At 58.8% G+C, this 121,896-nt stretch overlaps 3 protein-coding genes and 3 long non-coding RNA genes across 18 annotated transcripts; 5 read left to right on the plus strand and 1 right to left on the minus strand.

Moving 5' to 3' along the window:
• Window positions 1-1,910: 1,910 nt before the first annotated feature.
• PPP1R32 (protein phosphatase 1 regulatory subunit 32) lies at window positions 1,911-9,986 on the plus strand. Of its 6 annotated transcripts, none has more exons than XM_045487207.1 (14): window positions 1,914-2,081; window positions 2,588-2,729; window positions 3,263-3,461; window positions 3,667-3,820; window positions 4,524-4,652; window positions 5,294-5,357; window positions 5,807-5,919; window positions 6,283-6,342; window positions 6,480-6,566; window positions 7,111-7,224; window positions 7,306-7,400; window positions 9,001-9,165; window positions 9,635-9,716; window positions 9,859-9,986. In XM_045487207.1, the coding sequence occupies exons 2-13, from the start codon at window positions 2,621-2,623 to the stop codon at window positions 9,702-9,704; spliced, it is 1,359 nt and encodes a 452-aa protein (XP_045343163.1). In that variant the 5' UTR covers window positions 1,914-2,081; window positions 2,588-2,620; the 3' UTR covers window positions 9,705-9,716; window positions 9,859-9,986. The 6 variants fall into 6 exon arrangements, with proteins under 6 accessions (XP_045343166.1, XP_045343163.1, XP_045343164.1 ...); XM_045487208.1 differs by having other exon boundaries at window positions 9,867-9,986; XM_045487206.1 differs by having other exon boundaries at window positions 9,889-9,986.
• Window positions 9,987-23,712: 13,726 nt separating this feature from the next.
• Window positions 23,713-25,864, plus strand: LRRC10B (leucine rich repeat containing 10B). The gene is made up of 2 exons (XM_045485484.1): window positions 23,713-25,147; window positions 25,450-25,864. The coding sequence occupies exon 1, from the start codon at window positions 23,829-23,831 to the stop codon at window positions 24,705-24,707; it is 879 nt and encodes a 292-aa protein (XP_045341440.1). The 5' UTR covers window positions 23,713-23,828; the 3' UTR covers window positions 24,708-25,147; window positions 25,450-25,864.
• A 2,929-nt stretch (window positions 25,865-28,793) lies between these two features.
• SYT7 (synaptotagmin 7) lies at window positions 28,794-91,625 on the minus strand. 8 transcript variants are annotated; one of them, XM_045485485.1, is made up of 13 exons: window positions 91,241-91,625; window positions 66,220-66,323; window positions 61,806-61,885; window positions 57,662-57,793; window positions 56,522-56,746; window positions 52,763-53,134; window positions 48,791-48,913; window positions 43,794-43,929; window positions 39,429-39,699; window positions 35,896-36,065; window positions 35,352-35,466; window positions 34,618-34,817; window positions 28,794-32,176 (listed from the first exon to the last, which is right to left on the minus strand). In XM_045485485.1, the coding sequence occupies exons 1-13, from the start codon at window positions 91,269-91,271 to the stop codon at window positions 32,072-32,074; spliced, it is 2,064 nt and encodes a 687-aa protein (XP_045341441.1). In that variant the 5' UTR covers window positions 91,272-91,625; the 3' UTR covers window positions 28,794-32,071. The 8 variants fall into 8 exon arrangements, with proteins under 8 accessions (XP_045341441.1, XP_045341442.1, XP_045341443.1 ...); XM_045485486.1 differs by lacking the exon at window positions 57,662-57,793; XM_045485487.1 differs by lacking the exon at window positions 56,522-56,746.
• On the plus strand, window positions 73,968-84,651 carry LOC123601793. The gene is made up of 3 exons (XR_006714254.1): window positions 73,968-74,046; window positions 83,041-83,268; window positions 84,081-84,651. It is a non-coding gene; the product is annotated as an uncharacterized LOC123601793 (long non-coding RNA).
• Window positions 91,626-97,663: 6,038 nt separating the features above from the next.
• On the plus strand, window positions 97,664-121,048 carry LOC123601794. The gene is made up of 3 exons (XR_006714255.1): window positions 97,664-97,821; window positions 99,061-99,173; window positions 119,530-121,048. It is a non-coding gene; the product is annotated as an uncharacterized LOC123601794 (long non-coding RNA).
• Window positions 103,665-107,482, plus strand: LOC123601795. Its single transcript, XR_006714256.1, has 2 exons — window positions 103,665-104,838; window positions 106,460-107,482. It is a non-coding gene; the product is annotated as an uncharacterized LOC123601795 (long non-coding RNA).
• Window positions 121,049-121,896: the final 848 nt, after the last annotated feature.

Here is a 121,896-nt window from a genome sequence, read left to right on the forward strand (position 1 = left end):
TCTCAAGTGCTTCACAATGTACCACAACCCCATAGGCAGGTACCATTTTCCAGAAGGGGAAACTGAGGCACAAGTAACACGCATCGAATCTTAGTTATTGTGGTAGAGCCAAGGGCTTATGCCGTCAGGCTTCAGGGTCCGAGCCCTTCCTTGTAACCACTTTTCTATGCACACTTTGGGGAGGGCCACTGCATCCCTCCGTCCTGACGACGCATGGCGGTCTTACTCTCCTCTGTGGTTCATGGGTGGAGCTCACCCGAGCCTCCGTCATCAGACTGGGAGAGCAGGGCTGTGCGCTTTCGCTTCTGGCCTCGCAGCTTCTGATCCCTGAACAGAGTTGTTCCTCTGGTGGGTCTCCCCTTGGCCCCGGGGCACCTCTGGGTCCAGGGCCTCTCTGTGGGGGTCAGGTGTGGTCACAAGCTGGCAGGTCTAGTCACTTGAGGCTGAGGGCAGCTAGGGCACCTCCTGGGTGGGGCGGCCCCCTTTCCCTCGGCATTGTCTTCATTCACACCTCCCTTTCCCCTAGCTGTCGGGGCGTTCTAGAGCCAACGCACCCCAGCTCATGAGGGAGCAGAAGGCAAAACCTCCAGGAAATTTGTGAGCTGATTGCCGAACTCGGCCACTGTTAAAAATCCAATGATAGAAACTTACAATCGAATCAATTACATTAAAAACGAAGCAATACATATTCGACGTCATCACCTCCTTATTACGTTCCTACATTTGTCTGCCATTCGTGGTCTGGAGGCTACTTTGGCCTACTGGCTCTGGATGTGCAAGGCCTGTATAGTGGGGGCTGTGTAGGGGGTTGAGTATGACTTCCCATTTCCCTGCTTAGTGACATTGCCCTGGCAGTTGGAAAGCAGAAATGGGCAAATGCTACACATCAAGGCTCCCCACCCCCAGCACACCCCCAGAAATCAAGTTGTTAAACATTTGCAAGCCTGAAAGCACCTGTGGGGCAGATGGGCCAGCCCAGAGGGAGCAGGGACTTCGGAGTTGGCTGACGCCCGTCTTAATCCTTCACCAACTCTGAGGCCTGGGCAATGTCCCTGGGCCTCACCTTTCCCATCTGCAAAATAGGCTGAGGGGCGCCTGGGTGGCTCAGTCGGTTAAGCGTCCAACTTCAGCTCAGGTCATGATCTCACAGTTTGTGATTTCGAGCCCTGCATTGGGCTCTGTGCTGATGGCTCAGAGCCTGGAGCCTGCTTCGGATTCTGTGTCTCCCTCCCTCTCCTCCGCTCATTCTCTCTCTCTCTCTCTGTGTCTCTCAAAAAATAAACATTTAAAAATAGGCTGAGAATAGCAGCTTTGAAAAATTGAGCATCAACTGTCTTCCGGGAGCTGAATACATTAAGAGGATGGGAATCTCACTAAAGGTGACACGTCCGGTTTGAGCTCCACTCTCAGGGGCTGTGGCCTATTGGCTCTGTGATCATGGTGCCCAGTTCACAGGGTGGTTTGGGGGGGATTATCTGAGGTGACGTGTGTAAAAGAGCTTGGCACCGATCTGGCTCAAGTAATTCACCGAGAGGCTTACGGGTGGGATCTGGACCCGCCCACGTTCGAGTCTCAATTCTTGGGTTCCCGAGATCTCTGGCCAGTCCAGGCACTGCTGTCTCGGCCTCATATTCCCCACGTGAAAAGAGGGATAATAATAGCTACCTTGAAGAGCCACTCAGAGCACTGGAGATAAAGGATGTAAAGCATCTGCTGAGGAGTGCATACCCAATAAGCGTGAGTGGTTGTTTGAGATTATCTTTAATTTCTTGTCACTCAGACAGCAACTCTGCCCAGCTCTGCCCAGGGAAGCCGGTGGTGGGGGGTGGGGACCAAAGGAGGCAGGACCTTGCCTGGGCAGCGGCCCCCCACCCCCCATCCTGGCCAGGTCAGCCTCTCAGTGGGCCCGGGGCCCTAGAAGGGCTTCCGAGGCGTGGGGACGCTGTTGCTAGGCACCGGTTGCTAGGCAACACACTGTTTCTCCTGGCCTGGCCACCTCCCAGAGGGCCTGGGCTTCTCTGGAGCAGCTCCTGCCTCCTGAAGCCTCTCTCGCCAGACCTCAGAGCCACAGCAGAGGGCAGGTGAGGGTGGGGCCAGCTGCGGTTGGGCCCCAGGAGGGCTGAGCCAACTTCTTCCAGCAAGGCCCGGGAGCTGGGGGAGAGACAAGGAGCCCGGGGCTGGGAGTGAGCTCTGGAGCCCGGGCGGCCAGGAATCCCCAGGTGGGAGGGTATCTGTCCATTCAGTCCGCAGAGGAGACCATGAGGGGATTGAGATCAGGAGCTGGCAGTCGGCCACCTATTATGAGCGAATGCTTCATCTTCTGGAAGCTCAGTTTCCCAGCTATACCCTGGGGAGATGACAACAAGGTGTGGGGAAGGCGAAACGAGTGCATATGAGTGAAGGGTTGACAACGAGGACTCTTTTCTTTGGGGTGCGGGTGCCGGTGGAGAGGGACAGGCCGAAGGGGAAGGCACTGGCTGGGTGGGGTTCGAGCTTCACCTCCATGGTCTCCGCAGCCCGGGGCCTGAGCCAGGCTCGGGGCCTTTGGGCTGCTGACCTGATGGGGCTCCTTGTGTGTCCTTCCTAGGTCCCCCCCCTCGGGGCCCTGCCCCACAGCATCATGATGGGGAAAGTCCCCTTGGGGGTTGTGTCCCCTTACGTAAAGATGAGTTCAGGAGGCTGCACGGATCCCCTGAAATTCTATGCCACCACCTACTCCACAGCCTATGGTGAGGACCCCTTTGGGCAGGACACCCCCCCCCACCCCCCCTTCCCGGACCTGAGGCAGGATGGGAGGAGGCCCTCCCACTGGGAGAGGAGCAGCCTGTCCGGCCTGTCACCACTCGGAGCGACCCCAGCACGCTGAGGTTCCCCAAGGAACCTCCCAAGGACCGTGAGCCTCCCAAGGACTGTGTCCACGCCTGTACTGTCGGGCTGGCTTTGCCCTGCTGTCCCCGTCCCCCTCTCCCCCCCGCCATTCCATCCTGTGATTCTGCCACACTGACCTTGTCCCCACCTCGTCGTTTCTATTTCCTGCTGCCACGGTCTCGAAGGGCCAAGCTTTCATGGCTCCTGTCACACTTGTTCCAGCCCCTGGCTCTATGCCTTCTCCATCCCAAGGGGCCTGGGCCCGTGTGTGTGTGTGTGTGTGTGTGTGTGTGTGTGTGTGTGTGGAGGGCGGGGGAGGTTGCTGGGAGGCCCTGCTCACTGCTTTTCCACTCCGCTGACCCTTGGTCCTGTCTTCTCGCTCCCCCTCTGACAGGTCAGGAGGAGTTCAGGCCCCGCATGGGCAGTCACGAAGGCACAGGCTACAAATCCAATTACCGTCCTGTGGTCTCATACCAGGCCAATCTCGAAGCCCTGGACAACCCGGCCATGGGGCACGGTCCGTACAATCCCTTCTCACCCCCTGCTCCGCTGAGCCTTAGCTCTCAGGGCCATCGAAGCTCATCAGACCCACTGTAAGCTCCGTGCGCGGAGGCCCTGACCCTTGCCCGGCCTAGGTCTGGGACCCTGGGGCGCTCGGGGCGCAGCGCCCAGCCTGGGGCCCAAAGGCAGGCGGACTCCTGCGGGAGGTTCGAGGGGAGTGGGAAGCTTCTAGAGATAAGCACAGCAGCCTCCACATGGCCCTGGTGGTAATCGCTCCCACTCCTGCCCCACCCTCAGGGAACAAGTCCGCCCCAATTTCCAGTCAGTGACCAGTCAGAGTTACCGCCCCCTGGAGGTGCCTGATGGCACATACCCGCTGCCCTGGAACATGCACCAGACCAGCTCTGGCTATTCTCGGGAGAAGCCCAGCGCGGCGACCCCTACTAAAGAGGTCAGTGCTGGGGGGGAGAGGGGGAGCCCAAGGCTGGAGTAGAGGAAGAGCCGAAGGGAAGAAAGGGTGAGGATCCCTCTGGCAGGGCGAACTGCACCACCAAGGGTTGGTCAAGGCTGAGATGACTGGGCATAGGGGAGCCACATGGGGGCCGGGAGTCGAATCACCTTTACCACCTTCATTCATTCAACCAGTGTGTTCTGAACGTCTCTTCTATATATGAAGGCGCAAGTGCTGGGGGGGAAAAAGGCAGGGGGTGCAGCAGAAGTGAAGGGGTTGCAACGGCGAAGCAGGAGGGTCGGAAAAGAGCTTGCTATGGGGACGTGAGTCAAAGAGTCAAGGGAGGTTAGTGTGCCTCTAAATGCAGCGCTGTGAGAGATAGAGAGTTCCAGGCAACGCAGACAGCACGTGCAAAGGCCCTGCGGTGCAAGTGTGTGATGTGACAAAGAACCGCAGGGAGGCAGATGACTGCAGCCAAGTGAGGAGCCGAGGTCCTCGCGGGTGGCTGTCAGGACATGGGATTCTACTCCCAGTGCAGTGGGAAGATGGCAGGGCTCTGAGCAAAGGAGGGACGTGACCCAACTTCATTATAAAGGGGCCCCTCGGGCTACAGATACTCCATAGGGGTCAAGGGCAGAATCAGAGTCGAGAAGTGACTGCCATCGCCTCACCTGGAGAGTGACTGGCCGCTTCTCCCTCCCAGGTCAGGAAGGTCCATTTCGACACCCAGGACTATGGGCCGCAGGCCATCATAGGGCTGGAACCCAGGGACATGCCCCTGCTCCACCAGCAGCAGGGCAAGGGCTCGCTGGAGTGGGAGAACTCCCGGCATGTGAGTGGGCAGCCCCCAGTAAGGGCTGTGCCCTGGGCAGAGGGGCCAGACCCACCCCCTTCCCCTCCCGGAGACCTGTACCTGCTCTGACTCGCCCTGAAAGGCAGCTAAATAAAGGTGGACTAAGCATATCTAGAAACAGTGGAGAGAGCCAAGGTCATTTGTTATTTCCAAGACAGCATCAGGGCGATCCTCCCAGGCTTCCTTACTCGTGTCTTGGGATTTAACCCCAGGGGCCCCTTCCCTCCCCTCTCCCATGCAGACCTGTTCAGCCTTGGGTGGTGAATTGTGAAGTAAGCACCCATTCTTCTTCCCTCAGCCTCTCTCTTTGCTTTGGGCCCCCTTCTAGTCTGGGTCCCAGGGCTCTGGGCCCCCTGTTCATTCCTGGGAGTCCGGTGTGGGATGTGACAGTTGGCACTGCCAGAGGGGAACCGTGTTCTCATGGTGGAATTTATGGGGCTCGGATGCCCCGTCAGAGACAGATTTGGGTCAGGAGCACCGTGCTGGCCCTCCCTGCTCAGAACAGGCCACACAGGTCTACTCAGAGGACAGATAACTGCAGAGCCACCACTGCCACCAGCCGCCTCGTGGGCCCTGTTCTCTCTTACGTCCTCCCCTTCGGCTCACCTTCTGTGTTCCAGGGCCCACGCTTCATGACTTCTGAGTACAATTCCAAGTATCTCAAGGAGACTTCAAACCAGCCAGGTAGGCACACGTCTGAGCTCACGCCTCTCTCCCACTATATTACCCTACACCTGAGCCCTAGGAGAGATGCCAGGGGACCTGGATGAGCTGGCACAGGACAATGAAGGCACCAGCGGGAGAAAAAAGGACACACAGGCAGCTTGGGGGAGACGTGCCTTAGTGCCAATCCCCCAAGGACACCTCACTCGCTTAGGAGGGCTGTCGAACCTGACCATAGCCGCCTCCTGGCCCATCAGCCCTGCCCTTCCTTCTCCTCTTCTCCTCTCCCCTCTCGCTGTCTATCTTGGACTCTGAAGTCTGACGCCCACGATCCTGTAGCTTGGGCCTCCAGACCCTTGGAGCCAGCTCTGTGCCCGCTGGCTGGGACACTGAGCCTCTGGAGGCCATGTGGGCAGGGCCAGGTGGCTGGGGTGGGGCTGGGGGCAGCACAGGGGGGATGTCTTTTGCAGATCTCTTGCAGAAGATATCAACTGGCTCCAAGGAGGAGACTGGCTTCACCGAAGAGTCCACCAAGAACCCCATTGGCTTCCAGCCACCCTCCCAGACCGTCCCCGGGGACCCGGTAAGTCAGGCTGGTGCCCACTAGGACCTCAGGGTGACTTCTAGCTTCTTTAAAAGTGTGAGCTGCGGAACCCTTTGTTCAAACACAAGATGAACGAGTGTGGGTAAAAACCACCGCTTTGGTCCAGCCCCCCCACGGCCCCATTTTATGGATGAGGAGACTGAGGTCCAAAGAGAAGGGGCAGAGAGCCAATGTTTGGACAAGAGTTCAGACCAGAACCCTGGCCTGCTGATTCCCGTTCAGCATTGTTCTCCCCAAACTCTTCCCTTTCCTCAGTTGCCCCCATGATACCCACTTGTGAGCCCTCCCCTGCACGCAGGACAAGGGGCCGCTGCTTATGTTCCTCTGGGGGCCTCTTTCCAGGTCCTCCACCCTGGCCGGAGTGTCACCAGGTCCGACTTTCTCCCCATGACCCACATTCGTGTAAGCTGAGCTGGTGGGGGTGAGGGCTGTCTGACCCACAGCCTGGGGTCCTTCTGTGGGGCCATCAGGACACTACCTGGAAGGGTGTGGGGGGGAGCAGGCACGCTGTGGTGCCAGTGGCTGCATTCCTACCACAGGGGGATGAGTTCCTGCCTGTGCTGGCCAGAGGCTCCGAGCGGGAAACAGGCTACAGCCGAGTGAATGAGAGGTTGCTGAACCCCAGAGTGAGTGGCCTTTTGCGGGGGGGGGGTGCTCCCTCAGAGCAGGAGCACTCTACGGGAGGAGACAGGGAGGTCTCTTGGGCGCAGTGGCATTTGGGCACTAAAGAATGGGAAGAATCGGGATGTTTTGGACGTCCTGGTGGAGGAGTAAAGGCCTAGGAAGCCGGAAAGTGAGGCGTGTCTATGTTTTTGTTTTTGTTTATTTTGAAAGAGAGAGAGAGAGAGGAACAGAGAGGGGGAGAGAGGGAGAGCATGAGCAGGGGAGAAGCAGAGACAGAGAGAGAGAGAATCCCAAGCAGGCTCCGCACTACCCGTGCAGAGCCCGACGCAAGGCTCGAACTCATGGCTCGTGAGCCGAAACCAAGAGTCGGACGTTCAACCGACTGAGCCACCCAGGCATCCCGAGGGGTGTCTTTCAAACCAGGAATCTGGTTTGTCTAGAGGGGGAAGGGCGAGGCCCCAGGGCCACATCTGCCTACGCTCCCTCTATCCTTGCTGCCTCGCCCTGGCCACCCGGCCACCTTTCTTGTGGCTCTGTCCTCTGCAGGTGCCCCCACCCAGCCCACGGCCTAGCAGCGTGAGCCACGGGCAATTCCAGCCCCCCCAGCGGGTGCAACAGACCAACGTTGCCCTGCTTGGCAGGGAGACTGTGGGAAACAAGGTGAGGCCGGGGTGCCCAGCCCCACTCCCGAATCTCCACCCCGTCCCGGCCTGACACGTCCCCTCTATACCTCCTGTGCAGGAGCCCACAGGGTTCAGCCTTAACAACCCCAGCTACATCCGGAGCCCCTATGACCCAGACATGGATAATCAGTACCTGACCACCTACAACCAAGGGTAAGCCCCCCCTTCCCTGTGTGCAAATCGACGGCCGTGACGCTGGGACAAGTCACGAGCTCACAAGTCTGTGAGGTAGACCAACACTGAATCAATGTGGGTTCCCCCAGAAGCAGCCCCGGAGCCAAGGATTTGAGTGCAAGCCTCTTACTGGGGAGTGTGGGGGAGTGGGAAAGTGATATGGGGAGAGGAAGGCAGCCCCGAGCGAGTGTGGTATCAGCCAGATATCCCGCGGGAAGACTCCAGAAAACGGTGCAAACACACAACCCGGGATCATCCCAGCCAAGCGGGGAGAGAGCTAGGGGGCTGATACCTCCACACCCATGGGTCGTTAGTTAAGGGCTGTCCCCGGGGACCATACTAAGAATCCCCGGTACCTCCTTGCTCAGGCAAAGCGAGCTGTGGCAGCCTCTGGGACGCCTTCCTCTGCCCTTCTCTCTGATGCAGTGCAGGCCATCGATGCCCAGGCTGGTGGGCGGGGGGAGAACAAGGGGGCTCAAGGGGGCCCGGGTGGGACAATATCCCATCTGCTAAGATCCTACATCCAGTCCATGGCAGGCGGGCTCTGCGCTCCCCAGAAAGTAAGCTCTGTGCCGAGCATCAGGGAGGGCTTCCAGGAGGAAGTGGCCCTAGAGCTGTTGGGAAGGGCTCCTGGGGCCAGGACTGGATGGGGAGGGCATTACAGGGGTGGGATCAAGGAGGTGTAATTCTCTGGGCAAAAGCCTCCTAGCACAACATCTGCCCTCTGTGTGTCCGCCTGTGTCCACACTGCCCCCCAATTCCTTGGTCTCCCAAGATGCCTCCCATCCTCGGGCTAACTCCCCTCTTTGGGATGTGGACTTTGAAGCTCAGAGGGGGGAAGTGACACCGGAGCCACACAGCAGAGAGCCTTGATCTGCTCCAGGTCCCACGGAGGGCGAGGGGAAGGGGCTGAGACTCACTCTGGGTTTGGGGGGACAACAGTGTCCCTGCAAATGCCGTCGTCCTGTAGCTGCTCTGGCAGAACCTCTGCCCCAGCCAGCTCTGCGGGGTCCTTCTCCCAACCCCCCCTCGGCTTTCCTGAGCTCCTGCCCGTTGTCAGGCACGCTGCCCTTCCCCAGGGGTGGTAACCACTGATTTTCCCACGTACCTGTCTGCACCCCTACTTTGTAAGCCCCAGGGCGGGGCCCACATCGTACTCCCGGCACTTTCAGAGCCTGGCCCAGTGCTCAGTGAATAGTAGCAAATCGGAAGCCAAGTGGATCCCCTGGAGAGAAACGATGGACGATGGACGGGGTCTCCACTCCCCACCCCTGAGGTGTTCACAGGCTGGGGAGGGAGGCGCACTCAAAGGGCCCTTTACGTTCCCAAGTGCTGGCTCGGCATGGGGGGCTGCACAAAGGAGGGCCATCCAGCTCACGGCAGAGCCAGCGTCCCCCATGCGGGCAGGGGCTCAGGGAGTGCCCGGCAGAGGGCACAGCGTGGGCGAAGGTAAAGAAGCTGGAGGGATCGGAGGCAGTCTGCCCTGCTGGATTCAAGATTCCCGTCCCGGAAGCGCAGAGAGGCCGCAGAGGTGGGCAGAGGCCGACTTATAGCCAAGAACCCCCTCCCCGTGCTGCAGGTACTTTAAGAACATCCCTAAGGGTCTGGACCGAGAAGGCTGGACCCGAGGTGGCATCCAGCCCCAGAAGCCTGGAGGCTACGTCCTCAACCAGCCGGTCACCCGCATGGAGGCCACCCCCACCCCCACGGAGAGCCTACGGCGCCTGCACCCCCACGTGGGAAGGTAGCTGGCCCTCTCTCCCCCGGCGTTGCCCTTTGCTGAATCCAGGCCTTTGCCCAGCTTCTGCCCTCCTTCCCTCCCTCCCTCCATCCGTCTGTCTGTCTGAGAGGCCCCTTTCCTCTCTCAGGTTTGTTCACTGCTTTTCCTGCTACCCCCCTCTCCCCAGCGACCCCTCCCTCTGTGGGGGCTGCCCTCCACCCTCCTTGTTCCCATCCCCATCCCGGAGGCCAGCACCTGCTCCCTGCCTGGCTGCGTGGGGGGTGGGGACAAAGCTGAATGGACTGTGGTTCAGCCTCACTCTGACTCCTTTCGGCTCAGTTCAGTTTCCCCCAAATTACATTTGTAAGACAGTGGCCCAGAGTTGGCGGGCAAAGAGCGTTTGTGGCTTGGCCAACCGGGCTGAAGGCTGCCCCAGGGGAGGGGCAGGCAGAGCAGAAGGTCCCACCCGGCACTGCTCCCCCCTCCCCTGCAGAACCCTGATCACGGAGGACCCCTTCTACCGCACTGTGCCTCCCAGCAGCCACTTTGCCACATCCAGCTGAGCCTGAGTCTGGGTAAGGGGCTCCCCTGCGGGGCCAGCCCCACTTCCCCAGCCCTGGGACAAGCAAGCCCTGATGGAGACCCTGTCCCAGAGTGGAGGGGGGTGGGAGACTGGGGACCTCTCAGGGTGGAGGAGGGCCCAGAGCCACCCTGCAGCCCCTCAGGGGGCATCTCCGCTCCCCACAGGTTTGCCAACCCAGCTGGACAGGAGCGGATTCCCATCCCTTCCCCTGCTGGGACTCCCTTGGCTACTTTCCTAATGAAATAAAGAGCCTTGAAGCGGGCCAGCACGTCTAGTCCCTGCCAGGGGAGCTGCGGAAGGATTGGGGAGGGCGCGGCCAGAGTGCTGCAGTTGGGTGGCTGGGGCAGGGGAGGAGGGGCGGGCGGCAGGGCCAACTCTGGAGTCAGGGAGGTCGTGTTGGACTTACTGTGACGCTATGGACCCGGACACAGTTTCCTCTTCGGTCAAGGGGTCTCCTACAGCCTGTGCTGAGGGCTCAGTCAGTGTGTGTGTGTGTGGGGGGGGAGGAAGCCCCAAGAGGGAGCAGGTGGGACAGAGTAGGGGGAGGCAGAGGGGGGACAGAGACGGGTCTAGGAAGAATATGTTTATAAAATGGGGCAGGGGAATCTGAGCAGGACTTCCAGGGTCCTTCTGAGTCCCACACTGGATGGTTTAAAAGAGAAGGGATGGGGCGCCTGGGTGGCGCAGTCGGTTAAGCGTCCGACTTCAGCCAGGTCACGATCTCGCGGTCCGTGAGTTCGAGCCCCGCATTGGGCTCTGGGCTGATGGCTCAGAGCCTGGAGCCTGTTTCCGATTCTGTGTCTCCCTCTCTCGCTGCCCCTCCCCTGTTCATGCTCTGTCTCTCTCTGTCCCAAAAATAAATAAACGTTGAAAAAAAAAAAAAAAAAGAGAAGGGAGGACCGAGGGGGGAAGGCAGTCAGAGATCTCTCCCCAGAGACGGATGGAGAGAGGTCTGCAACTGGATGGACACCTGGACACTGACACAGGAAGGAGTGGAGGCTGGTTGAAAAACCTGGTGCCTCAGGGCAGCCCTTTTGTGAGAATTAAAACGAGTGTCCCCCACTCCCCGCCCCCCCCCAGCTCCGCCCACCGCTCCTCAAGAGGGAACTTCTCTTGGGAAGTAAACGCCTTCCTTCCTCCAGAAGCTGTAGCCTAACACCGGGGCCGGCAAGGCAGAACCTGGGCTGCCTCTCAGTGCCTGTCCCCTCCTCCAGGTGCATTTGCACAGTGCACAACTATACAACTGTATGCTGTGGCCCCGCCAGCGCCATCTCCTCCTTATATAAAGGGGACTCTGGCCCCAGAAAGAGTGCACGAGTGGCTTGAGGTCCCCAGGGTAGAGAGGCAGCAGCAGCCCCAGGCTTGGCTGTCCCCTGAACCTTTCAGGCTGGCCTGCATGCAGAGGGGCAGACTCAGTGGTCTAGCAGCTGTCCCCTCCCCCACCCCTCAGTGGGTATCTGTGGAGCCTCACTGCTGGCCCCCCCAGGCCTGGGTGTACCAGCAGTCTTGAGTGGCAGGCCCGGGGGGCTGTCCTCACTCGGCCTGGCTGGGGCTCCATGTGGGATGTGGGTGGCTCCAGCTGGCTCCAGCCCTGGAGGAGGGGACTGGGGACACAGAGTCTCTCAGCTACAAACCCAGCCAGACTCAGGACCCAGTGACAGCTGCCCATACTGTGGGTACGTCCTGCGGGTCCATGGCCTCCGGTACTGGGGGCAAGTTACCAAATCAGGGGTTTGGCAACCGGGCTGGGTGTCCGTTGTGGCCTGGCCACGGTGAGGTCGGGGGTGGGAAAGAGATCAACCAGCCCCTCCAGCCCACGGTCTCACACACACACACACACACACACACACACACCCCGCTTCACATCTCCATTTCTTTCTTCCCCTCCAGTGTCCTTTTACAGCTCAGGTTTCCTGCTCACCCCTCCTCTGTCTGACTCAGTAAGGGATATGGTGTCGGGGGCATTGGAGACTGATGACGCGCTCTCTCCATGGCCTCCCCCTCCCATTGTCCGGCACCCAGTTTCCAGGCCGTGTGAGCTGGGGCCACCCCATGATGTTTCCTGAGCTGGGAGCTAAGGACTCCACCCCAGAGAGAGGGCTGAGCAGCGCCCCTCTGCTCCCCTTAGCTCCTGCCTTCGCCCCCTGTGGCTTCTCTCCAGAAGCCCCATCCTGACCTCTCCGTTTGGATCCTGGACCCCAGCCCAAGAGGCTGTGTGAGGGCGGGGTGACCCAGGGCATGCGGTGGCAGAAAGCGGGTGCAAGAGGACCTAACGCCTAGCCTAGATGTTTCTGGAAGTCCTGCCCGGTACAGGGCACGGATGTCCCCATCTTCTAGATGAGGAGACAGACACAGAGGCGGCGCCATAGGCCACGGGTCACGCAGCAGCAGGATCTGTGGGTGGGGGCCTGCTGGTAAGGGCGGGAGGGGGGAGCCCGGACTGGCAGCAGCCTGGTGGGGGTGTGAGTTGCCTCCAAATCACACCCGCCTTCCTGGCCTCTGCCCACCCCGCTAGGTTTCTCAGAGCAGACCCCGTGGGGGAGGGTGTGTGAGCCGGACCGTGAATTAAACGGGGGGCACGGCCAGTTGTGGGCGCTGTAAGGGGCAAGGCCGTGGGCAAGGACACAGCGTAGGGGCCAGCTCCAGGCTAGGGAGCCCTTCTTTGTCCTCCTCCTCAATGATGGGGCTCAACAAAGCCACAGAGGACGTCTGTCTTGTTCACAGTGGAGACTCCAAAGCCCAGGACAGTGCTTGGCACATTTGCAGGTGTTCAGGAAGTATTAGAGAATGAATGAATGAATGAATGAACGACCGAGTGAATGAACACTGCCTGTCAGCGGAGCACCAGATTTGAGCTTCTGGGTGTCACTTGCCCTAGTCCCAGGATGTCAGTCATCCAGGCTTCCTGTGTATGTACAGGCCAGCAGCTGAGACCCTGCTGTGCCTACCCCCTCCCCTTGCATGGATGCCACAGCTGTGACCTTGCAGGACCTCTGAGTTTTAAGGCTCCGGGCCGCCTCTTCTCTTTGTATGTGCCCCCTTGCCCTCCCCTCAACCGTGCCCACCCTCTGACCAACCCCAACCAAACTCCTCTGTCCTGTCTTGAGGGCCTCACATTCTAATCTTGACGCCCCCCGCCACTGGCCCCAAGACCAGGACCGGGTCGGTGCAAACCTCTCTGTGTCCCCAGGGGAGGAGGGGTAGATACTTTCCCCGCTGTGGCCACTCAGGTTACTGAAACCCCACTGAAGTGCTGGCCTTTGCCACAGCACACCTGCTCCGTGCTGTCAGGTGACTGCAGCCGCAGCCGGCCTCAGCCCAGAGCCCTTTCTTCTCCCCGGGCCCAGGCAGGCAGCGGAGCAAAGCTGTCCTGACGTGAGCTCTGGAGTCAGACGGCCTGGGTTCATACCCAGCTCTCCGCAGCCTGCCACCCGCCGGGGAGGCCACTTGACCATTCTCAGCTGCAGTTAATAGCATTACCCACGCCGTAGGCTAAACAAAATGACAGGTATCGAGTGCTTGGCTGGCGAACAGTAGCTGGCTTGATGCTGGAGCAGAGGAACCAGAGGCCCACATAGGAGTGGGGACTTGGGACACTCACGGGGTCTGGCCGTCGTCTCGTCCCGCTTGGCCCGGGACAGGCGCCCTCAGGACCCTTGTCCAGGAGCAGCCCCCTCTTGGGTGCGTAATCCACCTGCACAGCCAGGAGGCCTAGGCCGCTCCTGTCGTGTCCCCAAGGCCAACTCCTGCCAGGCTCTCTGGCAAGCGGCCTGCCTCTTCCCTCACCTGGAAACCAGGGCTTGGGTGTTGAGGTGAGTCACTCTTAGTGGGTGCTGATTGTAGCTGCTACCAGAAGCTTCCTTCCCCTCCCCGCGGATATTCTAGAAGCCGTTCTGAGGTGTACAATGACGATGATTAACTTTATTAAGCCCCCACAGCCTGCTGGGTGCTGGGAATATTCCGTGGGCCTTCATTTTCTCAGCAAGAACACGGAGGGGCCTCCCTCGGGGGGGTAGTTTGGGGGTGCAGGTGGGTGCTGTGCTGACAGCTGCGGTGTGGGGGTGTGGAGGCCCGAGGGCTGATGGGACGGCAGGATTGGGAGGAACGCTGGATGTCACGCCATCGGGCCCCACTCCTGACGCACGGGGACGTGTGTGAGGCCGCTGCCCGTCATGGCACTGTGGCAGCTGATGTTGACAGGTACCATCTGGCCGGGTCACGTGGTGACAGGAAGAACTGCCAGCTCACAAGCTTGACAGCTGGCCAGCTGGGAAAAGGCACCTGTCTGTGGGAACTGGAGGCCCCTGGGGGGTGGGGAGGGGGTTAGGAGGAAGCCTGCGTGGGAAGGACCGTGGGTTCGCTAAACCCAGACAGATGGAGGGCCCGAAACTCAGAATCCGATCCCCACTTTCCTCTCGGACCATCTGGAGGGCCACCCATTCTCGAGGAAATTTTCCCAACTGTCAAATACACAAGGGCAGAGGAGGAGCGGGACCCAGGAACCCACTCCCCCCCTTCCCCCACCTGGGGGCCTCCGTTCAAGGTCAGAGGAGAGCCTGCCAGTCTTTCGGGCCTTTGGACACTCCTTGCTTCTCACGAGGCTGCTCTGCCAAGAACGTTCTTGGAATCGTAAAGCTTCACTCCTGGAAGGACCTTTGTCCTAACAGTTAACCTGGGCCAGACAGACGAGACAGCCTCCCAAGCCACGCAGCTTGGTAAGCACATACTCGGGTCTCTGCGCTCTGAACACAAGGCCTTCCCCATGGTATCACTGACCTGGGGCCCTTAAGTGGGCTGAAGTCAGGGCCTGGAAGCTTCCTAGGAGAACCGGGCATCTCCTTGGCAGCCAGCAAGGCGTGGGGTGGGGCTTGGTTTTCTTTGGCAGAAGGGGGAACGTGTGAGTACGAGTGTGTGTTAACGTGCGTATGTCCTCAGAGGTCCCCAGCTTAAAGGGACAGGTCAGAAGGACATCGGCCTAGCCCACCTATCCTCAGAGAGACACTGGGTGATGCTGAAGGAGCTGTGTCCAGGCAAGACTTTATGGGACTCTGGGCCCCAGCATGCCTACTGTGGCCCCAGTGACAAGGGGTGGTCCCTATGGCAAGAGCCTTGCCGCAGAAACACGTTCTCCTGGAGGGCTCTGGCACCAGGGGCAGGAGGCTTTAAAGAACACGGGCAAACGGACTCCCCAGCGTAGCCAAGGCATCTGGCAGTGTGGGCACTCCTGGGTACCGCAGTGAAAACCCTGGAGTGTGGGACAGCGAACCCTCCACTGCGACCCACACTGCAAGTAACAGAAACCGACTTCAGCTAATGGAAGCAGAAGACGAGCTTACCACAAGGATTTCCGAGCTCACGAAATCTTTAGGTAGACTGGAGAACAAAGCGTGGACGCTACCCAGCCAAGAACGGGGGTCAAAATCGTCCCATGAGCCCGGGCGCCCGGCGACAGCCTGCCTCCCCCATTGCCGATGCCCCCGCCCAGCCTCAGAAGGGATTCTGCTCCGCAGCTCAGATTTCCGATTCCAGATCAAGGGTGGGCGCTTTTCTGCTGGGTGGCTCCGAGGTCCCATGCCTGCACCCAGCTTGCCGAGGAAGCTGGGACAGTGAGTTCGTTTCCGGCATTTTCACCTTCCACAGGAGGAAACGGGTTCTGTTTCCTGAGTCGGTTGGGATCGTCCGACGAAGAAGAGTGCTGAGGGGTCCGGGGATTTCAAATATCCTTCACATCCGGGTTACCAACGAGAAGGAAGCGAGCGTTTGTGCCATGCCTTCGGCACTGGGCAGGGATGCTGCTTGCCTTCAAGGACACTCTGGGAGACATGGGGAACAGACAGATCCCCTCCCTCAACTTCCCTAATAGTCTACCAACCTGCGAGGTCGCTGATGCAAAGGCGCCCCCTGGGCCGGGGTTCCACTGTACCTGGCACCGTCTGCACAGCGGGTGTGGACCTCACAGACACCTAGTCAGGAGCTCGGAAACGCACGGTGGTGTGTCTGTAACTGAACTTAGCGAAGACGTCCATCGGTGGCCTCCAGGCCAGCTTCCTCAACCCCTCTGAATTTAAACTCTGTCCATTCGGGACTCAAATCCAATCTGCCCCTCCTCCCTTTCCTGTCCTCTTTCGCAGCGTGTGGAGCTTGCTCTTGGGGGGCAGGCAGCCACCTACGTGGACTCTCCTGGAGACGTGGACCCTCCACTGTGATCTTTGTGGGTTTTGGTCAGTCCACACGTGTCCTCCCCGCACGTGCCCCGAAGCAGCTGGGACCTTCTGATCTCTGGTTGCCAGGGTTCTGTGGACCAGCCTCCAGCGGGGCCACACATGCAGCCCCTCGAGGTTTATCAGCTGCTGTCAGCACGCCAAGTCTATCTCAGAGGTGCAGAAACTTCTAGATGCTCTCTCTCACGAGACAGCAGTTCAAGGGTAGAGGGTTCAGGGGAGGGGCTAGCTCACCTCAATTTCGACTCTCCTGAGCCTTCTCCATCCAGACAGGGACACTTGTGGGAAGCCTGATACATTCTTAGGCCACACTTGGTAAGGAAATTGTGGATTCCCTCTGCCCTGGTGTCCCCTAAGTGTTCCTGGGATGGTTTTCATGCCACCCTCTGCCTTAGCCCAGAGCAAGTGAAGCCTCAGCACTTTTGCGCGATGTACCCATCCATCTGTAGGGGTGCAACTCTGCTCCTTCTCTCGCACATATTGGTTGAGCCCTTCTCTCTTTTTGGGTGGGATCTTGGCCCCTGTGATGACACATGCTGGCCCACTCCAGGGCTTCCGGCATCAACTCCCCGCTCTCCAAGTTCAAAGCCAAGCTTTTGGACCTACACAAAAGATTTCTGTCTCAAAACCCAGCTCCCGCAAGGCTATAGTCTGAACTCGGGTTTCAAAGCGTCTTTTGCAACTCAAAGGCAAGGATTTGATTCTTTGTTCTGAGTTTCCCTCCGAGAGCGGGAGAGCAGGGAATATAGGAAGCCAATTTAGTATCTGACAGATGGGAATGGGTGTGTGCAAATTGTCTACAGGGGAGCATTGGTTAATATCTCAGAATGACGAACCCCAGGTCTCATATTACTCACCGATGCTTCATGATAATTCTTCAAGAGGGGGTGACTGAGCCCATTCCAAGGACGGGACTAGGGTGAGGTGAGGGAGACGTCCTCCCAGGCACAGAATTTAGAAAAGTGTCAAAAAACAAAAAACAAACAAACAAAAAAAAACCCCTCTGCAATCCAGATAAACAATAGTGTCGTGCAATCGCTGAAAAAATAAAAGCGAAAGCAAAAAAATCACAGTGAACAAAATACCAACGCTTTAAGACAGGACAAGACCTACGGATTTCTCCTCTTGCCAACAGCTCCAATGGGGTTCATCACAGCACTGATACTGATCCTATCTTCATTTGAAACTGTAAGGTTTTGTTCATCGTAGATTTTCTGCATTAATTTCAGATCAAGAACCATCGCATTGAACTATTATTTATGTTGATTACTGAGGGGTTTTTTTTGGCACCCCCTCAAATTTTGTGCCTTGCTCACCTCGCCCTAGCTCTGGGCTTCCTCCTCCAGATGTGAACATCGAGGTTCAGAGGTGGTGAGTGGCTCAGGCAGAAGAGAGGGCCTCACACGTGCTGGCCGTGCAGGCACAATGCCGCAGGCACCGGGCTGAGTGTGTGGCGTATCAGTGGATAAGGTCCCTGTCCTCACAGAGTTTGTATCTGGTAACAGGGGAAACACTTTCCAATCAAGTAACCCGCAGCTGATTATTTAATTACAATCGGGACAAGTACTTTGAAGGAGACACGTAGGAGCTCAAGAATCTACAGGATGGAAGCTTGACGGGCTCTGGAGGGTCCTGGAAGTACTCTCCGAGCAAGGAAAGTTGGAGCTGAAACCTTAAAGATGAGGAACGTGAGCCAAGTAGAGAAGGAAGAAGAGAAACCAGCATGTGTAAAGATCCTGGGGTAGAAAGAAGCTGGCGTGTGTGGGACACTGAGAGGAAGTGTGCAAGTCAGTTCGGGCTGATTCTGTAACAAACGGCCCCTAAGTCCAAATGGCTACACATATTAATAATGCATTTCTCAGGGCGCCCGGCTGGCTCAGTTGGCTAAGCGTCTGACTCCGGATTGCGGCTCAGGTCATGATCTCACGGTTCGTGGGTTCGAACCCTGTGTTGGACTCGGTGCTGACAGCGCTGAGCCTGCTTGGGATTCTCTGTCTCCCTCTCTCTCTGCCCCTCCCCTACTCGTGTGCATGCCCCGTCTCTTTATCTCTCTAAGTAAATAAACTTAAAGAAACTGTATTTCTCATTTGCCTCACAGTTTAACATGGGTCACTCATCTCCAAGTGGCGGGTTGGGGATCCGGGTCTTTCCACCTTTAATACTGCAGAAACCCAAAGAATAGAGGGTTGTGTCTGGATGTGGCGTGTATCACTTCTGCCCATTTCCACGAGCCCGGTGCTCCATCCAGGGCCCCACCCCATCGGCCTGGGAGAAGTAGCGGGCTAGCCGCTCAGCGAGAAGAGGAGGAAAACAGAAGTCGTGACCCTCAGCAGCCTCTGCCACAGGGAAGGGGGCCAGGCCGGGCAAGTATTTGGCGGTCATGGTCGAGACTGGCATCTATAGTCTTAGAGCAGAAGACCCAGCTTGCCCTTGATCACGGATCCAGAAATGCATTTTTTAAAATGTTTATTTATTTATTTTTTTGAGGGGGTGGAGAGGCAGAGAGAGAGAGAGAGAGAGAGAGAGAGAGAGAGAATCCCTAGCAGGCTCCGCACTTGTTAGCACAGGGCCCGATGCGGGGCTCGAACTCACAAACTGTGAGATCATGACTTGAGCCGAAGTTGGAAGCTTAACCGACTGAGTCATCCAGGCGCCCCATAGGAATGTATTAATGCAAGGGCAGCTGCTAGCCATGACCACTGTGGCCTCTCCCTGGAGAAGAAGCTGTCATGCCCAGAACCCCTTAGGATGGTCAGGTTCCCGTCCATGGCATGGAGGTGTGGCCTTCACTCTCTTGGCCTCTTTTGCTCCAGCTCTGATGTCCCTGGAAGGGAAAGGAGAGAACTCTCACCTTTCAACAGACCAGGCAGCTCACTCTCAGAGCTCAAGTTCCAGGGGAATGTGATCCTCAGATCATGTCTAGCCTCTAGTTTCTAGAAGGTCTGGGGAGCAGGCTGAGTTAGCCTCATGTGTTTGGCCACCCAGTGAAGGGCTCTGGTCTAATAATGGGTCAGAGACTACCTGGAATTCTCTAACAGGCAAATCCTGAGCCCAGATCACCACCCCTGCGCTTGAGGACTTCTTTGCTCTGCCCTCTTGAACTTGGTTGAGGTTCCTAGGTTTGCCCTGTGGCTTCCAGGGTGCCCCTCGCTGCTCAAACACACGGAACCCTGGGGCCATGGATCAAAGTCTCCAAGTAGGGCAGTCCCGGCAGCCGTTTTGCTGTTTGGAGGATGGGAGCAGTCATTTGGGCAACGCTGGGGGGTTTCTCTAATTTCCCCCAACCGAGGGAGACCATGAGACACAGCAGGAGACGCCCAGACTTTGCAATAGGATGGACTGGCTCTGCCCCTTCCCGGCTGCATAACCTTGATCAAGTTACTTCGCTGAATGCATTTCCTCAGCAGTCAAAGAAGGGGTGCTTGCCTGGCAAAATTGCAGTGAAAGATCAATGAGATAGGCTACAGGTGCCAGTAAGTGATAACCACCATTCTCTTGTGGAAGAGAACCCAGGTGAGAGGTGCATCAGTTGCACAAACTCCTTCCCTCCCCCCCCTCCCCACACCTTCCTTGCAGCTGCAGCCAAAGGGATCCTGTTAAAATATATCAGATTGATGCCACTTCTCTGCTCAAAGAAACCCCCCAGTGACCTCCCATCCAGAGTCAAAGCCTTCACAAAGGCCACGGACCCAGTGAGGTCCGCCCCCTCCTCACTAGCTGTCTCTGGACTCATCTGTAACCACGGTCCCCCTTGCTCCTCCTCCCCGGGCTCCCTGCTGCCCCAGGGTCTCGGCACAGCCACACCCTCTGCCCAGCATGCATTTCCCCTTGACATCTGTCTGCCTGGTCTACTTCCTCTCCTTCCCATCTTTTCTCCAAGACCATCCGGTCAATGAGGTCTCCCTGGCCACTCTAAAATGGGGCCCTCGATCCTCCTTCTGTCTCTTTCTGGCTTTATCTCCTCCACGGCCTGACCGTGGCCTGACACACCGTGAATGCAGCTTGTTGACTATCTCCACTTACAGGGATATAAGTTCTACGACGCCAGGGTTGTGTTGGTTTTTTTTTTTTTTTTTTTAATTTTTAAAAAAATGTTTATTTTTCAGAGAGAGAGGGAGCGAGCAGGGGAGGGAGACAGAGGGTCTGTCAGCTCACAGCCCGATGCAGGGCTCGATCCCACCAACTGTGAGATCATGACTTGAGTCGAAGTTGGACGCGTTAACTGACTGAGCCACCCAGGTGCCCCCAAAGTCAGGGGTTTTTGTCTATAATGTTCACATTCACAGACATCCCCAGTGCCTAGACATACACATAGGGGCTTCATGTTTGTTGAATGAATACCTGAGTGGAGGCAAGGACTCAAGTTGGGGAGGGGTGCAGACCAGAGGAGTGAGCCTGGCATGAAGGACGTCGTCAATTTCCTTTTTCTCCAAATGACGGAGTTGGACCAGAGCCCAGGAGACCATGAGCCCGTGGGAATTGTGCACATCAATGGTGAGTTCCTGCCTCCACACATTTTTCTAGGGTAAGGATCACTAACTTCCTGCAGACATTTAACAGAGCTAAGCACCGTCCCTGCTCCACTGTTTCATGGTTTGGATTCAATAGGCTCAAATCCTTGCTTTCTAAGAACCCACAATACCTACACTCCGTGATCTTATTCTAGTCTCAGCAGCCACAGGGGTTCTGGCCCCAAAGAGGGGGCCTTGGCAGGGTCAGCCTGGTGGGGAAGGGGTGCCCGTGGGTGGGAACACGGGAGGGAGACTTCTGGGTTACTGCTTTTCTTCTCTTTATATGAAGAAAATAGATATATAGCAAGTGTGACAAAATGTGAACAATTGTCAATGCTGGATACTCGGCACAGGCGTGTTTATCACAGAGAGCTTTGTACTTTTTCTGCGTTTCAAAAATTTATTTAAAAAAATCCCACAGATTTGGAGGAGGGCAGGGCGGTTATAGCTTGTGATTAGGCATAGAGAGGCCGTGTGTGTGTGTGTGTGTGTGTGTGTGTGCGCGCGCATGCGCGTGCAGAGGGGACAGCCAGGGTCTGAGCCCTCTCTCCCGCCCTCCCTGCTCCCCCTTCCCAGGTCTCAGTTTCCTGCCTTCCTGGGGAGCAGGGACAGGCTGAGAGGCCCCGTGCTGGGGGTGAAGCTAATTCATTAGTGACGCTCTCGACAAGGACTGGGCGCCTGCAGTGCCAGCGTGATTCATCAACATGATTGCCCCGCTGCCAGCCTGCGTGGGCCTGGAACGCCAGCACATTTTACCTTTACCCACTGAGAAGGGCCCGGTGGGAGGTGAAGGTACATGATCTACTCAGAGCAAGAAAAAGACTCGGAGCAAAAAGAGGGCTGGTCCCCTGTGCCCTTGAACCCAGGAAGCTCTGCCAGGCTGGGGCTGGGGTGCGGGAGCTCCTGTGACTCCTGCCCATGCCGGCAGAGCCCACGAGGGCTGCCTGGTGCTGGAGTGCCAGCTCTGAGCCATGTGCGGAGGGGTGGGGGTTGGCTGGGCTTCCTCCTCCACATCGAATGTTCCCGGGTTGGGGGGGGGGTACTGCTTGGGGGGCGGGGGAGGGGGGAGGTGCTCAGCCTCTTCCCCTGCATCTTGGCTGGGTTCTTTTTCCTCAGCTTTCTAGCCTCTGAGGTGTCACCTCTTCCACAGAGTTCTCCCAAAGGACAAGAGAGAGAGTTGGTGATAAAGGTCGGACTCATGGTGGCCTCTGGGTGGGGGGGATTGACTGAGAGAGGCACAAGGGAACTCGGAGTGATGGGAATATTACACGGGTGTTTACATTTGTCAGAACTCATCAGACTGGACACTCACCATCAACGCATTTCACTCTCCGTAAATCGTCTCCACTAAAAAAAAAAAAATGTTAAAAAGTTGGGGGCAACTGGCTGGCTCAGTCGGTTAAGCATCTGATGCTTGATTTCGGCTCAGGTCATGATCTCACGGTTCATGAGTTCAAGCCCTGTGTCGGGCTCTGTGCTGACACTGCTTGGGATTCTCTGTCTCCCTCTCTCGCTCTCTCTCAAAAATAAATAAATAAACGTTTTTAAAAAGTTAAAAGTTTTCATTGAATACTTACTATGTGCCAGGCACCTGTGCACTTGTCTGCCACCGGGGAAGCTTACATTGCAGCTTACAAGTGGTTCTTATCCTTGCCTTGCATTGGCCGCTGCTCTCTGGCCCTGGGCTGGCCTCCCCCACTGCTTGCAGTGGGGATGGGAACCCTGGTGGGTCGAAGGAGAGGTTGCTGCCTGGACATAGTCACTTACATAGTCCCACCAGCCAGGTCCAAGGGAAGAGTTAGAGGCTCCCTTGTGAGAAAACTCATTGCCAGAGGTGGGGATCATCATTGTTTCTTTTTTTTTTTTTTTTTCATGTTTATTTATTTGTGAGAGAGAGACGGAGCGTGAGCAGGGGAGGGGCAGAGAGAAAGGGAGGCACAGAATCTGATGCAGGCTCCAGGCTCAAAGCTGTGAGCACAGAGCCCGAGGCAGGGTTCGAACTCACAGACCGTGAAATCATGACCTGAGCGGAAGTCGGACACTCAACTGACTGAGCCACTCAGGCGCTCCGTCATTCTTTTCTATTTATTGGTGTGATACATGATTAAGAGAACAAATCCCAGCCACTCAGGAGCGGGGTGACCTTGGGCAAGTCCCCCAGCTCAAGTCAAATTCTCAGAGCCTCAGTTTCTCTCCTTTGCAACTGGGGTATTGAGGGTACCTACCACCTCAGACGTGTTGCAAGGATTCGGTACAATGCCCTCAGTACAGGGCAGGGCACATGGCAGGCTCGCAGTAAATGGGAGCCGGTGTTTCTGCCAAGATCTGAACCGGAGGGAAGAAGGCAGGGGCGCACCGCTGTTGGTGGGAGCATGCGCAAGAGAGTTACAGAAGGAGTGGTCATCCTTGGAGGCGCTCGGAGGGGCTCACGTGTCCCAGTCCTCTGCCCACCGCAGCCACGCACAGACCTTGAACACAGCTGGAGGGATGCGGCAGGAGACTGGAGTGAGAGTACACGGGTACGCGAACAAGGAACCTGTTGGGCAACGAGGGCGGGGAATGGGGGCGGAGCCAAGTCCCCACAAATCCTCAGCTGTGACCCACCCCGAAAAGGGCCAGAAAGTGACACTGTTGCGAGTTACTATCCTAAAGTGACCCCAGCGGGGAGAATGGGAGCAAGCCGGCATGACCGGGTCCCTCAGTCCCTCCCCGAGAGCCACTTGGCCAGAGTCCTGGTCGCGGGCCGGGTTTCCTAGGTCCTCGGTTCCTTCTTACTTGCCGCTCTGGGTTCCACACCACCGCACGCCCAAAGGCTCGCCGGGCCGAAGGTGTAGACAGCGTCGGACGTCGGGTCTGTGTTAGCACAGCGCCAGGCTTTCGCTGCGCGGACCTCGGGTTCCCCGGGCGTGCGCCGGATTCCGGGCGGGTCTCCAGGGCCGGCGCGGGGGGCGGGCCCGGGCGCCCGGACCCCACTTAGGCGGCACCTTGGCCCCGCCCGGCCCCGCCCCCTCGCCGCCTCATTGGCAGCCGCACACGCGTCGGGGGTTGCCAGGGCGACGGGTCGCAGAGCCGCTAGGAAGCGCGAACGCTGAGCCAGTCGGCCTCCGGCGGAGGGAGCGGGGGAGGCCCGAGGGCGGGCGGCGGGGCGCGGCGCGCGGCGGCGGGGGCCCCGAGCGGGCGCCTCCTCCCGGCCCGGCCCGGCCCCCCCTCCCGGCGCAGAGGCAGGCCGGGGCGGGGGGCCCCCCCGGAGCCCGCGCGGCCTCGGCCCCGTCGGGGAGGCCCGGGAGCGGCCGGGGCGGGGGCGATGCCGGGAGGCGGCGGCGGCGGCGGCGGCGGCGGCGGCGGAGGCGGCCCCGGCCGGGGCCCGTGACCATGGGCATCGCCGAGTCCACGCCGGACGAGCTGCCGTCGGACGCGGAGGAGCAGCTGCGCAGCGGCGAGCAGCAGCTGGAGCTGAGCGGGAGGCGGCTGCGGCGGCTGCCCGGCGCCGTGTGCGCGCTGAGCCGCCTGCAGAAGCTGTACGTGAGCGGCACGGGGCTGCGCGAGCTGCCCGAGGAGATCGAGGAGCTGCGCGAGCTGCGCATCCTGGCGCTCGACTTCAACAAACTCGAGCGCTTGCCCGACGGCCTGTGTCGCCTGCCGCGCCTCACGCGCCTCTACCTGGGCGGCAACCGGCTGCTGGCGCTGCCCGCCGACTTCGCGCAGCTGCAGAGCCTGCGCTGCCTCTGGATCGAGGGCAACTTCCTGCGGCGCTTCCCGCGGCCGCTGCTGCGCCTGGTGGCGCTGCAGTCGCTGCAGATGGGCGACAACCGGCTGCGCGCGCTGCCCGCCGAGCTGCCGCGCATGACGGGCCTGCGCGGCCTCTGGCTCTACGGCAACCGCTTCGAGGAGTTCCCGCCCGCGCTGCTGCGCATGGGCCGCCTGCACATCCTCGACCTGGACCGCAACCGCCTGGGCGGCTTCCCCGACCTGCACCCGCTGCGCGCCCTGCGCGTCTTCTCCTACGACCACAACCCGGTCACTGGGCCCCCGCGCGTCGCCGACACCGTCTTCCTCGTGGGCGAGGGCGCGGTCGAGCGCATGGCCGAGCGTGACGAGCCCACGCCCCGGCCGCCGCCCCGGCGCCCAGCTCGGGCTTTTGAGGATGAGGAGGAAGAAGACCTACTCATAGGGGGCGGGAGCTCCCGGGCTCTGGGGCCCCCCGGGGGCAGCCTCCCCGCCCTGGAAGCCGCCCCAGGACTGGGCACCTGAGCCTGTGCTCTGGGTGATGGACTTCGGCCGTTCTGGGAGGAGGGGCTCCGGGAAGGACTGTGGGAACGGTGGTCCCCTACCTTGGGGCAGCGGAGGGACCGCTTTGGGCAATCTGTAGGGGACGGGCAGGCCTGGGGGCCATCTTCAAGTATTCCCGTTTGGTAAGGAGACTGCCGCCTGGCTGATCTCTGGGCAGTCCTCGGACGAAGTCCCGACTCAGTCAAGTTCCCTATGGCTCTGTCGGGTCTCTGACATCAGAGTCACTGACAGCACAGTAGAGATGCTGGCTTCCTCCTGGAACCAGGGTCACCGCTCGCTGCTGGCTGAGTCTGGATGCCCAGGCTGCCGCTCCAACCCCCCTCCTCCTGGAGTTTGGATCTCCTAGACCCTACCCTTTCTGGTGCAGGAGCCGCTACCTCTGGGGTGGACCACACGCCTGTGTGAGACATAACTGCCCTGGGAGAAGGGCCTGGGCCACGGGCGGGGGCTTGGGATTGGGGCGGGGGCCCAGGACAGAAGTCCTGGAAACTGGGATGGGGGCCCTAACACCGGAGCTGCCCTTACCCCTCCGCTGGGTGTCTTCTGCACATCCCTCCCTCCCCAAGCCCTCTTAAATTTGCATGGGGGAAGGGGGGCGCTTAGAGGGCAGGGTCTCCACCCCCACCTTTGATTCTGTTCTGTTCTCTAGGCATGGGCCCGGAATCTTGCTGGGAGAAGAGAGCTCTCTCTCCTTTCCCCACAGCCTGAGCCTTCCAGCTGTCAAGTTTGAAAAGAAGCCACTGTGCCTCTAGGGCCTCCTGCGCGGAAGAGAGAGGTCGTCTGCCCTGGGAGGCTGCTCCAGAACCTCTCCGACTGCCTGTACTCTCCATTCCCTTAAATGGGCACAGACAGGGTAGCTGGCACGGTGTGGGGCAAGGGACAAGCACTGTGTGCCTCCGCTCCGTCACCAGGGACAGCCTCGGGGTGAGGAGTGGGGTATCGCTCTGCAATTCCCAGGGCCGGATCTTTCCCATCCAAGCAATAATGGGAGGAGGGGGCCAGGGTCAGGGACACTCAGGGACACTGTCAGGGGCAGTGGCCCCATGTGGTAGTGTTTTCTTTAGGAAGAAAAAAAAAAACCTGGCTGTAAACATAAATTATATTTCTTGGAGAAAGAATGTGCGTTTCCCACATGCCTGTTTATTTATAAGCCCTGGGAGGGAGCACCGGGTCCCATCGCTGTGGGGAACCTGGGCTCCCTCCGGCACTGCCCTCTTGTCCATGTGCCCCAGCTCTGCGTCAGATTGGCTCTGGCCAACAGTTGTGTCCTGTCTGGGGAACAATGCTTGTCCTCGGTTACAAATAGCTCTGGCTGCTCAAGGCTGGTCTCTTGTCTCGCTCTAACTCACTCTGCCTGCCAGGCACTGTTCTCTGCCCTCTCCAGCTTCATTCTTAGGTTCCTGACTCTCAATATAATTTGAATCTCCCTCAAGCTGGGCTGACCTTCCATCTCCCACTGGTACTAACACCCGCCCCCGCCCCGCCGTGGTTCTATTCTTCTCTCTCCCTCGCTCCATTTTCCTTTTTCTCAGTCTCCCCCTCTGTATCTTTTTTTTTTTTTTTTTTTTTTGACTCAGTCACGGTATTTCTTTCTCCCCTCATTGTTCAGGGGGAAAAAGAAGATTTAGAGAAAAAAAAAAAATCCTAAAACCTCAAGCCTAGAGGCTCATCTCCCGTGAGAAGCCAGGTCACCATCACCATGGCAACGGGGCTGATGTCATACAAGGCCCAAAGGTCAGGTCCGGCCCAGCAGCTCTGTTGGTCAATGGACTGGGCCCGGGTTAGGAGGAGGCTTGGGGTGAAAGAGAAGGGCCTTGAAAGGCCGGGGGTGGGGGGGTGGGCCATGTCTACAGTGCCCCACGTGGTCCGAGGCGGTCAGCGGCGGGTGGGCCTTGGGGGAGCATGGCAGGGAAGCTGTGCAGGAGCTGTCTGTGTATCAGGGAGACGGGGATAAGAGCAAGAAGGCAGGCAGTGGGGACAGTAACGACAAAGGAGCAGAGGCGGTGGCAGGGCTAAGAACAGGCCCAGCCAGGGAAGGGACTTGTTCATCCGTGAGTTTCAGGCCTCCTACCCCAGGGCTCAATCCACGCCACGGGAGATCCCCTCTGTCCTCGGCTGATGGTCAAGGTCTCGGTGTGGAATGGGTGGGACGTGCTCTTGCTCTCTCCCAGAGCCTCCCCACGGCCAGACCTGGTCGGCAGAGCAGCAAAGGGTGGGGTGTGCGTGCATGTGAACCCTTTTCTTAACTGTAACTTTGCTACAGTCATGCCCTGCTTCCCACCCATCCTCAGGGGCTCAGGAAAGCAGAACACGGTGTTTGGGAACAGGGAACCCTGCCCAGGAGCCCCTCCCTGCTTCCAATGCCACCACATTGGCTTGTTCAGCCACCTGTCCCAAAGTTATCCTTAAGACACCCGGCACTCTTGTTCTGAGGATGGACATTTATTAGCACACCTGGGTGCACCACACAGAACATGTATTCAGACAGGGATCTCTGCCCGGGGTGGGGGGGGGCTTACAATCTAAACAAAACACAACACACACACATACACACACACACACGCAGGACACAGACACAGGGACCGGGGCATCTTCAAGGGACACGGATGGTCAGGGGAGCCACAGGCTGGGGCATACAGCATGTTCAAGCGTTGTCCTTCCGTTGTCTTTGGTGGGGGAGGGAGAGGAGAGCAGGACGTGGCCCAGGATGGCCTTCCAGAAAACAGTAGCATCCAGGAGGGACTTGCATGAGGAAGAGAACGCCAGAGGACAGTGGTCCCAGGCCCAGGGAGGGAGGGGCAAATTTCTTGGTGAAGGCATGGATGAAGAGAGAGCCAACAGAGTGAAGGCAGGAGAAGGCAGAAAGTCCAGGAGGAGCCCCTGATCCCAGGGCGAGGGGCTGTCCCGTCTGCCAGGCTGAGCTGTCCCTGCTTCCCGGCCCAGCTTTCCAGAGCCATTGTTCCAGAGAGATCCTGAACAGAAGTTCTGGCAAGGGGTGCTCTTGAGGCTACTTACCTGACCCTAGGGCTCCCTCTAATCTCTGGGACAGAGATCAGAAGCCAAAAGGAAAAAAAAAAAAAAAAAAAAACCCACCTTTTAATGGGACACTTAAGCCAGGTTGTAAGAAATCGACGGGGCGGAAGGGGAGAAGGTGGGCAGCTTCAGGTGGGGGTACTCAGTGCCACGAAAGGAAGCAGCTAGCTGCCCACCCCAGGTGCTGGGGAGCAGGGGCGCGACGGCCAGCAGGTGGACACATGGTAACAGGTGCACTTGTCCCTTTTGTGTCTGCGACACATGTAGCACCTTCCTTCAAAAGTACCCTGAGAGCTGCCAGGCCTCAGCTTCCCCCAGGCTGTGTGTGGGGGAGGGGAGGGAAGGGGTGGGGATGGTTATTGCTTTTTTTGTGAACTAAAGACCCTGGCCTTGGGGAAGGAAATAACTTGCCTGGGACCACAGTGACTGGAGAAAGACGTCACTGGGGCCCAGTGTCCTCAGACCGGGACTGGCCATGGCCTCTTTTGAGTGGGAGAGACTTTTCTAATCCTAAAGGATTAAACCAGAAAAGGATGGAGAGAAGACAAAGATCCAGCCAACACAGACCTGGATCCCTTTCCTTGTCCCAGCGAGGACCGGGAAGGAGACACTGGTCTGAAACCACAATGGCCCAGCCGGCATCAGGGGACAGTAGGGAAGGTGGAGGGCCCCGCTTCTGATTGACCTGCCTTGGAGGGTGGTGATGGTCCCCTGGGGACTGAGGGAGGCTGGGTGCTCTAGAGGACCTCAGGGAGACTCTACTCCCGACAAGCCTTGCTTCAGGCCTGATTGGGAAATATGGCTGCTCTCCTGCTTGCTGGGCAGCTGGTGGGTTCAGATTCTAGATCCGAGGACGAGCTGGAAGCTCAGGGAGGACCTCATCACCAGTGAAGCCAAATCCCGGAGGTGACAAGGGGAGACTCAGTCCCAGGCTCCCCATCCCCCTCACCCCGCTGCCTCTTCCCCTGGGAGGTGAGGTAGGGCTGGGACCCACGGAGGAAAGAGCCGAGGCCCTACTTTGTCACGATCCTTTATTAATCAGAACGGGCCCTGCCACAAAAAGCAGGGCCCATTCCCACAAAAATATGATTTTGTAAAGAGGAAATCTTGCTGGCTTAGAGGGTGCGTGTGGTGGAAAATTTTTTGTATGGTTCTTTTTTCCTTTTTTTTCTTCAGTTTTTCTTCATTTTCTCTTCACTGCAATTTTTTTTTTTTTTTTTGTGATAGTGGGTTTTGTCTTTTTTTTTTTTTTTTTTTTAATAAAACACTTGCACTCAAGGACTCAAACACAATACAAACAGCGGCCACCAACCCCACCCCTGGGGTCCCAGCCAGGCTCGGGGCTCTGGCCCCCCCTTGGCTTTTATTGTGGCTGTTTTCCTTGTCCCTTCCCTGGCGTCTGGCGCCAGTGGGCAGGTGCGGGGTCCTGTGGCAGGTGGAATTTGTACAGCAGTTACGTAGGGAGATGGTCACAAGAAAGGATACCTGAACAAGATAACAACCAAATCTAGGGTGCCCACAAAGACGGCAGATGACGCTCATGAAGGGACCTGGGACACAGTGGAGAAGAGATAGATGGGCCCAGGCCAGCCTCGGCTATCCCTGGAGACTCTGCAGGGAGAGGGGCAGGGGGGCCTCGCTCTCAGGCTACAGTAATAATACTTTGCTCCCGGGTAGCACCTTCACAGTCCTCCTGCCTCAACCCCCAGGTCAGGTGACGGCGGCCTCACAACCTCCCCTATGAGGTAGGTGAAGTATTATGACCATCATTTTACAGATGGGGAAACTGAGGCCCCGGGAGTGTGGGTGATCTGCCCAAGGTCCTGGGATGGTGGCAGGGCTCCAGTGCCCTCCACCCATCCTCAAGTTCCCCCATTCCCTGTTCTCCTATAGGCCTAGCCCACCCCGTCCGTCCTCACCCCATACCACCCGCCTCCTCCTGTGCCAGCCCACCGGCCCCTGGGCCCACCACTTGCCACCCCTCCCCCGCCTCTGGGCTGCATGTCTTGGGGGTAGGGGAAACCCAGGTGGGTCAGATTGGGAACAGACTCCGCCCAAAGATGCTCTCTGCATGTGATTGGTTAATAGCTCCATGGGTGGGGCTGGGGAAAAAAGGGATGCAGTTGCCCCGCCCACTCATTGCAGGTTGGTTCAATCCCTGAAGGCTCCAACAGGCCAGGGGCCATGGGGCTGGGGCTGGCACCGAGAGGTGGAGGGGCACGGGATCTGAGGGAGGGGTGGAGGATGACAGACCCTTCGCCTCTCAAGGCTTTCCACAGCACCCTCGGATCACGTCCACACAGCCCTCGGAGTTGCTGCCCTCCCAGCGGGGGGGGGGGGGGGGGGGGGGGCTGGTCCCCAGCCCGCCCAAAAAGGACCCTGCAGTCGGGGCCGGCCCTCATTCTAAGCAAAGCTACAACACAGAAAAATTGGGATTTACAAGAAATGTGGGTGACTATTTGCTTCACATAAGTACTCCTCAATCTACAAAATGATTCACTTACTCTGTGTGATATTCCTCCAGATCCTAGTGGGAGGGGAATGGGGCCAGGGTGTGAGATTCAGTGTAATACACGTGGGCAGCTCAAGGGGAAGCCTACTGAAGGAAAATGGTTCCCCAATTCCCATGCTTTTGCCGTGCTCCGCAGGTGGGGACCCTAACCTTATCCAGTCTCCCCTGGGGTCAGGCCCAGCTCAGGGGAGGTGGGGCGGGGGGGGGGGGGGGGGGGGGCAGGGGAGACCGGGTGTAGAACTGTGGTCCCAGATAGCAGCCACAGATGTGGTGTCCGGGCGCCACCTGGTGGCGTGTGTCAGAAATGTCAGGCCCAGGCTCGCGGACCCCTGGACTTGAGACAGTCACCAGCTGCCTTGTATCAGTATCAGGACCCTCGTGGGGATGAGCAGGCTTAGGCAGGGATCATCTTGGAATCTTCTGTCTCCAAGGGGAAGCCAGTTTTAGTCTCTGCAGCCGCTGAGGCAGAGAAACCACAGCTTGTGTGGGGCAACCTCAGAACCTGCAGCATCCTGGACTTTTCCTGGTTTCCTGCCTGACCTGAGGGGCAGAAGCGGCTGCTGGGGAAAGAAGGTGGGGCCAGAGACTCCTGACTGCGAATGGAAGGGAGGGTCTGTGAACACGGGGGAGGGGGAGGATGCAGAAGTTCCAACAGCGTGGGGGGGGGGGGCACCGGGGTAGAGATAGGGAAGGAGAAGGAAACTGGGAAGCATGGAGAATATTGCCAGCTTGGCTGGGATATGAGATCCCGGAAGGCTGAGGGTGTCTGCATGATGGTGCTGGAGAAGAGAGCTAGTGGGGGGGGGGCTTGGGCCCTGAGAAGGAAGGGAGGTGAGTCCTGGTGGAATGTGATGCATACAGTAGGTGCCTAAAAGGTGTGAAATGATGTGCAAGAGATGAAACCGCTAGGCAGGGAGCTACTGGAGAACACTGAGCAGAGAGGGGCTCGGGGTGGAGGCGGCAGGAGGCAGCCACGTTCTCAGCCCGGCTCCACTGTCTGCCCCTCTCCCCCCCACCCACCTTTCCCCAGTCCCCCCTTCACCTGCCTCTCCTAGCCCACCCCCTGGCTCTGTGCGTAGACCTCTCTCAGCCTCCTGCCCTGCCTCACTTTATGAAACCCTGCCCTCTCTGCACTGCCGGCCCCGGGGGCGGGGACAGGGTAAGAGTGCCCCCACCCCCGTACACACACACACACACACACACACACGCACACAGTGGACACGACGCAAGGACACAGGCTGCGGCTCCAGGACCCCGGAGTGGGCTATATACTATCCTTGGCATTCAGGGCCCAGTCGGCACCTGAAACTGCCCCGGGGAACGGGCCTTTCCTGGCCAGGCCGGGGCCAAACGCCCCAGCCTCCCCTCTCCTGGGCCCGCATCGGGAGCTGGGGAGGAGGCAGCTTCTCTCCACTCCAGGCACTGCCTTAAAGAAAACGGGGGACCGTGCCCACCTGGCGGGCCTCTGGAGGGATCTGCCCATCTGCCTGTCTGGCCTTCACACTCTCCCTCACTTCTTTAGTATCAGCAAGTCAGGAAGGAAACGGGCAAAGCAGGAAAATGGCTCCCAGAGCCCCTCCCCCAGAGCTGGACAAGTGGAGGACGAGGCTGGTACTTCCTAGAAACGGGGCCCAACTGACTCCTGGGACCCCTCCATGGCCAAGCCCTCGGGGTCCTCCCCTCACCTATGGCGGGGGGCCAGGCCGGGCATTGTGCATAAAGTGGTGAGGGCATGATGGGGACCCGGGCCCTCGGCCCCCCGGGCCTCCCTTGGCCCCACTTAGGCCTTCAGCTGGTGCCACTGGGCCACCGGCTGCCGGGGACGGGCAATCATGTCTTTCCAGTGCTTCACCTCCCCGGGCCCGCTCTTCCAGGACAGGTAGATCTGGGGAGAAAGGGAAGAGCACGGTCTCAGTGACACTCTCGGAGGAGGCATCGGCCCCGGCCCCCACCGGGGCTGACACTCCATCTCCTCAATGACACCCCGAGATCATGATCGTGGGGACCAAGGGACCTCCGCCCACAGAGACGACCTCCCCTCAGAGGCTCCCTCCGGCCTCCTCCCCGCCAGCAATGACCTACTTTCCTAGTGGCACTTCCCTCCGGGAGCCTGGGCATGCCTGGCCCTTCCCAGTTAAGACTCCTGACCTGCTTTGCAGTGGGGGATGGGGGTCGAAGGTGGGGGTGGAGACGGTCTGTTCCCACGCCCTTCCCTGCCCTACCTGTTGGCTGCTGTCGATCTCTCCTGCCTTACGAGTCCTCCTACCTCCTCACCACTTACTGCACACTGAGCCCCGGGTTCGGGGTTTTCTACACACAGATCATCCTATCCTTACCGGTGTGGCAGGTATAGGATCCCCATTTTACAGATGGAGAAACAAAGGCGTGGAGAGTTAAGAAACTCACCCACAGTCACGGGATTTGTAAGTGGTGCGGAGGAATTTAAATCTAGGTCCTTCTGGCTCTGCACTATCAGCCCAAACCTGCAGCCTTCTGCGTTAGGGGTGGCCTCGTGGGGCCGTGCACGTGGCCCTCCAGCTGACCCGGGCCTTGTGACTGGTGGCCGGTTAGAAGCATAGGGCTCCCTGAGCTACCCAATCCTCCTTCACCTTGGTTCGGTCAACAGAAGATAGGATGGTTTCAAAAGCAGCTATAATTGGTATCTAAAAGACACCCAACTCGAAAAGGCTAAGCTTCAGAAAAGCTTAGAAGTAGGTGTGGCCATGTGGCCCTTGGCCCCAGCTGGTCAAGGAGGGGGCTTAGCAGGCCTCAGGCCTGCTCGGAACACATGGTCCGGCTGGGGTATGGGTGACGCCACCCTGAGAAACTGTCCCACCTGTGACCACAGGCTGGCCAGTCATGCTCCCTGGGCCATACTAGGTGGGGGGCAGGACTCAGGTATCCTCTTGGAGGCCCCCTGCTTCCCTTAGCCCCAGGAGCTAAGTTCTTCAACCCCATCTGTCTGAGGCTTGCCTCCACCTTGGCCCCCTTCCCTGCGGGGGCCCAGGCCATCCTTTCCCATTTACCCCCATTTACCCCTGGGTCGCGCCAGGGGTAAGACCAGGTGATCCATAGTCTCTCCTCACGGGCTTCTGGCATCTGTCCTTCACCTGGCCTGCCCTGATCACTGGCTTCCTGCACTGCTCCTGGTCAAAGCTCCGCGCCCAGATGCACAAACATGCCCTTAGTAGGAATGTTTCAAAAATAACTTTTATTATGATGGCAGCTAACACATACCTTCTAAGCACTGTACTAGGGGTGTCGCCTGTGAGGTTAGGACTGTCTTACTCTCATCGTGAGAGGAGGAGATGGGGCGCAGAAAGGTCATGGCTGTCGAGAGGGGGGCTGGGCCCAGGAAGTCTGATTCCCAAGCCCAACCTCTCAACACTAAAGCCATAAATGAACACAGGGACAGACATTTCAAAGTAGAGAAACAGAAGGGTTTGTGTCACAGAATCACATCCTGGAAAAACCGGAGGCCTGGCATGGATTTTTTGGTTAGTAGATGATGAGAAGAGGTCACTTTCTACAAGGAGGATACCCACATATTTCAGGCAATTCTCACACCATTGGGTGAAGTGCTATAGGGTTGGTACTATTAGCTCCATTTTACAAATGAGGACACTTCGGGCGCCTGGGTGGCTCAGTCCTGTTGAACGTCTGACTCTTGGTTTTAGCTCAGGTCATGATCTCATTTTTTTTTTTTTTTTTTTTTTTTTGAGTTCGAGCCCCACATCGGGCACTGCTCTGGCAGCCTGGAGTCCTCTCCCTCTCTCTCTCTCCCTCTCTGTCTGCTCCTCCCCCCACTTGCACTGTCTCTGTCTCTCTCCAAATACATCAATAAACTTTTTTTTAAAAAATGAGGACACCGCAGGTAAAGAGAGACAAGTGACTTGCCCAAGGTCACACAGCTTTTAGTAGCAGATGAGGTGGCAACTGAAGCCAGGTGTTTGGAGTCTCGCTGCAGCTCTTGACATTGGCCCGCATAGCTTGCCCTCTGAAGATGGGACCTGGGTGACATTGCTCGGAGGTCCTTACCTTGCCCGAGGCTCCTGTCCAGCAAATCCTCTTTTGGGGACCCAGGGCCCTTCTTTCTCCCACTTCCTCCTTTCCCTGCCCTCCCAGTGGTCTGTCCTGAGCCGATGAACCCACAGTAGGACACTTAAGGGAGATTTTGTCCTAGCCTCTCATTTTCAGATGAAATGGAGGCCCAGAGAGGGGAAGAGACTGGCCCTTCTCTCTCCTGCTGCTCAGCCCTGAGCTCACCTACTACCCCTGCTCCTTCTTGCGAGGACAGGTGCGTTACCCCTCCCACGAGGCCCCTACCTTGCCAATAACGTCATTGCGGCTAAGCTTGTCCTTGTCCATGACAGTGATGATGATGGTTGTCTCCCTCAGTTTCTCAGTGGGGATATCAAAGGCAAAAGACTCATTGAAGATGGGGTTCAAGTTCCTCTTCATCGTCACTGTCTTCTTCTTCTCTACCCGCTTGTCCTTGTACATCAGCCACACCTTCACGTAGGGGTCTGGCAGATGGGTAGGAGAAGGGTCAGATGGGCAGTGTGGGGGGCCCCGCCAGGATCCCCCTCCTTCTCCAAGTGTGGAAACTGGGGCAGGAGGGACTGTAAGCTTTCCCCAGAAGGTGAGGAAAGCCCTAAGCAACAAGGAGAGGGATCTGGGGACCAGCGGATGGGTGAACTGGAAGGGACCTCAGCCATCACCCAGGGCCCTATTGTGAACACAAAGGAGGAAACCCAACCCCACAGAGGCCGAGCCCCACGGTAGTGTCCGAGCTGAGGCTGGAGCCCAGGTCTCCCACCACAGTGCTCCCCTTCTCTCTGATTCTGGTAAGGGGAGAGTCCAAGATGATGCTGACCCCAGGGGTGCTCCAGAGGGGGGGCCACCTAGGGCTCTAGGGTAGAGGAGTTGAGACCAGAGGTGGGGTAGGACGGTCAGGGGGGAGTGCCACAGCTCAGACCCTGCTTTCCACATCCAGCATGACCCTCACGTCCCCACAACTCCCCAGTCCATCCACCCTCTATGATGAGAGGCCCCAGCACCTGATGTGCCCCCGATGTCCATGGCTTTGAGGTTCCGGGCTTTGATGATGTTCACGATGATGGAGTTGGCAGAGGGGTTGTAGCAGAGAGACAAGAGCAGCTCCCCTCGGCTCCCCTGGGAGGGATAAGGTGGGGGGGTGAGCCTGGGCTTTGGAGAGGGTTGTCCCCCAGCCTTACCTCGGCTCCTCTGGGAGGGAGAACAGGAGGGCTTGGGGACTAGGGGAGAGGGGACAGTTAGAGAACTCTGGCTGGCTGGGGTGCTTACCCACCCCCATCGGTCACCTCTGTCACACCTGGTGTCCCTTCATCTGGCAGTTCTGGGCGCCGCCCCCCCCCATGAGCCCCCACTCCCTGAGCAGAGTCCAGGTTCTTTGTCACAGCTCAGGCAATTCTGCCCAGCGCAGTGCACCAGCTCTGAGACCGCTGCCCTGCACACTGGCTGCACCTCCCCCACCGCCCTCCTGACATGCCAGGGGACCAGGACCAGATCTGCCAGCCCTGACCTGCCAGCCCCCAAGCCAGGGACCCACACGTGGGGCCTTACACTCCCATCGCTGCATGGCTTCAGATCCTTCCAGAAGGTCTGCATCTGGGTCAGGTCCACCTTGTTGAGAGGGATGGACACCTCTCCAATGGGGTCATTGCGGCTAAAGCGGTCGTAGTCCAGGACCTGGAGGTAGAGGACCCTCTGCACCACCTTCTCGTAGGGAAAACCTGGGGGACAGACAGCCTGGGTGAAGAGTGAGACAGAGGGGCCACACAGGGCCTGGGCAGGGTGATGCTCCAGGGCAGGGAGGCCCCGGGAGGAAGAGGGCCGGCCCCGTGCGGTCCCGCTGCCGCCCCACTGAGGCACAGCAGGCAGCAGCCGAATTCAGACCTTCCCGCAGCATTAGCAAGCACTGTCCCCGTCACATCTGTCTCTCTCGACAGTTCTCCAAGGTGGATGGCATCTCGTACGTTTCACAGAAGAGGAGACTGAGCCGCGGATGGCTTAAATTACTTGCCCCAAGTCTCCCAGCTGATAGAGAGCAGAACGGGGACCACTGACCCACTCGTTTGTCACATGGCTGCCTTGGTGGCCGGGCAGCGGCCCCTTTCTCTCTGGGAAGCCCTGCCACTGCCATTCGTCCCGAGACAAGCCTGGGCAGGTGGCCCTGTCGGAGATGGCCACGGCCACCAGAAGCCAAGCCCCAGGAGGACTCGAGGTGGAGGAAGCGGCAAAGACACAGAGACAGGAGTGGATGCTTGTCCTAGGACTCACGCTTCCCCCCTGCTTCCTTCCAGGGCATCGGCCTGTCCTTCACTGTTCCTCAACAGATCCTGCGGCTGTCCCCTTCTCCTCCCTCATCCCAGCCGCTGGCACATTTTGCCTAGAGAGCCGCGAGAGTCTCCAAACCGCCCTCCCTACTTGCACGCCTTCTCCTACCGTCCATTGTCAACACAGCAGAGCGATCCCTTAAAAATAGAAATCACATCATGACACTCTCTCGCTTAAAGCCTTTCAGTGGCTCCCAGGGCACTTAGAGTAAAAGCTGCGTGCCCTGCCTTGGCTTCAAGTCCTTCTGTACAGCCTGGCCCGCTGACCTCTCTCTGCCCCTCTTGTGAGCACTCTTGGCCAGCGATGGGCTCTCACCGTACCAGCCTCCTTCCCAGCTTTTCAGCACCCGGCTTCTCCTGCCTGGTGGCGCCTCCATGACCCACCCTGGCCTTTCCTCTTCCTGAACAGGTCACCGCTTTCCTTCCTGACATCCCAGACGGGGTCGGATCCCCTGCTCTACGTTCTAGCAATTTCTTTTCACGTCACACACCCCGGGGCTGTCACAGAGATGTATCTGTTTCCTTGAGTCTGACTCCCACTAGGCGAGGATTTCCAGGAAGGCATCGCTGCCCTCAACCACTGGATCCCAGCATCTAACGCTGTTTCTGGCACATAGTAGGCACTCGATAAGGATTTGTTTAAGTGGATCAATAATTGGAAGAATGAATTAATGCCAGCGAAATGGCCTGACCGAGCTGCTAGAGTGTGCCGGGGTGCAGCGGGAGATAAGACCAGAGGGAGAGCCAGGGGAGGGAGCCTGAGTGGGATGGAAAGGGATGGTAGGAGGCCTTGGGGAAGGGCTGAAGCCGGAGTCATTGGACCGGGGAGGCTTGGTCAGAGGAGGGGCCGGCCTGGGAAGCACAGGGGGTCTAGGTGAGCCTGCAGGCCTGAGGTGGTGAGGGCCTGAACTAGGGTGTGAGCAGAAAGGAGAGAGGACACTTAACACCTCAGCCGGACTGGTGGAGAAGATGAAGGGAAAGAAAGAGCTCTGGAGGGTTCTGGCACGTTCGGCCAGATGCTAGAAGCAGAAATGCCTCTGAGAGGAGCGGTGTGCTGGAAGGGGAAATCCTATGTTCCCCAAATCCCCAGCCTCTGAATTTCTTCAGGGCTTCCTCCTCAGACCGAAGGGGGCTCTGTCTTGCTCATCTGGGAGTCCCCCCTCCGCACTCCCCCTCCGCCAGGGACCTGCCCAGGGGACCTTTGGCATCTATCCAGGTGAAACGCACGAGGACAAGTGTTCTAGAAACGGTGGCGGCTCCAGGAGGTCGCCGCACCGGAGTCAGCCTCTTCAACAGCAGAGGAGGAAGACTCTTATTGGGCAAACTCCTATTCATCCATCAAAACCCATCCTGAATGGCCCCCACTCAGGGGAATGTCTTCCAACACTACCAAGGGGAGCTTGTAGTGGGTTCCTACAGCATCTGCCCTGCAGCGTATGCCTTCATTATCTACACGTCTGTGTCTTCCATTAGATCAGGAACGCCTTGAGGGCCAATGGTGCCTTGCCCTTTTCTGCACCCCCCAGTGCCAAGGACAGCGCCCAGCCCATCGCTGAGTCTAGATAAATGTTGCAGAAGAGACCAGTGGGTAGAAGATATGCTCATAAACCTTGCCCCGTCAGCTGGCTACACGCACCTGCAGAGCGGAGCCTCTCCCCGGCCCCCACACCGCACTGGGGAGGAGAAGGGTCCCGACACACACAAGCACCCACTAGCTCACCCTCAACGATTTATCTGAGGCGAGCTGGCTGCCACCTTGCGGAACGGGTGGGGCGTCAAATGGCTGGGACACCAGGCAGGGAAGATTCCTCGGGGCACACACTGAAAATTCCAGAGCGCCAAGGCACCTGGCAGTTGGAGTTGTAGGGATCTATTCTCACTGGTTGAGCCATGTCAGGAAAGGGCAATGGCTTCTCTAAGTGGAGTCCAGGCACCAAAAAAGGGCTGGGACGGAAATCACTCCCTGATCTCGCACCCAGCTTCCTGGTTACCTGGCATCCTCAGAGGTAAGAGATAAAGCCAGCCTTCAGAGAGAGTCTGCAGGAGAGACATTTGTCTCAGTGCTCTCTAGGAGCCAGGGGCATGGCTCAGAGCCGGTGTTCCCTTGTATCTGGATGCGGTGGGGGCGGGAGGAAGTACAGGGGAAGGGCTCAGAGAAGGGGAGCGAACAGAGTGTATTTAACAAACTGCGCTCATGGGTTCTCTGGATATCGTGCCTGCCTTCGCAATTCACTGATTTGTCTCCAACCCTCACTGGGATTATCTTTGTTTTTAGAGACGAAGAAACCACGACACAGAGACGTTCAGGAACATGCCCCCGGTCACACGGCTAGGAAGTGGGAGCTGGGTTTGGAACAGACAGCCGGGGGGTGGGGAGGGGGGGGCCACAGCTCGTGCTCTCAACCGCTGACCTATGACTGCTCCCGGTGCTCCGCCTCTGGGTCCTGTGGACGCCCCTCTGCCTGCCTGCCCTCCTCACTCAGGATGAGCCCTGTGTCTGAGCTGAAAGCCCAGGAGGTGGTCTAGTTCGGTTCGGGGCCTCTGGCCCGTGGTGCGGCTCCCACGGGGCCCTGTAACCTGATCCCAGCTAGACGCGAAATTAGGCAGGTTCCCTGGGCTCAAACACGTGTCTGCGTGGGCGGGTGCACGCAGGTGTGGAGGCGCGCGTGGGTGCCCCCGTCTGTACCCGTGCAGCTGAGCGGCGGTGGTGGAGGGGAAGAGGGGACTCTGGGTGGGGGTGGGGTGCGGCCCCAGCCTCACCTTCAAAGAGGAAGGTCTCATTCCAGTGGGGGTTCAGGTTCTTCCGCTTCACCTTGGTCTCCAGCTTGTGCTTCTTGTCCGGCAGCAGGTAGATCTTGACAAAGGGGTCGCTGGTGCCGCTGAAGTCCTTGGCTGGCAGTTCCTGGGCCTTCATGATCTTCACAGTGAGTGTGGACTCCTGGAAGTTGTAGCCGACACTGAACTGGATCCGGCCCAGGTTCTCCCGGCTGCAGCCCTCGTGGGCCTCGTCCTCCTCGGAGCCTGGGGACAGCTGGGGGTGGGGGAGAGGCCGGGCGGGGTGAGGAAGTCTCCCTGTGCCTGAGGCCACGTCCCCGCTGCCTGCCGAGAGCTGGCTCTCCCTCTGGGCACAAGGTAGGGCTGGTGGTGATCTACCTCACGTTCACATCTGGGCCAGGACGCTCCGGTCCCGCAGGAGGGGTGCAGAGCCGGGACAGCCCCCGTCCCCCGGAACCCCAGAGCAGTGCGCACCCCACCCCCTGGCCTCCCCTGGAAGCCCTGGGTCCCCCGAGCGTCCCCTTCCTGCCTTCCGCCCTTCCACAGCTCTGCGGGGCCCACAGAACAGATCAGGGAGTCCACTCCCATCTCAAAAGAGTTGGCCACGCTATTTCTTTGGAAGGTGACTCTCTGGGGTTCCGAGAGTGACGTGATTTACACAATGAGAGAGGCGAGTTGTCAGGAGCCACATCTAAGCTGTGGAAGGCATAAATTCATGTAGAGATGCTAAAAATACAGGTTCCCAGGCCCCGTCCCCAGAGAGCCCGATTTGATGGGGCTGGCGAGGGCCCAGGCGGCAGAATTGTTTTAAAAGCTCCTCAGCTGTCTGTACCGCACCCCGGGGCTGAGGGCCACTGGAAGGAAGGGCTCCACCTGCATTCGGTCCCACTCTGGGGGTGGGGCCCGCAACAGACATACACGTGGAGGGTGGCGTGGGTGTCCCCTTCCCACGCTGATGTTGAAAACCTAGGAAGTAATTTGGGGGAGGGTCTCCCAGCCGAGTCTTCTCGGCTGTGGCTGCTCACTGGGAATACGTGGGGAGGTTTCCCAGCTCCCCGGGTCTCACTCCAGACCCAGGGGTCCAAGGGGCCCAGGCATCCCTCTCTCTGAAAGCTCTTCCGGTGACTGGAGGAGAGCCAGAGTCGGTGCTCATGGTGCCACATTTTAGGCCAAAACTGCTGGCCCATTTTCTCTCCCCACTTCCCCTGCAGAAGTCTTCTGTGTGCCCTGTCCTTCCTCCAGGCTCTGAGATACCAAATAATACAGATAATAAGAATATATATATAGTGTGTACCTACCATGGCAGAAGACTCTTACATCACCTTCTTACTGAATCCTGCCAACAGTCGGGCGAGGCACTTATCACCACTCTCTAGCTGAGGAGACCGGCTCAGAGAGGTTAAGTCACACGGCCAAGATTGCACAGCAGTATGGACCCTCTCTGACCTCAAAGCCCGCTCTTTCCACCAAGGCAGCCTCACGTCCCAGGGCAATTTCGAGAACCTCCCCTCCCCCTTCAAGCCCGTGAGGACTCACCCGCCCCAGGTGAGAAGATTTGAATCACACGAAGAACAGTAACTCGCCCTGTGCTCCCTGCCCTGTACTCATTTACTCCCTACGACCTCTGAGTGAGGCAGGCACTACCATTACCAGCTCGGTTTGGAGCGCAGAGTGGTGATCAGCATGCCTCAAGTCACCCCTGAGTCAACAGGGAGTTGAAACTCAAAGCCAGGTCAGCACCCAGCCATCACGGGTGTCCTGGCTCCCCTCACTCTGACACTCAGATCCAGCATCCGGGGCCTCATCGGCCGCACCCTGGTCCCGTCTGGAGCTGGAAGGCGGGCTGAGCGGCCTCCCCTGCTCCTCCTCGCCGTGGAAGAGGGTCCCTCCAGCTCCTACCCGTTGGCCGGATCCAGGGCCCCTGCAGGCCCACTGAGAACGTGGCTTCCCTCCCCAGGTCCCGTGTGCCCCTGCACTCCCTCCCTGTGCTGGTACCAGCCTCACTGCCCGTGAACCTTAGATTCTGCATCTGCAGAATGGGACCATAGCATGTATCCCGTGGGGCTCCTGGGAGGGTTCGGTGGGTTCCCGTCCTACTCTGCAGTCCGGCCCTGGCCGCTGCCAGCCCTGGGGCCGAGAGCCCGGGGCCTCACGTGAGTAGGCAGGGCCAGCAAAGACCTCTTGCCCCTCCTGTTCCTTCTGTAGTTTGGGTGGAGTCCCTGGTGACCGGAGCCCAGGTGGCCCCAGCCCCAACTGAGGTCCCTCTGGTCACTTGGCTCTTGGTTCCCAAATAGGGGGTGGGAGGCCCAGGCTGGGCCTCACTCCGTGCCCACTCCCGGCTTTCCAAAACTACAGTCCTAAGCCCTAATTAACCAGCCAGGGCAGCCCGAGGAGCTGTTTCCACGGCAACCAGACTGGCCACCCCTGCCGTGGCCCTAGGGGAGATGTTGCCTGAGCCCCTGCCCCAGTAGAAACAAGCATCAAAAAGCATGCCAGAGCCGGGGAGACTCAGACAGGGGTGTGGCCTGGCGTGCCCTCTAACCCCTTTCCCTCAGTCCCTTCCTTGGGCCAGCAGTGGGGGCCTAACTCCTGACCCCAAGCTTCTGCCAGCCAGGGGCCTGCTTATCTTCATCATTAATGACCATGACCCTGCTTTGGGCTAGGGTTGGGCAATTAGACCTTGCCTGCCCACCTCTGAGCTCAGGGCTCAGCCGGAGCCTGCCCTGTGAGAGGGCCCTCGGGCCTGCACTGTCTTCCTTGGCCTGATGCTGTCAGCTCCTCCCTGGGGGCAGCAAGCAGCAGGCAGCGAGCTGGCTGGGAACGGGCCGTCCCTTCTGGGATCCTGACTGCCAGGAAGCTGTAACCCATTAGGGGGCTGTGCAGGGAGGCAGGATGGGCCGGGTCAGGGCCCATCCAGGGGTCAGTATGGCTGGGCCCATCCATGTGGGTGGGGAAGACGGACAAGAGGGCAGAGGAGGGCCAGGCGTGCAGGGGCCTAGGTGTCGAGGCCCAAGGGAGACCAGGTCTGGAGCAGAGAAAATCTGATGCCCTAATCTAGATCCAAGAGAAACGCAGACTCTAGGCTCCACCTCAGGCCTGCTGACCGGGAGTCGGTATTTTTTTAAGTTTTGTTTATCGAAGTAATCTCTACACCCAACATGGGGCTCGAACTCATGACCCTGAGATCAAGAGTCGCACGCTCTTCTGCCTGAGCCAGCGAGGCACACCTGTGGGAATCCGCATTTTAGCAAGATCCCCCAGCGATTCGTGTGCGTGTTACAACGTGAGGACCTCCCGGGCTAGAAAGGGGCACTCGGGGTGGATGGTTAGAGCTGGCCGGAGTGCTACGGGGGCGAAGGGTGGGGCCTGGGGCTCTGGGGGCTCAGGCAGGTGGCAGCTGTGGCACCAGGCCACGGGCAAGGGAACTCTGAACTGGATGGTGTCAGCACTGGCAAGGGCTTGAGAGCCCGCACACCCTCTCTCTCGGGGAGGGGACTCAGGTCTGGGGAACGGGAATGACTTGTCCCAGGTCAGGTCCAGTAGGAACACAGGAGGCACCGGCTTCCCAACTTGATGCCCTAAGCCTCCTTGGGATTTCGGAGCTGCCAAACTTCGACTGCCACCTGCAAACCTCTGGCTGCCGTGTCACAGTGTCCCGGCCCTGTGGCGGCCCTCCTGGGGCGCTTTGGGGAGCACAAGTGGGGCAGATGGCTGTGCCTTGCTGCTGCCGCCACCAGGGGGCGCAACGTGGAGTTGCAACCTCCGTCTTGGTGAAAATGCCCCGGAACCACAGGGCTGGGATCCCGGTGGAGTGGGGTGTGCACAGAAGGCCCTCACCACAGTTGTTCCTTCGTAGGAATCATGATCAGGGGGGCTCCTACTCTCCTGTTATCTTGGGGCCTCAGCTGGCCCCCAGCAATGGGGGCGGGGGGGGGAGGGTCCCAAGAATGGGGGTATGAGACCCACCCCATTGGAAGCTCTGCCTCACACCTCCACTCAGTGGGGCGCCAGTCCAAGAGAGGGGACGCATTCTGCCCCAAGCCTTTCCTCGGACGATCATAAAAATATCTCACATGAGTAGGTTTTCTTAGGCCCCCACTCAACCCAGAAAGAGACCAGAGAAAGATGGGCATTCTTATTCTCATTTGACCAATGAGTAAACTGAGGCACAGAGAGCCTGTTTCGATGAAAGAGCTCAGAAAAGAACCCAAGCCTCACTCACTCAGTCACCATGCCTCAGACAACTCCCATGCCGTCACCAATTGGCACAGGCGTCCCCTCCCCTGCCCCGCCCCCCCCCCCCCCCCCATCCAGCTCCTGCCTGGGGCCCAGGCCTCCTGCCCTTCTCACCATGAGCATCTCACTGGTGAGGGAGTTGACGAGGTCGGAGACGGAGGAGCGTGGCTCGGTCCGGCGGTCAGACTCATCGTGGGGTGTCTGGCCGGGCACTGGGGCTGTGTTCACCGCCTTCCCTCCTGCAGGCAACCTGGGGGTGGGGGGAATTCGAATGAGCACGGGTCGGGAGGTGGGCTGGGCTGGGCACCTTGGCCTGGGTGGCGGCGGGACCTTCTCTGAGACCCAAGCAGCTGCCACTCCTGTGCGTCAGCAAGAGTTAGGCTCTTGTCCATGGGGAGGCCTGGTTTCCCCCAAAACCAGCGCTCAGGGCCCATTCCCCTCACCTCAGCGTAATTCGGCGTGGCTGGCCCCGTGGGTGCTGTTTTGGTGGGTATTCCCACTCTTCCCGCTCCCCCCGAAAATCCCCCCCCATCCGGGCACTGCTTGCATGGTGGTATCTGAGCGTGCGCCCCTCCCCAGAGGCCCCTGTCGTCCCTGCTGGCTCCAACCCAGCAGGGGAGGCTCCCGTGGCGGCACATCCATGTTACCCCTCTGCGTCACTACCCTCTGCAAACACGCCCAGAGTGCTGGCTCCCAGAGGCCCCACCTGTGTTTGTTCGGGCTGAGAACACAGGTGCCCTTCAGACTGACCAGGTGAGGTCAGGCCCACTGTCCACACAGCTCTGGCCAGCAGAACCTTCTACGATGACAGCAGTGTTCTATTTCTGCACTGTCCATATGTGGCTACCGAGCATTGGAAGTGGCCAGTGCGACTGCGAACAGAATGTTCAGCTTTGTTCGGCTCAAACTAATTTAGATTTAAACAGCCACCTGGTGGATAGGGCGAGTCTCCACCCCCTTGCTCCCCAGTCCCCACTCCTCTCTCGCTCTGAGGACTGTGCAGGGGAGAAAGCTCTCATCCAGGGTCAGAGAGAGACGGGGCGCCACCAGGAAGCCCCGGATCGGACCACTCCGCGGGAGGCCCTGTGTGCAACCCCGACTCCATGCTGATCCCGGAAAGCTGGGTAGTGAGCCCAGGCCCCATCCAGCGGGGGCTCAGAAAGGGGACACTAAAAGCCTGCCCAGGGACCAGGCTGGAACACCTCATGAGGAGGAGAGGTGGGGCAGGCAGCGAGGGAAAGACGGAAAGACTGGCGGCGTAGGGCTCAGGACAGGCTACAATAGAACAGCTCGGAGAGTCCCAGGGCCACAGACACATGGGCTAGACACACACACCCTTGGCATGAACCAGCTGTCAGCACATAGTTGGCCACGATGGGCAGACAGACATGCACAGAATATGCCAGGCCCCGGAGGGAAGATACCCGGACCCAACAGCAAGGTGCGCACGTGCGTGCGCGCACACACACACACACACACATACACACACACGAGCGCACACAAGCCCCACAGACACCCAGGGGACCAGGGAGAGAATGGCACAGCAACAAGGCAGGTCAACCAGAGCCGTGAGATGCCACACACAGCAGCAATGTGCACACTTAGATCCCGAGAGGAAACATTCGGGGAGACCAAGGCATGCCAAGGTGTGCGTGTGAATTGGGACAAACTGAAACAGAAAAAGCAGGGAAACGTTTCGGGGACAGGCACCCCGAGGATCAGATGCACACGCACCAGCTGGGAGAACCCGGCCTCGCCTCGACGGCATGAAACACCTCCTCCCCCCCCCGCCACGCCCGGGGCTGCACCCCGGGGTCCCTCCCAGAGGTGCGGCCGTAGCCACGCACGTGCGCGCGTGCACACAGGGACACACACTCGCGGACACGTGCGCACGCAGACAGGCGCGGGGAGGAAGAGGACACTGAAATAGCTGGAGAGGTAAAGTCAGGTTAAAAATAGAGTGGGACAGGAGGAGAGCGCCAGATTGACTGCTGAAGGTATGAGAAAGTCGGAGTTATTCTGGCCACACCACAGCATCAGCACAGCTGCAAAGCAGCCTGGGTAGATGGTCAGCGCCACGGAAGCTCTCGGAGGTCACAGGACAGAGAGAGACAGAGAGACAAGTGCACAGAGAGGCAGAGGGAGAGGCGGAGGGGCCCGTCACCGGCCCAGGGACATCCCTGTGAGGAGCAGATGGGAGGAAGGAGAGGAGAGAGAGAGAGAGAGAGAGAGACAGAGAGGCCAAGAAAGGTTAGTCGGAGACTAGTGAAGGAGGCTGCAGGGTGGACAAGGGGACGAGCGAGGCGGCCGAGAGGAGAGGCAGAGAGGAGGCGGGGGACACACACCGGGACAGAGGAAACATGGTGGTTTGGGGGCGAGGAGAGCGATGGGGGTGGCCCAGTCCCCGCCCAGCCCCGCGCCCCACTCAGGTGGGGGTGGGGCCACGGTGGAAACCATTTGGATCCCGAGGAGCAGTGGAAGGGATGGCAGAGAGCATGATGGGATGGATGCAGGGAAGGATGGGTGAAGGCAGCAGGGCATGGGAGCCTGGGGTGGTCCTGGCCTCCTTCCTTCCCTCCCTCCGGGCTTCCAAGAGCATTCTGTTCTTGGGACCCACGGTGCTGAGGCCCGGAGACTGGGAGATCCTGAATGGGGGCTTCGAGGCCACCAAGGATCCTGGGAGGGAGGTAGTGACCAACCTTCCCATCTCCGTGTCGCTTGCTAGATGCACCCCTACCTTGCTTCAAGGGACTTGGAATGGCCGCGCCTCCTGCCGGGGCCCCTCTGCCTCCCAGGAACCCACTGCCGACAGACCCACCCTTCACCCCAGACATCCAGTCAAGGGGTCAGCTGAGTGGGGAAGGGAAGGGTCGGGGGCAGAGGGGCAGACTCTGGGTCTGGAGGCAGAAGCTGAAGAGGAAGAGGCAGCTGACCTGAGCCTCCCACTCCAAGGTCCAAAGGGCCAGGAATCCAGACGAGTGGAGCCCTAAGGCGCTGGGTGGCCCATGGGTGGTGCCAATGCCAATGCCAAGCTTGGGGACGGGGAGAGTGCCGGGAAGGGAGCGCTCCGTTCTGGATACCCTGGCGGGGCCCAATCACCCGGGAAACGCCCCCCCGGAGGCCGTGAGATGGAAGGGGTGGGTGTGACCAGGTGGGAATGGCCCGTGTCCACCCGGAAAGTCAGGCAGGGTGGGGGCGAGGGCCCAGGGCCTCCACCTCTACACGCACCTTTCCCAGGAAGGCAGGGACAGCTGATGCAATGATCAGAAGGGATGGGCGTGTTAGACCTACATGGCAAAGAGGTAAAAATAGGCTGTGGGTGGAAATGGAGGCAGCTAATGAACGCATGGGTGATGTGAAATCTCGTTTCCAGCCTGCGTCTGCTCCCTCATGCTTCACACCTTTCCCCAGCAAGGAGCTCGGTTCGCCGCAGGCTTCCAGCCCCCTCCTGCGGCCTCTCGTCCGTGCCCCCTGGCCCTCTCCCCTTGGCCCTCTGGCCTGCCCGCGGCCCAGCCCAGGACTTCTGTGGCGCCAGGTGGCAGGCTCTGTTCCTCCCGCTCCCCAGGACATGGGCTCGAGGGTTGACACCATCTGTGCCACTGAGGGAAAGAACCGGTCCCGCTCTCCCCTCCCACTCTCTGGGGGTTTCTGGCTGTGTCCACCATAGACATGCAACAGGAAAAAAATGAAATGAGAGGGCTGGTCTCCAGAAGTCACCGGAGGGACAGGCAGTCAGCTGTCTAACACTTGGCCTACCCTTCTGTAACCCACAGGCCCCCTGGTGGCAGCCGGGGACAGGTCCTTCCTGCCCTAAGGGCCTCCAGGACCGTCAGAATCCCTGTCCGGTTGACAGGATCAGACGGGTGCCCTCCCCCCACCCCCAGTCCGAAGGTCTGCTCCCTTGTTAGAAGCTTAGCATGTCCAAGCTGGAAGGGGTCACCCTATCCGCTCCTTTATTCAACAGACGAGGAAGCAGAGGCTCAGACAGGGGCAGCGACTTGCCCAAGTTTGCAGAGCAAGGCTCTGGCACTACCAGAGCCAGAAGGGCCGGCCTGCTGGCAGTCAGCCCGCACACTGTCCTGCAGGCCTTTGGTCTGACGAGAAGCGGACCTGACCAAGGTGATGAGCCCTGCCTTCACGACTGCAGGTGTGGGGCTGGCCCAGCCCAAGGCCAGGTGATAGGAGGCAGCCAGACCAGGTGCAGGATCACCCCGCCGTTGTGACGCTGCCCGAGCCCCGGGACCTCTGAACCCCGTCTCCTTCCCCACGAGTGCCCCGTGAGACAGCAGGCACCACGAGATGCTTCCCTGAGCTCCTGATGGCCAAGACTGTGGACGGCTAGAGGCCCAGCCCTCTGCTCGGCCTGTGCGGTGGCCATACGGGCAACTCCTGGGGACCAGCGGCAGGGCGCCTGGTAACAGGGAGCCTGACCGGCGCCTGCTGGCTGCTCTCGGCCCCTCAGCCCATTCCCTCTTCCTGCTCCCTCAGGTTCAGGGCTGCCTTTCCAGTTCTTTCTGGTCACCAGGCCTCTCCCATGCCCCAGACCCTCCCCACCAGGGGCTTCTCTTCATTCAGCCAAGCAGCTCGGCCACACCTCTGGAGCACCCCTGCGGCAGGGCGGGGGGGTGGGGTGCTACCGTCACCCCAGCGGGATCTCCAGGCAAGAGGGGGGTTGGGGTGGCGGGGATGAGGGAGAACAGGCTGGTGCCCCTTCCCTGCATCCCCCCCGCCCCCCAACCACCAGAGAAACGGGGATTTCGGGGTGGGGGGTAGGGCAGAGATGAAGGATGAGGGGAGGCAAGCAGGGAGATGGGGCAGAAAGGCTGGCTTGCTCCGGGCGAGGGCAAGCGTGCCCAGGGAGCAGGCTTGATCCAGAATGGTCCCAGGACAGCCACACTGGCCTTGGACCCAAGGGACACCCGGGGTGGGGGTGGGGGTGGGGGTGGCGCGTGTGAGGGCACCAGCTGGGGAGGGGGCAGTCCTCCCGCTCCAGGATCGCTGAGGGTGCCACCGCCTCGTCCAGCGGCCGGGCCAGGGCTGGTGGAGGCAGGTGGCCTCTCCACGCCTCCGTCTTTGCCGCTGCCGCCGCAGGCCCTTGCCTGTGCTCGTACCTCTTGTCCCCCTGAGCGTTCTGGTTCTGCTGGGTTCCTGGGTTTTGCAGGTCAGGGATATTGGCAAAGTCATCCTGTTCCGAAAGCCCTAAGACCAAGGATAGCACCACCATCCTGCCTTCCCTGCCCGAGGTGGGCAGCCCACCGGCCGGGAGGAAACGAGGAGGCCCCGTGGGTGGGGGCGGGGAGGGGGAAAGAGAGAGACAGAGACAGAGACAGAGACAAAGAGAGAGAAGAAAAAAGCGTAAGAAACTGGCCCTGCAGGAGAGAAACCACACTTTAGCACTGTCAACAGTTGTAGAGCAGAGTCGGGGGGAGTCAGGGAGGGAGGGAGGGGATGAGGGGAGGTGTCCGCAGCCCCCAGACCCAGCCTGCCTTGGGAGCGTAGCAAGGTTCTCTGGAGAGGATTGGGGAAGGGGCCGGGCAGAGGCCTGCCGGAAGGCTAGGGGAGGACAGCACAGGCCCTGGGGGCACGCAGACGGCCAAGGTTAATTCATCGCCAGCGGAACAAAGGTCAGAGGCTACTTGCTCTGACCATCTGGGCCCCTGGGAGAAGAGGGAGGGGCTCCATTTCCATCTTGCTTTGAGACTGTGCAGGCAGGTTTAGGCTCCCAGGTGAGAGGTTCTTAGAAAGCTTGGAAATCCAATGGGCACTGCACCCTGTACTTAGGGAAGCCGCTCGTAAAGACATCTCTGGGTCATGGTCAGCCAGATGTCCTTGAAACTGGGAAGGGTCCCCGGACACACGGCCCATCAGAGGAGAATGGAGGTCCCTTCTGGCATACGGTGCGCTGGCCATCACGGGCCTTCTCTTGAGTACCCCCCTTCCTGGAGATCCGGGGAATAACCACCAAGTCTTTCGGGTCCAGTTCTGGGGCCTTTCCCTGGAGAAGCAGTCCAGAAGTCACCAAAAAACAAAGGTGGAGAGAGAGAACGTGCAGGAACCTGGCAAAGTCTGGAGAAGTCCTGCAGACTCGTGTGTGTCGGGAGGAAGGTCTGGAAGAGGCTGTGACCATCCTGCTTTGAGGGAGGCTCAGTCCAGGCAGACAAGGAGCTGCTATGCGGACAGCAGCATGGGGCCAGTGGTCAAGGTGTGACAATTTTCGTAGGGGGCACTCTCAGAGAACCCCTGGGTAGCTAACTGGGGGGTCACCCTGCAATTTCCAGGGCCAAAAAAATGACCTGTTGCCCCTCAAAGCCATCGGAGCTCACGGGCATTTTCTGTAGTTCATCCAGCGCTGGGTCTCTCATCCAAACAAAGAAAGAGGGGAATCTCGGATGGGGCAGGCAGGAAAGCATGTCTCAGGAAGGGCCAAGGGGAAGCTGGTAAGCCTGATGGAATGTTCTGGAAGGGGGAGGGGGATCCTGGGTCAGGAAGTCTGCCCCTTCAACCACAGTCGGAGAGGGCAAGGTTTAGATAAGAAGGGCCAGCTGTGGTTATTTCCCAGAGGGTGGTCAGAAAGGGAACTGGAGTAGGAGAGGGGTGGCCCTTCATGGGGGGGGGGGGCGGCGGTGGGGGGGGGGTGGGAGATGGCCGTGAGGGCCGAGGGAGGGAGGGGAGCTACGTGGTTGCACTGTCCTTCCAAAAATGTCCAGGCATCTTTGTCCTGGGCCTGTCACTCCAAGGCTGACCCTCGTGCCGGCATCTAACTTTCGGGGAACAACTCCACTTCCCTCAGGACAAATCCTCCTTTTCTTCTCTGCCCACCGGTACTGTTTCAGAGTTGGTAAAATTCCATTTGGCTGCTCGGGAGCTGGTGGAGCTGGGGGAAGGAGAACCCAGCGAAAACAACATGTTTTTCCCCCGGTTAATGCATTTTTCAGATACTCCTTTTCGCTCTTTTTAAAAACAAAACGGCTCCTCTGCATAAATTCCCAATTTGTCATTCTCTCCAGCAACACAGGCTGCAAGGGTGAGAACGAGGGACAAGAGGAGGGTCTGGGGAGAAGCTGGTGGTACTGGGGGCGGGGGGAGTTCACACCCATTAAGCAGGAGGAACGGCCACCCTCCCCGCGAGAGGGGGTGGGGTCCTGGGAGGCCTGGCCAGCCCTCCCGCCCTGACTCTACCTGGAAGGCAGCATTTGGGGCAAGAAAAGGGCCTCAGAAGCACACCAGCGAAACTGGAAGGCAGGGGTCAGAGGTGGGCAAAGTACAGCTGGTGGCCTGTCTTCCTACAGCCCACAAGCTAAGAATGGCTTGTGCGTGTTTAAAGTGTTGCTTTAAAAAATGTGATCGAGACCACGTGTCCCACAAAGCCTAAAATATTTATAATCTGGCCCTTTACAGAAAAAAATTTGCCGACCCCTGCTGTGAGGAATGACAAGAGGCGGAGGTGGGGAGCTGGGTGAGCTCCAGAGGTGGCAGGAGAGGGGCCCATAAAGCCAGAGGCGGGCAGAGGAGTGTGGACAAAGGATGCTGGTGTCTGAGCTCCGGCTCCTCAAATCCCAGTTGGCCGGAGGCTCAGAGGGCAGGGAAGAGTTGGTACACAGAGGCTTTCCTGCAGCCGGGTCCTTTCTTCCCAGGGCCTGGGGACGGCCCCTGCCCCGGTGTGATGGCTGCTAGAACAGGAGGCAGGGTAATGGCTGTGCAAAGAGCAGTCTGAGCTCAGGAGGAGCCGAGGGGTGCGGGGCCCGCGGGCTCCCGGCTCTGTTCAAGCCACAGCGGAACCAATTCCCTCCACTCTCCTAATTTGCACCAGTGCCACCGCATCCGTCCGGAAACAAACCACCACCTGAAAGCCAGGAGGCTCTGCTGGGCATCTTGTCGCCTGCAGGCACCAGCTGGATCCCCAAGGGTCCTTGGATGGGGGAGAGCCCCAGCAGAGGCACTGCCTGGATTTGCCGAGTAGAGTCACAGGCAGCACGCGCTCCCGGGCCGGGGCCACAGGCCACTTGCACGGATATGGGAAGCTGGCGAGGCAGGGTCTCTTCCGTCGGGGTGCCTCCGCCACGGCCAGTACTCCTGTCTGCCCTGGAGGCCTGGAGTCTCAGCTGGAGAGGCAGGATGCTTGGAGGGACCTGCCCTGCTTGTCTTCAGAATCCCCACATCTTGCCAATGAGCTGGGCTTTGACCTTGGCCTTCCCTTTCCTCCTCCCTTTCTCCTCTCCCAGGCTTAGTGCTGGTCTCTTGCTCCATGAAAAGTGCTCCCAGGAAGACCTGGGTGATGGGAATAATCCCCAGAGCCTGGAAGGAAGGTCACGTTAGGCCGGAGGAGGCGACTGATACCAGGGACAAAAGCCCAGGTCTGCCCCGGGCTCTGAGAGGCCAGATGCCCAGAGTGATGGCAGAGAGAGGGAACCCTGGGTGGGGGCCCTACCTGTGAGGGGGGTTCGGGGCAGCGCGTGGTTGGGGGTAATGAGGGAACATCTGAGGTTTGTCCTCAGGGGATGGGTCACTCTGGGAGCTGGAGGACAGGTGGCTGTAGAAGGTCAGAGAGGCAGAGGACAGGGCTGATGGCAGGGACAGAGGAAGTGAGAGGGAGGGAGGAAGTGTGGGGCGGGAAGGTGAGTGGAGTCGGGTTACAGGGAGGAGGTGATTTGGAGGGTTGGAGACAGGGCCGGTGCCCAGGTTTGGGGGGAGGGGAGGAGGCTGGCAGGGAGGCCAGGAGCAGCCTGGGACTAGCGGGAAGAGGAGGCCGACCTGGTGGCATTGTCTAGTGTCCCCACTGACTTTTAGTGGGGGTGGGGGGATCTTCTCCAAGCCCCGGGAAGGGAACGAAGTCGTGGGGGGAGCTGCGGTCTCCAGAGGGGTGGCTCAGATAAGAATCCTTCCACGGGGAAGGGGGGCGGTGGGGGGCCGGGGTGGGGGGTGTGGTTCGGGCAGGAGCCTCCAGACACAAGAGGCTGGGGAGGGGTCGGCCGAGTCTGCTCCCGCAACCCTGGCCACGGAGGGCCAGGGAGGCTCCCAAGGAGACGAGGGGAAAGAGGCTGGGTCAGGAGGTGGGGGCCGGCCCGCTCAGGGGGGGCACTTACAGGAAGGATTTCATGTCCAAGCCTCGGTTTCGAATCTGCCCCACCACGTGGTCCCAGCTGCCCGGGTTGGAGCGGCTGCGGCCGCCGCCGGCAGCCCGGTACTTGGAGCCGGCCGAGGCGCCCTGCCGGGCCTGGCCCCTGCCGTAGGCCCGGGGGTTGGGGCCCGGCGCCGAGCCCGTGTGGGCCTGCAGCTGGCCCAGGCTCTGGCTGGTGGTGGGCTGGCTGGGCTGCCGGCCCCGCTGGTGCTGGCTTAGCGGCTGTTGTAGGCTCTGCTGCCGCATCAGGGTGCGGGGTCGCTGGCATTTCGGCTCTCCCGCGGAGCTGGGGATAGACTCAAGGGTAGTGGCCGTGGACAGGGTGGAGTCCTCGAAACTTGGGGCGGGCGGAGGAGAGGAGAGAAAGGAGAAGCAGGTGAAGGGATCACAGTGGAGGAGAGAGAAGCCGAGGGTCAGGACTAGGAGGCCCCGGTGCGGGGCGCGCGCGCTGCCGGACCTCGCCAGGCCTCCGTCACGGTGGTCGCCGCTGCCGTTGCCGCCGCCGCCTCACCCGGGGGGGGGGGGGGCCACCAAACCCCGAGCCCGCCCTGAGGTGCCCAGGTCGGCCCGGCCCAGCCCACCCTCCGGCCTCGGCTCAGCTGGCGCCCCGAACACCTCCTTGTCTGAGTGGCCGCGGGAGCTGTGGAGGCTGGAGGCCGCGTGGTGAAGGCGGCCCCAGGGCCCTGTGCCTGCCGTGTAGGAGGGAGCTGCTGCGGTCTCGCTGGGGGACCCCAGGAAAGTCTGCCTCTGTGATCTAAGCAAGGCTGGCCTTTGGAGGCATGAGGAAACCCAGGCCGGCGCAGGGCTGGCCTAGTAAAGTGGGGCGAGTCTGGGAGAGCCAGCGATTTGTATGTTTGGTCCATGGAGGCTGGGGACTGTCCCCGGACTCCCAGACCTCCGCGTTACCGCCAGGGCCGTCGGTGCAGATCTTTGCCCTCCTTCCAGACCTCCTCGTTTCTAGGTTCAGCATCCTTTCCTGATATCTTGGGAATGCCTCCCAGTCAGAGGAGGGGACCCAGGAAAGGAGCAGATGAGCCGGGAGCCCCGGGAACCACTTCTCCGGCCACTGTTCTGATGGAAAACTGGGTGACCGTGCATTTGCAAGAGGCCACCCTCCTAACAGGCCCACCGGCATCCCTGAAAAGTGCCAGTAAGGGGGCGAGGACAGACAGGGAACAGGACCCGGCTGATTAGAGGTAGTATGAGGTCAGAGTGACCCGGGTTCAAGCCCCATCTCCGCTGCTTCCTGACCGTGGGACTTTGGAAAAGTGAGCCCACCTCTCAGTTTCTTCATAAAACCCAGGTGAAAAGTAATCCTTGAGCTGCCTCTGCCCCAGGGTTGCCACGAGGACCTGATGAGGTCTGGCCCAGGGACATGCGTATTAGCTAATTCTCCCCGTGCCAGTGGCACCCACAAACATCGCAGGAGATGGGGGTAGGAAGGGTTAGAGACACACACCCCCACCAGCCTCCCCAGGCAACCTGTCTCCTTGGTCCCCAGGCCAGAGATTTCAGCACCTCCGACCGGCAGGGCCAGAGCTCAGAGGTCCCAACCTCCTTCTCTGTCCTCTCCCTCCATTTCCCAAACCAGTGGTCTAGGGCAGGGGTTGGCAAACTATAGCCTAGGGGCCGCATCCGGTCCACCACCTGTCTTTGTAAATAAAGTTTTACTGGAACGCGCTGTCATTAATTCACATCCTGTCTATGGCTGTGACAGGCTTGAGTAGTCCTAAAAGGCACTATGTGACTTGCAAAGCCTAAGTATTTCCTATCTGGCCCTTTACAGAGAAAGCTTGCCGACTCCTGGTCTAGGACCACAGGGCAGCTGTGTCCCCTTGGGGGAGGTGCGGGGGGGTGGGGGGAGCTGCCTGAGGGAGGGGCCCCAGGGCCTTGGAACCACTTTCACCACTGCAGCCAGACCTCAGCTTTGCTCATCCCGAGCCTACCCTGGGAACCAAAGCACAATAGTTAGGCTGCCCCTGTGGGCTGAGAGAGAGAACGAGAGAGAAAGGGAAAGAAAGAAAGAGAGAGAGAGAGAGAGAGAGAGAGAAAGAGAGAGAGAGAGAGAGAGGCAAAACATAGCTTTGGCTGGGGTCCTGGAGAGGGCAGCAGTCTTGCCTGGCTCAGGTCTGGAGTGGGGGCCACCACCAGGGACAGGCCCAGGCCTGGCCGGCCAGGTAGGCCCACAGCTCCCTGGGGTCAGGCTGAGGCAGGGGAGGACGATCCTCGGACGGCCTCCTCCTCCTCCTTGATGGCCTCATTTTGATTTCCTATCACATCCAAAATTAGTCCAATTTACAACCTCTCAGTCACAGGAAACTAAAATTGGTGCCTCCAGGCCCGGAGCCAGTGGATGGCACGAAGGCTTCAGCTGGCCTGGAGTCTGTGGCCGGAGCAGGCTGGGGAGGGCGGGGTGCTGGGCCTGGATCTCTGAGGGGGGGTGTGTGGGGCCTCCCTCGGAGACCTTCCCGAGGCTCCACGTCAGGGCAGAAATCCACCTGTGTCCCCTCAGGCCGACAAGCAAATATGGTCTCAACACGGGGGCCGTCAGTGGTCCCAAAGGCGGGAATCACAGGCCTTCTGAAGAGAACCAGGAGGAGCCTGATTGGAGGGAACAGGACAGCCCACAGCTACGGAAGGGTCAGGGCTGCTGGTCTTCTAAGTGAGAGGCTGCTCCCTTTAGCTGGGAAGGAGGCAATTGTAACAGCCAAAAAGGGAACCTGAGTCTCAGTGGACGAGAAGAGTCACAGTTCAAAGGATTTAGAGCCTGAAAGGGCTCAGCTCTGGGGAAATGGAAGGTTCTACAAGCCCAGATGAGAATAAGGCTGCCCCATGGTGGAGGAGGAGAGACCACCCTCTGCTGAGAACGGGGTGGGGGTGGGGGGATGGCCAGCCCTACGTCCACGGCCCACGAGAGGCACTGTCTCGTTCGGCAAGCTCAGAGAGCTCTTAAAAAGGAAACGGCCCTCTGTCCGACGTCCAGACCACCCTCGTCAGAAAAGAGAAGCTCGCTGGGGCTCAGCAACCCAACCGCCAGGAACACACAACCCAACCGCTGACAGTGGGACGGCTCGCTGCCCAAGACTGGGACAGCCAGTGGGGATGGCCGAGGTGAGGAGGAACCGATAGCGACGGCCCAGCTGCTCGTGGTGGCCTCGCAGGACGGATGGTGTCATGGTGCAAGCAAGAGTGGGGCAAGCCGATGGATGCGCCGGATGGTCAAAAATGGAATGGCTCAGCCGCTGGGTCTAGAGCCATCTGCTGGCTGCAAGAGGGAAGGCGCGGTGGCAGGTGAGCAGCATACACAGGCTGAGAGTGGGCCAGCTCCCCGGGGGGATGGGATGGTCCGATGGCTGAGCAACCGCGGTGGCCCGCAGAGGGATGAACTGACGGCTGAGATGGGGCGGCCAGTCAAAGAGGATGGGATGACCCCAGGATTGAAATGAAGCTGCCGTGGGGGCAGGAAATGGAATGACTTGGTCACTGGCAAGGAAAGAGACCGATGAGGGCGGCAGCAGCCGGAGGCCGAGATGCGACACCGTGTGGCTGTTCGTTGCGCCCGATGGCAAGGATGACGGGAGTCTCATGAAGGGATGGAATGAGCCAGGGGCCGAGGACGGCACCTCTGGGGGCAGCAGCGGGCGTGCCAGGGGGTCCCGCTGTCCACCCTGGACGGGGGCAGGCCCGAGCTCACGGCTCCGGCGGCCATGGGGCCATCACTCACTTGGACAAGTTGAGCTTCCCTGCGGCCAGGTGGCTCTGCACCGTCCGCCAGCGGCCTCTCCCCGCCTTGCCGCCGCTGCCCGGCTCGCTGGGGGCGGCCCCGCCGCTTCTCAAGGCGTCCTCTCCGGGTGGCGGCGCCGGTGCCGGCTTCTCCCCCAGCCGGCCTTCCCGCTCCACCGCCAGCCCCGCCGCAGCGGCCACTTTGGCGCCCGACAGGAGGGTGCCACTGGAGGCACGCAGGAGGCAGCCGGGCCAGAGGGGCACCGGGGGTGGCGGTGGGGGAGAGAGGGCAGGCCACACGTGGGGGTGGGGGGGGTGGGGTGGAAGAGGAAGAAAAACAACGACAGATAAAAGGAAGAGAGAGACAGCGAGAGAGGAGGAGAGAGAGACAGACGGACAAGAGACAGACAGAGAGAGAGAGAGAGACATCAGCACTGCAAATGGGTTAACAGCAGAGCCTGCAGAGAGGAGAGAGGGGACCGGGCGGGCGGGGGGGTCGGAGAACAACGCACCACGACAACGGAGGGGGGGCCCCTCCCCACCGCCTGGGGCAGGGGCGGCGGGGGTGGGGGGAGGGCAGCCACCTCCAAGTCTATCCCACAGGACAACGAAGGGTTAACGACGGAGGAAGAGCGGGCTGTCCAGGCCAGGAGGCCCCAAGGCAGGGAGAAAGAGAAAGCCGTGTTAGTCAGAGTTCATCACCACCACCACCGTCACCGCCATCACCGCCACCGCCACCACGACCACGACCACCGACCACCGACCACCGACCACCGACCACCGAGCAGCCAGGGCAGCAGCACACAGCGGGGAGGAGAAAGCGAGCCACACCGAGAGGGAGGGACCGAACGGGCAACCCCATCCTGACTGCACAGAGGGGTGGGGTGGGGGGGCCCGGGGCGGTGGGGGGGGGCTGCGGAGGGGCTCTCCTGCGTGGCTGGCCCTGGGGGAGGGGACGGGAGAGGGGCAGGCGGGCGAGGGGAGGCAGGAGGGGTTGCTCGTCTCCATGGTCAGCCTGCCCATGGGTGCGTGGGTGGGGAAGTCCGGGGAGAGGAGCAGGAGGGGCGGTGAGGGCCGGGAGGGGGAGGAGGGCGTGCGCGGATACTCGGTACATATGATCAAACCAGGTAAAGTCACTCACTTGAGGGACAGTCGTGGGTCGCCATAAGGGGCGTAGGGTGAAATGTTTAGAATAAACTCCTTGGGAGGATAGGAGCTCCATTTCTGCTGCACTGTGCTCTCATTGTTATTCCAAAAGTCTCTGTCTAGATCGCTGGAGGGGCAGAGAGAGAGGGGAGAAAACAGGGAGATACAAGAAGAAACAAGAGCTGCAAGTCCTGCGGGGGCAGAGGGGGGACCGGGGCCCCGGGGGCCGGGCGCACACAGAGTGGAGGGGGCCGGGGTCTGCTCCTGCGGGAGGAAGAGAGGCGGCCGGCACACACACGCACGCGCCCGCACACGCGCACACACTCGAGGGCCGGGAGAAGCCGCGCGGAAAGGAGGCGAGCTGCAGGCAGGCACCACTGGAGCCTCGCACCCGGGAAGCTGGTGGGAGAGAGAAAGATGTTGAGAGAGGAGGGGAGGAGAGCGGGCGGGGGACAGGCCTGGGGCGGGATGGCGAGGGCAGCGGGAGAAGGAGAGGGTACCGGTTTCTGGCTGGAAGGAGTGGAAAGGTAGATCAGACCCTGCCGCCAACTGGCTGGGTGGCCCCCCTCCCTGCCCCCCACCTGGCCTCGGCCTCCCTGCCTGCCAAACCCAGAAGGCTGGCTGTAACCACTGGGCTGTCAGCTCTCCCAGGGGAGACCTGAGGTTCTCCCCTCTTCCATCCACCTCCACTGAGCCACTCTTGGGGCAGGCCGGGCGCCCGGCCCCGTCTCTCTCCTCCTCCCATTGGCCTGAGGTCCCCCAGCCTCCTCTGCTCTCTCCCCTCCTAGGACACGGCCTTTCCGTGACATTGGTGGGGTCTCGGTGGAGCTGCACTTTGCACTCACTGCAGACGTGGTGGTTGGGTCACCCCCTCCGTCCCCAGAAACGAGAAGCACCTCCAGGCCCCTGACCTTGCTGAGGGTGTGACCAAAGTCACCAGGAGCCCTTCAGGTCCAATGTTTTGGGGCCCGTGGTGGCGGGGAGCCTGCCCTTCTCTGTGGGGGCTGATGGGCACGCTCGACCTCGGGCCCTTGACACGTACCTGACCTGCCAGCCACGGCAGCCTCTCCCTGTGCCCCTGTCCCTTTCCAAGGTGGAGTCTGGAAGGGACCCTCGGCCCCAGTCTTCCCACCCCCTCCTGCTCTGAGACAAGTCATACCAACGAAGCAGATATGCTGGAAGCACAGAGAATGTGGGGACTTCCGTTGGGGGCGGGCTGCAGAAACCTCAGCCGTCAGAAGGCACAGCCTGGAGATCCCAGGAGCCAAGGACAAGGGGCTCCATCAGCTTGTCTGTCAGGCTCCTGGGGCCCCGAGGAGCAGGCCTGGGAGCACAGGGAGAGGAAACGCAGAAGAAACAGGCCAGAGGAACATTCCGGAAGGGAGCCATGCCTGAGACCTCGGAAGTGCATCTAGGGGAAGGGACCCCAGGGAGGGCTGTGAGTCATGGGCCCGGCTTGTGTTGGGGCTGTGCCATTGCTCAAGGCCAAGGCAAGGGCCCTGCTGGGGGTGGGGGAGGGCACTGTGGGGGAGGCACACCCCCTGGAGATGGAGCAAACTTGTTCTTGGGGGGCCTGCTTCTCCTCCCCCACCCCAACCGGTGGAGCTTCACCTTGACCTTGACCTTGGTTCTCAGCCTTAGACTTGGGAACAAAGGAGAGAAGCTGAGCTGCCACCACAGGCCCAGAGGAGATGGTGGTCCCGGCCCAAGGGGGTGTGGACAGCACATGTCTGTCCAGAGTGCACCCTGGAAATGTCTCACAAGGACTGCCTACACGGGGTTCAAAGCCAAAGTCCTGAGCCAGTTTGTGAGTAGGGCAGTGGAGGCTAGGGTGGGAGAGGCAGGACAGGACCTCAGCACTGGGAGGCCCCTCCCTGGGGAGGATCCCTCAGCAGAAGACCCTTTCCCTGCCAGAGACATCCTTTGGTCCCCCTCTTCCAGCATAACACAGATGGAACAGTTGGAAGGCCTCCCTCCCCCTGCCCCCTCCAGATCTCCAAAATCGAGGGCCATCCAATCCTAGGTCCTGGAGAGAAAGAGCCACCAGGGTCATCACTGCAAGGCTGGTCTCCCACCCTCTGTTCCAAGGAGCTTCAGGGTCCCTCATGTTGTCTGTTGCGATACTGGAAAAGAGCATCTTTAATTTTAAAAGTTTGGGAAACACAGGTTCCTCTACTGCAGGACTTCTCAGAGCCTTTAATGTGTCAATGAATACCAGTATCTCCAAGAGGGAGATACAGTGTGCAGTGTTTCCCAAACTTAGTTGGTCATGGAACCCATGAAACCTCAATGATTCATAGGGTGACTATTAATCATTGACGGAGTGCTTTGAGGAACATCGTTTGGGAAGCACTGCTGAAGAATGCAACTTCCCGGGATCCTTGACGAAAGATCCCTTCGGAGGAGGTCCTAAGCCCAGGAGGAGATCGTGCAGTGGGCGAGCCTTACTTCCTGCCACTGTACTGGCTTTGGGCCCTGGCAAGAGGTAAAGGCCTAGGAACCTAAGGGCATGTAGACATGAACCGGTGGTGGCTTCGTTCCTCTGAGGCAGACGCTGTGACAGCTCAGCAGGGTGGGAGGGGGCAGGGGCTGCAGGGCTACAGAGAAGTGGGGGACCCACTGCTGCCCCCGCTTGGTCTTAGAGCACTCATGGATGCTGTGCCAGCCTGCGGAGCCTGCTGTCTGCCCTCCTCCTTGCTGGGCATCCCGTCTTCTCTCACAGGCCCTTTCCACGACTATCCAGGACACATACAACCCCAGGTTACGGTCACCTGGCAGAGACAGGCCCCCTGGCCCAGCTGCAAACTGGGTTCGGGGCCTGGTCTGGAGGCGGTGGAGGTGCTGGGCTGGCCCCACGTGGTCCCTCTCTGCCTTCGGGAAGCCTGGGGCCCGGGCTCTGCCACAGCCCTTGAGACCTGCCAGCTCTTGGCTTTGAAGACTGGAGAGTGCGCAACCAGACCCAGCTTCAAAGGCTCCCCGAGGCCTCCTCCCGAGCCTCCTCCCACCCCCAACCTCGGCAGACCCACCCCGCCACTTGCCCACCTCCCCCGCCCCCCCAACCGCCAGACACACACCCACCGGAAGCTTCTGTGAAGGCCCCAAACAGGGTCAGAGCTAGAGATGAAAACAGAGGAGGAACAGGGAGGGAGCCCTCAGGAGCAGGGGAGAGGGAGAAGGGAGTGGGAAGAGAAGAAGGGAGAAGGATGGACAGGAAGGGGGACAGACTAGGCAGTGGGAAGGGGGCAGGAGAGAAGGTGCGGGGCAGGGCTGGTGGGGGCTCTGAGTTAAAGGGAGGCAGGGTGGGGCGGCTCTCCTTCAGGCCAAGCCCCTTGCTGGCAGGCTCGGCCCTCGCCAGGCTAGAATGGAGGGGCACCCAGCCTTCCCTCAGCCTGACAGCCCCCCCCAGTGAAGGCCTGCGTTCAGCAGAGAAGGCTCTCGAGAGAACCCTCCCGCTCCGAGCCTCTGGCCAGGTGGGGAGGTTGGCGGGGGGCTTCCCTTTGTGTGTCCCAGCAACCCTGGCCAAGGCGGTCCGGGGAAGGCAAGCCTGCCTACTTGAAGAGGGATCTCAGAGCGGGAAGTCTGGGTGCTTCAGAGGCAGCAAGACAGGCCTTGGGGGCCAGGAGTGACAGAGAAGGGAAGAGTCCCCATTGCTCTGCTTCCCCAAGTGGCCCAGCACTGAGGTCTGCCCACCTTCCAAGTCACCCTCAGGGTACTGCTGAGGTCTTCAGTGAGAGCCTGAGCACCCCAGGAGAGGGGATCCCAGCCCAGGGGCTGCGGGAGGAGCTCGGATATGCAGGGGAGTTAGGAGGGGGGTGGGGATGGTGTGTGATGTGGAGGAACCAGCAACCAGGGTTGAGGGAAGAGGCAGACAGTGCTGGGAGTGAGAGCAGCCGGAAGATGGGGCTGGGGTCCTTGGAACGCTGTGAGGGTCTGAGGGACACAGGCAGAAAGGGTGGAGCCCTGGGGTCACCCTGAGGTGTTAGAAGTGTGTGGGGGCCGGGGGGGGGGCAGGGAGAGAGAATGGCCCCAATGCGTGAGGGGGAAACTGAATGCGTATGGCCAGCTCTGGGGAGGGGGGAGGCTCCTCCCACTTGGGCTGCCTGGGTGCTCCCACCCCAAACTCGAAGCCTGGCACCTACTTGATGGCCTTCTTCTCACTGCGCCCACGCCCTGAGTCTGGCGTGCCCACGGTCTCCAAGGAGTTCTTGTAGCGTTTGCCCTGTGGAGACAGCACCAGGGTCACTCCTGGGAGACAGGACTGCACCCTCCCTGCCTCCCCAGAACGGGCCTGGGTAGGGGAGTGGGCTGGGCCCGGGCCATGGCAACAAGATCTGAGGCCAAGGTGTGAAGGCGTCACCACGGTACCTGCTCCCCGGTTGGTAACTCCTTGGCCCCATAAGGCTCTAGGACCGACTCCGCTCCTTGACTGGCACCCCATCCCTGACCCCCAGGGATGGGGCCCCTCCTGTCTGCCTGTCTCCTGGGGCTCTGGCCCGGCTCCCAGAAACACATCTCCCTCTGCCACGGACAGACGGCTCTCAGGCGCCTGGCCACGTCACCGCTCCCAGATGGTGGGGGTGGCATCCTGCAGGGCAAGGTTGGCAGTGGCCAGTGACGTGAACGGCGGGGGCGGGGAGAGGGCCTCGTGCCCAGTCGTGCCCAGGACAGTGCCCAGCACTGTCTGGGGGCTCCCTGGGGTCCTCCTGCCTCAGGCAGTAAGGCAGAGTGGGGCTGGAGCGCTCTCCTTTATAGGAAGGCAGCTTTGGGAAGAAAGGCAGCCCCCCAGCTCTGAAGCTGGGGCAGCCGACCAGCACCCCAGAGTTCCTCACGCCTGCCTGAGCCGGGGGGGGGGGGGGGGGGGAAGGGCATGGCCTGCCGTCCAGGCGCTCTGGGTCCCCTGGCTCCAGGAAGGGCCATGGCTGAGCTGGGGACTGGGCCTGCTGCCGGGAAGGTGAGTGCCATTCACCTTCTCGGTTTGGGTTTCTAAATTTAGCTCATGCAGTGCCCAGCACCATTAACATTCCTGACTGTCACCAAGCGTCCTCACGTGCACCAATGGGCCATGGGCCTGGGGCGGGCCCAGGGCTGATGCGGGCAGTGGGGTGGCAGCACACACACACACACACACACACACTGACACGCGCACACACGTTTCCCCAACATCCCACATGTGCACCGACACCACAGCCACAACACTCGATGACTCCGCCCGCCCTAAAGCAAAATGAAAGCTGCACCACGGTGCTCCCCGTGCTCCCCCGACACTCCTGCCAGCCGCAGCCCCTGCCAGGGCACGGGAGCCGCCCATTTGGGGAGCTGGGCAGAGGTAGCAGAACCCCCCAGAATGGTGTGGGGAAGGGGGTGGGTCCTCATTCCATCTCCAGCGCCCCCAGGTCTCAGGGGCGACTGGGTCCTGGTCCCAGCAATGCCACACCTTCCCCACGTCACCCCGGTTGAAGCTCCTTGCCCTCTCTGACCTCCTTTTCCTCCTTTCTGAAAAGGTGTGCTGTCTCCAGATGAGCCCCGGGTCCCTCATCCTTCCAGGTTCTCATCGCAGAAATTACTACTTCTCTCCTGGCTTTACTTTAGCTCCCACCCCGGGGGAACACAGCCCAAAATGGCAGGGACCGTTTGGTCTCTAGTACTCGGTATGGAAGCTGGTACCCAGCAGTTCTCAAAAAATGATCACATGGGAGCGCCCCCCCCCCCCACCCCCGCAGTGCCCCACCTGCCCTGGGGACTCAGCCCCAGCTGTTGCCTCTGAGCCAAAACTTTAAGAGTTAAAAAAAAGCAGAGGTATTGGATCCTCTGAGTCTACAAAAGCTGCCCTCTCTCAGCTCCAGCTCTGCTCTGTCCCATCATTACCCAGAAGTTCAAATCCCAAACAATGCCCAGTCTGGACTGGGAAGATCAGGGCCTGCGGTTGTTCCATGCTGGCCAAGGGCCCTTCTCTGGGCAGGACACAGGGAAGAGCCCCATCCCCAGCATTCCCCCACACTTCAGGCAGTGTGGCCCAGGGAGGACCCTCCAACCCCACCCCTCACTCCCTCTCCTGTCTCTCCCTGGCCTGGCTGGAGAACCCGCCTCAGTCAGCACCTGCTTCTAAGACCGGTCAGCTGCCCCTCCCCCAGGCCAGGCCTGGCTGGGGTGGGCTGTCCCCAGTTCATCCAGGGCCTGCCCTCTTTCTCCCACAGCTCAGAGAACTTTCCCCTCTGGCTGCAATGATCACTCTGCAGCAGGAGCCGTGGGACTATGGGGCACAGGAACGTGGGCAGGACTTGACTTGGGGGGCAGGGGGATGTTAATGGGGCAACGATAGGAAACCCAGGCAGCATCCAGGAGACACTGGGTGGCTCCAGAGGAACCCAATACCATCAGCTTGCTTCTCAGGGAGGGGGTTGGCCAGGCTGATCTGGAAAAAGCCAGCTGGAGATTAAGGAAGTTATTAATGTTTGGAAATGGGATCTGGGCGGTCAGGGTATCACATCACTGCTGCTGGGGGGACAGGCGGGCAAGGAGAGCCCAGTAACTGTGCAGGGAGCGTTTTAAAGCCCCTTCCATAAAGCACAGAGACAGTCCAGGCAGAAGCCCCCAGGTCCCTCTGATGTGGGGGGCCGGGGGAGGGGTTGTGGCAGGGTTGGGGGCTGGGCAGCTCGGGGGAGAAAGTCAAAAGGGACAGACAGACTGTGGCTTGGACCCCTGGAGAAGTTCCTGGCTGGAGGCTGGGAGGAGGGGCTGGGGCTCTAAGATGCCTGAGGGGCTTCCTGCACTGACAGTCCCCCACCTGCTACAAAAAGCTGTCATCTTCGGATGCTGGTCCCCAGGTGAGTGGGGTGGGGGTGAGGCTCTCACCACAGCACACACACACACACACACACACACACACACACTGCAGCACTTACCACAAGAGGCCGGGACAGTGGGGACGAAGCAAGCTTCAGCTCACTCCGGTGGGGATCTGATGAGAAGCACATCCCATCATGCAGAGGTGAACACACACATACACACACACACACTGCACCAATACCCTCAAAGTCGACGCACTCAGCACAAAGCCCCCCACTCAAGGTCCCCCGCAGGGCCTGCTCATACACTTTCCTCTGCCTTCAAACACATACAGACAGATGGACAGCCCGACAGGCCGACAGGCCCCGCAACAAGACGCACAGGGCTGCAGTGTGTGCGTGCTCAGCCACTCCCACGGCCTCTGAGGACACTCGCATACGTAGGCACGTGGCCAAGCCCCCTCCTCCACCTCCCCAGATGCAGACACGGGAGATGCAGGGACAATGCAGGCAGCCAGCCTGTCTCCACATACCTGCGCTCCCACACCCGGAGTGGGCCCAGGTTACACATACGCTCATACTTGGGGCACAAGGGGGCCTTCTCCATGGCTCCTCCCCAGAGGAAGGAGCCACCTGAAGCTGAGTATCCCAGGATGGAGAGCCGTGTTCCCAGTTCCTGAGTGTGCCTTTCCTGAAGGAGACCTGCTGGGTTATGGGCCTCTTGGGTCCTTCCCAGAGGTATCTGCCCCCTTTCCTTCCATAGGATTGGGGCTTGAAGCCCCTACCTACACAGTGCCCACGGCCACAGCCCTCCTCGCCTCGTCCTTAAGGCCCCTCTGTGACCAGGCAGTGACACCTGGCCCCCACTCCCACCGTGCACAATCTAGGAAATGGAGGTACCTGCCAGGGACCCTTCTTCACCTAAGCCCAGGAAAGTCCCCACATCTGGGACACCTCTGGGTCCACCTTTAGGAGTGCCCCACCTCACCCCCCCCCCCAAAGTCCCCACTGCACTTCTGGGTTGGGACAGCAGGACTGGGGTAGGGGAGGAGGAGGGGAAGCGGGGTGGTGGTGAGGGGGGGGGTCTAGCCTTGCAGCCACTTCTGGGGAACTGGTGACTGCAGGCGGGTAGACGGCTCAGCCCGGCTCCCCCTCCCGGGGCCTTCGGGTGATGAATGTCCCTCCTGATGGTCTCGTTACTTATTGATGGCCTAATCCTGCTCGTTAATTCCCCAGCCCTCGTTAAAAATGAAAAGAAGCCGTTTGTGCTTGTACAAACCCCAAGAACCAGGATGGATGTGCGGGAGCTGGGGGTGGGGCGGGGCGGGAAGCGCCTCCTCATTGGCCAGGAGACAGGGCTCGGCCACGCCCAGCCCTGGGGGGGGTGGGGCAGTGGGCGGCAGGGAGTGGGGCGGGAGGCGCTGGGGTTGGAGGGGGCCTAGATTCTCCGTCTGCACGGAAGCTTAAGGTTCTTTATGCCGCAGGTGGGGCGTGTGTGCGTGTAGTTGCGAGCGTGTGGAACGCCTGAGACCCACGTCTGTCCACAAACGTGTCCCTAGGTGTGTGGTTCTGGGTGTACACCCAGACAGATGGGGCAAACATCCAGGCAAACGCAGTGGTGCATGCGTGTGAAATTCTGCGGAAACGTGCCTGACGACGTGGGCAAGTGGATCATCTGCGCGCGCCCTTGAGCGGGCTCACGAGCCAGTAGTTGTGGGGGGTGGGGTGCAGGGCCAGGCCCCAACCCCCGGGCCCTCAGGAGCCTCACCAGTTTGCGCTGACACCAGTGGCAGAGGCCGCAGAGGACGACAGTGACGCTAAGGCTGACGGTGATGATGGCAGAGACCAGCAAGACATCGCGGGTGGGCGCCCCTGGGGAGGACACACGCAGGTCAGACCCTCATTGGCCAGGGCCAGCCACCCCCCCTTGGCTCAGGGCCCCCCAGAACAATCACCCGGTCCTTCCATTTGGCCCCCCACTGGGAGTTCTGAGTCTCAAGTTCTATTCCCAGCGAGGCCTTGCTGGCTGACCTTAGGAAGTTCCTTCTTTTCTCTGTGCCTCAGTTTCCTCATCTGTAAAATGGGGGAATTGTGCAGGTTGAAGTTCCTCCCAGGCCCTCCCTGCATGGGCTCTGCTGAGTCCAGAGGATCCACACCATCCCCCAAACTTGACATCTCAAAGGGAGAGGCCAAGTGTGCCCCCCAGCCCAGCCAGGCCTCAGTGGACACTTCCAACCCCCCTAAAAAAGCCACTGCCTCTGCACAACCTTCCTGCCCAGCACCCTTCCATCCCCTCCAACACTGAGCCACAATGCCAGCCGACTTTGACCAAAGGACGATGACTAGTTCCCACAGTCCCTCTCAGGCCACCTGCCCCACAGGCACTAACAGACCCTCAGAAGTATCTGGCCCAAACTCAACAGCGACATGTGTAGTCAAAGAGGGAATTTCTGGAACTCTCAGACCAGCCCTCACTCCCTTTAGCTCAGCTTTCCTTGGGCTGGAAGCCCACCCAAGTGGCCTCTGTACACATTGACCAAGCCTCAGCCTCAGGTCCTACCCTGTAGGTTCCAGTCCCACCTGAGACAGGCTCCTGTCTTAAATGCTCACAGGGGCCACCCGGCAGCTTCCATTCCAAGACCTCAGGGGTCTCATACTTCAGGAGTGGCAATGGTGATACACCTGCCCTGGGAGGAAGATCCCAGGTTTCTGTGCAAATCCCACCACTTGCTAGCTGTGGCTTTGGACGAGTCGCATAACCACTGAGTTTTCTCCTGTGGAAATGTGGATGAAACCTCCTCCCTGCCTTCTCCCAGGTGGTTGCAAACACGAGCCCAAACCAAATGCAAGGAAAGCAAAATTTCACCAGAAATTCTCATGTGGGGGAGTGAGTCGAAAGAGAGCAGCATAGATCACACGTGCACTGTAAATATGTGTGCACTAGGATGCGTCCTAAAGACAAGTAGACACTGTTTATTTACAGAGGAGCCTGCGTGGGCTTTTCGGTGCCAGCGATGGTGGTAATTAAGAGTTGACGGTATCTGTCTGGTCCTGCTTCCTGCAGTTTTAACTTCTGGGCTCCCAGTCTCTCTTGCTTGGCTGTGGGGCCTCGTGGAGAAGGGCCCAGCGGTTCCCCCGGCTCTCAGGGGCCTCGGGGCTCCCTCCTGCCACCACTCTAGTGCTCTAGGCAGCCAGTTTAGCACTTGGTCTCCCTAGAATCCTGCTTGGGCCCTGCCTCTCCCTTCTCAACTTCCTGAGCCTCCCAGCTATGGGAAAAGGCCACCTTGATCTGGTCCCCACCTGTCCACCTGCCAGGCCAACTAAGCTTCCTCCTGTCCGGGGGGTCCACAGGCTCGGCCCCCAGGAAGTCCCTGCACCCAGTTCACTGTCAACCTCAGGGCACACAGTACCCAGGAGCTCTGACCTGGACAACCAGCAGGCACCAAGGAACTGGTCCTGCCCTTCCCAGCCCGGGATGGAGGAACACAGCTCTGCCAGACTGGAGGGGTCACATCTGCCAAAGTTCTCAGGCCAAATGGCAGGCCTCCGTCTTTAACCTCCAGGCTTCTGAGGGAAGGGGGGCAAGACAAGTGGGGACAGTGGTAGCCATAGTAACCATAGGTCTTGCCACCAAAGTCCCAGGAAAGGGGCCTGCATTTTCCCCAGCTCCATAGGAACTTCCCCTGCCCTGCTGGAAGGGTCTGGGAAAGCAGGTGACCTTATACCTTCCTCTGCTGAACTTGCTTTTATTTTTATTGAAAAAAAAATTTTTTTAACGTTTATTCATCTTTGAGGGACAGAGAGAGACAGAGCATGAGCGGGGAAGGGGCAGAGAGAGGGAGACCCAAAGCAGGCTCCAGGCTCCGAGCTGTCAGCACAGAGCCCGACGCGGGGCTCGAACTCACGAACTGCGAGATCATGACCTGAGCCGGAGTCAGACGCTCAACTGACTGAGCCACCCAGGTGCCCCTGAACTCGCTTTTAAATAAAATAAATTCCATTCTTGGACTGAGCGTTCTTCAGCCACTATCCATTAAGAATCTATCATGAGGGGCGGGGCGCCTGGGTGGCTCAATCAGTTGAGCATCAGACTCTTGGTTTTGGCTCAGGTCATGATCTCACAGATCATGAGTTCCAGCCCTGAATCGGGCTCTGTGCTGACAGTGCAGAGCCTGCTTGGGCTTCTCCCTCTTTCTCTCTCTCTCTGCCCTTCCCCACCCCTCTCAAAATAAATAAACTTAAAAAAAAAAAAAAAAAAGAATTCAGCTAATTATTTCTTAGCATGTCAGGTGCCCCAGAACCAGTGAATGGCAGAACAGACAGCCTGGGGCTCCAGACTCCAAAGTACCCAAGAAAAGACCCAAGCGTGAGTGAAGCTTCTGCCTCTTAATAGCTGAGTGGCCTTGGACAAGGGTCTTAAGCACTCAGTGTCTTCAAGTAAAGATAAAATGGTGCCCACCCGTGGGGTTAGTGTTAGCACTCAACAGATAGGTATTAAGGTTGATGGTGTTTGTTTTCTCTCCGGTGTAAACAGAGGGCTCTGGGAGCACAAATGAGGAAGTGACCGCTGGACTAGGGAGCTATCCGGGGAGGCTTCCGCGAGAAGGGGTATTCGGTGTGGTCTGGCGGATGGCTGTGAGGTGAGGTAGGATATTCCAGGCATAGGAGGCAGCAAAAGCCAAGGGGAGAAGGGATAAAGAGGAGTCAAGCACGTTGTATGAGGAACTGGACTAGGTCAGTGGGGCCTGATGGGGAAGGGGCTTGTCTGTCAGGCTGAGGGGCCTGCTGTGTTTCGCAGGCCATGGGAGCCATGGAAGGTTTTTGAGCAGGATCAGAGGGGGTGTTAGCAAGCTCTTGCTGTGGCAGCTGTGGTGCTGTGGTAGGAGGCCCGTTCCAGCTGGGCTCCTCTGCTCTAACACGCTCTTCATGCACCCCGCCCCCCATACATCTTGGCCATGGGGTGATTCTCAAAGGCGCCTACCTCCTCTCTCTGCCAAAAAAGGGCTGTCTCAAAACTGTTTCTCAACCCCTGCTGTAGGAAGAGGGCGCCTGAGGACAAAGCCTATCAATCCCAGAAGCCAGGGGGCACACCCTTGGAACAGTCCCCAGAGACCCAGGGAGGGCCCGTCTTAAACAATTAGCATTCTGGGAGCGTGCAGAAGGAGCACTGGGCTTGGAGTCTAGGAAAGCGAGTCTGAGGCCGTTCTGGCCACTAACCAGATGTGGCCACGAGCAAGGCGATCAACCCCTCGGATGTCAATGCCTTCATCTGTGAAAGAGCTGCCCCTTGCTCTGATGACGAGCCAGGTGTCCTAGGTGCTCCCCGCGGGGTAACAGCTCAGCCCTTCAAACAACTTTAGTAAACATTACGGTTGTCCCCATTTTGCAGATGGGGAAACTGAGACACAAGAGGGTCAAGAACCTTGTCTGAGGTCATTCTGGTAGCAGGTCGGGGACCCAGGATTCAAACCCAGGCAGCCCAGTTCAAAGGCTACTCTCTTTGCTTTGGGTGCCCCTTGGAACTCTTAGGGTTCCCAGGAATTTCTCGGGGGCTACGGAGGCGGATGCTGAGCCGATGAGGCCATGGTCTCTCAAGCCCTCTTCAACAAGGCAGCACCATCTCCCTGGTTCACATCTTGGGTTTTTGTAGAAAGTTCCATTTGAAGAAAGAGATGGGTTGCTAAGGAAGAGCTGACCCCCCTAGATCGGGGAGCCTAGGATCCTCGACAGCACAGGGTAGATGCTGTCACCTTACAGGCCACGAGTCTGACCCCTCCCCCGTCCAGGCCCCCAGCTTCCCCCAGAGAGCCCTCGGAGCCAGGGTGGAAGAAATGCGTGTCACTGCAAATTGCATTGATGCTGTGACTGAAAGTGACATGGTGTCCTCAGCCAGCAAGTGACATTGCCATCAAGGGGTGCTGGCGTGGGTTCTTGCCTGCCAGACGGAGCGAACCCATTCCCACAGCATGGAGCCACTCTGTTGGGGGCTGGAAGGGGCCTCTGCCATCATGGAGTCTGGCCCCCCGTAATGCACAAACCCTCTGGGCAGCCCTGTGGGTGACAGGAAGGAGGCAGGCCCTCCACCAACAGGCATCATTAGGGAGGGTTGCTGTGTCTCATGCTGAGCAGAATCTGTCTCCCCAGAACTCCCCCTCCCAGGCCCCCTCGCTCCCCAGCTTGCCCTCCAGAGCTGCTGGGAACCAGCCGGCTCCCTCTGCCACATGACAGGCCTCCAAATCCTTGCCGACAGCTCTCATGTCCCCTTCCGGTCTTCTCCAGGCAAAGCCGCTCTGGCCCTTCTAACCCTTCCTCCGATGACATACATGGTTTCAAGTCCCCTTAGCGTCAGCATATTAACATTTGGGGAAAGAAAATATTGCAGCCCTCGTCAGCCTTTGACAGGGCCGGGTTCCACAACCTACCCTTGGACAGAGGAGACATCCTGGGTCCCGGGGCTGAGACACAGACAAGGGCAGACAGATGACATCAGGAGGCCCGGGCGGCAGGGTGAGCCAGGCTTCCCGGGTCCGATCCCCGAGGTGTCTTGGGAGTGAGGTGTAAGCTCAGGTTTGTTGCTGCCTCTCTGCCCAGGCCTGTGGCGGGCACGTCAGCTGACTAGAGCTCAGAACTAAAGATGATCCGGCGGGGTCCTGTGGATGGGGCCTGTGTTCCTGGCCACACCACCAGCCAAGGAGCTCTCAGGGTAAAGCCTGTGTGCTCGAGAAGGCAGCCCACCTCTGAGCATGGATGAGACGCTCATGCGCGGTCTTCCCCTCTAGAATGTCAGCTCCTTGAGGGTAGGGCTTGCTCTCTGTTCGCTACTGTCTTCCCAGAACCAAGGAGGGAGCCCGGCCTACAGCAGGTGCTTGGCAAATGCTTGTTCAAAGAATGGGTGAGTAAGAACCTCAGGCCTCTAAGAATAATAATTACAGAGGCTACCATTTATTAAGCACCCACTCTATCCCGGACTACAGGGTCCACAAAGGCAAGGGCTGTATCTGCTCTGCTCATTCCGGATATTCTGTGACAGGCTGACATATGGGAAGTACTCAGTAAATATTGTCAAATGTTCAGTGCTTGCATGGTATCCCGCTCGTCACCCACACAAGATGGGAAGGAAGAGATGGGAGAGACTGCAGGACAGAGTTTGAGCCTCTCTCTTTTACACACACACACACACACACACACACACACACACACACACACACATACACACACCAGGACCTCCTTCATTCTTCCTCCATGCCACCTTTGCCTGACAGTTCCTGCTTTTTCTATACCCAGATGAAAAGCACCTCTTCCAGGAAGCCTTCCATAATATCCCCAGTGGGAATTAATTTCTCCTGCCTCTGAGCTCCCCTCACCCTGCGCCTGCACCCTTCTTTTCGGGTGCAGTGATTAAGTGCCAGCGCTCTGGAGCCAGACTCTCTGGGTTCAACTCCTGGCTCTTATTCTTCTGCGACGTGTGACCTAAACTTTGCGTGCCTTTGTGTCCCCATCTGTAAATGGGGGCTAATAACAGTACGGGCCTCATACGACAATTGTGAGGTTTAAAGGAATTAGCACATATGATGCATTTAGCACAGTGCCGGACACAAAATAAGTAGGCAATAAATGCTAGCTATTATCATAGCATTACCACGTCGGCCCTGTATTAGAGACGTCTGGGCCATGGAGCTGGCGCTCAACGAGTGTTGAATAAAATACTGAACTAGATACACATCTAGTTTTTCCCCACGGGACAGCAGAGGCCAGGGGTCACGTCTTACTCAATTCTGGGCACCCCAATCCCTGCCCCAGGGCTCGACCACGACCAAGAGCATCAGTGAATCCCTATGGCAGGAAGGGGGAGGGCGGAGGCCAGTGGGGGGTGGGGGGTGGGCAACAGCTGGGAGCCAGGCTGGGTTTCGGGTATGAACTGCAGACCTGAGCCCGTCTCTTGCCAGAGCTCTGCCCCCACTCCCAACTCCTTCTCATCTCCTCAGTAAGCCATAATTTATGGATGAACAGAATCAAACAGGACTGCTGGCTGCTGGGATGCCCTGGGGAGCTGCCGGAGAGGGAATGGACTTCTGAGGGCACGCTCACCAGCTGCCCGGGGGGGTGGGGAGAACAGGAGGGGACCCAGAGGGGGAGGAGGTACACACACACACAGGTCACAGACATGGACACCCACAGCTCGTACACACACATGCACACGCCTCAGAGACACTCTTGACACAGACAGCCGTGCAGCCCACACCCCACACATGTGCATGCAGGTGCGCGCACGTGCACACACACACACACACACACACACACACACAGAAGCCACAGAGGCTCACCCCTTGCACAGATACCCGTGCTCATTCACACACATGCAAAAATACACACCTGTGCACGGATACCCATGTACACACAAATACACACACATGCACTAGCCGTGAGACTCACCCCTTGCATGGACACCTGTGCTCACGCTCACACACACCGATGGCCTGGCCACAAGCAGATGTCCAGCCCACTCTGCCATCATGTGGCCTAGGTGTTCACGCACTTCCTCTGGCCTGTGATTCTCTCCCCTGCCCATTATTCGTCTACTCAAATTCCGTCTGTCCTTTTGTTTTTAAAAAAATTTTTTTAATGTTTATTTTTGAGAGAGAGAGAGAGAGAGAGACAGAGAGAGAGAGACAGAGCGTGAGCAGGGGAGGGGCAGAGAGAGGGAGAGACACAGAATCCGAAGCAGGCTCCAGGCTCCGAGCTGTCAGCACAGAGCCCGACACGGGGCTCCAGTTCATGGACCATGAGATCGTGACCTGAACTGAAGTCGGAGGCTTCACTGACCGAGCCATCCCCCCACGTCTGTCCTGAGGCAGAGCAGCCGGACAGGGAATAGACCTGGAGGCAGATGACCTGGATTCAAGTCACACCTTTGCCCCCGAGCTCAGAGGCATTTTTGGGACCTCAGGTAAAGCCCATTTGGGGACCTCAGAGGTTCACCTTCAAGCGATGAGAACAGCCCCTGCCTTCTCATGCTGGGGTCCTGTCGACATAAAATAACAGCTCACGTGAATTGGGCATGCACCTTTTGTGGCAGACAGGAAGCTTACACATGCCATCCCACGTCATCTCCACAACCTGGTACCATTGTTGGCCCCATGTCACAGAGGAAGAAACAGGTATGGAGAACTAAGGCAATGTGAGCCTGCTCCTTACCGCAGCTGCAGAGACTGCCCTCTGAGCGCAAGGGTGTGACAGCCTCCCACAAGGGGCTACGGCGTGACCTAGCCACACCTAACTTTTCTGCTTCCTTCAAGAAGGCTAACCTCTTTCACTCTTGAGGCTTTGTGGCACGAGCTCTTTGCTCTGCCTAGAATACCTTCCTTCCATCTTCTACCATTAGTATCCCTAGACCAAGATGGTCTTCGTTCCCTCCCACATGCCTTTCTGCCTCCCCTGTAACTATGACAATTCATCATTGTGGGTTAATAATTAGCACTTGGTGTCCACCCCACCCCCACCCCCAACTGGGAACACCTGGAGGGCTGAGACCCCCCCACCCCCACCCCCACCACTCATCTCTGTAGCCCGAGGTTTGGTACCTGGGAGAGGCTGGGTAAGTAAGTGACAAACAAATACGTGAAGTTATTCAAGGCCCCAGGTAAGCCAGCCTCTTCCGGGAAGCCCTTCCTTATGGCCAGGGATTCACAGCAGTCTCGTCATTTTCCAAGCTTGAATTCACTGATCTTCTGTCCCATGCTCTTTCCTTGGGGGTTGGAGCCAATGGGGTAAGATCATGTCTCCCCATCGCTTGGGGTCTCCCACAGCCCTCAGCCCAGGATATGACACAGGGAAGCTGCTGGACATGCTGAAATCTGTGCACACAGACTGTTCCCCCCACACTTTGCTTGCTCTTGCAGTCACGCACACTCTCCATATCCAGGCCTCCCGGCATTGTCCCCACACCCTCCCAACCTAGACTGCTTCCCTCTTTGGGGATCCCCAGATCCCAGGCCCTTGCTCTCCTGACCAAATACCTTTCATCACAGCACCGATGTGTGCTCAACACTGAATCACGTTTACAGTCTTTAGGACCCCTCTGGAGGTAAATACTCTCATGCTCGCCTCACAAAGAGAGAAACTGAGGCTCAGAAGGGTTAAATACTTGCCCAAGGGCACAGAGCAGCAGAGAGGTAAAGCCAGGGATGCACCTAGAGTCTGTAAACCTCAAACCCTACAGCTCGTTCTCTCTCTTGTTCCACCCGAGGGGAGCTGAGCCTTGAACCTAGTCACTCTGAGGACAGAGCCAAGAGAAGAAAGAAATTGAGTGAACACAAAATAAAAAAGCGGTCAGGGAGAGGAATTTCCCCCCAGAGTTTTACCAAAGAGAGCCCTGCCTGAGTTACTCCTCCTGGTGCTTCAGAGACTCACTTCACACACACCCTTCCCGGGGACCCTTTTTCCCTCCATTGGCCCAGCCCGCAGCCTTAGTAAAGCACCCTCATTAGAGAGAGGTTCAGTCCCCCTAAACGTCCCCAAACAGTCTGGGGGGTGGTCCCCTGGGGTTAGACACAGATGGGCAGGAAACAGAGAAGGGTGGGGTAGCCCAGGACGTGCCTGGCCGGGTCTCTGATACTGCCTAGGGCACAACCACTATTCCCGAGATAAAGCCGAGTGATGTTGGGGGTGGTTGGGGCTACATCTGCCAGCGCCTTCCTATCCTAATCCTGCCTCCTCCCACCTGATTCTGCACTACTTCCGACACATCATGCCCCGGCGCCTCCCTCCTATCCTTTGGTGGCTGCGTGATGACGTTAGAGGTGGAAAGCAGTGAAAACTGGAGTCACAGGTTTTCAAAGGAAGCACCCTTCCACGTGCCTACTGAGCAGATAGAGATGGGGGAAGGTGGGGGGGGGCATTTACAAGTGCAGAGCTTGCCATCCCTAGGGACATTTGGGCACGGGAAGGGGGGACATTTTCAGTACCTTTCCCACCTTCCTTTCCTCCTCCCGACCCAACACACAGACACACAGACACACAGGCACACAGGCACACACACACACACACACACACACACACACACACACACACCCACAAAGTCAGAAGAAGGCAGAGTTGGGCAGAAAGCAACAGAAAACCAGTGAGCAAAATTCTGAACCTTAAACTGCCAGGCTCCGGGCTGCCTGTCATGCCAAATTTTCTGCCCTCTCTCTACTCTAAAGCTCCCCCTCCAGGCTACCCACCTTGGGAAAAAGAAAACAAGATGGGTAGGTAGAAGGAAGAAAGAAAAAGGAGGAGAAAGAGAGTCTGGCATTCATTTCCCAGGAAAGCTGGTCCTCCACCCTACCCCCATGCCCTCCGGACAGTCTCCCTGAGTGTCCTTCAGAAATCCAAGGAGACGCCCACAACCCCTCGGGCTTCACCTGGGGCCAGAGCAAGGCTGGTGAAAGAGGAGGCCCAAGGGGAATTGTTTTGGAAAGTTACAAGTAGCTGAAAATAGGGGCTTAGCACGAGCAAGCCTCCTCAACCTTGACTGTAATAAAAACAGATAATGCGTGAGTGAGCTAGGGAGAGAGCGCTGGCAGGGGCCGCAGAGGCCGGCTGGATGCAGACGGTTTAGAATTCAGAGGAGATGCCAAGTGAGTAAACAGCGAATGAAGGATTGTCCGGATGGGCCAGGAGCCATTCCAGCAAGAAATTGGACGGGGACATGTCAGGATCCACAAGCACTTTGACTCCTCATCAAGGGAGCAGGGCCTGGTGAGCTACAAAGGCCTCATCCATGCATTCTCTATGCCTTCTCTACCTTGGTTCTCTCTTCCAGCAGAGAACATGGCTTTGGTAATAATGTCTCCCATTTCTTCAGTGCAGAAGAGTTTACAAAGTGCTCCAGAGTTTACCTAGGGGGTCACATCTCTTGCCATATTTAGTGGGATGGGGTATCCTCTGCCTGGTGACCCCTCCCCTCAGTCACCCCCACCTCCCACAATTCCTGGCTTACGGAAGCCTGGTGTATCTGGCTTCAGTCTTCAGCCTCAAAAGATGGGGAGGGGGAGAAAGACCATCTGCAGACTCCAGAGAGCTGCTGAGTCTGGAAGTCATCAGGGTCAAAGCCATTCAGGATGAACATGACCAGGTGCCAGCTCTGAGTTAGCCTAGAATCAGTCACCCTCCCCACCCACCCTGATCCCAAAGCCGAAGAGCCACCTGGGCAGCCGTGAAAATGATCATGTCCGTCAGTGTAGCAGGAGCCCAACAAAGGAGGAGCTCAGGTGGAGGGCTTCTCCACCAGGAGTGTGGAGCAGGGGCAGGATCAGGGACGTGTGATGATTAAGTGCAGGCCCTGACCACTAGTTACTCCTATGAATAATGCATTGTTGTGCCTTGGCCTAAGTCAGCATCTTATTGTTATTAATAATACACGGCTGCAAAGAAGCTGAGGTTGGAATGGTGCGCTCTATTTTATTTGAGGATCTCAGAGCACTTAAGAGTTCCTCTCGCTGATGACTCAACTCCAGCTCCCCAAGTCTCAGCCTTCCTTACAGGCCAGGGCACCTGTCCTGCCCCGACACCCTTCCACCTGATGCTGGGAGCCACGAAAACCTCAGGGGCTAGGAATCTTCCATCCTGGGATTCAGATTCTTGATTGGGGTTTTGGTGGGGGAAAGGGCACACTTAATAGTTGCCAGCTCAAGGGTTCTTAAGGATAGAACCGAATGTGAAGCTGCTCCCGGGGATGTTTAGGAAGGAGGGAGAGATCTAGTGGAAATCCAGGTGGGGAGAAATGGTTGGAGAGAGACCATTGGGGCTCTGAATCCAGTTCTGCCACCCACTGTGTCGCTGTGGGTGTGTGGCCTTAGGCAACTAACTCAACTCTCTGGTCCTAGGTCTCCTCGTTAGAACATAGGGTGACTGAGATTCCCTCTGGGAGGTGCCATTCTGCCATATTCTGGGCCATCATTTGCACCACAAATATTAGGAAGGAGCCACTGAGTGCGCCGCCCTGGGATCTGTCCACGGTGCTGAAGCAGGGGCGGGTCGCAGCACTCCTGTCCTTGGTGCTGAAACCCGTTTCTGTCCTTTGACAGCTTCCTCCTCCAGGCTGCCCTTTGAATTGCCCCTAACGAGCAGGATCCAAAGAACTGGAGCTGTTTCCAGGACTGCAGCATAGCGATTCCACTTTCCTCTGCCAATCGCTCCCCGATCAGCCATGAGCTGAAGCCACGGAAGCGACCAGGCGACTTCAAGAGCTCCCTTTCCCCAGTGAGGTCCTCAGATACTGAGGACCCAGTTAGCAGTCCGACTCATGACCAAAAAAAAAAAAAAAGCCTCCCCGGTAAGGTAAATGCCATATCCCATTCCCTCAAGTGGGGCCCGCCGAACTGCCTCCTGGCGGCTGGTGCGGGTACTGCGCTTAGAGCAGAAACAGAATGTCCCCCGCGGTGGCACTGGGCGGGTGAAGGAGTGGCAGACAGTCCCCGTCGCCGTCCCCTCAGCCATTCCGGGAAAATATGGCGCTCTGTGCTTTCAGCGCTGCCTAATAACCTGCACGTTCCAGGCAGTCCGACCGCGTTTAGGCCGCCTTGGGGCACCATACTGCCTGGTTCATAGCAAAGACTCAACCCAGTGGTCAACCCGGACCAAGCTAAACTTCCTGCTCCCTCTTCCCAGAAGGGTGGGGTAGATCAGTTTAAACAAACACTTTTCCTCCCTGCAGTAGAGCCAAACCTACCAAAAGGAACACAAAGGGTTGTAATAGGCCTCCCTGAGGGCAAAGGCTCCCTACCTCACACCCACCCAGATGAGAAACTTGCCTAAAGCCCTTCTCTAGGAGAAAGTGGGAGTCAGGGAAGAAGGCCACAGCTTCACCCCACTCCTGTTCCCTACGCCACAGGTTGGGCCTCTTTGATAAGCAGATCGGCTTGGTGTTTCTAGGGACTGCTTTATTTTAGCCCCACTGGGTGTAGAAATTCCCCTCTTTCCAAAAACAAACAGCAAAACAAATAAAACCACCCTAAGACAATACCCCAAATCACAGCTTCTCTGGGTCCAGGTAGGGAGTAAAGATAACAGTCGTCAATTACAGTAGATACAGATAATATAATTTATTGAGCACTTACTATAGGCCAAGAACTGCTAAGAGCTCTGCAGACTTCATCTCCTTTAAAACTACAACCCCTCCCCGGGAGGAAGCATGATGATCAGCATTCTACAGATGAGGAAAGTGGGGTCCAGAGAGGTGAGGTGACCACTCAGGGTGGTGCAGCTGGCGTGTGTTGAGACTGCCATAGAAAACCCCATTGTCTGCCCTTAATCTTTCAGCTCCGCAGGATCCACCTTGCCATCCTTGCATGTTCTGGAAGCCTCACTGCTCCACCCCTCCACATCCTCACATCTCCTATGAGGGCAGACTGGAGGAACACAGTAACACCTCACACTCCCACAGCACTTTACAGCCCGCGAAGTGCTTTCATAGCCATTGTCCGAATCAACCCTCGTGATACCGAGGCATTTTTCTGATTTTACAGGACAGAAAACTAAGGCACAAAGAAATAAGTGACTTGCCCTCAGTCACACAAGGAGTAGTGGAACCAAACTCAGATGACAATGGTGGTACTCCCAGCCCAGGGCTCTCTCCCTATTTCTGCAAGGCTGGGGTCCTGGGGGCAAGCCAGGGAAGGGATCCAGGGGCTTCCCGAGACCCTGACCTCGGCTGCTTCTCTCCTCCTGGTCTCCAGGGGCCATCAGTTGGCTCTGCTTTACGTTGGAATCTCAGAGTCTCATTCTAAATGAAATTTTTTTTTTCCAGGCAATTACTTCCTACTAATTAGGAGGCAAGGCTGCCAGTCCCTGGGCCCTGGGCTGACCCCCTTTCTGAACTCACAGGGGTGGGGGGTTATTGAGATACTGAATAGCAGCACCAGCCACAGAAACTGCCTGGCTCAGCCCCATCAACCCCGTCATCTGAAGGAGGCTGGGAAACTTTTGAGGGCAGGGGAGATGGTGGAGGAGTAAGGAGCACCAAGGAACTGGAAGAATGGAGGCAGAGGTGGGGACACTGGGGAAGGAGGGACTGTGAAGTGGGAGAGAGCCAGGGGACAAGAAATGATGGGGCCTAGACATGCCCCTGCAGAGTAAGAGAGAGACCTAGGCTCAGGAGCAGCAGGGGCAGCCAGGAAGATCGAGAGAAACAGGGACATTTCTTCCATGTTGTAGGAAGGAAAAAGGAGGAATCTCAGGAAACTGAGAGACAGAGGAGGGGGGAGAGATCTCCCCTCTGCAGAGGGAGAGGAAGGAAGGAGGCACCCTGGAAAATGGTCAACATTACTAAATTGGAGGAGGAAAGAGAGAAGGAGATACTGGGAGACTCCAGGAAGGAGAAGGAGAGAGGAAGGACAGGGAGGAAGGAGGAATTGCTGAAGGAAAGCCCGGGGGAGACAGGGAGGAGAGCGGGGGAGGACGGCTGGAGTGGCAGCTCCCAGGGCCCCAAGAAGGGCTCTCTCTAGTCATCGTCCTTGAGCCTCCCCAATGTCAGTGCCCAGCCAGTCGGGCCCACATGCCCTCCTACGCAGCCACAGGTGCGGGCTGGCATGATGGCAGGCCACCAGTCGGCTCAGGCCCCAGATGCTCCGCTCACTCAGGGAAGCCAGCCGACCTCTCTTCCTGTCAACCTGCCACCCCCTCCAGTGAGCTGAGCCAGGGACTCTCCTGGGTCACAAAGCAACATGACCAGGAGGATCTGGGACTATGGGGTCCAGCCTTTCTAATTTACAGAAGGAAAAACCAGGACCCGAGAGGAAATGGTGCTTATCCAAGTTCATATACCAAGTGGGTGATGAGGCCAGATGTAGAGGGCTCAGGGACTAAGTCCCAGTGGTGGGTCCTGTTCCTTTCTGGGCAAAACCAGTAACAGGAGGCAGAGACGGGTCTTGGCTGCTTGCAAACTGCCCCTGAGCAGTCTAAGCCCTGTGAAGTATGGAAGGGAGTAAGGGTAGTCAGAGGCTGAGAGAGAAGCAATTTTCCACCATTTTTTAGGAGTTTATTTATTTTGAGAGACAGTGAGCGAGTGAGCAAGCGAACACAAGCGGGGCGGGGGCGGAGAGGGAAAGAGAGAATCCCAAGTAGGCTCTGTGCTGTCAGCGTGAAGCCCGAACTGGGCTGAAACCATGAGATTATGACCTGGGCCGAAATCAAGAGTCAGCCACTTAACTGACGGAGCCAGCCGGGCGTCCCAGGAAGTCACCATCTATGGAGCACTGGGTGGGAGCATTCTGCATGGGTTATAATTGCAGCTAACATTACCGAGCATTTATTAGGCACAATGTTCCAGTCACTTAAAGCATTGCATGCAGGATCTCATTTTCTTCCCACAATAACCCCATAAAGTATGTATTACTGTTATTCCATTATAGGGAAGAAACTGAGACTCGGGAAGGCTGAGTAATTGGCCAAGTCCACAGGCTAATCAGAGGCATGTTTCTAAATCAGGCGTCTAACCACTGCCCTGAGGACCCATCCACGCTGGCATTATCTGAAGATGCTCAGATCCCCAAGTTCCCATGATCCAGCCCAGCCCTGGCAGAATCTAGGCCCCAGATGCCAATGTGGTTACAGTTCTGTGTTGTAGGGACTTCTTGTGGTCCAAAGCGGGGGCGGTCTCATGAAGTTAAATTTGAACAAGCCCCGTCCTAAGGCACTGGAGTCTGGGTTCTAACTCTGGCTCTGCCACTCACTTACTGTGTGACTTTGGGCAGGTCACTTGCCCTCTCTGGACTTGGCGCTCCCACCTGTGTCACTGAAGGGGAGAACCCGATAATAAGAGCTAGTATGTGCATGGTGCTGACTCGGTGACAGGCACAGTTCCAGCCAGTTTATATACATCAACTCATCGTATCCTCCCAACAGCCCTCTGAAGTAGGTGCTGTTATCACCTCCACTCTACAGACGGAGAAATGAAGCACTGAAAGGTTAAGTGACTTGCCCGAGGTCACACAGCCAACCCGTACATGGCAGAACTGGGATTTGAACCCCCTTACTTACAATTTCTTTTAATTAATTAACGTATGCATTATCCATAACCTCCAACCCCCCAACGTGGGGCTTGAACTCACGACCCCAAGATCAAGAGCTGCGTGCTCTATTGAGCCACACAGGCACCCCATGAACCCCATTATTTCCCTGATGAGTCTCCCAGCTCCTGCCTAGGGCCCCAGAGAGGCCTTCCCATGTTCCTGTGCCCGGGCATACATGCCATCATGTTTCCACACGGGAAGCACACACACCCTCATGTGTCTGCCGGATGCAACACGTGTTTGCTGATGCTTCTCCACCTGCGCCTGGGCTTTCGCCCACTTTTCTGTCTGGACTCGCTACATCCGCCCGGTCATACGTGTCCATGAGCTTTTTGGGACCTAGATCCGGCCAGCTCCAGTGGGCCCCCACGCGTGCACACACACGTGCCCCCCTTTCCGGGCACTGGCTGCCTCGTGGCGGTGGGGGAGGGGGGGCCTGTGCCAGGCTTTCGCACACAGCCACGTGGCAGTGACGCGGGCCACCACACCCCTTCTCCTCTGCCCCCCTCCAGTGCCTGGGTGGCTCGCACATCACACTGCACGCCTGCCAGCACCCCCATCCACGCTGCCCTCCTCACGCCTCTCCCCTAACAGAAGCAGGCACCTTCTCCAGGAAGGAAGCAGGCACAGGCCCAGCCTGGCTCCCACGGCCTAAAGATGCCAGCCAACTCAGGGGTGGAGAGGGAGAAAGAGCCATCGACCAGAGAGGCTCTGAAGGGCCTGGGTGCCACGGTTCCTGTCTGAGACTAAGCCCTCCCTTGGGTCTGAGGGCCGGAGCTCTCAAGACCCAGAAACGGGGTCAGGTGGGGGATGTAGGGCATCCCTGCCCATCACGTCTGACTAGGGCTCTCGAGCCGTGAGGGCTGCTCTGGCCAAGTTAGCATTGTTGCACCCCCCCAGCACCCCAGCCTGGTCCCTGCTCTCTCCTCCCCCTGCCCAAGCATCTCGGAGTTCTGGGTATTTTTAGGCCTCAGCTGACAGGCTGTGAAATCGCTTCCTTCGCACCTCCCCAACCAGGCGGGGGCTGGAGAGGGAGGAATGGGGCCGGGGGGGGGGGCCACACACAGCCGATTCATCAGGCTCCTCCAGGGCTGGCAGGTGCCAAGCAGCGAGTGAGGGGTTCCTCCCTTTCTCCTCAGAGCCTCCCCTTGACTGAGAGGAACCTTCCACTGAGCCTGCCGAGAGGGAGAGGAGACAGGGTGGGAAGGGAGCTGCTCCCCACTCCAGGGACCTGAGAACAAAGGCTTTAGGGGATGCCACAAGCACTGAAGGAGGCACTGGGGACCCCTCTGTGTCCCAACACCAGTTCCCAGCACTCCCTTCCAAGTGATGGGGCGAGAGACGGGCTGGCTTGGATCCTAGTGGGATTAGGGGGCACCGGGCAGTGCAGCCTGGTGGTCAAGACCCAGCCTTTGGAGTGAAGCTGACACCCCTGCTCTACTGAGTGACCTTGTGGGACACTTCAGGTCCCCGGTGGGTCCTCTCTGGGCCTCAGCGTCCTCATCTGGACACCAGTGGCAATGCCGTCTCCCTCGCAGGACTGCTGTGAAGAAGAAATGCAAGGCTGAACGTGGAGAACGAGGGGGTCTGTGGACCCGCCAGGCCCTGCTGGGAGATTCTGTCTCGCCACCTTCCCCGACCTGCAGCCCCGCCCAACCACTCCTCTGGGCTGCCTTCCTCGCCGTGGCCCCTGAGGGATCATCCTGGCATCATGCTCTTCGGTGCCCATCTGACCCTCACCCCCAGGGAACAAGTCCCCAGCTAAGGTGGGTAGGCAGTGTAGACCATCCCCGCCTCCCTGCTTCCTGCCGTAGGGGGCACGTTACACATCTTGTGTGCACACGGACCCAAATACCAACACGCGTGTGCGACTCAGCGCTGGCTGTGAGGGCGTTTGCCCTGGGACGAGGCCCCAGGGAAGTGGGAAGGCGTACCCAAGTCCTGCTGTGAATGGGCCCCTGTGCCAGGGGCCGTGGGCACGGAGAGGGAGGTGCCTGCCTAGTTGCCGTGGAGATAGGTTGGCTCTGGTGGGGCTCTGGAGCTCAGGCCTGGCAGCGTGAGCTGTGCGGCTCTCCCAGGGCCTGGCCCAGAGGCCTGTGGTGTGGGGCACGGTTCACATCCAACGCCCAGGAGCATTTGCCGTGTCCCCTGGGCCCTGGACTGGCCCCCCTTGGCTCTACGTCCCTCTCTGGAAAGCTTTTTCTGATGCCCCAGATCCCTAGGGAAGTCCCCTGGCAGTGCCCATCTGAACCTGTTGTCACCTGGTGTCCCCTTGACGGCCCATTACCTGCCACAAGCTTTCCAAGGGCAGGGCCCCAGGCCAGCTGAATGCTGCAGACCTCCTGGCGTGGTGCCTCAGACTCAGCCCTGTGCAGGGGAGAGACCCAGGAGGGGCCGGGCAAAGGTGGGAACAGATATGTTAACCTGCCACTCTGGCTCCATACACCTGCCTGGCTCCAGGCCTCCTACCCTCCACACTGCTGCAGAGTTAAAAGTTCTTTAATAGAGATCTGCTTGAAAGTCATCCATGGCTCTCCATTGCCCTAATTAAAAAAAAAAAAAAAAAAAAAAAATCCAGTTTTCCTGTTTCAGAATGCCAGGACCTTCACAATCTGGCCCAACCTACCTTTCCCAAGCCTCAACTCCGGCTAGTGTCCCCTAACAGCTTCCCTTCTGGCCACGTCCAACCACTCAGTGCTGCTTCAACTGAACGAGACCCCACTTCCGGGCCACTGCATGTGCTGTCCCCCGCCACACCGAACGCCTCACCCCTACTGCTCACGTGGCAAGCTCTTAGCCTCTCTTCAAAACTCAAGGCCCCGGACTAAAGCTCATGCTCTTTGGGTCTGCTGGTGTTTGCTGGAACCCCAAGCCAACTTCTCACTGCAAGCTCCCCCTTTCCAGAGTCATCTGTGGATAGAAGAGCTAACACAGGTCATGTTCTTAGAACGGCACCTGGCCCGTAGTGATCACTCAACACATCTTTGCTGTTCTGAAGGTAGCTGACTGACACTGCTCCAGTGGAACCCCCGCCCCCCGACTCCTCCTCCACCAGGGCTGAAGCAGGCATGTCCTCCCTGGAGCTTCCGGAACCCCCATCCCAGACATCAATCACTTGGTGCAGGATAATGACAAGATAACAGCTGTCATTGGCTGAGTGTTTACTATGTGCTGAGCTCTCCGCCTAAGATGTTTCCCGCCTTACCTAGCCTCACCCTCCAACCCTCGGGGAAATAAGAATCATCATCGTACCCATTTAACAGAAAGAAACTGAAGCCAGAATAGCGGTGTAACGGGCTCCAGGGACAGCGCAGCAAGTGTCTCTGCCAGGATTCAGAGATAGCTGTTTGACCCCAGAGACCTCGCTTAAGCAAGCCACCCCCTGCTGCACGTGTACAGAGTGCCTAGCAAATACTAGGCGCTCCTGCTGTTATTATCGTGCTATTGTTATTATCAAGGGAGGGCGCAGGACGTGCTGGGTGACCCGAGAGGGGCTTCCTTACGCTGGACCCCCTATAAAGCATGAAACCCCATACCTGGAGAAAGAAAGTGAGGGCTCAGAGGGGCCCTTGGGCTGCCAGGGACGGGGGTCAGGATGGCGAGGAGGTGCGCACGACCTGGGAAACCCGAGGGGGTACTGGATTGAGCAAAGGCTCAAGGGGGCTGTCGGGGGCCCAGGCTGAGCGAGGGGGAGAAGGCCTGCCGAGTGCTGGCTGAGCTGGCCACCGCTCTCTGGCCCCGCTGACACCACCCGTGGTAATGAGACGGATCCAATTTGTACCCAGGGCCCCGCCGGGAGCAGCTGCCGCGGCAGGGTTTGAAGTAATTTAATTGGACACATTAGCCACAGAGCTCTCTTCTCTGCTCCCCCCCATGCGGGGCCTCACGCAGGCACCCCTTGTGGTCTCCCATACCCCACACCACCCCATCCTGGCTGGGGGCAGGCTTCACACTTCATCAACCAGCACTGTGAGACCCCTACCTACTAGGGCTGACCCCCCCGCCCCCGCCCCCGCCCGGTGGCACACCTGCTCTCTCATTCCTGGGGCTCCTGAGGGTTCTGGAACCAGAGAGTTGGCTGGGCTCTCTGTAAGCCCCAAGGTCTCCCCTTTCTCTGATGCAAGTGGCAACTGTGGGAGCCCCCTGGGGCTGGGGCTCAGACCTCTCCCTCCTGTTTCCTCTGATGGATACAACAGGTCACCCCCTATCCCCCCCCAAGCCTGCCCAAGAGCCGCCAGCTTCCTGCGGCTTCCAAGAAGGGCATCAAAGGAGCCAGGACCACTACCAAGATGGGGGTGGGGGCAGCCTCCTCTCAGGGCTCGGAAGGAGGGGTGCGTACACATGCAGGGAATCGGATGTAGTACACACAGGTGCGCGTGCGCGCACGTGCCCTTGGCCAGACCCGCATGCTGTCGTGAAAATGCTCGTATCTGTACCCACCAAAGCTCCAACACCCCACACCGATGCACGTCGCACAGCCAGGTGAGGCCCTCCCTGCTCCCAGGAGTTGGAAGCCTCAGAGCCAGCAGGTGGAAGGGTGTGGCAGGGGGCAGGCGGGGCCCCTGGAGGGCACAGGCCCTGCCTGCCTGGGTATATATAGGGCCAAGGGAGGCGCCCTCCCCAGCGCTCTCCGTCACAACTCCCCGTGCACCTCAACGCACCTAACTACAAATACACTCATTAGCTGCTGTTTACAGCCCGCCCGGCACTCAGACGAGCGAGCGCAGCTATTACCCAGTCCAGCTGGCACCCGCACCCGCACGTAGGTACACACGGCACAGTGCTTTCCCCCGCCGGCCCCGCCCTCGCTTTCCACCCGCGCTGTGGCCCCACACGTTCAATGACAAGAATACATCAATTCCCCAAACATCCCGGCTCCTGATCCAAGCGCCCCGCCCAGCCCCACAGGGGACGCACCCCTTCCTAGGGGGCCCTCTGGGTGGGAGCTGTTACAGAGCCCCCCCAGAGCAGGCCCGACGACCGCCAGCCCACCTCCCAAACCAACGGGGTCCAGGATTCCAGGCGCACGCTCTGGGCACCATCCAGCCCCTTCCACAGGTCCCAAGCTGTCTGCCAACTCCGTTCCAACCCTCGGGGAATACTGCTGGGTGAGACCAAAGCCATGCCCTCCAGACATGAGTTGGACGGGGGCCCAGCAAGGCTGCCCCCTACTGCCTGGACGGTCAGGCACCTCCGTGTCCACGGAACTGGCACCACCGGCTGGGGTTCCCTTGCAAGGCAGGCGGGCACCCGGGCCGGACCTGGCACGGGCTGGCTCCGGCACCTGGCCAGACCAGTGACCGCCACGACAGAGAGAGCTGACCTCACCGGCCTCATGTGCCACCTGCTGGGTGCTGCCCACGGAGCAGAGCTGCCCACACCCACCTGGGATGCACTGGTGCCTCTGAGGAGACTGTCCCAAAGACTCCCTTCCAGCCAAGAGTCCCTGGCTCAGGACTGGGCCTCCTGCCCCCCACGAGGCCCCCCTCACTGCTCCTCTCCCTGCTCACTCCCCTGGGGGAAGCAGTTATTGAAAACGGTCCATCAGATTCAATAAGGATTCAAAGTCCCTCAGAGAATAGAGAGTGGGCGGGCAGTGGGGGTGGGAGAAAAGGAGGGGTGCCACAGGGAAGGAACCGCCCACTCCTCCCCTGCCTTTCCCTCAAGGCCTCCTGCTGCGCTGGGCTGGAGGGGATGCGGAGGGGGACACCCCTTCCCTGGTCCTCTATATTGCCTTCCGTGCGCCTTGGGCCCAGGCTCGGGGTCGGCAAGGGGCAGGGCCCAGGTTCCTAGGGCCTGACACCCACCTGTTCCCCTGCCTTCCAGCTGTCCCTCACCTGTCACCTGCTGGCCTGCGTGTTCCCACCCCAATCCAGCCTGCTGTAGCCTCTCTTCCCCAACCAGGAGGGGCTTTGCAGCTATCTCCCTCCCCACCAGCCCCCAGTTCTTGAGTAGCCAGCCCCATTGGTCAAGCTATTCCCACAGGGTCATCAGACAGCATGACCCAAAGCCCAGGAGGGTCCTGTCTCCATGGTAACACACAGTTTGGGGGCACTAGGCCCACAGAAGCCATCCCACCCACCCAGGGTTTCAGATCTGCCCAGCCCCAGGCCCCCACTCCCGGCCATGGCCTCTTGGGAGATCATCTGCTCTTTAGTCCTAGCCTGGGGCCCAAGCTTGACACACAAGCCAGGGCGGTCTGGGCCTGTGCAGATGGGGCCAGTGGGGTGGGGGGGGGGGGGAGGTGTGGTGTGGAGGGGTGGAGGGGTAGATAGGGGTGGGGCTAGAGTCTGACAGCAAAATGGTCAGAGTCAGGCCTCATGGGACCTTCCCACACCCCAACCCTGGTCCCTAATCCTGGTGGCCCTTTCAGCTATAACCCTAACTCCTGCCCCATGAATCACCCAATGGCCTCTGCCCTTAACTTGTGCCCAGTGGGTGGAGGGTTGGCCTGGACAATCTCACGGATCCTTCTGCCTTGAGAGAGGATACCCACCATGCCAAGGCCTACTGCCCCATGCGTTGTGTTCCCTACACTCCCTAAGAATGACCTTTGTGGCAGAGTTGCTGTGGAGGCCAGGGCCTACTAACAGGTGGGCCAGACAAGACTTGGAGTACTGCTACCCCCAGGGACAAGCTCGAAGGGCAGGCAGCCTCAGGATCGGACTTCTCTCCCAGCCCTGCTGCACTGGCCCAGACTTTCCCTCTCTGGCCTTGTGCGCTCACTCACTGCAAGGTCACCTCTCCCTCCCTTCCTCCCTCCCTGAAGCCGCCTGGCCTGCCCACTGCAACGCTGACCCCTGCAGGCCTGCTGAGGCCCTGCCCGGCCTGGGGCCTGGGTCCAAGGGACACAGGGAGGCCAGACCAGGCCAGCTTCGGGATGAACACAGGATGATGGTTGAGGGCAGGGAGAGGGCCGCATGCCTTGGGGAGGGCGCAGAGAGGGGACAGAGAGGAGGTTGCAGGCACGGCTGGGGGAGGGTGGGCAGAGTTTGGAGCAGAAGCCCATGGGATGTGTGGGAAGGGGGCTGGTCTTCGTTCTTCACTGGGCTCTGGCTTTTTCCCACAGTCCCTTGCTTCTGCAGAGACAGATCCCAGAAGTGCCTGGGGCCCTGGGCCCAAGTAGGTAGGGAACTCCCGGGAAGGGTCTCAGTGGCAGGGTGAATCCTGTGGAGACCAGAGTGAGTTGGCTAAGGGAGGGGGTACCTCGGGGACACTCTGGAACCAGCCTGGGAAGTGGGAGAACATAGGAGACTGAAAATTGTAAAAAGGTTGGGCCACAGGTGTTCCTGGGAGTGGGAAGAGGGGATCGGACAGACAAGGTACTGGCCCCTGGGGCACCAGAAGGAGGGGCCTGAGTCACACAGGAATTAATTTGCATATCTCACTCCCACCAGGTGCCAGCCAAAGGGGAGGTGGGGGACAGAAATGGGGGACCCAGAGCCCTCCCTGGGGGAGCAGAGTCTGGAGGGGCCTGAGGGAAGCTGGGGGTAGAGGGGAGATGTAGTCTGGCAGGAGGTGTAGGGATTCTAGGAGGTGGGCAGGGATGCCAGGGGGTACAAAGGCTAGACTGATGACTCGGGCCCCTCAGAGAGCCCCAGGGGACCAGGATCATAGGCAGACTCTGCCCTCTCCAGCCCATTTCTGGCCCCATCAGACCAGCAGCCACACCAGAGAGATGTGAACCTCAACCCAGCCTGTTTCCCAGTCAGTGCTATCCCCGCCCCTGGCACTGGAGGGTCCTGAACCTGCATCTGGGCACCACAGGTCTCCACCCCCGGGGGGAGGCCTGTTTGAGGAGGGGGAAGAGGGAGAGGCCTGGGGGCTGCCAGCGTGCCAGGGGCAGCGCTGGGTTCCAGGCCCTTCGCCCAGAAGATGCCAAGCACATCAAGCTGGCCTCCATGGAGGGGATAGAGGTACTTGGGGAATGGTGATGTCATGGTGCCCAGGCGTGGGTGGAAAGAGGGAGGAGGGAGAGGGGATGAGGGCACAGACCCAGGCCATTGGGTTCCTCCCAGGAAAGGGGAGGCCTCCAGCATGGCAGAGTGAGGGGGAAGGGAGTGTCCTCACTGTACCCCCCCCCCTTCCATTCTCATACCCTAGAGCTGGCCTCTGAACTAAGCTACTGGTTCCTTCGAGGGTGATCCAGGCAAGAGAATGCCTCTGCCCTTGGTCCAAGCGCTGGAAGCTGGCAGCCTCTTGGGGGAAGATGCCAGGGTCCGTGACCTGGGTTCAGACAGATGAAGGGAAGGGTCTCCAAAGGCCATGTCCCTTCAGCCATCACCTCGAGGACACTCATAGATGGGCATGAGGTTCCAGAGAGGGAGACTGAGTCTCTCTCACCCTTACACCCAAGTGCTGAGTGAGTGCAATGCCTGGCACCCAGTAGGTCCTGCTCAGAGGACTCACTGGGCTGCAGTGATCTGATGGTGGTGAGAGCCCGAGTCCTCAGGAGGCAGGGACAGGCTGAGGCTGCCCCTAGAGGGAGAACAAATGTGGGGCTGGGACAAGAGTGGACAAAGCTAGTGTCCACCGGGCTGCCTTCAAAAGCCTTGGGGCTCTGGGCCCCTTCTGCGAAGGGCCTTAGAGCTGTCCCTTCCCCCAGGACCCCCAACTCTGGGAGGTCAGCACAGTAAGCCTGGAGGCTCCTCATTTGGGAGCAAGTCCTCGGCTCCGGTGTCTGGCTTTTAGCATCACAGAGAAACCCAGAAGCAGAGACGCCCCCACCCCCCCCACCCCGGCCGCCACCGCCTCCCACTGCCAGAGCTGGTAGACTGGTGGGGTGCTGGGTCTGGGGTGGGGCACCCCAGGTGGGCGCTGAGACAGCCTGGGCAGGAGCTGCAGGGGACCTGCCTACAGGTGGGCACCGTGTGAGGAGGCGTCAGGAGCCAAGGAGGAAACGGCAGAGCAATTTCCCCAGGAAGGAGGAAAGATTCCTCGGCTTGGCTTTGAGGATGCCAAGCAGACGTGGGCTCCCGGGCCACTCCCCAGGCTCCCTCGGGAGAAAGGCAAAGGAGCCGGCCTCTCTCCCTCCCTCCCCCGACAGGACCGGAGTGAGTTTGGGGTTCTTTGCTTACCCCCCCCCCAAGCCCTGGAGCACATTCCCCTGGCACCCCCAATCTCACCAATCTCTGCTCTCTTTCCCTTCAGGTACTCCTATCTCCTTCCTCCACGCTCCTGCGGTTCCCCACCCTCCCTCTCCGAAGCCCCCCTCCCCTGCTGCTGCACCAGATTCCCACTTGCCCCCTGGCACCCTCTCAATTCACAGTTGGCACCGCCGATGTCAGTCTGCTCCTCGGTGCCCACAACCTTGGCCCAAAGCTGCCTGGGATCCTTCTCCCGGGGTCCCCCAGCCCCGGCACCCGGGGGGCACTGGTGCTGGGGACCCCAGGGTGCCTCTTGAGGGTACTGCCCGGTTCCCGCGGGGGCAGTGGCTCCTCGCTCCGCCACACACGTTGTCCTTGGGCTGCTGGGGGGTGAGGGGGGGGGAGGTCCTTGTGGGGACACTGCGAAGCCGGCGCCGGGCATCAAGCCTGGCAGCGCCCGGACTGCGGGGGCCGGGGTCCGAGCCGCTGCAGCTCAAGCCCGCGCCCGCGGGGCTGGGATGACCCCGTGGAGGGGGGTGGGGGGGAGGGAGTCTGTGCGGCTCCCGGGCCGGGGCTCCGAGACGGCGCCCGGCGCTGCCGCCGTCCTGCCTGCCGGTGCGGGGCGCCCCAGCCCGCGCGGGGCCGCGCTTACCTGGGCTGGCCGCCTCCGGGTCCCGGTACATGGTCCCCTCGTCGCCGGCTCCCTCCGGGCTCCTCAGAGCCTCCCGCGGCCGCGCGCTGCTCCGCCGCCGCTGCAGGGCATGGGGCCGGGCGACCCCCGGGGGCGGGTCCGAGGGCGGGGGCCTCGCGGGCTGCACCGAGCCGCGGAGCCGGGGAGCGGGGGCCGCCCGCCAGCCCTCCCGCCCGCCCGCCGAGCACGCTGCCGCCGCCGCCGCCGCCGAGCCGAGCCTCCTCCCTCTGGCCTGCGCGCCGCGTGTGCGCGCCGGAGCGTGTGTGAGTGTGTACGAGGCCGTGTGTATGTGTGTGTGTGAGCGCGTGTGTGAGCGCGCCCCGGGCACCGCCGGCGCCGCCCGCCCGCTGCCGAGCGCCGCTGCCACCGCCACCGCTGCCGCCTGCGCCCGCTGCTGCCCGCTGCCGGCCGCGCCGCCGCACTGCAGCCCGCGCCCGCCGCCGCCCGGAGCCGCCCCGAGGGCACCAAGGCCGCCCCGCGCGCCCCGCCCGCGGCCCCCGCGGGGAGGGCGCGGAGCCCTCGGTGGGTCCAGCGAGCTTGCGGGACCCGCCGCACTGGCGCGACCAGCCCGGCCGGCGCGCCCCCGAAGGCAGCGGCTTCGAATCCGGCAGGGCGGGGTAGCCGGCCGCCTCCTCCGAGGTGCCCTTTGACTCCGTTCCAAAAGGCGTGGAAACCCACTCCGGGTTTTCCGCTTGGTGGCCGCTCGAGGGCGTCAGCTCGGGACTCGACACCGCGGCGGGCCCGGGAAGCCGGGCTGGTGTGCGCGAAAACCAGGAGTGGATTTTTTTTTTTTTTTTTTTTTTTTTTTTTTTGCCAGCGCTGAGCCTGGGTCCGCCACGCTGGCCATCCCCTGAATTTGAACACAGTTGGGGCAGGAAGGACCAGAATCGCCACCCCACTGGCAGACTGGACCTAGTGACCCTCTTCATTCAACCTAGCCGCAGAAAAAGAAGAAAACAGACATTTCAGCCGTCCATCCATCCCTCTCCTGTGCTGCTCCTTCACTTGGCCCCCTTTCCCTTTCCTGGATCGCAGCACTTCAAGGCAAGAAAGAATTCCCTCCTTCCAACCCTGGGGGCTCTCTTGGCTCTCTCAGCTCCTCTGTCAGTTCAGCCCAGTGGGAATCTGGTGAACCCTAGAATGGCAAGTGTTTGATTCCGGGGCAGAGAGGAGAAGGGGCCCTTCTCCCCCAAAGTTTCAAAGCCTGGAACTGAACTATGGGTGGTTTCAGGTACAGAGACCTCCCTGCACACACATACACACCTAATCAACCACACCACCGCCTCCCCCCTACACACACATGCACAGGCACACAAACACAGGAGATACAGACATTGAAGCATTGCACAGGAAGGGGCCCGCCCCTACCCTAAACTGAAGGGGTTAGGCAGGAGGGCAAAGCATCCCCCCTTCCCCCTGGCCCAGCTACAGCATCCTGCCCTCCTTTCCACTGTGAATGAAATTCAAAGGTGAGCTAAAATCAAGATTCCTCATCCCACCCGGACAAATGCACTTAACTGACTTTATACTGCACAGCTCACAACTAGCCACACCTCCACCTTCCCAGAGCACAAGTAGGCAGCCAGCACCCACAGGGCCAAACCTGTCTCAATCTCCCCCAGTACTCTCTCTCTCTCTCTCTCTCTCTCTCTCTCTCTCTCTCGCGCGCGCGCGCACACACACACACACACACACACACACACACACCCCACCCATACCCTTGAACTTGTATGGGGCCTATTATACACACATGCACTCACCTCCACCCACAGCTTTTCCGTTGAGAAACAGATAAGGAAATTCCCCCAAGCAAACCTCCATGAAGAGTGTTCCGGTGGAGAACAGATTTCCTTGGATTGAATGTTCTAATTAAAAATGGAAGGGGGAAAAAAAAAAAGGCATCCGAAGATCTTAGCCCATAATTAGTCCCTGGCCAGAAATCTCAGCCCTCGTCCCCTGCTCAAGGGCCATTATGTTTCATATACCCTGCAGCCGTCCTTACCCACATGCAGCCAAGAATCCGGTATATATGCACATACTCCTTTTTGGCAAATCCCAGAAAGCCAAGCCAACAGGCTGGGACTCCGGGGTCTCCAGTCTTGACTTGTTCCTGCTCCCCCACCCCCCTCCCACAGGTGCCCCTCTCAGCGCTCTAGCCGGTAAAGACCAAATAGCCCACTTCTTCCCACCCCTACCTCATGTCGTCAACGGGCACCACATAGCAAGGTTCCTGCCCAGGAATCTGCCCACCTATCGACCTGAGAGTCCAGATGGCGGCAGCAGAATTCATCACTGCAACTCAACAGATCTTTGTAAGCATTTAGAATCATGGAGCTTTTCAGAGTTGGCGGGGACGGAACCTCTGAGAGGCCACCACTCGGGCGACAGATGGTGGAGACAAAGTCTCTATAGGGGGAAAGAACTGGCCAGGCAGCCAAGGGCCCAGAGCTAGCAGCCCAGGGAGCTGGCAGGAAAACCGAGAGGAGACCCTTGGTGCTGCCTCCAGCCTTTTGCCAACCACTATGAGAGTCACCAGCAGGCCTAGTGCTTGCTCCCATCTGAGAGCTTACAGTCTGTCCCTTTCAAACATAAAAATCCCAATCTCATTCGCTCCCAGGAGGTATTAGACAGCCACTGTTCCAGAACGTCAGAGATGGACAGTCCCTCAGACATACTGGATAAATCTCATGAGATACGGCGGTGGAAACTGAGGCTCTGGGACATTGGGAATCTCAGCGGGGTTGTATTTCCTGCCTGCATCACTGACACAGGGAAAGCTCTGAAGACGCCCTTTCTCTGGGCCTCATTCCCTCTGTCTAGGGCATGCAGAATCATGGGGGAAGAGAGAGAATACAGACTTATGTGGCCCTGCTATTCATAGCTGTGTGGCCGGAGGCAGACTACCTGTCGCCACTCACTGGTCCTCAGTTTCCTCATCCACACAGCGGAGAGAAAAATACCACCTATACCCTTCAATTGTCACAAAGATGAAATAGTACCCGGAAGGCACTTAAAATGATACTCGGAACATAGAAACTTATTCTTGGTAGATATTGAACACACTCCTCAGTGCCATGTTTTTTGCCTGTCAAGGAAGTTCCTCCAGATGTCTGACCTCGAACTGTTCTGCTGCATTTGAAGGCTGCTCTCTCCTGCTGGAGCGTGAATCAGAGCCAAGCCAACTGTGAGTCCCTGTTTCCTGAGCACTCACAGAGGACTGGGCCCAGGCAGGAAATGAAGTGTGCGGCGTGAGCGGGCCCTGTGAGAAAAGAGATCAGAGGGTGGGAATCAGCCCTCTTCTGCCCTCAGGTCAGGTCCCTCAAAGGTGAGGGCCCGGGCCTCTGGTTTTCTGCCTCTCCCCTACCCCTTCCCCCCAGTAGAGGGGGGCCCAGAGACAGCCTCTCGTTCTGTGACGCTGTGCTGTGCGGCTTCTTTGTCCCCGGGTTCCGTGACGTGGCAGGAAATGCTTGCAGCCCCTGGTTCCCCCAAGGAATGCCACACTGAGTACAGTGGGCCCCTCAGGCCTATTTCCGATCTGGTGTGGTCATTAGGGCCCAGATGTCCCGGGTCGACCGCGGCTTCAGCTTCCGGAGCAGCACGAGCCGGGAGGGACGTTCTGTCCCTCAGGAGCAGAGACCAGGCCCGCACCCTCCTCAACAGGGCCCCCGAGGCCGCCCGGCTCTGTTGCTAGGCCGCGGCTGGAGGCAGGGCGCCTGGGTTCCCCTCAGGTCCCTCTACCTGACATGGTCTCCGCTGCCGCTGTCTCCCCACAGCTCCTGTCCCCCCTACCCTACCCCCTGCGCCACAGGCTGAATTATTAATAAAAATGCTGAGGAAGCTGTTTGTACAGCTCCCATGACAGAACAAACACACCTCTCTCCTTACCACCAGCCGTGTGGCGAGAGGCTCGGGCTGGGCATTTGCCTGATTCAGGACGGACGGGCTGAGACCAGAGCCAGAAGGCAGCTTTGAAGGGCAGCAAGCAGAGGCCGCTGATGTGAGAGAGCAGCAGCGAGGACGAGCTCTTTGGCCCTGTCCCTGCTGCGTCTCCCCCTCCCTCCTCCGCGGAGGGCAAGAGTCTGGAGAAGGCAGAAGCGCGAAATGCACAGACATCACCTTCCCCAGGAAGGACCTGGCCACAGAGTCCTAGAAGGCAGCCCTGGCCATTTCTACGGCCACCTCGTCCCAATGGAGACTGAATCGATGCTCGCTGAGCAGCCGCCTCTTGTCCCCAGACCCGGGGAACCACGGAATCTCGGACGCTTAGCCAAGGCTGTGTCCCACATGTCACGCTCCTGCCGGCCTCTGCTATGGAGGCGTCTACCATCCAGGGAAGCATCCCAGACTTCAACTCTGGACTTGCCTCTGCCACCATCTGGGTGTTTGGCTTTGGCCAGTGACTTGACCACTCTGGGCCTCAATTTTCTGATCCATAAAACAGGGCTGTAAATGCACCACATGGGTATGGAGAATATACTGGGGAGATAGGAAGGCAAGGGGCTGGGTGTCTTTCTTGGCTCCCTTGCAGCAAGGCACCTGGCACCTCCCAGGCACCGAGGACTCTGCCCTAAGCTGACCTTCCATAGCCCTGAGTACCCATTCCATATCCTAGGGTCATGTTGCCAGAAACCCTTTCTGTGCTCCCAACCCCACCCACATCCTTTCTCCCAGAAACCTCCTCCCCATCTGGATTCTGTCCCTAAGTCTCTCTCTCTCTCTCTCCATTGTCACCCTGCCACCCCCCCCCACCCCCATGTGCTTGGCTCAGCCCCTCAAACTCCAAAAGATGAAAGCTGGTGCCCCTTCTCCTTGCCAGCTGCTGCGTGGGATAGTCCCAGGCTCAGTCAGAATCTTGGCCTTAGGCCCCTGTTTTGAGATACCCCCCACCTCTCTTGGTCTGGGGCAACGCTGGGCCCTTGATATCGACTGAGAGCCATGAGAGCCAGCGAGATGCCCTTACCAGGATGCATTGTAGAAGCACCTTGGCTTGCCAATTTCAAGCTGAGTGCCCTGGGGTAAGCCACTCAATCCTTCTGAGCCCCAGTTTACTGGTCTGTACTACAAGCAGTTTGGTTTTTCGTCTTGATTTCACCTTGGACTCCTTTGGGAATCTCCTAAACTCCAGGGACCTCTCCTCCCTAGACAAATGCATATTCAAATATAGACACATTTCGCCCCCGTAATTGGGCGGGAGGGGGTCCTACAGGTTTCAGATTCAAATCTCTGGCTCAGAGGCCTACAAGGTTGCTTCCAATTCCAACAGTGTGCCCAGGCCTCTGCCCTGCTCCTCTCCCCACAGTGATTCTTGGGTCACGGTGGGGGTGGGCTGGTGGTCTATCCCCACCATTTCTCCCTCCTGTCTCATTGGCCCCCTCCCCCAGCACTTGCTGTGGCTGGAACCAGCTTGCCAGCGGCTCAGACCCGCCTTTCAGTACCTCTTGGAGGCTACCGAACAGGCTTCACCTACCTGCCTTTCAAGGTATTTAAAGGTTCTTTGACCAAATGCTTTTTGATCCTCCGCTGATGGGAACCAAGCAAGCGGAGGCTCTCACCAATGGCCCCCCTCCCTCCATATATTAGTGACTAAGAGCTCTTTTGATATTGCAGAAGCCTTCTGTGGTTTGTTCAAAGCCCTGGGCCTTGTGGCCACCTCCCCCGGAGACCCAAGCCGGTCAGCTCCAGCCGCCACCGCCCACCCCCAGCGGTGGCCTAGTTAATAGGGGCCTCCCAGCGCTAGACGGCTCCCGCCTGTAACTGTGAGACCCCAGACCTGAGCCCAGCTGGTAGAGGGGCCGTTTCAGTAAAGCCCCGCTCCTCCCAGGGGGCCCTCGCCCGGTTCAGGTAAGATAGGATCAGAGTTAGGGGTCTCCCAGACCCTGGGGAAACACGCCTCTTCTTCCCGCCCAACTTGGGCTGCACAGAAGGGCATGCGACCCACGGGATTGATTAACCTGTCTCCAGGGTCCAGTAAATGTGATCCCTTAGCCTGAAGCTGAGAAGGGGAAACTGAGGCTTTGAGAAGTCCCAGGTCCAGGCCTATAAGCCGGCACCCACCGACCCGAGAGCTTCGCCGGCTCCGCAAGCCCCCTTTCACAGCCAGCGTCACTCTGTCCCCCGCGCTCCCGCTCCTGCAGGGCCGAGCAGAAGGCCCTGACGTGGGCCCCAGCTGCAGCCTCCGTGCGGGGCGGGGACGAGGCATTGGGTTCAGGGCCGCCACTGCCCCACGACGGGCGCCCCCAGCGCGGCGGCGGCGGTTCTCGCCAACTTGGACGGACCCACCCAGAGCGCCTGGAGTCTCCCGCGGGGCGGGGGCCGGGGCGGAGATGCGCGTGCGCGGAGGGGGCGCCGCGGAGCCCGCGTGAGCTGGTGAATTACCGAGTGCGGGAGAGGACGCGTCCGCCCCCGCCCCAGGGGAGGAGGCGCCGGTGCTCCCAGGTCGGGGGGGGGGGGGGGGGGGGGCATGACACTCCCCGAAGGAGCCCCAACACTGGACTGAGGCCCCAAACCCGGTGCCCCAGCTGGAGTTGAAGACTGCAGTGGAGGTGGGGTCCTGTTTCTCAGCACCCAGAGAGCTGTGACCACCCCTGTTCCAGGATGCCTGGCTCTGCACTTGGGAAGATAACAGGAGAGAGCTGGGCGAGTTCAGGTCCCCTGGCTCCCTCCCTCTTAAAGGCTCCTTGGGCTGCTGGGCTTTTGGGGCCGGCCGGACCAAGCACCAAAATCCAATCCTGGCCTTGTCATCATTATAATAGCGGCAGCCACCATTTATTGAACTCTGAGGGCTTGACAGGCCCAAGTGCCAAGTGCATAATAAGCATTACCCCACTTGGTAGTCACAGCAATCCCATGACGAAGTCTGGTTGTGATCCCCTCCCAAAGGTGAAGAGGCTGAGAATCAGAGGGGGTATGGCCTGCCTGAGGTCACAAAACAGAGGGGTGGGGGCAGCTGGGAGTCCCACGCAGCTCTGACCAGTTCTAGAGTCTAAGCCTTCCACCACTAGGCTCACTTTCTTTCACCTTGGAGCTTTCTGGAGGCTGGGCAGGCCCCAGCTTCTGCCCTTCAGCCCAGTTTGGCCCAGCTCATGGGAGATAAGGGCGGGAGCAGAGGTGGGGCAGCACTGGAAAAGAGTGGGACCACCCCCCAATTCTCTGGCTGCTCCATTTCCTCCTGGATCCTCTCTCTTAGCCTCCCCCCCCCCACCCCGCCCAACTGTGCACGTCCCCCAAGGCTTTGTCCTCAGCTGTCATCTTTCTCACCCCACACTCTCCTGTGTGAGCTCATCCACTCGAATCGCTGCAGCCTAACTCCCGGCTCTATGTCTGGGGCCCTGACCTCCCTCCCAGGCTGGCATCTGCCTTCCTGATGCATCCCCTCCCCTCCCCCCACGCCTTGCCCCATGGAGTAAATTCATTACCTGCCTTAGAGCAGCTCCTCCCTGGGACCACTCAATTCCAACCCAGTGACCTCCCTCCCTCATCATGCTGCCTGCTCCTGAGCTCTCCGCAGGCCAGCCCTCCTTCCCCCCTAAGGCCTTTGATGGCTCCCCTCAGCCTGGGGAGTCTCGTACAGGAAACTTTGCCTGAAGCAGAGTCCTCCCCAAAATGATGACCCTGCCCTCCTTGTCCTGCCCTGCCTCCTCCTGATGCCCTGCTTCAATTAAAAACCATTCCTGAATTTCTGCCATGTGGTCCCACCCTTCAGAGCTTCATCTCAAAGGCCACTTCTTCCAAGGAGCTGTCCCTGATTCTCCCAGGTGAGTTTGAACTCTCCTTTTCTGCAGCCTCAGCACTACTTGGATGGAATTGTCCACTTTAGTCGTATTTGTATACCTCTCCAATCCTGCTCTCTGCCCACCTCTCTCACATATGCAATGGCCTGGGAGCTCCTTTAAAGGTAAGGGTGGTCCATCACTATTCTCAACTTCATTCGTTTTTGAAAAACTGATCCATTTAGCGAACTGAGTAACTACTACGTGCTAGGTACTGCACGTACAGGACCTCTCTGCTCCGGGCTCCTCCTCTGGGTGACTGGCATACAGTGGGACAAGGGCACTGATGGAGGGATGCTCAGGGCACATTCAGGGATAACTTTGCCCTGGGCAAGCATTTCCTCAGGCTCCTGAATGCCAGGCCCTGACCCCGGGCACGATGGGGGAATGCAAGCAGGAGTAAGACCAAGCCCTGCCCTCCAGGATTGTAGATCCCTAGAAACAATATGATATGTGTCCAAATATGGCTCTGACCAAAGTGCTATGAAATCATAGGAGACGGAATAATGACTTTGGCCCTGGGGAAATCTAGAAGTTTCTCGAATGCCTAGTACTTGCACCAAGCAGGAGCTTCTTAAATCTTTGCTGAATTTAACTGGGTGGGAGAAGGGGCTATAGCGGAGACTGAAGAAGACAAGGAAAGTTACAAGGAGGGAAGGGCAATGACAGAGCATTTTCATAACACTTGCAGAAAGTGGCCTTGCCGCCCACCCCAGAGGGATGTCTTGTGGATGAATGAGATCATGAGTGTGCAGTGTTCTGAACTCTTGGGAAGAAAGGATCTCTCTCTCTATGTATATATATATCACTGACATTATTAGTCTATTCCTGTCCGACCAGTAAGTCGTTCTTTCCAGGGAGCCTGTATCCCCCTGGGAAAATCAGGTGTACCCTAGGACAGCTTGATTCTCTCTTTGGGTCTCAGTTTCCCCATGGAACGAGGCGGTCCTGAATGTCTCTGCCTCCTCCAGGGAGCTGCTCTGTGGGACAGCTGTGCCTGCCCAGGAGATGCCCTCTGTCTTACCCTGCCCAGCACACCCTGGGCTGAGCACAGGAATCCGTATGATGTCACAAAGGCCGCTCCCAGTCTTGTCTTGCGAGTTAAACAAGGGCATGCAGAAAATGAGACAAATGTGGACTTTTTGCCCTGAATGTCCCCCTGTCAATCTTGGGGTAGAGGCTGCGGGCCTGCATGCTGTGTGGGCCCCCCTGTGTGGGCCCCTCCCCTCCATCCAGGTCCAGGGTCTGGGTTCCCCTGGGCAGGACCGAGCCTTCTCCAAAGCCTCCCGGGCTTCTCCCTTTATGGCCAGAGTGTTGGGGTACAAAATGCCCCCCATGAACAGGGATGGGGACTGTCGTAGGGGAGACAGAAACATCTACCAAAAACCTCCTTTACCCCCTTGCCTGTGTGCTTCCTGTTCATTCACTGTGCTTGGCTACTATGTGTCTCTACCCCTTCCTGTAAATCAGACACCCTGGCCGTGTCCCTGCCTCCCCTCTTCTCCTTACCTGGCACACGTAATTGGTGACCAAGCCTGGCCTTCCCCCTCCCTGGCTATCTCTCCAGTCCTTCTCAACACCCCTGCCCTCACCCACGTCCTCTTGTGTCTCACCAGCTTCCTCCCTGGGTCCCCTCCTCTGCCTCCTGCTGGCTCCCCTCCCATCCACTGTCCTGTGCACCAAAGCGCAGGTGCAAGCAGGTACAACCATGTCATTGTCCAGCTCGAAGCCCAAAGCAGTGGGTCCCCACTGCTCTTGGGGAAAAGTTCCTCTCCTGTCTGGCAGGCAGGGCCATCTTGACCTACCCAGAGAGGTGAAGTGATCTGTGAGAAAGAGCTGGGGAAAGGATGGTGTTGGGGACACATTTCAGAGAGAGGGATGGGCGAATGCAGAGGTGGGAGAGGTAATGATGCCCGGTGTGGGAAAAGTCTGAAACCTGACTGGGGCGGGTGTTCCCGGGGCATCAGGCACACCTACTGTGTGCCAGGCACTGCCCTCATGCTGGGCCTACAGCAGTGACCAAAACAAAGATCTCGTCGGGGAGCTGGTGTCTAGCAGGGGGAGAGAGGCAATGGTAAGTAAATGTCATACGATGTTAGGAAATGATGAGTGTGGTAGGGAAAACCGAGGGTGGGGAGAAGTGAGGGTTATCAGGAATGCTGGGGATGGATTGAGGAGGTGACGTGTGGGCAAAGACTTGAGGGAAATGAGAGATTTAGTCTTGTGGCTACACGGGAAGCAGTATAGGAATAGGAAATAGTCAGTGCAAAGGCCCTGGGGTACAGCTGTGCTTAGAGGATTTGAAGCTCCAGCCAGGCTTGTGGGGCTGGAGCAGAGTGAATGAGGCAATAAGGAATTGGAGAGGAGGTCCGGAGGGAAAGGGGGAGTGGGGAGAGCAGGTCACCGCAGGAACTGTGGAAGACGGGAAGCTTCTGGAATATCTTGCGAGGTGGAGGGACATGAGCTGACTTCTACTCTCAAAGGATCACGCCGGCTGTGTGTTGAGGGAGCAGGCGCAGGGAGACCAGTCAGGCGGCTGTCGCAATGATCCACGTGAGAATCAATGGCAACTCAGACCAAGGTAGATGCCGTGGGGGTGGTGGGTTCTGGATCTATTTTGAAGGCAGGACCGACAGGATTTCCTGATGGATTGGATGTGGGTCATGAGAAAAAGGGAGGAGGCAACCTCACCCCCAAGGTTTGGGCCCGAGCAATGGAAGGATAGGATTGCCATCACCCGGAATGGGCAGCTGGTGTTAGAGCAACACTCTTTCTGTCTTCTTTTCATTATTGCCCACCCAGAGAGAACCTTCTTAGACATTTTTCCAACGGTCATCGCCTCTGTAATTCTCACACCGGAATTCAAGTGATAGCCTGATGCTATAATGCATATGCGTTTATGGGCTTTGGCCCTTTGGAGGGTCACAGACCGTTGCAGCATCGAAACGTTTTCGTTCCCTGAGAACTAATTTTCACCCCCTCGGGGGCGATGGCGGCCCCGCAGAGGGTGCGTGGTTCCAGCGAGCGGCCTGCAGGAGAGGAGCTCAGGTTGGAGCTGTCTGCTCCAAGGAGGAGGCGTCGAAGCCACAGTTGGGTGTTCGAGGCCCAGGCTGCAGGTATGGGTTTGGCCGTCATGGGCATACAGCCTCTACTTGAAGCAGTGAGCCCAGAGATGGCCGGTAGTGAGTACAGACAGAGACGAGGACCAGGCTGGGGGCTGGGAGAAGAGAAGGAGCCAGCAGAGGAGACCACGAGGGAAGGCGCGGAGAGGTTGGAGAGAACCAAGTAAGCACTGCCAGAGGCCTGGGAGCCAAGGGGAAAGAGTCGTTTACGGGGGAGGGGGCGCCAAACTATCAAACGCGGTGGGGAGGCCACTGGAGATCTTGATGGAGTGTGGGAGGAGGGGGTGAAAGCCGGATTGGAGTGGTTTCAGCGGAACAGGAGGAGGGGAGCGGTGACAGCTCTGAGGAGCGTCCCTGCAGAGGAGGACAGGGACTGGGTGGGAGCTGCTGGGGAGGTGGGATCACGACAGGTTTGAGTGAACTGGGGAGGGAGAGCAGTGAGCTGGTTCTCTGGTGGGAACGCTGGGCTGGAGGGTGGAACTGAAGCAGCGGAGGCCGAGGGAGCTCGGGGAGACCTGCTGGAGGGGTGTCCTTGAGCGGAGCAGAGGGCTGGGCTCGGGCGCCCGTGCCCGGCGCCCGGTGGAGGTGGCGGCGTGGGTGAGCACGGCTCGTAGGGCCGGGGAGGCAGAGCGCGTGGGCGCAGATGCTGGTGGGGGTGGATGTGCCCGCGGATCCAGAAGCGCTTCTGCGAGACTGGATTGCGTTCGGAGGGTAGGAAACAAGGTCAGCCGCTGAGAGCGAGGGTGGGGGAGGCGGGGGTGTGGCGAGATCGTGAGACATAGTCACCCACGAGAGCAGGGTGGTGGGCGCGAAGGGGCCTCCAGCAGAACGCCTTCCTGCCCCAGCCCAGGACTGGGTCAGCCGCCTAACTTCTGCGCTCCCAGGGCTCCCCCAACCCGCCGGGTTCTGGGTGTCCACCACTCTGTTTGCCCCGAGAGAGGACCTCTTCTTTCCCTCGGCATTTCCGTTCCCAGGCAGGCAGCCAGTGTTTGAATTCTCCACGACTCACCTGCTGGGTAACCTTGGGTGAGTGTTTTAATGTCCCCGTGCCTCAGTTTCCACATCTGCGAAATGGGGACAATGGTAGGAGCGTGCCCTCCGTGCTGTTGCTCTCTTGCACCTGTTGCCTGGCACGGATGAGGGCTCGGGAAGTGAAGAGTGAAGGCGAGGATGAAGGGAAGGGAGTTTGCTCCCGGGCCCTGCACACCGAGGAGTGGGGTGAAGAGGGCTAACATCAGATCTGCGTCCTGGCTGACTGAAGACTCTGTCTCCCCAGCGCCAGTGCTCAGCTCCCACCATGTAGCTGGGGACCCTGACATAGCTCTCGGGTGGGCGGTGGCCAACTGGGGACAGACCCACCAGTGCGGCCCAGGACAGTCCCTAACTCAGCCCAGGGCCAGGACTGGTGCAGGGAGGAAGGGAGGGAAGGGCTGGAGTTGGCATCTCTTACCCCGGCCCCACCTTTGGGACTTCCTCCCCAGCCTGGCCCTTCCTGTTTTCCTCCCTGGGCCCTGGAGGCCATTTCCTCCAAGGAATCAGGGCAGGATGTTGCTTTCTCTTTCCGGAGCCCAGAGCTTTCTGCACTCGCAAACTTCCAGATCTGGGCCATTGGGACCCCCTAGAAAACAGTCTGCTGTCTAGCCCCTTCCCTGAAGCTGTGACTCCAGGGGCTCTGCTGGGGACATTCAGTGTGAGGGTATGTGTGTGTGTATATGTCTGTGTGTTTGTGTATGTAGGCGTAGGAGGATCCATGGGGGGCAAATGTTGCCTTGTATTCCTCCAGTGGGCTGGCAACACACCATGGAAAGACCGTGGGCTGGGAGCTGGCACCCCTAGGAGGGGGCTCACAGCCCTGGCAGGGGCACCAGCTCTGCCATGACCAGCTGGGGCCTCTTGTTCCTGGAACCTCACTCATCCCCCACCCTCTGCAACCTGGAGGTGGCAATAAAGACTCCCTTATACGGGGCCTGCCAGGAGCAAGCCCTAATGGCCAGAGTGGGCTCTGTGGATTGTTACGAGATCTACAATGTTCCTTGCGGTACCCACATGCCTGGCAGAAGGAGTGGGGAGGGAGCTGTTAAGTGCCAGGTGGCATTCAGGCTGGAGTGGGGGTGGGGGCTGATGAAGGGCTCAGCGAGGCCCTAACCCTGCCCTTCAGCCCCTCAATGAACTAGTCAGCACCTGCCATCAGCTGGGTTCTCAGGCCTGGCTGCCCTGATCACTCCTGTGCCCTGCAAGCAGGCAGCCTGAGAGAGAGCCCTGCCTCCAGGAGCCTCACAGAAGCTGGCTGTTGCCCCCTTCCCGTGCCTCATAACCTGCCCTGCCCCTCAGCTCCTCCCTCCGGCTACCCCGGAAGGGAAAGGTCAGTGTTGCCAGGCAGGGTCCGGGAGCAGTTCCTGGAGCTGCGGGACTTCGGTCACCACTGAGCAATGCCCTCCCAGTACTGCCAGGAGAAACCAAACAGAAAGGGCTTGGGACGTGCCTAAGGATGCACAGCCATTCTTTCTGGGACAATAGCTGCCTCCCTCCACAACAGCTAGACAACCCCCCCTCCCCCGGCTGCCCCTCAGGGGACTATGGAATTAAAGAAGTCACCCCTTTCTTCTCCTACCAGGGACGCCGAGCCGGAACTAGTATGGCACAGAGTGACGACGAACATTTCTTTTTGGTGAGCACCTGCTATGTGTCAGGCGGTGTCCTGGGGGCCAGGAACACAGTGCACAAGGAGGCCAAGTCTACCCTCGTGGGGCTCGTGGTACTGCATTCAATCCTTTTATCACCCCACGTGGTCAGTATTTGCAGGCGGAGAAACTGAGGCTCAGAGAGACCAGGGAGTGAAGTGAGGTCCTATGGTCAGTGAGGGTCAGAGCAGCGATCCAAGCCCAGATCTGTCAGACTCCATCCACAGCCCGATCTCTTCACCCTGTTAAGCCAGGAAGAGACTGGACGGGAGTCAGAAGGTGTGCATTAGCCACTCCCTGGGGTCTGGGCTTTAGGACAGTTTTCCCTTCATTGGGCCTCAGTTCCCTCATCCATAGGTGATCCGGAAAGTTCATTCCAGTATTTCTGCAATTTTCAAATGTCAAAAGACCTAGCAGTCTGTCCGCCCAGACGATCCAGGCAGGGATTCCTTTTCTCCCCATCGCCGCACCCTGGTTGGTAGGACAGGAGCCCAGCTCATCCATCAACAAACCTTTGCGGCATAAGGGAGAAATACAAGCCTTGGTCAGGCTTGGACCCTGACCTTGGCTTTGCCACGGTCCTCGAGGTGACCCTGTTTTCCATCCCCATCGCCTTGACTCTGCCTCTTCTAACTTGTGTTCCCTTGGGGAAGCCCAAGCCCCTCTCTGGGCCTCAGTTTCCACGTTTATCGGAGGAAACCATTTCTGATGTGCCCCTGACTCTGCCCATCTGATTCTAAAAGCTTGTCGAGCCCTTCATGGGGGCCCAGCCCTTTCTGGGAATGGAGTCAGGCTCAGCCTGTCTGCTGGCCGTGAACTCTACGCCTGCCCCACGCTCTCCCCATAAACCAGAAAGGGAAGAATGACCTGTCTCAAACTGGTCCTAGGGCTCCCCTGTCATCCCCCCGTCCCCCTTGTCCCCACACCTAGGCCCTGAGTCCCCAGCCCCACCACGAGGGATGTCTTCTCCACCTCCTCCCCCCAGCTAGTCCTGGGGTGGAGAAGACACGAGGCGGGCAGCCAGAAGATCACGACAGGTAGGGCTGGATGGTAGCGAGGGCTCCACAGAGACCACGCTCAGCAGAATGGCATGTCTCATCGTGGGCACGCCTGCCAGGTGGTGGGAGGACCATTTCTTTTCTTTTTTTATCCCCATCCAAAGTGGCTGGGAGGGAGGGGGGCCCCTGGAGGAGAGACTCCCGAGATGAGACACAAGGATCTATGACCTAGGCTCAGACCGGGGCGGGGCACCAGCACCCAGGGCACCTCCCATCCCCCCTGCAGACCCAGGCCCTAGTCCTTTCCTTCAGGCCTCTCCTAATATTAACCTTGTTGGCTTGAGTGCCCCACCCCATTTAACAGACGAGGCAGCTGAGGCTCAAAATGGAGAAATGACTGGCAGATAGGGGGGCATGGGGTCAGGCCTCCTGGGAGTCCTCTGTCCTCTTCAGGCATGGATAAGTGTTTGGAAAGCTCACCCATCGGAAGGAAATGATCTCCCCTCCTTTTAGTAGAGGGATGGGAAAGAGGAGGCAGTAGGGAAGAGCAAAGAGGCTAGCCCAACTATGGAGAGTTCCCAGAATTCACTGTGCTTCCTCTGCACTCCAGACCTCTGCCTGGGCTGCTCCCGCTTCCTAGAACGCTTTCCTCCACCTGACTACATCCTACTGACCCTTCAAGTCATGGTCAGACGTTGCCTCCTCCAGGAAGCCCTCCTGGCTTTTCCACTGGACAGGGAAGCCAGGTCACGATGTTACGGAGAGCCACTTCCGGGTGAGACCAGAAGGGGCAAGCATCGTGCTCAAGGTAACACAGCCAAGCGGCGGCTCCTCGCCAGGGCTCTGTGCCATCCGTTGCCCCGCTCCCCCCACCTGGCAGCCTCCTGGCTCTGGCCAAATAACCCGCCCCAGGCCCCGGGGACGCAGCGCCAGAGGGAGGTAACAATAAAAGCTTATCAAACAGCATGTAGGAGGCAGCCACAGATTTCAGAGGCTAAGTAATCTGTGTCTAATGTTCACTTAGCAGAGCGTGAGCCTCTGAAATGTCAGCGCTCGCGGTCTGACCCTGCAGTGGCCGGAGCTTTTGAAGCTGAGGGAAACGGAGTCATCCTGCGTGCCTAGAGCTTTCTACCGGGGCTGCGGTGCAGATGGGGGAGTTTTCAGGTGCCAGACCATCCTGGTGGCCCCAGCTGGCTGTACCCAGGGAAGTGAAGCATCTTTCTCGGTCCTGGAGACGCTGTTACAGATGGGGAGACAGAGGAGGCTGGCCGCGGGAACCCACCGCTGAGTGATTTCAGAGCCTGGTTTTTACCTGTGAGCCTCTGCTGCTGCCGAGTGCCCTGGTGCCCCTCCCCCAAGGGGCATAGGAGAGGGGTCCTGCCCTCTTCCAGCACCCCCCTCCCCCCATGACCATGGAAAGGATGCCCCGCATGGGCCACCTTGGGCCCAGCCTCACCTCTGAGCCCACATGCAGGAGGCCCGCCTCTATCATCTCCCTGTTCTATCTCAGACAGATCCTCAGCCCTCCTGGACCTCAGTTTCCCCATCTGTCAAGGAGCTGGAAAGCTCTCCAAGATTCCATGGTTCTACAGTATCTTACACATGATGAATAAGGCAGTTGCTTCACAGCCTCCCCGCTCTGCTCTGCTTTTCCTGTTTTCCACAGCTCGGGGTCTTTGTTTTGTTCCGGGAGTGAGGTCTGCCGGCAGCCGGAGTAGTGCCTGTGGTATAGTAGGTGCTCAGTAAATATCAGTGGCCTTTACGCTCCCAGCGGGTACCGCGCTGCAGGTCCCCTCCCGATTAATACCTGCCCCCCACCCCCCATGTGTCTCCTGGGGGCTGCGCTGCAGACCGATAGGCACGTGTTGATATGCAAATCTGAAAGCCTCCCCTGTTTCTCTTCCACCTTCTCCTTTCCATAGTGGGTGCGTGGGAGCTAGCCATGTTCTTCTTTTAGATCCCCCCCGGCGCGGCTAGGACTAGTGCCAGGGCCTTGATGGTACAGCCAGTGCTCTCGGCTGTTTACACTCTGCCCGTGACTCACCCACAACAGCCCAGAGAAGGCTCTGCCCAGGCTGGGCCCAGGCGTGGGGAGGCAAGAGAGACCGTGGTCTGAAAAGCCCACCGGGATCCTGGAACGAGGACGGAGGGCCGAAAGGCCGCCCGGAATCGTCCTGGCCCCCCCGGGGGAGCAGGCACGGGGGCCAAAGACGGCTGGGCCAGGTTTGAGAAGATCTGTTACGGCTCACGCCCGCCAACCCTTTATCCAGGCCTCGTCTGGGCGCCCTGGGCTGGGAGCTGAGAGACCTAAGATACATCAGCCCTGGTCTCCACCTTCAGCAGCTAGGAGGTGGATCTAGAAGGCAGTGGGTATTATGGGTGGTGATGGAGACAGCCACGGGATGACGTGGCGGTGGGGGGCGGGGCAGATTGAGGTTGTCATTCATTCAGTGGGCTGAGACTTTACTGAGGAAGGGCTTTCCTGGCGAAGGGAACAGCACATGCGGAAGACACAGAGACGGTGCTCCAACAGCAGGAAGAGGTCGCATGCCGGCCCCGCCCTCCTGCTCCGGGACCTCGGGCCTCGCCCACCCTTCTCAGACGGCTTCATCTATGAGAGTGGAGGCGGCGTTGCTTGGGTGCGTGGTTAGGGATTGCCCTGTGAGTTTTCCGTGGGCCTCTCCGGCTCTGACAGCGATTCTGTGGGAGCAAGGGTTACGGACAGGGCGGGGCACCCGGGTGGCTCAGTCTGTTGAGCATCCGACTTCGGCTCAGGTCATGATCTCGCGCTCACGAGTTCGAGTCCCGCATCTGGCTCTGCGCTGACAGCTCAGAACCTGGGAGCCTGCTTCCGATTCTGTCTCCCTTGCTCTCCGCCCCTCCCCCACTCACACTCTGTCTCTCTCAAAATAAATAAACATAATAATTAAAAAAAAAAAAAGAGTTACAGGCAGGGCAGGGCTCTGGGTGACAGTGAGGTCCTGGTGGCTGGGCAGGCAGGACAAACAGGGCTGTCTGTTTAGGCAAGGAGGAGGACACTACCAGCCAATGAGACTGTCTCTCCTGGCCCAGTGTTTGCTGATGGAATAAGGGAGTCGGGCGTGCCAACAGTGGGGAAGGAGGTGGCCTTGAACTGCACACACGTGGGCTTTCGCTCGAGCTGGTCCTCTAGAGCACCATGCCGGGCATGGGCTGGCAGAGCCCCTGGAGATCAATATACCCATTAACGGAGGTGCTCAGAGAATGCAGTCCAGGCTGGGGCTCTAGCCCTCTTCCCTAGGCTCTGGCTCAGCCTAAGGAAAGGGACGGTGGGGGGTGGGGGTGGGGGAGTGGCCATCCCTCTCTGAGAGGGGAGAGAGCCCCTGGAGCCAGCTCCTCGCTCCCTGGGGGCGGTCCTGCCCCATGGGTTTAGTCTTGACTCTGCCACGAACTTGGTGGGTGACCGTGGATCGGCCTCTTCTCTCTCTCTCTCTCTCTCTCTCTCTCGACTTCAACCTTCCTCTGAAAGTGAGAGACAGGAAGAGAAGCACGTTGGCTGCTTCCCAACAGGACCCCCACCCTTGCTTCAGCCGGAGAGTTCTGCTTTGAGCAGTTGGCCTGACGAGTCCCTCATGCACCGAACGACTGCTGAGTGCCCACTCTGTGCCAGCTGGGTATAAAGGCAGGCGAGACCGCCGGGTCTTCCAGCCTCGATGAGTTCCCTCTTTAGAAGGGGAGCCCCTGATTTCCGGAGCCTGCGCTGGGGCCACGTGTGGCTCCGTGGCTCTGCGGGGAGGCTCCCCAGTCACCCAAACTGTGGTTCACCCTTGCTAGCCATGTGGTCTTACGTAACCTTTTGTGCCTTGGGTCCCTCACCCGTGGACCGGGGACGAGGAGAACCCCCCCGACCTGTGAGACCAGCTGGCATGGAGCCTTCCGAGGGTGCATGGCGGGTGCTGCATAGGCCTTGCTGGCTGTTATTACCGTCCCTGAGGATCCCGGTTCTAGGAAGGGGCAGCCACAGAGAAAAGAGTCCCGCGATTCAGGCCAGGGGAGGAGAGGGGGATGAAGAACCCCCGAATTGGCAGGAAGCCCGGGGTTGGGTAGAAGTAAAGAGTGTTGGAGGCAGGGTCTCTGTCCCTCATCTTTCCTCACTGTACCCCGTCCACACCCCCGAGAAGTCAGCAGTGTAACTGTCCTCTGATGGATCCCCGCCCCCACCCCAACACACACACACAGGCCTCGTGAGAGAAAAATACCTTCAATGCTCTGTGTCTGGTTGGCTAGAGAAGCAGGGAGAGAGCCAATCATTCCAGCACGCAGATGGGAACACTGAGGTTCAAGTGTCAGGGAAACAAGTCAGTTAACATCCATCGGGGCCGAGGAGAGACCCCCGGCCTGGACCCCTGCCTCATTTGTGGGGAGCAGTGAGGCTCAGAGTACCCTGACACTGGGCCAGGTGTATCTCAGCCCCACCCTGCCCTTCCAGGGGCCCCAGCCACCCTGGGCACACCCTCTGCGGTGCCTGCCTCCCCCGGGAGGGAGCAGACGGTGCCGGGCCTGCCGGGAAGCCGTCGTCCCGGAGCCCGGCTGTTGCACAGATGCGAGCTGGGGGTAGGGGCAGCGGAGTCGGGGTGAGAAAGGCAGCGACCCTTGGCAGCTCAGGTCTGAGTCACCGGCCGGCGGCCCGGGAGTGGTAATGAGCGGATTAGAGTCATTATAGCCGAATGACTGGGAGCGCATTTGTTCACCCGGGGCAACCGCCAGCCCCAGCAAGGGCTACTCAACGCATTGCTGCCCCGGCCCGCCTTGCCCGTCCCCGTCGCCCCAACCTGTCCCCTCCCTCCCCCCAACCTCAACTCCCAGGCAGCTTCTGCGGCCTCCACATGCCTCATTAGAGCTTCCTAGACATGCCCGCCTCACACTCCCTAGACATCACCCCTCTCCCCCTTTTCTTGGGCTTGGCAGGGGGGGCCCTGGAGCCGGAACTTGGAGACCTGTTAAGGGGGCACAGTCATTCCTGCCCAGGGAAACTGGCATAAAACCCCCCTGTAATAACAAATAAGATACCGAGTCTTAGTGCTTAAGGTGCTAACAGGCATTGCTCTAAGTGCTGGCCATGTTTGGTTTTTTAAATTTTATTGATTTTGAGAGGGGAGAGAGAGAGAGAGAGAGAGAGAGAGAATGAGAGGGGGAGGGGCAGAGGGGGGGGACAGAGGATCTGAAGTGGGCTCTGTGCTGACAGCAGAGAGCCCGATGTGGGGCTCGAACTCATGAATCACGAGATCACGACCAGAGGCAAAGCTGGATGCTCAACCGACTGAGCCACCCAGGTGAGTGCTGGATGTGCCTTTTTTTTTTCAATGTTTTATTTATTTGAGAGAGAGAGAGAGAGAGAGCATGGGGGAGGGGCAGAGAGAGATGGAGACACAGAATCTGAAGCAGGCTCCAGGCTCCGAGCCGTCAGCACAGAGCCCGACTTGGGGCTCGAACTCCGGGACCACGAGATCATGACCTGAGCCGAAGTCGGAGGCTCAACCGACTGAGCCACCCAGGCGCCCCAAGACATGTCTTAATTCACTTTGTTTCATGACAGCCCTGTGAGGTACGCTATTGTCATCCCCATTTCTAGATGAGATGACTTAGGCCCAGGGGGATTAAGTAACGGGCTCAAGGTCACACAGCTTGTGAACAGAGCAGCTGGGCTTCTGTCCCACCTCCTTACTCCAGAGCCCTCCCAACCACCAAGTTCTGCCTGTCACTGCCCCTTCCTCGGGGGCCTCTCTGCCTGGGTTGGTGCCCCACTGTCATCCCATTCATCTCCTTTAGGAGTCATCCTCTGGGAAGACGCTTCTCATCATGCTTGTCCCCCGGTGAGAAACCTCCCATGGGGCCCCAGCGCTCACCCAATAGGCTTCCACCATGGTATTTGAACCCCATCCTTCCTGACTTAGCCTTCCAGAACCTTCCATTCCTCATGCTCACCTCAGCCCCCACGCGGTGGAGCCTCAGCTCACATCTCATTTCAGAACGGTCCCACCTGGGGCTTTTGTGGGGGCTGTGCCTTCTTCCGGGAATGCTCGTTCCTGTGGGGTCTCCTGGCTCCAATGCCACCTGGCCTGTGTGCCCAAGCTGAGTGGGACACACAGCACCCTCAGCGGCACGGCGGGAGGGGGCAGCGGGGGCAGCCACAGAAAAGACTAGGGGCTCTGGGGGCAGGTATGTGACTTCAGGACAAGCCACCGTCTCTCTGAGCCTCAATTTCTGCAACAGGAATATTCCTCCTAGCTTCTCATGAAGTTTAACCATCAGGTGTGTGAAGGTCCATAACCACCTGTTGTGACAGACGTGGGGAGACCCCTGGTCCATCTGTGAAGCCCAGCGGAGACTCTGGTGTTGGCAATGCAGGGAAAGCCTTCGCCCGAGGCCCTTGTCCCTAGGAAGTCACTTACCCTCAGTGCCTCTTTGCTTTGGTCCCATCACTAATAACAGGGCCAGCAAGAAGTTTCTGTCCATCAGGCAGCCTCCAGTGACCAGTCCTGGCAGAGCGCCAGCCCCCCCGTCTCTGGGAGCCCAGCACCAACCATCTCCCACTCTGGGAAGGGGTGGGCGGCACCCTCCCTCCTCCACATTGCTGCCACCTCGAAGAGTCAGAATCCGGGGAGACGGTCTCCTGGCAGCGGAGTTCCCGCTGCCCGCCCCGCACGGGTGTTTGTGATGCTGCCACGCCCGGGGGCGCAGGCGCTCCAGCATCAGGGCTGACTAGGTCCTGGGAGGGGGCAGGGAGGGGGTCCAGCCGGGGACGCTGGAGACGTGGTGCCTGACCCCTCCCAGCTCCTCGCGGGGGTCCCACCTCACCACCCAGACCACTGGGCCCAGCCCCCGAGGTTCCCAAGTCACCATCCCTCCCCCCACCAGAAAACACGAAGCTAAGAGCTCGTCCTAAGCTCAGTCTCACGCAGGAAGGTCTAATGGAAAAATGGACGTACGAAAAATAATTTACAAATATACACTCTAAAAATAAACTTACATTTTTATTTTGAATGGCTAACACGTTCACATGATTCAGAGGGTAAAAGTTAAAAAGGACAGGGGCGCTTGAGTGGCTCAGCTGGTTAAGCGTGTCCGACTCTTGGTTTCGGCTCAGGTCATGACTCACGGTTTGAGTTCGAGCCCCGTGTCAGGCTCTGTGCTGGCAGCTCAGAGCCCCTTGAGGATTCCTTCTCTCCCCCTCTGTCTGCCCCTCTCTGCACTCTCTCTCTCTCTCTCTCTCTTTCTGTCTCAAAATAAACATTAAAAATGCTTTAAATTCAAAAAGGACGTAATGTGAAAAGTCACTTCTGCACTGAGCCCTGGCCACCCCCCTTCCCCCCCTCCAGACAGCATTGGTGACGACCTCGTGCGGTCTTCCAGAGATTTCAGTGGCTAAACCATCACCTTCGTTCCTGCTTTCGTTCGCCAGCCTTTTAAAATGCATATACACGCTGCGCTCTATCTGGCCGCCTTCCCTGAAAAATACGTCTTGGTTATTGTTTTATGTCAGTTGAAAAGCAGCTCCTCATTCTTATTTCATGGCTGCGTGTTACTTCGTTGTATGCAGGGGCCACAAGTTACTTAACCAATCTCCTATTGGTGCACATTTACCTTGCTTCTGGTCTTCGGCAATCACGTTAAACGTTGCAGTCAACAACCTTGTACGCAGGCCCCTTCAAGCGCAGGCTAGCAAACGTGAGGACAGGTTCCCGTCGGTAGAACGTAGTAGAACGGCGAGGTTAGATGTGTCCTCGTGTCCACATGCAGCTGGGAGGGGGCGGAGGGGGTCACACGGTCCTCGCCGAGGTTGCTACGCCCTCACCAGCCGTGTCTGCGTTTGCCTGTCCTCTCGTAGCTTCGCCAGCACCGTGTTTTATCGAGCTTTGCAAGCTTTGCCCTGATATGTGAATAATGGTATGTCAGTGTGGTGAGAAGTTTTGAAACGGGCAGTTATATTGGTGGCCGTTTACTGAGCAGCGAGGCGTCGTGCCAGGCACGTTACATGTGACATTATACTCGCTTCTCACGTGGAACCGTTGGAAACCGATAGCGGTTGCCCCATTTTATACAGGAGAAAACTGAGGCCCTGAGGACTTAGGTACTTACTTCCCTGAGGTCCCACCGAGGCAGAGGTTTGAACCCCGACTGTCCACGTGGAGCCTGTGCTCCTTCCTCATTCCAGGCTGCCTGCCAGTGAAGGGCTGCCGAAGAGTCCCCACGTGGGAGACCACCCCCTCCTCGACCCAACTGGGCCCTGGGCCCACCCGAGGCTCTGGCTTCCCAGGAGGGTGAGGGGGCAGGCTTGGTCCCACAGCCCCGGCTGGGGGTGGTGCCCGCCCTGAGAAGGACTCTCAGAGCCTCAGCTCTGCCCTCCCAGAATCAAGGCCCAGCAGGAGGTGGACTCCACGGTCCTAGGCACCAGGCAGGTCGGTGTCCCCAGGGGGCAGAACCACCACCCAGGCCCTCACACCCCTGCCTTCCCCAGGCAACCCACAGCCCCAGCGGCCCGTTGACATCGGGTGCTGGACCCCTCAGGCCCGGTCCCCCTGCTCTCCGAGTCCACGCCCCCAGCTCCCTCTGGCACAGTCACCGACTGGAGAGTGTCTCTGGGTTTTCCCCTGCCGGGCCCGCAGGTGGGGCGAGGCAGGTGCCGAGCCAAGACTCAGGAGTCCACCTGGCCGCCGTGTGGCCCGGGCCAGCGTCTCTGCCTCCCCTGGGCCTCACGGTGCCGCAGCCTTCACTCTCCAGTGCTCCCAGCTCTCCCGGGGCCGGCCTCTGTCCCGGGGGAAGGCTGAGGACACTCCAGTTGCCAGGAGGGGCTGGAGGTTCCCCCCCCCCCCACCCGATCCCACTCTCCGGGGGACTTCGAGGCCTGCCCTTCCGAGGCCTTCTTTCCCTGCTCCCCTCCCCCAGGCTCCAGACGGGCCCAGCCACCGCTGTGAACTCTGATCCCAGCCTGTCCAGCAGGGGTGGGGCGGGACGTTCTGTCAACAGTGGCAGAAACTCGTTAACTGAATGTCAATAGGATTAAAGGCTCTGATACTCCAGTAGCCGAGTACGACGTGATGTGATGGGCGGTGGGGAAGGGCTCCGCAGGGCCAGGGCATGCGTGCGTGTGCGTGTGCGTGTGCGTGTGTGTTTGGTGGGGGGTGGGTATGTGGGAGGGAGAGAGAGAGAATAAGTTTGCAAATGAAGATTGAGCACTGAGAAGCCTTCTAAGGAGGCTGTGGACGGTGTCCCCAGGGACTCCAAATGGCAGCTTTGTCACTCAGACAAGGACGAGCTGTGTCAAGCTCCCACGGGGTGTCACGCTCTCTACTGGCTGCTGGGGTGGGGGGGGCAGGTGGGAGCTGGAAGAACCAGTCCTGGGGGTCCCGACACAACAGAGGAACAGGAGGGGCTCCGGCTGACCCATACCCTTGGTCACTGTTGAGTCGGGGGCCCAGAGAGGCTAGGGGAAGGTCTCAAGGTTGCATGGCAAGCCAGATGTCAAGTCCTCTAGGCTAAGCTATTGGAGGGAAGGTGGCCAGGAACAGCGAGGCTGCGTGAAGATTCGAGTCCTGTTCCCTGCAACGGAGGATATGCTGGAGACAAGGGTTCGAGTCCCGGCTCTGCCATTCTATGGGTGCATGGTCAGGAGACGATCTCTGAACCTTGGTTTCTTCTTCTGGGGCAGCAGGATGAGAGTAGCAGTTGTTCGGAGGTTCACAGGAGAGCCCCCGGCCCATAGCTGGGCTCCATGATTCCGCCCTGCCTTTCCCTCACCCCAGGTGCACGGGAAGATCAATAAAATCTCATCGAAAGGAATCGGCCCTGGGTGGAGTCTGATAAACAGCAAAGCCGCCCGGTCTCCGCTGAGGCCCGTTCCCCCATCACACCTCAGGGCCCTGCTTGGGGAGGTGCCCTCAGCAGCGGGGAGTCCCAGAGTTACCCATCCCTTCCGGGGAGGGCTCCAGACACCTGCTGTGCCCGTGCTGCCCAGGCTGCTGGCTGGCATACAGACAGGCAGGCAGGCAGGTCGGCCAGCGGCCACTCTGGGCATGTAAATTGGCATCATGGATATTCCTGGCCCCAGGGGCCGCTGACCTTTACAGTTGCTGCCTCGGTCCTTCTTCCCCTTCCAGCCCTCCAGGCTCGGGGGGCTGGCCATGAGATGCTGGAGCCTCGTAGATCAGCAGGAGGGGGAGGGGGTCTGCGCCAGAGGGCCTCTGGGGAGGGGGCTCTGGTGGCGGGCCCTGCAGAGACCAGGTTGTCCTCTCCTCTTCACCCGGGCAGGGGGAGCCCACTGTCCCCTGACTCAGCATCAGCTGTCCCCCACCTCTAGCTGGGATCTCCTCCCCCCACCCCCACCCCACCGCGAGTCATTGCCTGACTCACGGGCAGCCTGAGCCCCCAGATGAGCAGTGACATTGAGATATCGGTCGCCCCCGGCTGTCTGTGACGTCTCCCCAGGGATTGCCCCATCTCTGCGGACTGACAGCCATGCTGAGCACGCTGTCAGCTTTTCTGGGCTTAGCAGTCAGGCGTGCCCCTCGGAGGAGTGGAAACCCCTCCCCAGCCTGCCGCCACCCCTTCCAGGTCCCAGAGGACTCTTGTCACGGGTGGCTTGGTCAGCCAGCTGGCTGGGCAAATTTCCTAAGATGCATCTAAATTCAAACCCATCTGCACACTTGCCAGGAGAGCAGGCTCTGCCCTGGGTCCCAGGAGCACGGAGCCGGGGACACTGAGTCACGCCCCCGGAGTCTCACGATCAGAAGACGCCATTTACTAATTTTTATTGTCCGGTCCACAGGTATCTCTTGGGCTAGGGATGCTTCAATGAATGTTACAGGTTGAACCGTGTCCCCCAGGGGGTATTTTGACGTCTTAACTCCCAGTACCTCAAAAACATGACCTGACTTGGGGCGCCTGGGTGGCTCAGTCGGTCAAGTGTCCGATTCTTGATTTCGGCTCAGGTCATAATCCCCCGGGTTCGTGAGTTTGAGTCCCGCATCGGGCTCTGCCCCAATAGCACAGAGCCTGCTTGGGATTCTCTCTCCCTTTCTCTCTCTGCCCCCCCTCATGCACACTTTCTCTCTCCCCCTCTCTCTCAAAATAAATAAACATTAAAAAAAAAAAAAAAAAGAATATGACCTGATTTGGAAATAAGGTCACTGTAGGTAACTAACTTGTAATCAAGCAAAGATTCGGTCATACTGGAGTAGGGTGGCCCTTAATCCGACATGACCGGTATGGGACGAGGGGAGATGACCGTGTGAAGACACAGACGGGAGAAGAGAGTGCCATGTGATGACAGAGGCGGTGGGGGGGACTGGAGAGAGGGATTTCCAAGTCCAAGAACACCAAGATTGCCGGCAAGTGCCAGAAGCTTTGGAAGAGGCAAGGGGGGATTCTCTCCTACGGGTTTCGGAGGGAGCGCGCCTCGCCGACACTTTGATTTCAGGCTCGTGGCCTCCTGAGCTGTGAGACCATCCGTTTTTGTTGTAGGGCATCTGGCTCGTGGGACGTTGTTACGGCAGAAATGAGTACAAGGAATGATACGAGCGTCGCGGTCCTGGGCTGCTGGAGCTCACGGCGCGGCAAGGGGAGACCAGACCCGTGAAGCAAGTTCACGAATAAATGTGGAGTCACAAGCCATGGCACTCTGGAAATAGCAACTGACCCTTTATTAGGTGTTTGCTACCTGCCTGGCACGGTGACAAGACTTTTTATATAGCTGTTTTAACCCCCACACCAAGGCTATGAAGTAGGCCCTCTCGTGACGTCTGTCTCACCGATGAGGAAACTGAATCAGAAAGGTCGGATCACCTGCCCGAGGTCACACAGCAGGAATATGGCCGGGAGAGAACCTGAGCCCGGCAGGCTGGCTCTGGATCCCAAAGGCCGAACCGTTACTTAGTGCCCCGAAGAGGGAAGCAGACAGGAAAATAAGGGATGGGGAGGCGGGGGAGACCATTTAGAAAGAGAACTAACGATCCCTTTAAACGCACATGGGACCAAGTCCCCCTCCTCTTGTCAGACCTTCAGTGGCTCCTGTGTTCAAAGTGCAGGCTCCGCACCTTCCAGCTGCAGGGAGCAGAGACTCAGAGCAGCCGGTCAGGGCCAGCCTGGCGGGAGGCTAAGCTGAGCGAGACTCGGGCTCTGCCACTCACGGGCACTGCTGAGCCTCGCTCCCTTCTCCCGCCGAGCGGGAATGGGAAGAGGGCCCCACGGTTGCTGGACGGGCTCGTGAAATAGAGTGCAAAGCTTCTGCGTAGAGGCAGGCCTTGCCTAACGGTTCTCCCTCCGCCCCCTGTGCCCCCCTCTGTCCCTCTCGGCTCCCCACCGGAAATTGTAGCAAAACCGACCCTGACAAGCTGGCAGCTCCCTATTCCTCTGCCTGGGAGGCCTTTCTCTCCCTTCTCCTCTTCCTCCCACTTGGAGCATCCCCTGCCCCGCCCTCCCCCCTCCACCTGGAGTCAGGTGTCCCCCGACCCCACCAGGGCCTCCCAGGGAGCCTGGGGACCCATCGACAAGAGAAGCCCTACACGCCTTAGCTCAGTCTTGCCTCAGTCTTGTCTTGCCTCAGTTTACCCATCCCGACGGTGCTGTGACCCCTGGGATTCCCACCTGTCCCTTCGCCCTCCCAGCTGTCCCCCCATCCCCCTTCCCTCACGGACTGTCCTGCCATCCTCCCCTGCCAAGTGTCAGCCTCAGCCGGGGGTGGAGGAGAGGGGCCGCCCCTCTCCCTGGTTGACATGCAGATTATATGGCTGTCTTTCCCAGAAGAGAGTGGGTGACGAGGGTAATTAGCTGCCTGCCAACCAGCCACTCTAAGGAGAGTCAGCTCTGCTCCTGGGAGTTAGTGACAGTTGGGAAGGCCTCCTTCTCCTCCCACTATGGCCAATGCCTCCCTTCCTCCTGAAGAATTCTGGATGCCCGAGCCTGGGGAGTCCCCACCTCCTGAGTCAATCAAGAAGTCATATCATGTTGGGGCACCTGGGTGGCTCAGTCAGTTAAGCCTCTGACTTTGGCTCAGGTCATGATCTCGTGGTCTGTGAGTTTGAGCCCCGTGTCAGGCTCTGTGCTGACAGCTCAGAGCCTGGAGCCTGCTTCGGATGCTGTGTCTCCCTCTCTCTCTCTGTCTGGACCTCCCCTGTTCATGTGCGCTCTCTCTCTCGCTCTCTCTCTCTCAAAAATAAACATTAAAAAAATCATATCATGTTGCAGAGGCAGTGGAAAAAGTTCCATCTGTGGCCTCAGGAGGCCTGGGTTCCAGTCCTCCCCCTTTTCGCTGTATGATCTTGGACGAGTCAATTCCCCTGTCTAAACCTGGTATACAACACGAGATACACAATATGCCCTCATACACAAATGAGAGAGAATGAACCCCAAGCCCCTCCATCGTGTGATTGCGGCAAACACTGCTGACTGCCCACACCCCCTTTGCTAACCACACTCCACCTTTGGGGTTGCCTTGACCCCCATTCCCATGGATGGATCAGGGCTAGTCCTGGCTGACCATGCTTCCCAATTTCCCAGCTTCCCCTGAGTCTAATGCTGACCGATGAGGCATAAATAGAAGTTGACCGTGTGGGGTTTCGGGAGAGTTTTTGATTTTTTCAAATAAGGAGCACACCGGGCTGGTAGTGTTCCTTTTGACTCCAGCTTCCTTTTTTTTCTTGCCAGGAACCTAGACGTGATGCCTGGAGGTGTGGCAGCCGTTGTGGTACCGTCAGGTTGAAAGCCAACGTGTAAGGATGGTGGAAGAAATCATGAGGCCAGCAAAGCAGCCGAGGCAGTTGACATGTAGCTTCCTTGTTATGTGGGAAGAGGAAGCCCTAAAGTGTTTAAGTCACCGTTGTTAGGTTTGCTTTGACTTGTGGCCAAAGGCATTCCTCCCAGATGCGGATGAGTATCTGTCTGTGGATGTCTCCATTACTGTAGGCCACTTTAGGTTATTGAGAGCCTTGCTCAGTGACACGATTACATACCTGGTGACCCACTGGCTGACTGAATAGTAAGGATCAAGGATATATAAGTCAATAGCAATAATACTATCTTCGTATTATTGTTAGTATTATCACCCCATGTATCGAGGACGTGCTACACCCTCTATATGACGCATTATCTCGTTTAACCCCCACGGCAACACTAGAAGTGGAAGCTGAGCGGCACCCATTTTACAGATGAGGAAAACTGAGGCTCAGAAGGGCTCACGCAGCTGGTGGGCCATGAGGCTAGAGTTGGAGCCAGGTATGTGGGCCCCAGGACACAATTTCTGTTCTCCCCACTGCACACCCTCAGGTCAAGAGAACCAGCTTGATCATTTTGTCTTTCGGCCAAGGAACGGAAGAGGGAGGGAGGGTGGCCTTGCTGGATGGGGTGGCCCTGGGGCTCCCTGAATCTCAGCTGTCATGTGCAACTCTGCTGAGCTTGGGGAGCTGAGGGCTGGAACTTAGAGGGTAACAAGGAGTCTGTCCCCAGGGCCTGAGGCCTTGGCAATCCAGGTCGTGGGGGACCATGAGGTGCCAACCCCTGGCCCCAACGGTTCCTCAGACTCTTCTGGGAGGACTCCACTTAGTTCCTCAAGGAAAAAGGCAGCAGAGGAAGCCGGGCCAAGCCCCCTCTCCTGACCCCTTACACGGTGGCATCCCCTTGCTCCGGCAGCCTGTTCTGGGAGGGGGACGGAGCTGGAGAGAGGAGGCAGGTGCCTGCTTAGATTCTAGGTGAGCCCAGAGAGGTGAGAGAGTGAACCAAGGGGCACCGACCCCAGAGGAAGAAGGCCAGAGAAAGGTGAGAGCCAAAGCAGGAGAAAGGAGAAGAGTGTTCTAAGGAGTGAGCCCCTCAAGGGCGAAGGCTTGGCATCTGGCAGGGAGAGGGTTCAGCAGAGCTGAGCAGCAGGGGGGGAGGAAGAGAGGGGAGGCTGGGAGGGGAGCGAGGGCGGGTCCCTGGGGCTTGAAGAGCCTCGTGGTGTTACCTGGAGGGGTGGGGGTTGTGGAGGGCTGGGCCGCGGCCACACGGATCCCATGGCTCACTCCAGAAGAGGACAGGCATTGGCTTCTCATTTGGAGCAAGGGTCTCTCCCGGGTGCAGTGTTCTGAGTCCCTGAGGCCACAGCTTAAGAGGCTGTGCAAAGGGGCACCCAGGCGGTGCAGTCAGTTAAGCCTCCGGTCATGATCTCCTGGTTTGTGGGTTCAAGCCCCATGTCGGGCTCTGTGCTTACAGTGTGGAGCCTGTTTGGGGTTTTTTTCTGTCTCAAAATTAAATAAATAAACATAAATAAATAAATGAAATTTGAAAATGTATTTTAAAAAGGGGGGGGCTATGCAAAATGGCTGCCATCTGCAGGGAAGTTTGTGAGAATTAGCCGCCCCCCCCCCCCCCACCAAGGCCGGGCGACCAAGAGAGGTCTGCCCTTTCCCCCCAGTCCTGTCCTCAGACTACGGGGCAGGTAAGGGTCCGTTTTTTGCCTTACTTCAGGTACTAACTTTGGGTTCCAGCAACTCTTAGAAATTCATGCAACGCCCACAGGGATGCCCTGGTGGCTGAGAAGTGTTTATCTTGCAATGTTTAAACAATTCATATTACTTTTAGATTTGTGTATATAAATTTAGATATAACGTGCAGGGAGTGGGATGCTGAGATCCTTCCCATTACCAACGAGGTGCGTTTTGAAGACTAGAATTCCTAATAATGCTATTTTTAAAACATATTTTCGAAATATCTAATAACATTTGATTAAAATTTCCGAAAGAATAAAAAATCCAGACTTGATTTGAAATGTCACTGATTATAACTGTATTTTGTCTCTTGATTTCAATCAATCGTTTTGACTGTTTTAGAAAAATATCTCCTTGAAAAATATTTTAAACATTTTACATTTACCATAATTTATCTTTTTGATGAAAATGATACTTCGTTTCTTTTTTTTAATGTTTATTTATTTATTCTGAGAGACAGCGAGCACACGAGCCGGGGAGGGACAGAGAAAGAGAACATCCCAAGCAGGCTCCGCTCGTCAACACAAACCTTGAGCTCATGATGTGGAGCTGA

This window comes from Leopardus geoffroyi, chromosome D1, assembly GCF_018350155.1.
Source record: "Leopardus geoffroyi isolate Oge1 chromosome D1, O.geoffroyi_Oge1_pat1.0, whole genome shotgun sequence".
Classification (NCBI taxonomy): Eukaryota; Metazoa; Chordata; class Mammalia; order Carnivora; family Felidae; genus Leopardus; species Leopardus geoffroyi.

Bases quoted from the DNA above. Each gene is read 5' to 3' on its own strand.
- PPP1R32 (XM_045487207.1), top strand. From the start codon at position 2,621: ATGATGGGGAAAGTCCCCTTGGGGGTTGTGTCCCCTTACGTAAAGATG. The intron at 2,730-3,262 runs GTGAGGACCCCT...CCCCTCTGACAG, and splicing joins CACCTACTCCACAGCCTATG to GTCAGGAGGAGTTCAGGCCC. The intron at 5,920-6,282 runs GTAAGTCAGGCT...GCCTCTTTCCAG, and splicing joins AGACCGTCCCCGGGGACCCG to GTCCTCCACCCTGGCCGGAG.
- SYT7 (XM_045485485.1), bottom strand. From the start codon at position 91,271: ATGTACCGGGACCCGGAGGCGGCCAGCCCAG. The intron at 36,066-39,428 runs GTGAGGCTGGGG...TCTGTCCCCCAG, and splicing joins TGAGACCTTCCTCTTTGAAG to GTTTTCCCTACGAGAAGGTG. The intron at 32,177-34,617 runs GTAGGGGCCTCG...CTTTCTCCCCAG, and splicing joins GCAATGACGTTATTGGCAAG to ATCTACCTGTCCTGGAAGAG.
- LRRC10B (XM_045485484.1), top strand. From the start codon at position 23,829: ATGGGCATCGCCGAGTCCACGCCGGACGAGCTGCCGTCGGACGCGGAG.